The following is a 121,896-nucleotide window of genomic DNA, read 5'->3' on the forward strand; positions in this document are numbered from 1 at the left end:
TTCCAGCTTGGATCATTCAATGGCTATGAAGAGTGGAAATCCTGTCTGATTTATTTTAATACTTTTCTCTCTGGCACGCTCTTCTTTCCTTTTTCTTTCTCTCTGCCTTTTGCCAAAGACTCCTTTCAATCCAGTTGTAGTATCATTCATGCCACACAAGTATCAGGCAATGAGTATCCCCAACAAGAAAGAGCATAATGACCTCCCCTTGACATTTAATTGCATTACCATCACCTAGTCCTCCACCATCAACATCCTGACGATCACCATTGACCAGAAATTGAACTGGACCAGCCACATAAATGCCGTGGCTACTAGAGCAGGTCAGAGGCTGCGTCCTCTGCAGCAAGTGGCTCACCTGACTCTACAAAGCCTCTCTACCACCTACAAGGCACAAGTCAGGAGTGTGATGGAGTACTCTCCACTTTCCTGGATAGGTGCAACTCCAACAATTCAAGAAGTTCAACACCATCCAGGACAAAGCAGTCAGCTAGATTGGAACCCCATCCACTCGCTTAAACATTCACTCCCTCCACCATCAGCGTACTGTGGCTGCAGTGTGTACTATCTATAGGATGCACTGCAGCGACTCACCAGGGCTTCTTCGGCAGCACCTTCCAAACCCGTGACCTCCACCACCTAGAAGGACAAGGTCAACAGGTGCATGGGAACACCATCTCCTCCAAGTTCCCCTTCAAGTCACACACCATCCTGACTTGGACATATATCACCGTTCCTTCATTGTTGCTGGGTCAAAATCCTGGAACTCCCGACCTAACAGCACTGTAGAAGCATTTTCACCACACAGGCTATGGCAGTTCAAAAAGAAGGCCCACCACCACCTTCTCAAGGGCAACTAGGGATGGACAATAAATGCCAGCCTTGCCAGCAACGCCCACATCCCGAGAATGAAGTTTTTAAAAGTCTGATCTGGGCTGATTGAATCTGGAACTGTCCTCACCTGTATGGTTCAGCATCTTACCGGGCAATGCATTTACTTACAAACCATGGGAGAAGATTACATTTATTCAATTGTCTGACTTTTGCCAGACCTGGCTGAAGGGTGATGACACCTTCCCCCTTAGTGAAGCCTCCCCACCTGGCGATACTTTTCACCACTTGTCCGGACCAGATTGCCGTGGTGATGATGTGGCCTTTATCACCAAATCACATCTTGGTCCCCTTACTCCTCTGGCACCTTCTTCTCCTTTGAGCATCTCACCTTGTTCCACCCCTCTCACCTCTCCTTTAAAACCCTCGTTCTCTACCGCTCACCCAAGTACCACGCCAAGTTTCTCGCTGAGATATCTTCACTGCTTTCCTCCCTCGGCCTCTGTATCGAACAACTTCTCATCATTGGTGATTTCAACCTCCATCTCAACTCATCATGTCCTCTCTCCTTTGAATGCACTGCTCTCCTATCCTCCCTTAATCTCTCCCTCCATATAAACTCCCCTACCCATATTCACAGCCACTCCCTCAACCTTGCCATCTCATATGGCCGCTCTACTCCCATCGTCTCAATCACAGATAAGGCCATCTCTGTGGGAGTTCCTTGTATCCCTCTCCACCCACGTCCCCCTTCCCCCTTCCAATCCCACTTCCTTCTGTGTCTACCCCTGGAAAAAAACTCTTCCCCCAAGTCACTTACAACGGCACTTTCAAATTCCCAACTGTCTAGCTTTTGGCCCTCCATTCACTACGACATTTCTGCAGCTACCGATCTGCTCCATCACACCCTCACCTCTACTTTTGATGCCCTTATCCCCATTAAAACCATTACTCTCTCTCACCCTGATTGTTCCCCCTGGTACGGCCCTCATCTCTGCTCCCTTAAGTCCAAGAGATGCAGACTTGAACATTTATGGCGGATATTTGGTTTAGCCATTCATCACCACATCTGGCTGGACCACATATAGCACGATTGAATCCAACTTCTCCTCTGCCAAAACTGCTCACTATTCCAGGATCATTCTGGAACGCAAAGATAACCCCTGGCTTCTCCACTAGAAATCGTCTTCAAAAACCCCTCTCCCCTGCCTCCTCCACCCTCACCATCAACAACAAGTGTGAGAAGCTCATGGACTTCCTTGTCACTAAGATTGCGACCATCCATTCAGCTGCCTCTGTCACTTCCCTCCCTTCCCCTAGACCACCAAGCCTACCTGCCCCAAGGTTCTCCCCTACCCTAGCCCTGAATATGCCTCTTTCCCTCGTTTCTCTCCTATCTGCCCTTATGCCCTCTCTGAGCTCATCTTGTCCATGAGACCCAGCTCCTGCTTCCCCAACCCTATTCCTACCAAACTGCTGACCACCCAACTTCCCTCCCTGGTCCCCATGTAAGCTAATATTGTTAACGGCTCCCTCTCCTCTGGTACTGTCCCCCTCCCCTTCAAATCTGCAGTAAACACTGCCCTCCTCAAAACCCCTCTGTCCTTGCAAATGACCAGCCCATCTCCAACCTCCCTTTCCTTTCCAAAGTCCTTAAACATGTTGTCGCCTCCCAAATCCATGCCCATCTTTCCCGCAACTCCATGTTTGAATTCCTCCAATCAGGTTTTGCCCCTGCCACAGCATGGAAATGGCCCTTGGGACCATGGTAAACGATCCCTCCTCATCTTTCTCGACCTATCTGCAGCCTTTGACATGGTTGACCACACCATCCTCCTCCAACACCTCTCCTCCGTTGTCCAGCTGGGTGGGACTGGGCCCTCGCCTGGTTCCATTCTTATCTATCCAGCCATAGCCAGAGAATCACCTGCAATGGCTTCTCTTCCCGCTCCCGCACCATTACTTCTGGAGGCCCCCAAGAATCTATACTTGGCCCCCTCCTATTTCTCATTTACATGCTGCCCCTCAATGACATCATCCGAAAACATGACGTTAGGTTCCACATGGACGACACCTAGCTCTACCTCACCACTACCTCTCTCGTCCCCTCCACTATCTCTGCTTTGTCACACTGCTTTTCCGACATCCAGTACTAGCTGAGCAGAAATTTCCACCAACTTAATATTGGGACGACCAAAGCCATTGTCTTTGGTCCCCACCACAAACTCCGTTCCCTCGCCACCGACTCCAACCCTCTCCCTAACCACTCTCTGAGACTGAACCAGACCGTTCTCAACCATGGCGTCCTATTTGACCCTGTGATGAGCTTCCGACTACATATTCGCTCCGTCACCAAGACCGCCCATTCCACCTCCGTAACATCACCCATCTCCGCCCCTGCCTCAACTCATCTGCTGCTGAAACCCTCATCCATGCCTTTGTTACCTCTAGACTTGACTATTCCAATGCTTTTCTGGCCGGCCTCCCATCTTACACCCTCCATAAACTTGAACTCATCCAAAACTCTGCTGCCCATATCCTAACTCGCACCCAGGTCCTGATCACCCGTTACCCCTGTGCTCGCTGACCTACATTGGCTCCCACTCCGGCAACATTTCGATGTTAAAATTCTCATCCTTGTTTTCAAATCCCTCCATGGCCTCGCCCCTCCCTATTTCTGTGACCTCCAGCGTTATAACCCTTTGAGATCTCTGCGCTCCTCCAATTCTTGCCTCTTGCGCATCCCCGATTTTAATTGCCCCTCCGTTGGTGGCCGTGCCTTCAGCTGCCTAGGCCCAAGCTCTGGAATCCCCTCCCTAAACCTCTCCGCCTCTCTCTTCTCCTTTAAGAAGCTCCTTAAAACCTACCTCTTTTCCAAAGCTTTTGGTCACCTGTCCTAATGTCTCCTTATGTGGCTCGGTGTCAAATTATGTTTGATAACGCTCCTGTGAAGTGCCTTGGGATGTTTTACTATGTTAAAGGTGTTATATAAATGCAAGTTTTTATTGTTGCAAATCCCCCTACACCATGAAGAATTTTTGAAGTGTGTTCAGGAGAACTTTCCAGCCGAACGAGGAAGGAGGCATTGCTGGATTTGGTTCTGGGGAATGAAGCAGGCCAAGTGGAATAAGTGTCAGTGGGGGAACATTTAGGGAACAGCAATCGGTGTATCATAAGGTTTAGAATAGCTATGGAAAAGGACATGGACCACTCTAAAGTAAAAATACTCAAATGGGAGGAGGGCCAATTTCAGTGGGATGAGAACAGATCTGGCCCAGATAAATTGGAATCAAAGATTGGCAGGCAAACTATAATGGAACAATGGGCGGCCTTTAAGGAGGAGATGTTTTGGGTACAGTTTAGGTACATTCCCACAAGGGAGAAAGGTAGGGCAACTAAAGCCAGAGCTCCCTGTATGACAAAAGAGATAGAGAGTAAGATGAAGCAGAAAAATGTGGTATATGCACATGTCATGTTGATAACACAAGTGAGAACCAGGCTGAATATAGAAAGTTCAGAGGGGAAGTGAAAAAGGAAATAAGAGGGGCAAAGAGAGAGTATGAGAATAGACTGGCAGCCAACATAAAGGGAATCCAAAAGTCTTCTATAGGCATGTATACAGTAAACGGGTAGTAAGACGAGAGGTGGGGCTGATTAAGGACCAAAAAGGATATCTACTCATGGAGGCAGAGGGCATGGTACTGAAGGTACTAAATGAGTGCTTTGCCTCTGTCTTTACCAAGGAGGAAGATGCTGCCAGAGTCTCAGTAAAGGAAGTTAAGATAGTGGATAGGCTAAAAATTGATAAAGAGGAGGTACTAGAAAGGTTAGCTGTACTTAAAGTAGATAAGTCACCTGGTCTGGATGGGATGCATCCTAGGTTGCTGAGGGAAGGGTGGAAATTGCGGAGGTGCTGGCCATAATCTTCCAAACATCCTTAGATATGGGGGTGGTGCCAGAGGACTGGAGAATTGCAAATATTACACCCTTGTTCAAAAAAGGGTGTAAAGATAAACCCAGCAACTACAGGCCAGTTAGTTTAACCTTGGTGGTGGGGAAACGTTTAGAAACGATAATCTGCGACAGTATTAGCAGTCACTTGGACAAGTGTGGATTGATTAGGGAAAGCCATCACTGATTTGTTAAAGGCAAATCATGTTTAACTAACTTGATAGACATTATTGATGAGGTAACAGAGAGGGTGGATGAGGGCAATGCAGTTAATGTGGTGTATATGGACTTTCAAAAGGCGTTTGATAAAGTGCTACATAATAGGCTGGTCATCAAGGTTGAAGCCCTGGAATAATAGGGGCAGTAGCAGCATGGATAGAGAATTGGCTAAGTAACAGGAAACAGAGAGTATTGGTGAACGGCTGTTTTTCGGACTGGAGGGAGGTGTACAGTGGTGTTCCCCAGGGGTCGGTACTAGGACCACTGCTTTTCTTGATATATATTAATGACTTGGATTTGGGTGTACAGAGTACAATTTCCAAATTTGCAGATGAAACAAAACTTGGAAGTGTAGTGAACAGTGAGGAGGATAGTGATAGACTTCAAGAGGATATAGACAGGCTGGTGGCATGGGCAGACACAAGGCAGATGAAATTTAACCCAGAAAAATGCGAAGTGATACATTTCAGTAGGAAGAATGAGGAGAGGCAAGAAAAACTAAAGGGCACAATTCTAAAAGGGGTGCAGGAACAGAGAGATCTGGGGTTATATGTACACAAATCATTGAAGGTGGTAGGGCAGGTTGAGAAAGCGGTTAAGAAAGCATATGTGAAACCATGGGCTTTATAAATAGAGGCATAGAGTACAAAAGCAAGGAAGTCAGGATGAACCTTTATAAAACACTGTTTCGGCCACAACTGGAGTGTTGTGTCCAGTTCTGGGCACCGCACTTTAGGAAAGATATGAAGGCCTGAGAGAGGGTGCAGAAGAGATTTACTAGAATGATTCCAGGGATGAGGGACTTTAGTTACGTGGATAGACTGGAGAAGCTGGGGTTGTTCTCCTTGGAACAGAGACGGTTCAGAAGAGATTTGATAGAGGTATTCAAAATCATGAAGGGTCTCGACAGAGTAGGTAAAGAGAAACTGTTCACATTGGCTGAAGAGTCAAGAACCAGAGGACATAGATTTACGGTGATTGGCAAAAGAACCAAAGGTGACATGAGGAAAAACTTTTTCACACAGCTAGTGGTTAAGATCTGGAATGCATAGCTGGGGCAGGAGGGGATTGGAGGGGTGGTGGTGGAGGTAGATTCAATCACGGCTTTCAAAAGGGAACTTGAAAGGAAAATATTTGCAGGGCTATGGAGATAGAGCAGGGGAGTGGGACTAGCTGGATTGTTCTTAGAGCCGGCATGGACTCAATGGGCCGAATGGCCTCCTTTCTATGATTCCATTCTATGACGTCCCATTCGATACATGTCTCAGTAATCCATTTCTCATTGTGTCAAGATATAATTATAAAGCCGAGATCTGATAAGTTCACCCTTATTATTATGATAAGTCTAAAAAGTACCAATTAATTGCTATCCCGTTAGTGTCAAACTTTAGGTGTACTGCATTTGGAGTCCAAGTAAACATATTTTGCCATATTCAAAGTGCTTGCTGTGGTTCAAGGCATCTTAGCACTGATCAATGAAATCTCCTCCATGTGCTTTAACTGGAAATGTCGTGTAAGACAACTCTCTTGCAGTCGTCTATTCCGCAACTCATGTGAATCAGCATGATCCAGCAGCAGGGTTCAAGAGCATCTCTTCCATTCATTGATGCAGCGTGCACATCCTGCTGGAAGACTCAGTTCGCAGGAGTACACCAATACAACGCAGGAGACGGGGTGGAGGAGCAGCTGAAAGTCAAATCTCTCACTCACCGCATTCTGGTCCCCATTAAATAGGCACCAAAAAGCGCCAGTTCACACACAAGCAGAGGTTTTATTCGCTGACGTACAACGCAAAGCATAAACATAATTTGTGTTCGGAAAGTGAAGTTGCTTCTCGGCGTTTATGTGTGCTTGCTTTTCCGCCTCCCCTCCCCGGGCCGAATGGGCGCGCTCTGTTCGAATCAGCCCAGCTGTGAATTGTTACATTGTTGCATTGTGCTTCTGAACTGTGTCGATTTCACGTCGTCCTCACATTGGGGGACATGCTTTATAAAAGACATCCAAGGCACGGGCAAGACTGCGTTTGATCTTTACAAGGTAAAGTGCAGTGCTTGGATTGAGTATCCTTGAGAAATAATTTCCTGTAAGCGGATAATGTTTTTTTTAGTTTACTGTACATTAACATTCTGCATGTGAAATGATCATTTCTGTTATACCGTTTGATGGATGTCTCGATCTTTCTGGCCAGTAAAAATGGCATGTAAAAATGTGCTAAATCACGTTAATTTACTCGCGATGACCTTGACTGCCAATTTTATTTTGGTGTGGTCCCTGAATAAGTAGTTTCGTAAATATGTTTGTGTAACGCAAAATTGGTTCACCTTAACTACTTTTAGTGAAAGTGAATGTGGTTTAAGTCGATTTGCAGATACTTTTAAGTGACGTGGGCTGAACTAATATTGTATGTTACGTGAATTGATTTGCTAAAAGATCAATTATTAGAATCCTTTGGCTGCAGGGACTGCACTTTCTCAATCGACGGTTTCTATTTGAAGAAAGAACATGTTGGTTGTTTTAACATTAAACAAATACAAAATTTTAATTCTAGGAGAAGAGGAATTTTCCCCAAACTAACTTAGTTTTCCACACTGTCTCCAACTTCTGATCTGGTAAGTCTAAATCAAATCACTCTCAAATGAATTTTTGCTTTTCTGTGGTTATTTACATTGCTGAGGATTTGCAGGAATAAATCTCAGCTCGTTAATCAGACGACGTTAATCCCTTTCCTGTAGCTGGAGATCTTGAAGCGCTGCTGCCTCTGGTCCAGCTTTGCGTTGAATTACTAGCTTGCATTCTAAAAGAGTGATTTTATTTAGTGTTCAATGCAGAGATGTACAAAGACGGGGTATTTGCACACTTTGGAAAAAATTCAACCGGGTGTTCCTAACGATGATTTGAATCGGTCTTTCCTGAGTGAAAGAACACTCAGAACTTGTTATTTTCGAAATATTTTGTTTGTTCTTTGAATCTGGATGGTACAATTTATGCATTTTTGAAATAATATTTCTGTCTAATGGTGATGTTGAAATCGATACTTCTGGTATTCTGCTCTCCTGCTGCAAGAATATGTGACCTCTTTATACATTAAGGCTGTATGTATACGGCCAGATTTGAGTTGATGCAAAATGGTCTTGGGTGCACATCAACGCAACTTCGATGACTACCAAGGGCACTAAAGCCTTGAGGTGAGACCCTGTCCAGGATACTGGTTTGACGATCCAAATGCATCCCGCCTAAGACTTTTTTTTTACAATCATCGGCACTATTCAGATGAAACTAAACATGTTCTGCTGTACCAGCTCTATGTTACAATCTACTTGTCAAAAATCCATCAGCAATCAATTTGAATTTCCAAGCAACAAACTATCCCTAGTGTAGATATGTTCATTCACTTATTCGCCAATTAAGAGCAATGTGAAATCTGGGTCGCTGGTTTCTTGGTCCAGATTAATATCTCCAGTCAAATATTCTGATCCAAAGGTCCACCTGATTTGGTGGTTTGACTGTGCCAAGTTAAATTGTTACAAGGAACAGCATGTTAGCCTGTTTTTAAACTCTCTCTGTGATGCTGCTTCTTGTTGCCAAGCATTCAGTTATATTCTACTGCATATATTTTTGGCATTTCGTTCTAATTTTAATGCATTTCAAGAAATAACACCTTGCATTTATATAGTGCCTTTAACATAGAAAAATGACCCGAGGCACTTCACAGGGGCATAATCAATGTACCCGAAACAATCAGTTCCACCAGTTACGCTGCACTTTCAGTAACAGGTTTTCATTAAAATGCAGCAGTAATTTTATAAAATGTCAAATATTTTGGCTTCTCATTGGTGCAAGTGGATGGCGCATTAATGTGACCACATGTTCTCCCTCACCAGTATTTTCTGATATCAAGGCAGGCTGTCTAGGGAGAGGCAAAGATAAGGTGCATCTTCAGAAGCAGGGGAAAAAGTTGGGAGACATATTGATCAGTTTCATCCATTTCCCAAAGACTTGGTGGCAAGTTGCTTGTCTTCCCTTTTAGAATTATAGAATCATAGAATGATACAGCACGGAAGGAGGCCATTTGGTCCATCATGCCTGTGCCTGCTCTTTGAAAGAACTATCCAATTAGTCCAATTCCCCTGCCCTTTCCCCATAGCCCTGCAATTTTTTTCCTTTTAAGTTTTTATCCAATTCCCTTTTGAAAGTTATTATTGAATCTGCTTCCACTACCCTTTCAGGCAGTACATTCCCGATCATAACGACTCGCTGAATTTAAAAAAAAATTCTACTCATCTCGCCTCTGGTTCTTTTGCCAATTGCCTTAAATATGTGTCCTCTGTTTGCCGACTCTTCTGTCACTGAAAACAGTTTCTCCTTATTTACCCTATCAAAACCTGTCATGATTTTGAACACCTCTATTAAATCTCTTCTTAACCTTCTTTGCTCGAAGGAGAACAACCCTAGCTTTTCTGGTCTCTCCATGTAGGTGAAGCCCTGCATCCCTGGTGCCATTCTAGTAAATCTCCTCTGCAGCGTCTCGAAGGCGTTGACATGCGTCCTAAAGTGTGGTGCCCAGAATGGACACAATGCTGCAGCTGGGACCTAACCAGTGATTGATTAAGATGTAGCATAACTTCCTTGCTTTTATACTCTATGTCTCTGTTTATAAAGCCAGCAAACCTGTACACTTTTTTAACAGCCTTTTTAACTTGTCCTGCCACTTTCAAAGATTTGTGTATGTACAACCCCAGGTCCCTCTGTTCCTGTACCCACTTTAAAATTGTACCATTTATTTTATATTGCCTCTTCTCATCCTTCCTACCAAAATGCATCACTTCACACTTCTCTGCATTTAATTGCATCTGCCTTGTGTCTGCCCATTTCACAAGTCTGCCTATGTCCTCCTGAAGTCTGTTATTATCCTCCTCACTATTTACTACATTTCCGAATTTCGTGTCATCTGCAAACTTTGAAATTATGCCCTGTACACCCAAATTCAGGTCGTTAATATATATCAAAAAGTGCAGCAGTCCTATTACCGACCTCTGGGGGACACCACTGTATACTTCCTTCAGTCTGAAAAACAACCGTTCACCACTACTCTCTGCTTTGTCTGGTAGCCAATTTCATCTCCACACTGCCCCTTCAAACCCGTGGGCTTCAATTTTGCTAACAAGTCTATTATGTGGTACTTTATCAAATATCTTTTGAAAGTCCATAGACACAACATCAACCGTACTACCTTCATCAACCCTCTCCGTTACTTCATCAAAGAACTGGGGAAAGGCGTATAGTGTGTGTGTGTGGGGGGGGAAATGGAATCTCATATTCTTAATAAAACAATCCATAATTTGATTTGCAAGTCTAAGTTACCAGTTTATACAACCATTCAAATTAATAGCTGACCATTTGGACAGTGACATTCCATGCGTTCCAAGAAATAGGTTAAATGAAAATAGGTTGAAATTGTGGATACGTAGGAGTGAATTCAAAAGCTGTAATGTAATCAATCTCAGACTGCAGCCTTGCATTCTTTTATTTATTTTCTAAGAATCTATACCATTTTTGGAAGGAGCGAGTTATGTTGACAATCATGACTGTTTTTGATGCATTGCTGATATTCGTGAATTGCTTTGTGACCTAAAGCACAAATACATTTTTTTAATGGTGTTTTTCATCAGGATTTATTGCGTTTATATTGAGAATAATTAATACCCAGGAGCGATTACAAGACAGCAATCAGTGAGGGGTTCACATGACAACAAACCTTGAAAGCACAGTTCAAGTGGTTTAAAACCACAGCCTTGAAATCACTCTCGCTTCTGTTTGTTTTTAATAACATGTACTGTACTCTGCAGTTTTATTGCATTTTGGGTCCTTTTTTTTTGGTGGTGAATGAGTGCCATGGAGGAAATCAGCAGACAGTGCACTTCATGGCAGCTGATGTATGAGTGTGGCGACATAAAGCATTAATGATTTCAATGTGATCACTGCAAGTTTCTGAAGTGACAATCTGCAGGTAATTACTGGGAAATAATATGGTCAGTATATACCCAAAAGCAAAGAGTCATCTGTGGAAAATAACATTCTGTTACTGTACATGAGTGCCTCATTTAACGTCCTATTGAGCACCAGACATCCAGGCAACCCACACACAAAATCCTGGCCTAAATTCATTGGCTTTGATGCTATTAATTTGTGCAGGAGACCTGCGGCACTTATTAATCATTGGTCCTTCCCTGCTCCTGAAGGAATGATGATATTGCATCTCAGATGATTTATCTCCTTATTTATACATGGGGCTTAATCGTTTTACTGCACGGTAGAGTGATAATTCAAAGGCAATTAAACATGCATTTGTCTGAATTATCAGCTGACATTGGCAGCCATGTAGAACATTTTGGAATGAATGTGAAGACTGGACTAAGATCTAGGGATCATTCACACCCATAACGTAAATGGAAGGAGGTCTGTTTTCCCCCCTATAATCAGGTATGTGCATGATATTATCTATTATTTTCCTGCCCACCGCACCATTATCAGGCATACATTCTGAATCTGTACACTGGTGCACTTAGTCAAATTTCTCCCCTGTGGTTTGCCTGTGCATTTTAACAAAATGTACAGAGCATCTAGTGTTCTGCTAAAAGAAAAAAGGACCACATAGGTTCCTGTATTTATTCACAGTTGATATTTATCTCTCAGTTGTGGCAAACTGGGAGTGCATATTAGATTGGGGTTTCACTTGTACGTACTGGATTTTTAATTTAAAATGGGCAAATCTAGCTGTAGATCTATGTCTCCATCAGACCTGAAATGGCTTTGACAAAATCTTCCATCAAAAATGTTCATAAAAGAAAAAGACTTGTCAGCTGATTAAGGCTCTGTCCATTCCTTCTTTTCAATCTGCAAAGCACGTTCCAACTGTGTATGTCTGTTATATGTACGAGTGATGAATATAAATCTGCTGCTCCTCAGTGGCATTTAATTAGATTTTAACCCAGAAATTAGCATATAGCCTTGTGCATGTACAAAAGTAAACTAAAATAAGATCTTACCAGTGAGAATCCATACAAGGATTTTGCCACTCATGTGAAAATTGTCCATACTTGTCACTTGTGCGATATTAATTTTATTCTGTGGAAATACTGGGTCATTTCACTATCTGCTGGATTAATATATTCAAATATGTAGAAATCCCTCAAGAATCAGGAAAATCAACCTTGTATGTTTGGAAGCAACACCTTAGTGTTCTAGAAATATGGGATAGAAATTTCATAGAATAACCAAAGGGCCAATTTTTGTGTCAAAGTGACCCATTAACTGAGAGATAAGAGTATTACAGACCATAAGAAGTGGTGGAGACCCATTATGCCAGGACTCCACCCATTTTGCATAAGACCTACTTTTCAGGTGCCCTTTGGGCAGGGTCCAACTTGCATCAGGTGGGTACTTCATTGTAATAGACAAATAACATTGCTGTAATGTCATAACACCTCCTACGTCTCTTTCCAGCCTTTATATTGGTACGGTGTTGCTTCCAAATCACGCTCATATAAAGTGGACAACCCAGGTTACTAGGTGCTGAGCTATGTACGGAAATAAGTTTGATTCAACAGGAGGCCTTCAAAGAGGAGATAGTTCGGGTACTGACAAGACACGTTCCCAGGTTGGGGAAAGGAAGGGCATGCAAAGCTAGAGCTGTCTGGTTGACTAAAGATATAGAGATTAAAATGAAATAGAAAAAGGAGGCTTATGATAAAGGTCAGGCTCATAATATAGTGGAGAACCAGGCTGAATACAGAAAGTACAGGGGACAACAGAAAAAAGAAATGAGGGGCAAAGGGAGTGAATGAGTATAGATTAGCGGGTAACATTAGGGAACCCAAAAGTCTTTTATAAACATTTTAATAGTAAAAGGGTAGTCAAAGGAAGGGTGGGGCCGATTAGGGACCAAAAGGAGATCATCTTGTAGAGGCAGTGGACGTGGCTCTGGTACTAAATGAGAACTCTGCGTCTGTATTCACTGAAGAAGAGGATGCTGCCAATGTCACAATAAAGGTGAAGGTAGTAGAGAAATTGGATAGGATAAAAATAGAAAAAGAGGAGGTACTTAAATAGTTGGCCGTGCTCAAAGTAGAAAAGACAGCTGGTCCGGATGGGATGCATCCTAGGTTGCTGAGGGAAGTATGGGTGGAAATTACGGAGGTTCTGGCTACAACCTTCCAAACCGCCTTAGATATGGGAGCGGTGCCAGGGGACTGGAAGATTGCAAATGTTACACCCCTGTTCAAAAAAGGGCAGAGGGACAAACCAGGCAACTACAGGCCTGTCAGCCTAATGTCAGTGGTGGGGAAACTTTTAGAGACAATAAGCTGAGACAAAATTCATTGTCACTTGGAAAAATAGGGGTTAATAAATGACAGCCAGCATGGATTTGTGAAAGGCAAATCGTGTTTGACGTACTTGAATAAGTTCTTTGATAAAGTAACTGAGATGGTCGATGACAGTAGTGCGATTGATTTGTACTTGGACTTTCAAAAGGCGTTTGATAAAGTACCACACAATAGACGTTAGCAAAATTGAAGCCCATGAGATTAAAGGGGCAGTGGCAGCGTGAATAGGAAACTGGCTAAGAGACAGAAAGCAGAGAGTAGCAGTGAACGGTTGCTTTTCAGACTGAAGGGAAGTATACAGTGGTGCCCCCAGGGGTCGGTATTCGGACCATTGCTCTTTTTGATCTATATTAACGACCTGAACTTGGGTATACAGGGCATAATTTCAAAGTTTGCAGATGACACGAAACTCGGAAATGTAGTAAACAGTGAGGAGGATAGTAACAGACTTCAGGAGGACATCGACAGACTGGAGAAATGGGCAGAAACATGGCAGGTGCAATTTAGTGCAGAGAAGTGTGAAGTGATGCATTTTGGTTGGAAGAATGAGGAGAGGCAATATAAACCCATTGTGACACTCCTCTTTAACTGTCCCCATCCCTTTTAAATTACACTGTCATTTTCAGCACCCACCACAAGTATGCTCCTGACACATCTGAAATGAGCACTTGGACCTGTAAATAATTATGGAAATGGAGTGACCTACAAAATTTGACTGCTATTAGCAGATTATCATTCTGGCAAGATTAGCACCAGCTCTTCACCATTTAGGAGCCTTTTCACATCATCATTAGTAAAATATTGTCTACTTAAAGTGTAAGAACAAGTGGTGCAGGATATCCATTTTCCAATATTTACCTCTGGGCACAATGCCTGTTCAGGATTTTCCTTTGTAGGGTTAAAGGAACAGGCTTCCTTAACTAGCATTAGCAGTGTAATCATTAATGGTGTGATTTTAGCATCACATATCTGCCAATTAAAGTGCATATTCAAAAAGGTGTTTTCTAGTTTCAAACATAGTGCTTATGCTACCCCACTAGGCCTTTCATTTTCACTGTGACTGGACTGAGCTGCACATTGTGCCCACCTGCAGCCTGACCCTTTTTTCATTGGCAATGTGTGGGTACTGAGACTCATTAGCATGTCTATCGCTCCAGTTGATCTGGTGAGAGTTAGCACCAGCTGGGTTGGAGCATTGCCAGTGCAGATTTAGCATTATTATTAATAATGATCTTTCTTAAAGTGTTGTTTGGCAGGATGTAGATAAAATATAACATCGTTTAAAAATAAATGAAACTATAACTTTAGTAATAAAAATGCAAATGTTCTTTTTTAAAAGCAGGGGCCTGAAACTCATATTAAATATTCTATTGGTTCAAATGCTGGTTTAAGTAGATAAGCATGGATCCAATTTTCTGATTTACTTTAGCAGAGGGTACAGCGACCAGGAGGCATAGATTTAAAGTAATTGGTAGGAGGATTAGAGGGGAGCTGAGGAGAAATTTTTTCACCCAGAGGGTGGTGGGGGTCTGGAACTCACTGCCTGAAAGGGTGGTAGAGGCAGAAACCCTCAACTCATTTTAAAAAGTACTTGGATGTGCACTTGAAGTGCCGTAATCTATAGGGCTACGGACCAAGTGCTGGAAAGTGGGATTAAGCTGGATAGCTCTTTTTCGGCCGGCACGGACACAATGGGCTGAATGGCCTCCTTCTGTGCCGTAACTTTCTATGATTCTATGATCTCTCTATGCTCAGGACAATGATTCATGCTGGGATGCAGTGCCATAAATGCTGGCAGTCCTTCAGGACCTCACCCAGTTGGCCATTCCTCATATGTGAGCCTAGTCAATGTGTTGTAGACTATTCAATCCTGGAGGCAGTGCGACTGAGCCTGACTCTTTCCTCACCTAACGCTCACACCTGCATTTTCCAGCATGAATCACTGGATCGTGATCATGTCCTGGCTGATTCTGCCTTTACATTTCTAACCTAGGAACAGTGAGACCAAATGCAGAGTCCTTACTCCAACTGTGTGATATCTGACTCCGCACAGACCAGTCATTAAATCTGGGACCTTCCAGTTCTGTATGATTCAGTACCACATCATGCAGTGCATTTACCCATTGAACCATTAGACGAGACCATGCCCCAACTTTGATTGAAAACCCACAAAAGAGCAGACAAGTTGGGAAGACAATGGAGGTAATTTTAGCCCGGAGCTGGGAAGGGGGCAGGGAGTTTCGAATCGTGGATGGGAAACCCAGAAGTACGGGTTTCCCGGACGTACTTAAGATTTTGACATAAGGACGTCTTTTATTTTTTTCGTTGGTTTGCTGTCTGACTGGCCGGCCCGATTGATAGGCTGGTCTCAGTCGGACGAGAGCAGAACAAGAAAGAGGACATGAAAAGGTAAGTCTTCAGGTAAGTCTTTCGTTGTATGGATTGTGGGGGCATGGGGGCACCGATGGGCATGGGGGTCACGGAGGGGTAAGTCAGACATGGAGCGGGGAGGGATCGGGTGTCAGACTCCGGGAGTGGGGGAGGGATCGGGGGTCATCGCTGTGGTCCACGATCATTGGGGTGGGGGATCGGGGGTCATTGCTGTGGTCCACGATCGTTGGTGGGGGTATCGGGGATCATCGCGGAGGTCCGTGATCGTTGTGTGGGGGGGGGGGGAGATCGGGGGAGGGGGTGTTCAGGATCATTGGGGGGTCTCTGCAGGTAGGCTTGTTGGGCCTAGGGGAAGCACTCCTGCTCCTCCGGGCCCACAAACAGTGCCAGAAAGGCACTTAACTGCAGTTTCGGGCCTTCTTGTATGGCGTGAAGGAGAAGGCCCAGGAGTCCTGGCCCCCAGGGGTTGAAATCGAAAAACCTTTGAAAGTGGAGGCCTGCAGCCTCCTTGAAAGGTTTTATTGACCAACCCACCTCCTGGGAGCGGGTTGGTGTCCCGCCCCTCGTCCCACCCCAGTGAAAACCAAAAATGGGCGGGTCTGAAATTGATGTGATTTTCAATGCACTCCCGCCCCCAACCCACCCATTTTTCAAAGTTAAAATTCTGCCCTATGGCTGGGATTTCTCACTTCTGTGCTCCCCAGCCCACAGTTTCCAATGATTAGAATGAATGAGCTGGGAAGGGCAGAAATGGAAAATCTCAGTTCATATCTGCCCTCATTTGGAGGCTGCTCGACCCGACACTTGTGTGTGTTCCAAACCTACTCAACTTGAGCAGCTGCTGGTGATTTTTGGTTTAATGTCTTGTGAAAAAGTGGTTTGTAATGAGTGTGGAGATTACTATTAATTCTTTTGGCCATTAAATATAGGATAACACATAGAGGCTAGAGTGTGTTGTAAGACAGTAACACATGTGATAAACCGAGGAATGATGTGTCCTCAAAACACTCAGCCATCTACATCAGATATACAGGTGAGGCTCATGAAGGAGGTAATTTTATGTTTTTGTTTTCTTTTTGGAGGTGCTGCAGTTGGCTTCAAGTGTCCCTGGTGAGGGAGATGAAATAGTCATTCTGGGTTGCTGCTACTGATCGCTGTCCGGTCACTCCTGCTGGAATGTTCAAGCGCGTCAAAATTGAGTGACGATAGGATCAGGTTCAGCTGTGATGCCTCCCGCTGTCAAATAGCCTGCTGTTACATGTGAAGAATGGGTAGTTTTGGCAGAGTTTTAGAATAATGCCAATGCCTGTGGAATTGTACCCCAACATGAGTCAGCGTTAGCAGGAAAGGAGGGGGAAATACTGGCAGAAAATATATATCTAATTTGCATGAAAATGTCTCCCTCAACTGACAATTTTTATACATCTTTAAATTTTTATTAGTTTCAATTGAACTACTAATTTGATACACTTAACAGAAATTTCATTTTTATTTTAACTAAATACCTTTCACATTTTTACAAATGGAATATCTGATAGAGAGCTAATTGGGACAATGCATGGCCTGGTGTACTATTTAAGGATAGATGATGGCTATTTTTTGCATGTGTCCTGATGAGTGTATATAATGAATCTGTAATCTTTCCCTAAAATAGCTGAACCTCATCATGGGAGGTAAACTTGAGCTGGAAAATGAGGTGGTTCTCTGCTTTTAAAGAGTAAAACTTCAAGCTGTTCTAACAGATACATCTGGGATATGCTTCACTGAAGAGTGGTATTTAATGCCTAGTTCACCCTGACAACACATACTAATCTAACATTATGTTTTCAGTTGGCATTATGTGGCTATTTTAAAGAATGTACCACTTTAGGAAACTATGTGGTAAAAATTCCTGTTGCCCATAATAGCAACAAATACTGTATACATATGACATTTTTCTTTCTGTTGTTTTATAGTAACACATTTTTAAAAAAACATTTAATTCATTCTTGGGATGTGAACGTTATTGGCAAGGCCGACATTTATTGCCCATCCCTAGTTGCCCTGAGAAGGTGATGGTTGGCCTTCATCTTGAACCATTGTAGCAGTTTGATGCAACTGTCTGGCTTGCTAGGCCACTTCAGAGGGCAGTTAAAAGTCAACCACTTTGGTGTGGGACTGGAGTGAAATATAGGCCAGACCAGGTAAGGATGGCAGCTTTCATTCCCTAAAGAGTATTAGTGAACCAGTTGGGTTTTTGCAACAATCCAACAGCTTCATGGTCACTTTTACTGATACCAACTTTTTATTTCCAGATTTAAAAAATCTGAATTCAAATTGCCATGGTGGGATTTGAACTTCCGTTCTTCTGGATTATTGGTCTTGACCTTAGGATTACTAGTCCAGTAACATAACCACTACACTATCGTACCTGTACTTAAGTTATAAAATAAGTTAAACTGAAAGAGGTTAATGCTTCCATTAAAATAGTAATGGAAGCATTTTTCACATCGTTCACCTGACGAAGGAGGAAGCCTCCGAAAGCTTGTGAATTTAAAATAAAATTGCTGGACTATAACTTGGTGTTGTAAAATTGTTTACAATTAAAATAGTAGACAGAGGAATGTCATATGAACGTGTTAAGGATTCGCATCAACAATTTTATACCTTACTATTACCTCAGCATCTTGCTCTGTGTGCACGTGTCTCAGTCATTTTGCATGACTGGAGTTTTAGTTTTGTGCTCAAGCCTATCTCCTTCAGGTTCATGATCTTTACAATTGTGTGTGTGTAAGTGAGAGAGAGTCTGTCTCTATCTCGCCAATATTCTTTCATTCTGCAGGTGTCTCTATTTCTTGCAGTGAGGTTGGGGGTGGCTTCTTTCTCACCAGAATTCTGAGCACATTACCTATAAATAGCAGAAACAGAACATACATGCACCTGGGTAAAGGTATTCCTATTTCTGTATTTTAAAGCTTTTTCTGACCTATGTTAAAATAAGTGACCTAAGCTGTTATCAGAAATATCAAGTAGTATCCTCAACACCAGATGTCATTTTGTTGATCTTTTACTCCCTGTTTGCAGGATGATAGGACTTTTGCAATGGAACATTTTGATTGTCTCTTCACTGCATTCTGACTTATATTGTGCAGTGAAATTCTGGATGGGGCATACAAACAGATGTCACTATCCAGCTAGAACACATTTTGCTCGGACTGATAAGCAGGTTATCTGACAGCTAATGGAAATCACCAAATTTTATACATTTTTGTGTCATATTGTGCATTTAATTGTAAAATATACTGTGGAATTCATACAGTTAATAATAGTCCTTCCACAGTCATGCACAAGTGAATATCCGATAAGTGAGTAGGAGTTGTAAATCCATTTTCTGTCTACTTCAGTGAAGTAACTGACTTTTACTAGGTTTCCAGGCCAATTTCAATTCTGTCTATGTATATAGCATCTAAACTTTACTTCTACAATTGGCTGAGCGACTGTATGCGGATGGCTTGACAGTAATGGCATGCCAGTTAATTGTTTTACCCTGATCTCAGCCACACTACTGTGAAGCAAAAATCAGAAAAGGCATCATTCCTGTGTACCTCCTGGTGGCAGGCTTGTGGCAGCAGGGAGATGGAGACTTAAGGTCATCAACTCAATTCATTCTCTTGGCTTTGGGTAGTGTGTATGGTTCAGTAAGTTTGTGGCAACTGGAGAAACAAATAAAGATGTTGTACCTTTTGCAATTATCTAAAAATTGAAGAAAACAGTCACTTACTGAAATTTTAGAAACTATTTTATTTCAAGTATGCATGAAACTGAAGAACAGACCGTTGACTCTCAACTGGCACTCAGGCCAGTTATACAGTTGAGTTATACAAGCTAGCAGATCCTGGTGTCAATCCCCAGTCTGGCCCTCTGCAATTCCTTGCCGATATGCTGTTCCTTGGCAACATTATCTATAGCATGGGTCAGCTTCCAAGTGTATGCTGATGGTACGCTGCTCTGCCTATCTGCTAGTGTCCTCGACCACACCACCACCAATGTGTTGTCTGATGCTTGTCCAGCATCAAGTCATAGATGAGCAGAATAATTCAATATGGACAAGACGAAAGCCAACCTGTTCATCTTCCATAAAAACTAGAGATCGAGCCCCTCAATCTTATTCCCCTTGCTCATACTTAAACCAACAGTGCGTCACCTTTGTCCTATTTCACGCTGAGCTGACGTTTAAGTCCCATATCTAGTAATCACCAAAACAACCTATTCCTGTTCATGTCCTTGCCTTATCCCACTACTGCTGAAACTCTCATCCATGCCTTTATCTGCAGGCTTGATTTCTCCAATTTTCCCCTTACCAGCCTCCTGTGCTTCACTCAATATAAATTCCACCTTGTCCAAAATTCCATCATTTGGCTCTCCCCCCATGCTTGCTGACTTCCATTAAACTCCCTGTCTCCCAACATATTGAATTAAAAATCCTTGCCCTGGTTTGCATTACAATACATAGCCTTGTTCTTCCCTACTTTTGAAACCTCATCCACCCTACCTCCCAGTGCACACATGGATGTCTTCTGTCCTTCCACCTCTGGTCTCCTGTGCATCTCCTCTCCTATGCTTCACTTTTGGTGGCAAAATGTTTGCTTATCTTGGCCCTACACCGTAGGACCCTCTTCTTAAATTGTCCCACCTTGCTGACCCTGTTCCAACCTTCAAAAGCCTCCTCAAAACCTACCACTTTGACTATTTCTTTGGTCACCTCCCCTAACTCTTTTTACTAATAATGATTGGCATCCTCTTTTATTTTTTAGCTCTTTGTTAAGCACGTTGGGATGTTTTATGCATTAAAGGTGCTTTATAGTTGTTAATTGATTTCATTTGGGTGGAAATAAGGGTGCTTCATTTGGCCTCAACAGTCTTAGGCTAGACAGAGGAAATCAATAAGGGTTCCAGCTGGAAAATGTATTTGTGTGAATATCAGGTAAGGGCAAGATTGGGCTTTGGCCTTGAATAGTCTGTCAACCAACACTTATTGAATCATATGTGAAGAATGACCACTTGGGCATGGCATTGGAGGGTGCCTGATGTCCATGGCACTATACTCCAGCATTACTCAATGCCTTCAGAAGAGGATAGAAAATTGCAGTCGAATGGGAGGAATTAGTATACGGTATTTGAAAAAAAAGTGTTCACATTTGGATTGTTGCTGATGAGATGTATGTAACTTTACCCAGTGCACAAACTCCGTTCAAGTGCTTCAGGCTTGCAAATGTTAGTCTAGAAGTGGTTACTGGTCCCAGATCCAGAACAAATCATCATACAGGTGCAGAAAATAAGATTTAAAAACAAAATCTTATTTTTAAATTAAAAACAAAATCTTATTTTGTTTTTAATTTAAATTATAATCTCGCCATTCAATGTGATCAGCCAAGATCACATTGAATGGCGGAGCAGGCTTGAAGGGCCGAATGGCCGACTCCTGCTCCTGTTTTCTATGTAAGAAATAACAATGTAAAATAAAAAACAAAACCAAAACTGAGTAAGAATAATTTTAAAATAAAAATTGCAAAATATTGAAGAAATAGAATCGAGGCAAGAGGCAGAGCAGAAATAACATTTTAGAAACTTTATTTAAAATTGTTAAAATCCCGTATAGGTATCACATGAATGTTGTAATAATAGAGCTGTTCCTGACACCGCAGTAATATTTCTACTTTAATATGAGATCTTTCAATCCCATCGTGCGTGAGCTGAAATATTTAACAAAATGGCTGGCTCAATGATTATTGCATTACCTTGAGTGTTTTAAGGGTTGACATTTAGTCCTGGATTTGTGATAAATAAGGAGAAATATCAAGTTAAGTGGGTAGTGTAGTGGTTATGTTACTTGACTAGTAATCCAGAGGCCTGGACTAATAATCCTGACAACGGGGGCACGATATTAACGGTGAAAATCGGGTGGGTTGGGGGTGGAGGGGGCATTCAAAATTGTAACCATTTCAGACCTGCCTCCAACCCACCGATTTTCCTATTTTCATTGGGGCGGGACGAGGGGCGGGCGACCAACCCACCCACAGGAGGCGGGTTGGGCCTTAATAACTTTCAAGGAGGCTTCGGGCCTCCATTTTCCCACAGTTCTGATTTTAACCCGGGGGGACCGGGATTCCTTGGGCTTCTCTTTCATGTGTCGTGAAAGGAGGTGAGAAGGCCCGAGACTAACAGGTAGGTGCCTTTCTGACACTGCTTGTGGGCCTGGAGGAGCAGGAGTGCCCCCCCAACCCCAGGCCCAACTAGCCTACCTGCAGCGACCCCCCCCCCCCCCCCAATGATCAGGGAGCCCTGCTCCTGATCCCCGATTTTTTTTTTCTCTCCTCCCGACCTGATTTCCCCCCCCCACACAACGATCACGGACTCCCACGATGACCCCGATCACGACACCCCGCCCCCCCCATGACTGATCCCCGATCCCTCCGCCCATGATTGACGCCCCTGTGCCAACCCATGTCCCTGTGCCAAACCACGGCCCTGTGCCCCCCATGTCCCCTGTGCCCACCCGGCCCCCCATGCTTTTCTCTCCCCCTTCCCCCCCCCCCCACCCATACAAACAAAGTCTTACCTGAAGACTTGCCTGAACACGTCCTCTCCCTGGCTGGTCTCCCGTCCGACTGAAACCAGCCTGTCCAGCAGGTCTGTCAGTCAGACGGCAAACCGACAAAAAAAAGACGTCCTTATGTCAAAATTGTAAGGACGTCCGGGAAACCCGTACTTCCAGGTTTCCCGTCTGCAATTTGACCCTCCCACCCCCTTCTCGGCTCGGGGTCAAAATCATACCCCATGAGTTCAAATCCCATCGTGGCAGTTTGAGAATTTGAATTTAGTTTAAAAAATCTGGAACTAAAAAGCTAGTATCAATAATAGTGCCCATGAAGCTGTTGAATTGTTGTAAAAACCCAACTGGTTCACTAATGTTCTTCTTCTTTAGGGAACGAAGCCTGCAGCCCTCACCCAGTCTGGCCTATACGTGACTCCAGTCCTACACAAATGTAGTTGACTCTTAACTGCCCTCTGAGAGCAACCTAGCAAGTAACTCAGTTGTATCAAATCGATACACAGCGGTTCAAAAAGACGGCTCACCATCATTTTATCACCGTATCAACAGGGATGGGCAATAAATGCCGGCCTTGCCAGTGGCGCCCACGTTCCAAGAATGAACTAAGCAGGAGATGGCTGTTTACAATTTCAATTTTTTTTTGTGGGAAAGATTGGAACGTTGAGGTCAGCCATGTTGAGGTGTTTTAAGATTTGCTTTAGTTTCCCTTGAGATTAAAGAATGTCCAAGTCGGCACAGTGCTCTCAGTGAACTTATGTCTGTTGTCCAACTCAGTTTGGCACGGCTAGTCCTAGTATTATCTGTATTCTAATTCTAGTTACTATTTCAGCAAAGCATTGCGACGAGTATTAATTCTGAAACATTGATTAGGCTGCTTAAAACTGGAAAACCACTGAGAATATCTTATAACTCTTTGAAGATTGATTGTAATGCTTTATAATTAGCTATTGTCTCTCATTTCAAAGCTGCTTTTAGGATTTTCAAATTAATCCACTGGAATCCTGTATGATATTAAATTCCTGGAAGAATTGACCTTCTGACCCTATAGGATTTATTCTGAGATGCTGTAAAGGTTTTTCTGATTCTGAAGGATTTTGTTTATTAATCAGAAGTTGGGCATTTTATAATTGGATACAAAGGTCAAATTGTATATTTAAAAGATGAAGTAAAACAACGAACCAGGTTAATGGAATGCATACCAACAATTGGTTTGACTGCTTCATACAGGAGTTCTCATTATCTTCCTTGGAATTTTTTTGACCAGATTACAAGGCAAATGTTTACATTTCTGAATGATACAACTAGCATTTAGTAATGTAGGCGCGGTAAAATGGAAAACAGGAAAAATCCTGTCCATTCCATTTGGAAATTCTATGCGTAGTATACTCCTTCCATGTTGAGTAATCCTCCTGGCCTTGCTTTCTCAGATATATCATGCACATTGTCTTAGGTTATGTAATAAATGCATGGTTCTTGGAGTAGTAAGATTTTATTTTTAAAAATCTTTCGCCATTTCCTGAGCCCAAAGTATGTGCAGGTGGCCATTCAGGATGAAGTCCGAGGCGTGCCACGTGGGAATTGTGGCCATGTGCCTGTGTTGTACCACTCGATACAAGTGTCTGGTTGCACATTAACATGCTGCCCCAAAGGGCTTTTTTCCAAAAAAAAAGGTACAGAATGATATACAACACCTTGCATTTAGATAGCACCAAATCTCCCGGGGCACTTCCTTGAAGCATGAGAAATTGGGCACCAGGTTAGGAAGGGAAATATTAAGAGGGGCAACTAAAGACTCAATGAAGAGATAATTTTGAGAAGGCTTTTAAAGGGGGTAGAGAGGTTTAAGGAGGGAATTTCAAAGAATTATAGAATAGAATCGTTACAGCAGAGAAGGAGACCATTCAGCCCATAAAGCCTGTGCCAGCTCTTTGTAAGAGCAATCCAGTTAGTCCCATTTCCTCACTCTTTCCCCATAGGAGTAGGACCCAAACAACTGAAAGCTCCACCACCAGTGGAGGAAGAAAGGGAGGGGTGATGCAACGAAGGTCAGAGTCAGAGGAACCGAGTACCTGAGGGGGGATATAGGGACAAAGAAGATTACACAGATAGGGTGGGCAAGGACGTGGAGGCATCAAACGACAACAAAGAAGATTTTTGATTGAAGCACTGAGAGATGGAAGCTAAGGTAGATCAGTGAGGACTGGTGAGCAGGACTTAGGGTGGCACAGGATACGTGTGGCAGCGGCTTTCACAAGTTGGAGTTTATGAAGGAAGTGAGATGAGCAAGGAGAACATTGGAGTGGTCAAGTCTGGAGGTAACACAAGTATATATGACAGTTTCAATGCTGAAAGGGCAGAGGTGGCTAATGTTGTGGAGTGGAAGTAAGCAGCCTTTGTGGTAGAGTGGATATGAGGCCTGAAACTAAGCTCAACAACAACAACGTGTATTTATATAGTGCCTTTAACGTAGTAAAACTTCCCAAGGTGCTTTACAGGAGCGATTATGAAACAATATTTGACACCAAGCTACATAAGAATATAGTAGGACAGGTGACCAAAAGGTTGTTCAAAGAGGTAGGTTTTAAGGAGCATTTTAAAGGAGGAAAGAGAGGTTGAGAGGTTCAGGGAAGGAATTCCAGAGCTTAGGACCTAGTCAGCTGAAGGCACGGCCGCCAGTGGTGGAGCAATTAAAATCGGGGATGCACAAGAGGCCAGAATGGGAGGAGCGGAAGGATCGTGGAATGTTGTAGGGCTGGAGGAGGTTACAGAGATAGGTAGGGGCAAGGCCATGGAGGGATTTGAAAACCAGGATGAGAATTTTAAAATCGAGGCGTTGCCGGAACGGGAGCCACTGTAGACCAGAGAACACAGGGGTGATGGGTGAATGGGACTTGGTGCGAGTTAGGATACAGGCAGCAGAGTTTTGGATGAGCTCAAGTTTATGGAAGGTGAAATATGGAAGGCTGGCTAGGAGAGCATTGGAATAATCAAGCATTGACATAACAAAGGCATGGATGAGGGTCTTAGCAGCAAATGAGCTGAGGCGGGGCGGAGACCGGCGATGTTACGGAAGTGGAAGTAGGCAGTCTTGGTGATGGAGCGGATATGGAGCTTAGTGTTGAGAACAGTGTGGTCGAGCCTGAGACAGTGGCTGGGGAGGCAGTCAAGGAAGGTGGTGGCGAGGCAGAGCTGGGTGCCAACAGCATACATGTGGAAGCTGACCTCATGCCTGCAGATGATGTCACCAAGAGGTAGCATGTAAATAAAAAGGAGGAGAGACGATGAAGGAAGATGGTGTGGTCAACCATGTGAAATGCTGCAGAAAGGTTGAGGCGGGCTATACTATGGTGAGTCATTGAGGATGCCGCTCCTTTGGTTAGGGACATTTCGGTGCTGTGAGAAGGGTGAAAGCTGGACTGAATGGATCTGAACAGGGAATTATGGAAGTGATGACACATTCGAGGACCTCGGAGAGGAAATGGTAGTAATTGGCAGGAATGGAAGTATTATGGCATACAGTGTGAAATTGTTTGTGTTTTATGCAGTAGATTACAGCACACACAAATGAGCAGGACACAGCACCATGGCTCGAACCGACTTATGCTGAGAGAACTGATTAAAAATGTGCTGCTCATTCTATAAGTGATTCTGGTGTAATAAGTGCTGAATAGAATGTTGATTTCTTTCACCAACACAAATGGGATATTTGATCTCGGATTAATTTGAATATCTCCTATTCCACTGTGTAGGTCACTGAAAACTCTACTCAGTGAGCATTGAAAATATCCACTGTTGAAATGCTTCATTGCATCTATGTGCGTGTATGTGCACACATATGTGCAGCAGTCTGCAGTTAAGACTAATACTATCTCAGCTACATGGACACAATCAGGGGAAGTTTTGGATAAATAGAGGTGATGTACTAAATTTTCAGTCTCCTCTTTGTTTTCACCCCCCACACCTATTCGTAGTTATTGGGAGAAAAATTCTATCTGACAAGTTGAGATCAAAGTTTCAATTCTGACGATGGCAACAATAAAACTTCAAAAAGTCCCGACTTGATTTTAAGTTTAGTTTTCTCATTAGTGGCATTGGTCCAGTTTTTTGTGTTGACGTCTTTACTCTGCAGATGTGCCCTCCTTTGATTGGGAGGGGAAGAATTGTGGAGGATGTTTATCATGACCCAATGCAAATCCATGTTCAGCTAACCTCCAGCCGTTCAGCCAGACTGAGAGATTGGTGTTTCCTGGCTCCCCGGATGAGTTGTCCACTTTTGCTCCCACTCCAAGGGTCTCTTGTCTGTATAATGATTGGAGTATCAGAGCACTGAACACTTGAGCATAAGGAAGTGGTTTTCGAATCTTAATTTCATCACAGTCTGTGCCAGACACTGGCTTATTTTTATATTGAATATCAGATCCTACTTCTAATTTCATCAAATGTTTATTTAAAATTTTTCCAATGTGGTATAATACTCCAGACATCCCCTCTGCCTCTGGTGATAACCACTGTTCATAATTTTCTGAAACATGCTGGACTACTGCCAGACTATAAAGAGTAACTAGTTGCTAAGTTACTGATATAATACTTTCTATGCCAAGTGTGAGAACAGTGTGCATGTGGGAGACTTTCAATGAATAGGCAGGTAACAGACAAATTGGAAACTTTCTGTAAATGGACATTTTTAAACTAGCTGTTTCATTTTTAACTGTCCCCAAAGCCATAATTCTCTGCAACTTTAGCACACGGGTATTTGACTGTCAGCTTGCTAGATAGATGAGATATTAAGATTGACATTGATCTAATTAAATGCACACAAGTCTCCCACGTGCACACTTGCCATGCAACATGCACTTCACACAGTCTGTTGCTATGTCCTTAAGGCCAGGTGAGGACCCAAAACAAGACTGAGTGAAAAGGTTGAATTGCTCAAAGGTGCCCTCCTTTTGTATTTTATCTGATCTTACCAATGACCAATGCAATTCTTTTCTTTGCATTTTATTGGTGACTATTACACTTAGTTTGGTTGATAATCAAGTTGAATGTTAAATCCTTGTTTTTTTAAAAAAGCTACTTTTTTATTATTTAAATGAGTTTTAAGGTTTTGCCTTTATTCAAAGGACCCCATTGCTTAGAGAATATTATCCAGCTGTACACTTTATTCTACTTCTTTTAAGCAATGTAATATTACCAAGCTTGTGCCAAGTATGGGAATTCCTCTAGTGGTTCATGTTACACCCTGTTTATTTCCATACCATTATGTGGTATAGTCTTTCAATTTACATTGCTCTACCCCACAATATGATGGATTCATCAAATGGTTCAATTTTACATGATGATGAAATAATTTACTACCATAACTTTCCAGCTTAAAGCACTTCGACACCTTATCATTAAATTGCACCTTAAGACATATTTTAAAACTATGTACAGTAGTCTAGGAATGGCCTAGTCATTGTCCCCATGGATACGTTTACCCAAAATAGCCCAGATCATTGAGTGAATCATCTAACCTTTCTCAGTTGCCTTGCTACATTTCCACCAGCTCCTTTTCATCAATTCTGTAGCTAATCTCCTCCGAGTTCATCATCTTTTCCTTGGATTACTTTCCTTTTTGTAAACTCTTGATTCTGTTTCTCCCCTTTGTTTTGATAGTGCTGTGATGCCCCCTTACTGTGTAACCACGAAAATCACAGTACAGAGCAGCTGACTCTCAATCCACTTCAGCTGTGCAGACTCAATTGAGACCTGCCCAAGGTGAAATAATGTAATATTTGCTCCAATGCAGCACCCCAGAATCCAGAAGAGCTACTACATAATTTACCTGTCACTGTTAACCACGCCTTGGGCTGGCAGTTGCTGCACTGCCAAATAGCTCGAACATGCATGATCAGGTTGTAGGCCCTCACACTGGGTGCTTTGATGTCTGGAACTTGTAGCACCACACAAGTGCCTAGATGCATAGAATAGAATCATAAAGTGCAGAAGGAGGCCATTTGGCCCACCATGTCTGTATTGGCTCCTTGTTAGAGCCATCACATCCAACTGTGTATATGTAGAAGAAATCACAGTGTCCAAGAATGTGCAAAAGTACAAATTTAGCTGATGTGAGTAAAATAGCATCACTTAATTCACCTCGCACCAACCAGATTAAGGGTGTAAAAATGGTTGGTAGATTGGCTGTGGAAATTTCAGGCTCAGTGCCATTTGTCTTTTCAAAATAAATATATCTTGTTAAAAGTCATGCTAATATTTAAAGCAAAAAAAAAACTCAACAGAAATGAATAATTTACAGCCCCACAAAACATCTTGCAGTTCACTTAGTAGTTGTCTATGAACAGAAATTACAAACCACTGTTGCTGTCTTGTTATATTTTGACCTTGATACTGATATACTGGGGTTGAGAAGCTCAGGTGACATTCCATTCAGCTTTTTGCAGGGAGCTGCAAATTGACTGTCATTGAATGAGCATCTGCAGTGAGGGTGAGCACTGTGCAGTGGTCAACTTGTTTCTTCATTACAAAGCTTTGCTGATGAAAAACAAGCCTTTGTTACAAACAATTATCACCAGACACTCAAAATCAAGTAGAAGTTTTTATGCTCTCAATAATTAGACGTCATGAAAAGATTAGCAATTTGTTTCCAGTTAATGTTTATCTAACACAAAAATTGAATACATATTTATATATAATTGCATATGTTCATGGTACTGGGGAGGGAGTGAAAGCAGGCTACTGCTTGGAATGTCCTCATACCTATCAATCCTTTTGCTTAATATATACATTTATTTGTGAATCTCACACCAAGTTGCTATTTTTGAGAATGTATTTAACAAAATGAAAATGAGTCTGCAAATTGCTCCAATAGCTTGCCCAACTTGCCTTCTATCAAGAACCTAATTTCCCCTCCCCACAACTTCAGCAACAATACTAGCTCCACTCTTCCAAATGCCCACAAATAGACCAGCGCTGAGATTAGTAGACCTTATCCTGATTGTAATCTAATCATCAAACACTGCCCTGAGCGTAATTTGCAGTTTTACTTAGATGTCATCCTTGGCTCAGTGGTAGCACTCTTGTCTCAGAAGGTCGTGGATTCAAGTCCCACTCCAGAGACTTGAGCACATAATCCAGGCTGATACTTCAGTGTAATACCGAGGGAGTGCTGCACTGTCAGAAGTGGTGCCTTTCAGATGAGATGTTAAACCGAGATCCCTTCTGCCCCCTCGGGTGGATGTAAAAGATCCTATGACACTATTCGAAGAAGAGCAGGGGAGTTCTCCCAGTGTCCTGGCCAATATTTATCCCTCGACCAATATCATTAAAACAGATTATCTGGTCATTATCTAATTGCTGTTTGTGGGACCTTGCTGTGCACAAATTGGCTGCCATATTACAACAGTGACTACACTTCAAAAGTATTTATTTGGCTGTAAAGCACTTTGGGACGTCCTGAGGTCATGAAAGGCGCAATATAAATGCAAGTTCTTTCTTTCTTACTGCCGCACTTGCAGTACAGTCCATTCCAATTTCTGAACATATCTGGTTGGTTTTCTGTAATATATATTGTGATTATGTTATTGTTTAGTGTTGTGTTGTCTGAAGTATGCTGTCATGATCTCCAAATTATGACTAAGCAATAAGAATTGCCATTGGTATTGACAACCAGTTACCTAAGTAATTGGCAAAGACTCCGTCCTTGCTAAGAGTAGCATTAATCTACACTTGAGCTACAAGATATGAGTTGAACAGCTGTTAATTGGGTGAGAAGAGGTTTTCAACAGACTACCCTCTCAAGGAGAGCGGTAGTTTCTGCCTGATATAAATCAGGGGTTCCATTTTGTTCCTTCCTACTTTGCAAAGTACATTATTTGATCCATGATTTATATTTATTTGGTGAATTTATGTGCTGATCAGGGTGGCACTCAGTATTCATATCAAGTGCTGCCCAGTCAGGTACAGTATACATTAGTTGCAGAGCAAAACTTCCTTGATCTTGTATGAACAAAGTGCTTTAAACCCAACCTCAGATGGGCACCATTTACAGTACCAATTAGATTCTTCTGCTTCCCATGCTGGCTATCTTTGTCTTATTTGAGTGGAATTCCAAATTGCATTAAACTGTGTTCATTTGTATGCAATATTTCTCTGCCCACAAAGTAGTGGTTGAAAGTTCCCATTTCAATTAGGATGCTTTTATAACCGACTAAGAGAATTTCTGTCCATCAAAGTTGAAGCTGAGACCCAGAGATGAAAGGACAGTGATGTAACCTACCAGTCAGCAGTTGTCGCATTTGTTTTTATTTTATAACATGGATTTTTATTTCCTCAAGGGAGTTCTAGATTCTCTACAGGGACCTCTGCCCAACCTGATTCATTCGAAGATTTGTATTTTATTCAGATAGATTTGAGTTATATGGTATTTGATTATATTTTGAAATACCTTTTTTAAACCCTGACAATAATTCACGATGGCCAAACAAAATATTCCTTTCCCAGTTGTAGCATTTATTGCACACTGCTTTACGGTGGGTAGACAGTTGTATTTGCATGGTGACAGCACTCTTTTAAACATTCCGATGGTTTATTGTTGCATCTCTGTATCTCTCATGCACATGTGAACCTTCAGCTTGAGCGATTGGGTTGAGTTATCTTCATAACAATGGATCACTCAGTGTCAACATGATCGGCTCCTTTTCTGTGGAAAAAATAATTATGGTTCTGGATTGTTTCCTTAAAACTTGAAGCAATTTCTCTAGTGGCTGACAATGAAGTTGATTCTACTTATTGACCTGGAATTTCCTCCATGGGTGCAACCTGGAAGTTAGACCCATAAATGCGTCAATTCCCACCCCCATTCTGCTGATGTCAAATTACCTGTGAATCTCACTTGGATACACCCAAATGTTAAATGGGTGTAAATCAGCATAAGCAATCGGGGCCCAAGGCAAACGCCGAACTCACATCGTTTATTTCTTTTTCTTATGTATGAAAATTTAAATTTCAACTCATTTAGCCATCAAGCACGCACATTAGGCACAACATGTTTAAGAACCTGCAATTGTGGAAGCTTTTCAATTTTTAATGTGACTTCTCCTCATGCCCCAAAAATCCATTTGAAGGAACAGAAAATACAGTGCAGGTCTCAGTGAGGATAAATTTTTAAAAAACACTCCAAACATTTCAATGACTTAGTTTCCTGCTGCGCCTGAAAGCCTGGCCGTAAACGCAAACGCAATTGCAGGAGACTCGCGTATGAGGCTCTGTAACTTGGGTGTGCGGCCATTATTATGGTGGGAGATGCGTTCAGGCAAAGAGATCAATAGGAGATCATAGTAGAAAGAGGAGTTTTGACATGTACTTACGTGCCCAGATTGCGCGTGTCTCTGGGTGCAAATACATATGAAATTGCAGGCCATTATTCTGTTTTTCTTCAGTCCCAGTTCTTTTCAATTGATTTCCATTCATTTATTATCTGACCATCTCCCTATTGTATTAATTTTTCTTGTACACTTTTACCACTGCCATTTTAAACATCAATTTTCCATCCATACATGTGTTGTATTGTTATTTCCTTGCAAATCAGATGTAATTGTGCACAGCCACCTGTGAATGGGCAATATAATCAAAATCTCCACAATCAATGCCCACAGCTACCTCTAAATGGATAATGTAATCAAAATCTCCACAATCAATACAAAAACAGTTTGTAATTTTCTTTTACCCTTTCTTAGTAAGAATTAGATTGAACAAAAAGCAAAAAACTGCCGAGTCAATTCCTCTAGCATCATCGCCCCCTTCGAGGACCTCACCTTATTCCACCCATGTTACCTCTCCTTTAAAATCTTCATTATCTGCCAATCTCCCAAGCTGCATCTCAAGTTTCTCACTGAGGTATCCTCCCTCCTTTCCTCCCTCAGCCTCTGAACTGAGTGACTCCTCGTCCTCGGCTATTTTTATCTCCATCTCAGCTTCCTTGCCATCTTGAATTCATTGCCCTCATGTCTTCCCTAAACCTTTCCCTCCATAAAAACTTTCCTCCCCATATTCACAGCTACTCCCTTGACCTTATCACCTCCCGTGGTCTCTCTACCTCCATGGCCTTAATCATTGACAAGGCCATTGCCAACCACTTCCTTTTTTTCCCTCACCACTCATATCCCCCTCGCCCCACCCCCACCGGCAACTCCTTCTAACCTCACTTCCTTCTGCATTCATCCCTGGAAATAAAGTCTCCCATCAAGTCATTTAAAATTGCATTTTCAAACTTCCAATTGCCTAGTCTTAAACTTGAACTCATCCAAAACTCTGCTGCCTGTATCTTAACTCACACCAAGTCCCATTAACCCATCACTTCTGTGCTCGCTGACCTACATTAGATCCTCGTCCAGCAATGCCTTGCTTCTAAAATTCGCATCCTTGTTTTCAAATCCCTCCAAAACCTCGCCCCTTCCTGTCTCCTATAACCTCCTCCTGTCCTCCGGGATCTCTGCGCTCTTCCAATCCTAGCCTCTTGCGCATCCCCAATTTTAGTCGCTCCACTATTGGTGGCCGTGCCCTCAGCTGCCTAGGCCCCAGTCTCTGGAATTCCCTCCCTAAACCTCTCCACCTCTCTACCTCTCCTCCTTTAAGATGCTCCTTAAAACCTATCTCTTTAACCAAGCTTTTAGTCACCTGTCCTAATATCGCCTTCTGTGGCTCTGTGTCAGATTGTGTTTGATAGTGCTCCTGTGAAGTGCCTTGGGACGTTTTACTACATTAAAGGTGCTATATTAATGCAAGTTGTTGTTGTTGTTTGGCCTTCCATTCACCACAATATTTCTGCAGCTGTTGATTTGCTCAACCATTCCCTCACCTCCGGCATTGATTCCTTTGTCCCCAGCAAAACCTTGACTCTCTCCTGTCCTGATCATTCCTCCATGGTATGACCCCACCTTCGATCTCTCAAGTCCAAGGGATGCAGACTTAAGTGTATATAGTGCACAACTGATTTAGCGATCCATCACTAGATCTGGCTGGACTACATCAACCACTATTAGGTCTCATTCTCCTCTGCCAAAACCACCCACTACTTCAGGATCATCCTGGAGGACAAAGATAATTTCTGGCTTTTTTTCTCCACTACCATCCATCTCCTTAAACTCTTCTCCCCTCCACCCTCAATTCCAATAATAAGCGCAAAGAGCTCATGGACTTCTTTGCCAGTAAGATTGAGACCATCCTTCAGTTGCATCTGCTGCTCCTGCCATAGCCCTGAACCCACGTCTCTCTCCAATTTCTCTCCCATCTTACCTCATGCCCTCTCCAAGCTCATCTTGTCGATGACACCCATCTCCTGCTCTCCTGACCTTATTCCCACAAAACTGCTGACCCCAACTTCCCTTCCTGGTCCCCATGCCAGCTGACATTGTAAATGGTTTCCTCTCAGGTATTGTTGCTCCTCTCTTTCAAAACCATGATCATCACACCACCTCGAAAAAACCCACCTTCAACCCCTCTGTCCATCCAAACTACCCTCCATCTCCAACCTCCCTTTCCTCTTCTCCATTTATGAATGTGTTGTTGCCTCCCACATCCATGCCCATCTTTCCCACAATTCCATGTTTGATTCTCTCCAATCAGGTTTCCACCCTGGCCATAGCACTGAAATGGCCCTAACTAAAGTCACAAACGATATCCTGTATGTGTGACCATGGTCTTCGTCTTCCTTAACCTTTTTTGCCGCCTTGGACTCGGTCAATCATACCATCCTCCTCCAACAATTCTCCTCTGCTGTCCACCTCAGTTGGTTATCTAATTGTAGCTCGAGCATCTCCAGTAATGGATTCCCTTCTCGTCATCACACAGTTATCTCCGGAGTGCCCCAAGGATCTATCCATGGTACCCTCCTTTTCCTCATCATAATCTGCAGACATGGTGTCGGCTTCCACAAGTATGCTGATTACACCCAGTTCTATCTCTCTACCACCTGTTTCAATGTCTCCACAGCCTCCTTGTCTGAAATTCAGTTTTGAATGAGCCGTAATTTTCTCTGGGTAGACATTGGTAAGACTGAAGCCATCGTCTTCGTCCACCACCACAATTGCTCCATATCGTTACCACTGATTCCACCCCACTCCCCAGCCACTATCTCACGATGAACCGGACTATTCAGAACCTTGGCGTTCTAGTCGATGCTAAGCTGAGTGTCTGACCCCACATCCTTTCTACTGCAAAAGACCGCATACTTCCACCTCTCATCGCCTGGTTTCACCACTACCATAGCCCATCTGCTTTTGAAATCTTCATCCATGTCTTTGTCACCTCCAGACCCGACTATTCCAATGCTTTCCTGGCTGGCCTCCAACCATGCACCTTCCATGAACTTCAGCACAATTAAAATTCTGCTGCCCATATCCTATCCTGCACTAAGTCCGGCTCACCCATTACCTGTTGCCCTTGTCCTCCCTGATCTACATTGGCTCCTGGTGGCCAAACAACTGAAAATTTTAATTCTCATCCTTGTGTTTAAATCCTTTCATGGCCTTGCCCCTCGTCACCCTAACCCTACAACCCACACACCCCCAAACTGTTTTTTCCTCTGACTCTGGTCTCTTGCAACCCCTCTCTTCACCCCAGCATTGGCGGCAGTGCCTTCAACTGCCTAGGTTCCATGTTCTGGTGTTCCCTCCCTAAACCCCTCTCCTCCTTTCAGACCTTCCATACCTTTGACCAAGCTTTTGGTCACCCCACCTATTATCGCCTTCTTTTGACTCTGAAGTGCTTTGCGACATTTTTACAGTGTGAAAGGCACTATATAAATGCAAGTTGTTGTTTTTATGTGTGCTAAGCGGGAAGTAAAAGATGCGGCGGTATCACCCTGTTCAAGTGGAGGAAAGAGTTTTTTGCACATTTGAGTAATTGCTGTGATGGGAGATAGGCAGCCATACTGTAAGTCCCATGTTAGCACCACCCATCTTAACCAGAGTGCATTGTGAAGTGTTAGTTGTACAGCTGTTGCTTTTATAGATTAAAGAGTGTACTGGCACCCAGGGTGCTCAAGGAAGAAAAGGAAGACTGACATGTATGTTACCTTGCCTATGCTGGTTAGGTCATTGAACTTTTTCCAGCACTGATATGCAGTCCTGGGGATGAAAGTTGAGAGTTGACAGTTACTGCCAGTGCCACCTCCCTCCAAATGGCATAAGTAAACTTTTTATCAGGTTTCCTGTCACAGACACCCAGCACTCCGTCTTGTGTTCTTTTCCATCCAGCAATTTGCAGTTTGGACTCAGTGAAATTGTGGCATCTTCTTCTAGCCTCTGTGTTATGCCCTGCTGCCTTCTTTGGCTGCCTCTGCCAGTTTTTCTTGTGTTGGGCATTCTTGTAAAGTGACACAAATGTAGACACGAGATGTCATGTCAAGCTAGCTGACAGTCAACTCACTGAGCCAAGCACTTTCCTCCTTACCAGCTGCTCCCCAAACTATTGCTGCAATCTTCAGCCAGAACTGACTTTTTAACAACTACACTCTAATTTCCAAGTACCCCAGCACATTCCTCCTCTATTACACAGGATTTACAATAATGACTGCGCTAGGGGTAAATGGGCTGACCCACAAAGTTCTGGTGTAAACAAATCTCCAGGCCTTCATTGGATGCAATTCATTTCTCATTGGTGTAAAAGTGGGCAACTCACCACATGAAATTTGGGGGCCAACATTCCAGGTTCTAGTCCCTTCATCAGAACTGTGGTGACGGGTTTACACCTGAAATGTTAACTTGTCTGTTCTCTCCACGGATGCTGACTGACCTAAGTTATTCCAGCATTTTCCGTTTTTGTTTCACGTTAGATTGGAACTGAGTTGTCTCATTTCATTTGCGATCTGAAAAGTGACAATAACAGGAATCCACTGTAATGAGAATTAAATTATTCAGAAGTTGCCTGGAAAGGTGCTGGAAATTCTAACTGGTGCCAGCAGACTTTGTGTAATCTTCTCACTTATGTTTTCAATTTTGTCATTGATAGAATCTTGCAGCACAGAAGGAGGCCATTCGGCCTATCGTGCCTGTGCCGGCTCTTTGAAAGTGCTGTCCAATTTAGTCCCACACACCAGCTTTTTCTCCATAACCCTGCAAATTAGTCCTCTTCAAGTAGTTGTCCAATTGCCTTTTGAAAGTTCCTATGGAACCTGCTTCCACCACCCTTTCAGGTGGTGCATTCCAGATCTTAACAACACTCTGTGTGAAAAAATTTCTCCTCATTTCCTCCCTAGTTCTTTTATTGTAAATTTATTACCTCTAGTTACTGACCCACTTGTCAGAGGAAACAGTTTCTCCCTAATTGCTCTATCAAAACCCCTCATTATTTTGAATACCTCTATTTGGTCTCCCCTTAACCTTCTCCGCTCTGAGGAGAACAATTCCAGTTTCTCCAATCTCTCCACATAACCGAAGTCCCTCATCCCTGGTATCATCCTGGTAAATCTCCGTAATACCCTCTCCAAGGCCTTGACATTGTTCCTAAAATGTGGTGCCCAAAATTATACACAATACTCCAGCTGAGGCCTAACCAGTGATTTGTAAAGTCTTAACATGACTTCCTTGTTTTTGTATTCAATGCTCCTATTTACAAAACCAAGGATCCTATATGCTTTCTTAACTGCCTTATCAACTTGCCCTGCCATCTCCAAAGACTTGTGAATATGTACCACCAGGTCCCTCTCTTTTGCACCCTCCCTCAAAATAGTACCATTTAGATTATACTGCCTCTCCATGTTGTTCCTGCCAACGTACATCACTTCACCCTCACCCGCATTAAATTGCATCTGCCATGAGTCTGCCCATTTTACGAGTCCATCTGTGTCCTCCTGAAGTCTGCTACTATCCTCCCCACTATTTACTACGTTGCTAAGTTTTGTATCATCCACAAACTTTAAAATTGTACTCCCTATACCCAAGTCCAGGTCATTTACATATAACAAGAAAAACAGTGGTCCTAATACCGATCCCTGGGGGATCCCACTGCATGCTACTCTCCAGTTAGAAAAACATCTGTTCACCACAACTCTCTACTTCCTATCCCTTAGCCAATTACATATCCAAGTTACCACTGTCCTATTAATCCCATGTGATTCTATTTTCCGAACAAGTCTGTTATGTGGTTCATTATCAAATGCCTTTTGGAAGTCCATATACACATCTACTGCACTACCTTCATCAAGCCTCTCTGATACTTCATCAAAGAACTCAATCAAGTTAGTCAGACACTATTTGTCCCTTATTAATTCATGCTTCTCCAAGTGAGAATTAATTTTGTCCTTGACAATGGTCTCTAGTAGTTTTCCCACTACTGATGTTAGACTGACTGGCCTGTAGTTACCAGATTTATCCCTTTCCTCTTTGAGTAGGGGTGTAACATTTGCAATCCTCCAGTCCTCTGGCACCACTCCAATATCCAAGGAGGATTGAAAGATTGTGGTCATTAGTTCAGGTCATGTTAGAGGGTTATAAACAATAAATGAACTATCAGAAAGGACAGAATTCATCATGGAGCTGATAATAGGCTGCCAAAGATTAACCGTTACTGTAGTTAATTTGGTTCTGTAATTTTTTGTGAGATCTGGGGAGAGCTAATTTTATATTCATTAAGGTGATGGATGAGCGTATTGGGCCGCAGAATACTTTTCCCTCACTGTACCCACTGATGGCATCGATGTTCATTTATTTTTATGATTGAACAGCAATAGTGGACATTTGGATTCAGTGTATTCATCTAAATTGAGGACAAGCTATTGGGTTCAAAACTTCACCGTTTGGATATCCAAAACACTTCCCCTGGTACAATACGACCCACATGCATTAAGTGCTGCTAATGGATTGCCCTTTTAGTGTAGGACATTGTTATTTTGAATAACTCACGATCTAATGATGACAGTTAGTGATTGCAAGCTGCCTGGCGTCTCGATCTGGTTGGTTGGAGTTACTGGCCACAGGCTGCTGGACGAGTCCTCGAGGCCTACTCAACCAGAGTTGAAGTGAATCTCTGACTGACAGGGGGGATGCTGCAGTAGGCAATCTTCTGAATGGACAACCCCTTCTGTAAAAATTGGGTTTTAGAAAACCCAGAGGGAGACAGCTAGTTGCTTCTTGGAAGTATAGTACTTGTCATTAAATCCATTTTCTTGGGGCTTCTCACGATCTGCTGAAGTTTTGACGGTGGAAAGGGAAAAGCCCTGACGAGCTTCACGCCCAAAGTCTCCAGCCGCACCTCTGCCTGCTGCTCCAATTCCCTTTCATTAGAGTGATAGCTGCTTTCACTTTGTGCGATAGCTGCACTAGTGCCACCAGTTTCCGAAACACAGATCCTGCTCAACTGCAAGCTGAATATAAATTGGCCAGGACCCACTGAGCCCAGCAGCCCAGAAAACCTGCTTGAAGGGGTTTTATATTGGTCTCCAGAGCCCAGCGTCTGTGAAACCAGTTTCTGCAGATTGGTAGCACAATTGTAAGCCCAGCATACTCTAGGGTTCAGCTCCTGGGAATCTGATATAAATGATGATTAATGAAAAAGTGACTTAAAAAAGGCACCATTTCTCCCAGGACTGTTGCTTCCTTCTGGTCAATAGGGATTTTCTCCTCTCTATCTATCTATCCATCTATCTATCCATCTCTCTCTCACACAAACACAAACTCTCACACAAACACAAGTTGATGTCTTAGGCTCATGCAGACGGAGCACCGTTCTTTTTGACCCGTGTTTGCATCTAGGAACTTGCCTTGAATATTTCAACATTGCATTTGACAAAGAACTTTTGAAGTTTCTGCTCATTCATTCCCTTATTTAAATTTATTTCCCAAATTATATTTTCTGCTCTGAATTTCTCCCCTCTTTTCCTGAAGACCTGAGCCTAGAAATTGGGCTACGTAGTGCCCATTTTTTGGGCGCTAACTGGCCTTCTATGCTCCCAATATGGCGGGCAGGAAGCGTGCACACATTTCCAGCCAGAAATGTGATACCCGCCATATTGGATAATGTAGATGCGCTGACGGCAGGAGGGCACATCTGGAACATTTAGAAGGCAGAATAATTTATTAAAATTAGAGTTCTGCGCATCTTGCAGGCCCTGTTTTCAATTTCAAATGCCCTAGCACTTCACTCTCCACATGCTGAACGTGCACAGCACACCATGGTGCTAACTGGCAGGAAGACCCCCACACTTATGTGAATGTGGAGCTGGGAGGAGCTGGACACCCCCGTCTCCCCAGCTACTGATCAACACCCCCAGCCACCGAGTGCACCTGAGGCCCAATTGCCCAGTCTTCATTACTTACCTGAGGGCTACTGTGACTCAGTGTTTGCAGAAAACTACTGAAGCAGGCAGTATCTGGAACATATCCAGATCAGCTGATACAAGCCGGAGTCATAGATAGTTGTTTGTTCTTTGTAGTTTTGACCTTCTGGGAGATAAGGACTTGCTTTTAGCCTTTCTCAGAGATGTAGTAAGACAGGCAGCTGATGAATGAAGGCTGTGGATGTATACCATAGAAATAGCGAGTTTTTGGGATGCTGAGCGAATGGAAGTTAATGTCAACTAAGGGTAAAGGTCAGGGAAGATATATGATGTAATGGCCTGGAGCTGAGGGTTTAATAATTGGACCACTGCATTGAAGTGGGGGGAAATCAAGGGTTGGCCATTCTGCAACTGAGCTCAACAACTGTTACATGAGATTTCCCCCAGCTATTGGACCATCACATGTGTTGTCTGTGAATATAATTTCCTCTAATAAATCTATAAGTGAAAGACTCTGCCTCTGGAAAACTAATTTCTGGCACAGAGACAACGGCCCTGATGTTTACGGGAAGGCGGGGGGGGGGGGGGGGTGGGGGTTGTCATTGTGGCCGGGTAAGGCGAAAATGCAAGTTTCTCGGAGATCCTGCTGAATTTAATGGCCGGTCCTCATGTCTCCGTTTCCCAACTGGCAGGCAGCCAGATCCAGAGGCTACCAGGCTGTCGTGCGGGCAGGCCGCTGCTGGGGAGAGGAGTGGAGAGGAGGGAGCGAGAGAGAGAGATTGTGTAGGCTGAGTGGGAGAGGTCATGGAGGCCGAGGGCGGGGGTTTGGGGGAGATCGGGTGGGAGAGGGGGGAGATCGGAAAGGCCGGAGAGATCATGGTATGGTGGGGAAGGAAGGCTGATCGCTGGGGGTGGGAGAGGCAGCGGATCGCGGCGAGGGAGACCAATCGCGGCAGGTTAGCTTGGGGGGCCAGAGGGAAGCGTTCCTGCTCCTTCTGGCCCGCCAGCAATGCTGGATCTAGCTGTTCTCACCTCCATCCAGCTGCCGGGTTTCCTGAACCCTGGGAAACCCGGCCCGTGGGTGTTAAATCTAAAAGTCTGCTTAAAATTTGAGGCAGGCAGCCTCGTTAAAATATTTAAAATTCTAACCCACCTCCAGAGAGCAGTTAGTCGCCTGCCCCTCCGTTACAGCCGGAAGTTAAAGGGGGGGTTGAGGTCGCGTTACCAATTTTTGAAATTTTAAACCCCACCCCTCACCTCCCGCCCATCCTGGGGGAGGGGGGTTAAAATTCCCCCCACCGATTCCAAGCTTGTCACTCTCTCGCATTTCTAACAGGGGACATTAAGGCCGGCATGAGTGCCGCCCAAGCATTTGTCCTCTTGACCGCAGACAACTGGCCAGAACGAGGAATAAAAATGCAAAGAAAGGAGAGAAACTACTCAAAACCTTCAGGATCCATATTTTATACTTTACTTTCCGTTGCCAGTTTTCTCCCCTCATCTTTTGAACGTACTGGCTCCTTGCTTTAGTGCAGTTCGAAAGGTGTCAGGTGGCCTTTGACACCTTACCCGAATGGCCTTTATTCATGTATTAGCCTTGATGGTGAGAACTAAGAATGGGCAACCTTTCCTCATAGCTGTGTCCCATAAGACTTTTCTGTCTTGAAAAGACAAGACTGAAGAGCGATTAGTTTTCCTGCCATGTTTGGAATTTAGGGGCAAGGGGTCATATTTTCAAATTAAGGATGACACAAGAATTTGGAAAATTCAAGCATAATGTTTTCAGTAAAAGAGTGATAACCATGTGCAACAGAATACCAGCAAAGTTCGTGGAACAAGATATACTAGGATGAGGTTCAAAAAGTGACTAGACAAGATCCTGTCAGATAAAAGGAATTCAGGGTTATTAGATTTTAAAAATGCATCAGGGTAATCTTGTGGAAAGATGGATGGGTAAGCTGGATGGACCAATGGTTGACTCCTGCCTGAAAACTGTCATTATGTTATTATGTAACACTCCCTGTACCCAATGCAAAAACAGCTTAACTTGTCCATTTGTACAGTAAGAAGTATATTTGTGCACCAAGATGGGCATGGATTCACTTGGGGTCCTTTCACACCAGCTTCTTCAGATCTGCTTACATCAGAGCTGAGTATAATTCTCTATGTCGAGGTTTAAACCAAGAAGAGAATTAATTGACATTCCTTTACGGTTGAGATTACTGTAAATACACAAGGAAATTAATTTACATCAATAGTGGGCCAGGAAATCTGATCCTGAGAAAATTCATTCAGATTCCAGTGCAGACCCTGAGTGCATCATAAACCAATTGGAACTTTACTGAAGCTCTTGTAAAGACAGAGCAAGGGTCTTTTGTAACGTATGAATCAGAAGCTAGAGATACTTTAAAGCCTTTCTTTTTAGTTCTGAAGCTGCTGGTTGATGAAAAGAACTGATGCCACGAATCAAGCAGGTGAAAGCAGACATGTAACATCATTTAATGGCCTATAGCACTATACAAATACTGCAGACAGACATGAAAATAGCAGAAAATGAAAATTATGACCTCCGATGAGCAGCATTTCTGAAGAAAAGTTGACATTTTCCATTTTGTTCCATGGCAACCAGACTCCTGCTTATTTTTAAAGCTGTAATATAGTTTAATGCAGCCTGTTCTGGCATCTAATAGCTCCACTGAGCTTCCACCACAAGACTCAGTAAAATTAACTTACATTTAAAAATGTATAATATTTAAAGCATTCCATCTGTCCCTGTATGGTCCACAATATGGGCTTCCAGAAGGCATTTGATAAGGTCCCACACAAGAGGTTATTAGCAAAAATAAAAACGCACGGAACTGGAGGTAACCTTGTGACATGGCTTGACATAGTTGGTTGGGAGGTAGGAGACAGAGAGTAGGGATAACAGGAATGTACTCTGATTGGTGGGATGTGATAAGTGGTGTTCCACAGGTATCTGTACTTGGTCCTTAGTTTTTCACCATATATATCAATGAGTTGGATGAAGGAATAGCGAGTTGTATATCCTTGTTTGCAGATGACACTAAGTTAGGAGGTTATGTAGATGGGAGCAGGAAGTTACAAAGGGACATAGAGTGGGCAAAACTGTGGCAGATGGACTTCAATGTGGGGAAATTGAGGTCATCCATTTTGGATCTAAGAAAGATAGATCAGAATATTTTCTAAATGGTGAGCAACTAGGAACTGTGGGTGTCCAGGGACACAAATCACTAAAGGCGAGGGCACAAGAACAAAAAGTAATCAAGAAGGCTAATGGAATATTGGCAATTATCTCAAAGGGGCTGGAATACAAACTGGAGGAAGTTATGCTTTAGTTGTACACAGGCCTTGGTAAGACCTCTGGAGTACTGCTTTCAGTTTTGGGCATCGCATCTCAGGAATATATTGGCCTTGGAGGGGATGCAGTGCAGATTCCCCAGAAGAATACTAGGCTTAAAGGGTTAAAATATGAGGACAGGTTGCATAAACGTGGCTTATATTCCTTTGAATTTAGAAGATTGAGTGATCCAATTGAGGTATTTAAAATGATAAAGGGGTTCGATAGGGTAGATACAGAGAAACTATTTCTTCTGCTGGGGAAATCCAGAACAAAGGGGCACAGTCTTAAATTTAGAGCTAGGTCATAAGAAGTAAAATCAAGAAGCACTTTTTCACACAAAGGGTAAAGGAAATCTGGAACTTTTTCCCTCAAAAGGCTGTGGATGTTCGGTCAATTGGAATTTTCAAAACTGAAATCGATAGATTTTTGTTATGTAAGGGTATCAAGGGTATGGATCAAGGACGGGTAAATGGAGTTGAGGTTCAGATCAGCCATGATCTAATGGAATGGCAGAACAGGCTCGAGGGGCTGAATGGCCAACTCCCTGTTCCTATGGTCCATGGTAGAGTATCTCATTAAAAAATGAAACAGCGCTTAACCATTCCAACTCATTGTAATGAGCTCTCCTAATGTGAACTTAAATTGTGGAGGATGTGCAAATGTGCCAAAAGTTTGAAATGTCCATGTAGCCACATCACGTTACTTTAATTGTACCACTACATTACTAGTAAGTAGGTTTTTGATGTCTGTCACAAAATGTGAAATTTGTACTGTATATGAAAAAAATGGGGGTTGATTTTAAACCTACTCAGAAACTGGGCAGGTCGGTAGTTAAAATTGACCAGGTGACTTACCTGCCAATGTCCTGCCGTCTTCAATTTGAACCTGCTCTTCGGAGCAGGAGGCAAAGTCACCCACCTTTAAATATGCAGATCGGGGTCTATGGATGTCATGAGGCCCCAACTGTGATTTTAACTCCAGCCTGAGCAAGGAAGCTGCAACAGTTTTCCTGCCAGGTGAGGTCGAGCAAGAAGAGGATTGAAAGCAGAAAAGACCATTCATGGTAAGATTTTTAAAAAACTTTTCTTTGTGGGAACCAGACTGCTCCTCTGGGCCTCACAAGGAAAGTTTCGGCCTCCCCTGCTCAGGACTCCTTGCTCCTTCCCTACCGCAAGACCCCTCCCCCCCCCCCCCCCCCCCTCCCTTCCGGAACCCTGGTCCCCACACTTAACTGAGTGATGGTTGGTCACCCAAATCTTGACAGTCTGGCAGCCACTTCCCACACAAAATGGATGGGAATTGGACCAGTGGCACATTAATGAAGCCCAGCGGTTAAAATCGTTGTGTCCTCATTCTGTTGCGTGTGGATGGGAATCTAGCTGAAATCAACGATTTCCCACCGGAAACCCACTAGCAGTTTAAAAATCCCCCCCGCAGTGTCCTTCCAAATGGTTTAAAATGGTGACTGGACTCTTCCATTTCAACGGCGTTTAGTTAGCTTTTCTTCCTGAGACACCAGTTGAGCCGGCTCAGTTAAAAGCTTAATATAAATCATAGCATTTTGCAGGTTTTAATGGGCAGTGGCTCTGACAATTGACCCCAGCAATTCAATTCAGAATTGGAAATTGTTTATATGAATTAGATCGTTGTGTGGCATCGGGGTCAAATGTAGTTTTGTTCAGATTGGATGTTAATACTAACAAGTACGTGGGAAACTGGCTGAAATTCTGTTATTAAAGGGCACAAGAAACCTCGTCTGTTATCGTTCACCATGCTAGCACTGAGGACTGTGTTTTATTCTAAGATACTGTTTTTTATTCCAGGAGACTGATCTAACTGCTGAAGAAGAGCTGGTGACAACCCTAATGAATTGTATGTTATAAATCCCAGTTGCCTTGTACTCAAGTATTTGTCTATTCCTCTGTATTTTATAACTCTGCCTGAATTTGTAAATAAATATGAGTAGCTATTTTAGCCTGTCACAGTGCCGATCTATGTGTGATATTTTCACCTAATTCAAGTGAGTGTAGCACGAGACTAGACTTAATGCAGTACTGTAAGTAGAATAACAATGACTCCCTGAGTCCACGCACTCTGTTCGTGCAGAGAGGGAAAAGACACCAGTACAGGTTGATATTTTTTGTATGTTCTGAGGATGTGGGTGTCGCTGACACAGCTGCATTTATTGCCCGTCCCTAATTGTCCTGAGATGGTGGTCATGGGCCATCTCATGAATCACCTCATTCCCTGCCATAATGTTGCTGTCACAATGGTGTTAGGTAGGGAATTCCAGGATATTGACCCAGCAATAACGATGAAACTGCGATATAAGAGCAAGTCAGTATGGTGTGTGACTTGAAGGGAAACTTGGAGGTAATGCTGTTCCCACAACATTGTTGCTCATGTCCTTCTCAGTGGTTGAGGTCTCAGGGGAGGGAAGTGCTGTCAAAGTAACCTTGGTGAGTTGCTGTAGCACATTCTGTACATCGTATATACTACAGCCACAATGCGCCAGTAGGTGGAGGGGGTAGATATTGAGTCCAGTGGCACAGGGCCTGATCAAGTGACCTGCTCTGTCCTGGATGGTGTCGAGATTCTTGAGCGTTGTTGCAGTTGGACTCATCCAGGTGAGTGTTCTATTGCGTTCCTGACTTGAGTCTTGTAAATTGTAGATAGGATTTGATTGGTCAGGAGGTGAGCCATTCTGTGTGTACACTGACAGAGTACTAGCCTCTGCCCTGGCTTTGTAGCCATGGTGTTGACATGGCTGGTCCAGTTGAGTGTCTAGTCAAGATGTTGAACCCATCGATGGTGGTGCTGTTGAAGGTCAGGGGGAGATGGTTGAGCTATCATTTGTTCATTACATGGCACTCGCATAATGTGATTGTTAGCTGCCGGAAAGCTTTAAATAAATATTTCATCCTGTTGCAATGGTTTAGTCCATTACTTACAGTCTAACAGTTAGTAAATGTAGTCACTGAGTGTTTCTATCTCAGTGGCAGTAACCAACATGTACATGTGCCGTCTTGCCATAATAAGGGTGGCTTGATTCATATGGCAAAGCAATAAAACATTGTCATCATATCTAAATATTTACTGTTTGATCTTCCATTGTATTGCACACGAGTACTGAAGACCAAGTGCTGTGTTGACATCTTGTAGGGTTAGAGGGTAGGGTTGGGGGGAATACCTGCATCAAGGCAGAGAAGGAGGAGGAAAGAGGAGTGAAGAGGAGGAGAAAAGGGAAGGCAATAGAGGGAGAGAGAGGGTTAGTAGGGAAAGAGAGGTGGAGAGACAGGGGCACAGAAGGAAGAGAGATGGGTTGCAAAGGAGCAGGAGAGGGAGTAGAGGGGAATGAGAGAGGAAGATGGGGGAGAGAAGGATGGGGAGTGGAGGAGAGATTGGGATGGAGGGGAGGAGGTGAGGGGAGAGGGTGGAGGGGAAAGATGGTGGGGGAGTGAGAGAGGAGAGGTGGTGAGGTGGAGAGAGAGGGAGAGGTGGGGTGGAGTGGAAGAGAGAGGAGTGAGGAGAGGTGGTGGTGCGGAGAGGGGCGGAGTGTAAGGGAGGGCCTGCTTTAAAATTGAATCAGGCAGGCAAATGGGTGTCCATTGTGCCCAACAGATTTTCCTCTGTCAGTCGCCCATTTTTCAAGCGAGAAACAGGCAATTGGTGGTTGAAAATGCCTCCTGTAATCTTGATGTCTCAGATACAATATTTAATTTAACCGGTCCCCGTCCTCGTATAAATAAATGCTGATAGTCTTATCATAGAATCTGGATGCCCATTTAAAGGGCATTCTGGTTTATTTTTGTTAAAACTGATCATATTTCTTGGTAAATTTAATTTTGAAAAGGGGTAGTGACGCTGAAACTAATCTTTAACCTCTTTTTTCTTTGTTCCAAATACCAGTCTGTTTATACAATCTGCCCCGATTGCCTGTGGCTCAATTCTGTATGAACCATCAATGGTATTATATCGTTTTCAAGCTGTACTCGGCAATCCTCAGTTAACAATGGCGGTTATCTTTCAGTAACCAAATAATGATTACACATAATGGTAGATCAGCAATGACAAATCTTTTGAGGCCATACCTCCCCTGCACTCTCTACATTAAAGTTAACAACATCCTAGACATAAGTGACGTAGAGAAGGGGGAAAGAAATGTAGAGGGTTCTCAGGAAAACCTTTCTGTTTTTGTCCTTCACACAACAATTATCTGAAAACTGATATTGCTATCATTTTCCCAGGCTATGCAATGATTGTTATAACTGAAGTTCAAATGCCTAGATTCATTCATTCCAAGCCTCCAACGAACAGAATTCCTGAGGCCGTCCTAATGGATTTGAAGCTGTGTTGGCTCGACACCAAATTGATGCCATTCCACTTGAGTGATTCTTATCATATCAGCCCCATCTCTGCTCGGCTTATCACACAATAGCTGTAAGTGTGGTTCCTTCCTAATCCTCCATTTGATGCAGAACATTAGCCAACTTTCACTCCTCTGAGACATCCATCATTGTAATGGAATGGCTTCCTTCTGACATCCTCACCAGTATCATTGCAGCTCAGAATCTCAGAAAGTGATGGGGTGAGATATGTTGATAGGGTGAGATGAAGTAAGGTGGGAGGAGGCTCGTAAGGAGCATAAACACCGGCAAAGACCTATTGGGACGAATTACCTGTTTCTGTGCTGTAAAATTCTTTGTAATTGTATGTAAGGTGCTGGCAGCAATAACATGTACAAAATGCCCTGTTCACCTAATGGTGCACAAACCATTCAGTTGCTTGTAGGACAGATGCCATTTACTTTGTGTTTAAGGAACACTATTGTCACTATTATTGGTTGCCTGAGGACAACGCAGATGGTAGCTTTGCTATGTATTTATTTTCCCCTCCTTATCCATTTGGTCCCCACTGTTGCCTTCTGCTACTATGGTTCCTTCTTCACTTACAAGTAAGGGATCATCTAGACAGTAAACCTTTCTTCAGCTCTTGTGGATCCTGATGAGCAGTTAGCAATCAAGGAGTGTAATTCTTTAGCATGGGCCCAGCCCTGATGGTTTTTTCCATTCATGTGAGACATTCTACCACTATCCAATGTTCCATCAGGTGAGAACAAGTGAAACTAGGCCGATGACCGTAAGCAAGTTGAAATGCCAGTAAAGGGCAAAAGTCTAACCCTGGATCCATTGATTGGAGTCCATTATACTGCTTGATATTTGTGGATGTGCATTCTGAGTGAGGAGGGTGGTTCTGGAAAATACAACCTTTGTTGTAACCATTTACTTCCAACACAACGTTACTAGATAATCAACAACAATAACGACAACTTGCATTTATATAGCGTCTTTAACATAGTAAAGCATCCCAAGGCACTTCATAAGAGCGTTATCAGACAAAATTTGACACCGAGCCACATAAGGAGATATTAGGATAGGTGACCAAAAGCTTGGACAAAAAGGTAGGTTTTAAGGAGCGACTCAAAGGAGGAGAAAGAAGTAGAGAAGCGGAGAGGTTTAGGGAGGGAATTCCAGCACTTGGGGCCTCTGCAGCTGAAGGCACGCTCGCCAATGGTAGGACGAAGGAAATTGGAGATGCACAAGAGGTCAGAATTGGAGGAACGCAGAGTTCTCAGAAGGGTGTAGGGCTGGAGGAGGTGACAGAGATAGGGAGGGGTGAGGCCATGGAAGTATTTGAACATAGGGATGATAATTTAAAATTTGAGGCATTGCTGGACTGGGAGCCAATGTAGTCAGCGAGCACAGGAGTGCTGGGAGAACGGGACTTGACGCAAGTTAGGATATGGGCATCAAATCCAAAGCACTAATGCACAGTTCTCCAAATTAGCCCATTTCAGGTTTAAAAAACTTACATTTATTTAGCACCTTTTATGTCCTCAGGACATCCCAAAATGCTCCACAGCTAATGACTACACTTCAAAAATAATTCATCATTTTTATGTAGGCAAATGTGACAACAATTTGTGCACAAAGTCCCACAGATAACCAATTAATCTGGTTTTGGATGTGCTGAGTTGAAGGGCACTGAGAGAACTCCCCTGCTCTTCTTCAAATTGTGCCATGGGATCTCTTATATCCACCTAAATAAACAGACTGGGCTCATCTGAAAGATGGCATCTCTGATAATGTAGCAATTCCTCAGTACTGCACTGAAATGTCAGCCTAGATTATGTGCAGATTTATTACAGTTGACTTCAAGAGTGAAGTAATTTTGTTTGACATCTTAAATTTTGGACGGGGGTGGTGAGCTTGTGCTCAAGTTTCAGGTGATGTGACTTGAAAGGAAGTCATGTTAAGAGTCTTTTCTCTACCTACCTGCTAATTCAAATCCAGAACATATAAATTATCGACCTGCTCAATATGGTACTGAATTTGGTCAAACGTTCTGCACTGCACCCATCATGTCATCTCTAGTTTTCACATTCCATCAGGGTACTAAAGAGGCCTAATGCAGATGTACAAGTGTAGTATATTATGATATGATTTGTTTTATTATTAATGCAGTGTGTAAAGATTTTCTAGGCCTATTTTTTCATGCCTTTTACTGCATGTTTGTGTTTTAATGGATCTGTGGGGGGATGGAAGGGCCCTGAATGATCTTGATGGGCAGGGCCCCAAGAATTCTAAATTAATCTCTGCAGATTTGTGCTGTGAATTTGTGACCACAGAGAACTGGATTGAGATGGGCTAATTTTGTTCTGACCCATAAGAACTGATCGAGAGAGGCCTTAGACTCGATTAGATTCAAGCCTAGGTTACTGAGGTGAAAAGACAGTTTCCTGACACATTACATTACTGCATTACTTAATCTCCAATTGGATTAAGAAACATTTTCGTTTCCTGTGTTGCTGGGTTTGGATTCAAGCTCCAAAGGTGAAAAGAGCACCAGGATTACATGAGGTGTAGGAAAAAAATAACTGGGGTGGAGGTGGAATAGGCCAGTAAACTGTGACCATGCTCTCACAGCAGTTTGGAGCCATAATCATGATGAATTGCTGATCTTGAGAATTATCTGATTGCCTGCAGTGTCATACAGTGATTCAGATTAACTATTGTATGTATGAAGGTAAAATGACTTGGATGTCTTTTATAAGTTTGATCATAATGATTCCGGTTTCAGTTAAACTCCTTGGCCACAGTTTGAAGATGTCCTGTAATCAATGCAGTTGGAAGGCTATTTTGGGCTGGAGGGCACAGAAGATAAATTCTTCATTTGATTTTGCATTTTACCTGAATTATTGGCTTTGAACAGAGGGATTTTGCTGATGCAAAGAAACATAAAACAACAAGCGGGATTACTTTGATATGAATTCTCATTCTTTTGTGATGTGATCCTTTTTATTTATTTGTCTTAGAAATCATGTCCTTGATTCTTGAGGCCGTTTTGTGCAGCAGTTTTTTGTGAGTCTCTTTATGCTGTCATTGGGGATGAATCCAAAATATAACTGGAATTGAGCAGAATTGGAAGCATTGTATTTATTCCTATTCAAGCCAGTTGATTCCAATATTCTGTCAATCCACTGCAATGAATGACAAAATGTCCCTCTACGTAAGTGCAGGAATGTTCTGTCACTTTGTTGTCCCAGTTCTAGTATCATGGCAGGTGTCAGTTGCTGAGAGTACAAAATGCAAAAATAGACATTCCTTAGACTTGTCATGCAAGCTTTTTTTGTGCTTGTTTTCAGTGTCTAGTGGAACTGTTTTCCATGCCCATTATGTGTTTGAGGCAGAGGGAAAGGAATGGAGGATGGAGTCCAATCCCTGGTGGCCAAGATGGTTGAAGTTTCTTGCAGCCTAATAGGGACTTTTCTTCCTCAACTATAGGTTTTGTAAATTTAAAAGTTTACATTCAAAGGAAGGAATTTTAATGCCATGAACGATTATAAAGTCGACATTTATCCAAACGCTTGCACACTCACATTAAAATTGACTAAGTATCCAATGAGTTCCTACATCAAGCAGTGTTAAATAGTTTTTCTATTTCCTTCTTCAATCAGTACAGAAGCAAACATCCAGTTGAAAGTGGTGCTTTGTGGACAGTGAGTCTCAACAATGGCAACATCTGTGATTTGTCATGTACATGTTGAAGAAAAAGTAATTGGGGGAATTTTAACCCCCCACAAAGGGCGGAACAGTGGGGGGGGGGGGGGGGGGAGGTTAAAATTTGAAAAATCTGAAATCCAACCTCAACACGCACACTTCTGACTTTAACGGAGGTGAGTTTGGGTGCGGCCAAGTAACCCGCTCTCGAGAGACGGGTCCATCATTATAATATGTTAATAAGGGTCCTTTCATGAGATTTTGGCAGCAATTTTTAAATTTACACTTCCTGCACCGGTTTCCTGGGACTTGGAAAATCAGCAGCAAATTGGAAACGAGATTGAGCAGCACTTCATGGGTCAGGTGTCCCGATATGAAGAAAGGCTCGGTGCTCACAGCTGCTTTCTCAGTTCCCTCTGGGAAACGGTTTGGTGAGAGTACTGGTTGTGACGGATGTATTTGTACAGTTTGGAGGTGTTCACACAGCGAACATCAGGATGGGTGGTGCCATGGCTGCTTTAGATTGGACTTTCCCCTTTTGCCATCATCCCTTTCCTGGGCCAGCGGCACATCACTCCTACCTCTCGGCTGGGGAGCAGCTTGGTGCATATCAGTGACACGTTGTAAGGCCACGAGTAAGGTACCTGTCATCCTGTTTAAGGCGGCAGACACGATGATGCTGATGATTGCACAGTGTTCAGTTCCATTCGCATCCCCTCAGATAATGAAGCAGTCCGAGCCCGCATGCAGCAAGACCTGGACAACATCCAGGCTTGGGCTCATAAGTGGCAAGTAACATTCGCGCCAGACAAGTGCCAGGCAATGACCATCTCCAACAAGAGAGAGTCTAACCATCTCTCCTTGACATTCAACGGCATTACCATCGCCGAATCCCTCACCATCAACATCCTGGGGGTCACCATTGACCAGAAACTTAACTGGACCAGCCATATAAGTACTGTGGCTACAAAGGCAGGTCAGAGGCTGGGTATTCTGCGGCAAGTGACTCACCTCCTGACTCCCCTAAGCTTTTCCACCATCTACAAGGCACAAGTCAGGAGTGTGATGGAATACTGTCCACTTGCATGGATGAGTGCAGCTCCAACAACACTCAAGAAGCTCGACACCATCCAGGACAAAGCAGCCCGCTTAATTGGCACCCCATCCACCACCCTAAACATTCACTCCCTTCACCACCGGCGCACAGTGGCTGCAGTGTGTACCATCCACAGGATGCACTGCAGCAACTGGCCAAGGCTTCTTCGACAGCACCTCCCAAACCCGCGACCTCTACCACCTAGAAGGACAAGAGCAGCAGGTACATGGGAACAACACCACCTACACGTTCCCCTCCAAGTCACACGCCATCCTGACTTGGAAATATATCGCCATTTCTTCATCGTCGCTGGGTCAAAATCCTGGAACTCCCTTCCTAACAGCACTGTGGGAGAACCTTCACCACACGGACTGCAGCGGTTCAAGAAGGCGGCTCACCACAACCTTCTCAAGGGCTATTAGGGATGGGCAATAATTGCTGGCCTCGCCAGCGACGCCCACATCCCATGAACGAATAAAAAAAAACATGCTGGCATCCAAAGTCTGCATGGCCGTGGTCATTGCCTGAATGGAATGATTAGATTGCAGCAATTGTAGTTCCATGGAGGAGGCCACTCTATCCATGGAAGGCATCCTCGCAATGGCCTGCGACATCAATCCACAAATGTTCAAGCTGGGCTCCTGCATTCTCTCTGCTATTGTGGACAGTGCGTGTGGCACGTTTGCCAGTACCTCGCAAATTTGCTGCTGATCTTCTATGATTCTCCTGTTCATCAATGGCCCCCAGGGTTCAGCACCTGCGTCCAGCTGAACAGAGCTTGGTGAGGAGTGCGGCCTCCGACACGGACTCTCCACAGCCGCCCTGCCACCACTCTCTGCTCTTGCTCACTTGTGAACTGTGACTCACCAGGTGAAAACCCAACTAGCTGTCTAACAGGGCCCACCGAAGTGCACGTATCTGCGCTGTTGCCTGGTAAGCAAATGTCCTGTGATGGTGAATTCTCAGAAAGAACTCGCACCTCTGAGGAATCGTCGTCTGGAAAGTCCACGGATTGCTGTTCTTCGCGTGAAGTCCCTTGGGGAGAGAAGAGACGGATATGAATTAGTAATGACAATGTAAAAACGTTGCTACTTAGCATAACTAAGATGATCATATCTCACTCGTTGCTGAAATCAAATCAACGTGACTGAATCTTGTAAAAGATGTGGGTTGGAGATATTTAATGCTATCACCAGGCAGCTGCCAAGTCCCAGTCTCTCCATCTCTGATGGTCAGGGACGCAGATATACCACTGATCTCCAAGGCCTCTTCCTCTGCAGATGTCAGCTGCGCTATCTGTGGCCACCTCCGGTCCTCTCTCTTGTATTTTGTGCTCGCTTCCCCTGCAACGGGGGAACGGCAGACTTATGAGTGACTGTAAGGCATTCGGTGAGCGTGTCTATGAGGTTGATGCAGTGCATCGGTGAGAGTGATTATCAGGCTGATGTATCACATTGCAGAAGAATTGGGGTGAGCGGCAGTGGTGGATGGATAAATGGGGAGGTGAGGAAGCGCATAGAAAGTGAACGATGGATGCTCTTCAAACTTAAGTGGCTGTGAGGAGTGATGTGTGCATAAGAACATAAGAAATAGGAGCAGGAGTAGTCCATAAGGCCCCTCGAGCCTGCTCCGCCATTCAGTCAGATCATGGCTGATCTTCAACCTCAACTCTACTTTCTTGCCCCATTCCAATATCCTTTGATTCCCCTAGAATCCAAAAATGTATCTATCTCAGCCTTGAATATATTCAATGACTGAGCATCCATAGCCCACTGGAGTAGAAAATTCCAAAGATTCACAGCCCTCTGAGTGAAGAAATGCCTCCTCAGTCTTAAATGGCCGACCCCTTATCCTGCGACTATGCCCTCTAGTTCTAGTGTGATGTGATGGAGTACGCTTGACAAGGCAGAGTAAGTGGGGTGAGGGGGGAAGGTGGGAGGGATGTACACTACAGGATGAGGGTGAAACTGCAATTGTACTTACCTTTCCTAACCTGGTTAGGTCATTAAACCACTTCCTGCACTGGATCTGGGTATGGGGCACAATAATCCTGCTGCTGACCACTTCAGTCACCTGTAACCACGCCTTCTTGGTGACAGCAGCAGGTTTCTTCTTCCCGTTGCTAGGGAAGATTATTTCCTTCCTGCTCCTTACTGCACCCAGCAGTACATCAAGTGAGTTGTTGTTGAAACGGGGCGCAGCCTTTGAATGTTCTGACTCCATCTTCTAACTTTACCATCTCTTCCCAAATGCTCCCAACCCCTCCAAATTCCATAATTGAATTGGACCTTTAAATAGTCGAGTTCAGGTTGCGGCATGTGGGTGCGCATCATGCCTGCTGTCACGGATTAGAGACGCGAATCCCGCCCCCCATCCCCTGACTCAGAACCCACCTCTGCGTTATTATCGGGCCCATAGACTCTAAATTTGGAGCTCAGGCCGGAGCAAAATCTTGAATAAGGCACAAGAGCATTGCATAATTACTGACATGACTGTTGATAGCCTTGTGTTCCGTTCATTTAATTTTCAATTCAGATCTCTTCAGATGCCACTGGCAGTCTCTAGCTGGTTTATGGGAGAGCCTTGTAGGAGACTTGAGTGAAATGCACATAAATAATTCCTACTGCATGTAGAGCCATTCAATTTAACCAATAAAGTCTCTTCCATTGCCCTAAAATTAAAAGAAAATCCTTTGAAAAGTGTCCTTACAGAATAGCCAATCCACTACTGTTTGTTTTGTGTCCCCACCAAAGTTGAATTTAACTCTTCATGAGGTAAATCAAGAAGTGTGATTAGGCAATTTTTGATTTGCAAATTATGTACAATTTTGTTCCAAGGACCTGTATTTCAAGGGATTAAAAAAGAAAAATGGTGGATACGCATAACAGGTCACACAAGAGGTCAATCAGCATCTCAAAAGAGAAACAAGAAGTTAACATTTTAGATTGAGACCCTTTGTCAGAACTGATGAAGAAAAGCAGGACTACCCCTTCATTGTACTGAAAAAAGTAAAGGCAAAGAACAATAGTACAGAAATGCTTACCACTATTTCAAATTAGTCAGAGAAAAAAACTTGAGTCCTGGATGAAATGTGGCCGCATCTCGGTCAGGTGGCAGAAAGGCATGAGAAAGATAAAAGGTGAATAAAACAGTTTCGAGAGAATATAGTGGAAAGTGAATGGGAGAAACTGGCAGGGAAATGAAGGAGAGAGGTCTGATGTTGCTGAATTCAATGTTCAGACTAGAAGGACTGGTTCAGAGGAAGAAGATAGTCTAAGCCGTGTAGGACTGCAAGGTCAGTGTGAGAATGAGAGTGGAAACTAAAGTATTGAACCACAGAAAGGCTGGGATCATGCTTCCAAACAGAATGGCAAAGTGGACATCTGATCCACATTTGGTCTCCCCAAAATAGAATAGGCTGCAACATGGATTTTTTTTTAAATGTAAGCAACAAATTGAGTTTACTAATTTAGTGGAAGTACACACAAATCACTGTGCACACCGTGTGTTTTTGGCTGCAGGTAGTCTTGGAAGAAGCAAATGGGCAGGTGTTGCATCTGCTAAGTCGTATTGGAAAATGCCTGGGAAAGAGGAGTCTGTAGTAAGAGTAATAGAAGAGTGAATGGAGGCAACAGTAACCTCCAGCAATTAGAAAGAAGAAGTGAAGATGTGCTTTGCCTAGGAATTGTATTGTGAATGTAGAAAGATGATCTGGTGGATCGGGAGGCTAGTACTCACAAGGAACTGAACTGGGTCTGCCCTGACTCATTTCTCAGCTGAGAGGTGACCTCCAATCCTTCAGTCTGGATGGGCTGGGTTTGAACCTAAGTCCCAAAGATTAGATATTGCTCCAACCCTTCACACCAACCAGCATTTCTCCTCTGCATCCACCCCCACACACTTTAGATTTTGAATCTTCCAAAGAAATCCTACAGTAAATAGTCAGATCTGAAAGGGTTGAACCAGAAAAGAAGTCTGTTTTTGCAACGTGACGAGTACTCTGCGGCATCAGTCTGATGCTTTGTGCAAGAATCCTCTGCTGAACATAATCATCCTACAAGTCTCACAAGGTGTATGACATCCTTACTTTTCAAACTACTAAATATGTATTTTGTAGCAGCATGTCTTTTAGCTTTCTTTTTGGTTGTTTTATCTCTGACTTTTGCAAAAGTTGCGTACTTTTCTATTGTAAGAAGGAAAGGATTTGTATTTTTGTGCCAACCTTCGTGTCCTCGGCATAGCTCAAAACACTTCACAGCCAAGGAATTACATGTGAAGTGTAGTCACTGTTCTGTAGGCAAATGCAGCAGACCCATTTGCCCACAGCAAAATCCTACAAATAGCAACAAGATAAATGACCAGTTAATCTGTTGATTGAGGGAATCAGTATACTGGGAGTGCTCCCTGCTCTTCAAATAGTGCCATGGAATCTATTGCGTCCTATTGAACAGGCAGATAGGTTTAATGTCTCTTCTGAAAGACGGCACCTCCAACAATGCAGTCCCTTAGTACTGAAGCGTCGGCCTAGATTGTATACTTAAATCCTGGAGTGGCGTTTGAACCCATGACCTTCTGATTTGAGGCAAGGGTGATGCTACTATTGAGCCAAACTGACATTTAAACTGCAAAGAACATGGACCTCCCTGTGCTGTTCATGTCCTTGCCAAAATACCCTGTTCCCAAAATACTAGCTTTGTATTTGTATTGGATATACATGGAAAAGATTTCCCAGAAGATATTCAGTAATGTTCAAATCCTTTCCCTATCCCTTACAAAAACTTCAGTGCTTTTCCAGTTTGAAATGGGTATGATATTAAGGAAAATGCAGTCCAAATATATAATATATATATATATATATATAACCCTCGTACTTAAATATCCCATGGTTTCTGACCTGGACTCCTTTTCACGAAACACCTATACATCTACAAAGCTGTCGCCACAGTTTATTTACTTGCAAAAACACCACGAACATTTCACTGAAGACTTTTTAAAATTAAAAAAGACAAGTTTGCTACACTCAAAATCCTGTGTGAACAATGGCATTCACCAGCATGAATAAACCTAAATGTGAGAGTGGATGCTCTCGCCTGCCCAGCCTATAGGACGTGACAGGATTCCAGTGCAATTATTTCTTTCACCGCTCTTACTTCCACAGAATGTCGCAGGCTATTTTAATTAGAGATCAACCATTTCATACCCTTTAGAACAGTATTCAATTTCCACCTCCTGCAGGATCAGTCCTTTGAACTGTGGAATAGAAGTGTAAATGAATATGATTTTACTTGGTTTCTGCCTCAAAATAAATAAAAGAATATTTGACTACAGGTTAAATGAATTAGGCTTGGAGAAGTATGGATAATCGCAGAACAGCTCATTTCACATTCTCGGTATAAATCTAATTATAATTAAAATCTGCAGTGGTATTTATTATTCTGGTACAGGCGTGAAGCTAAAGTCTTCCCTGAGATGCATTATAAATGTCACTGAAGCATGTACAGCCAATTCACCTTAAGTGAATGTTTGTTTGTTTCAGGGGAATCGTTACACAATACAAAATTATAACTATCTTCTGTATAAATTGGATTCAGTCCCTCTTACAGCTAAACAGATTCATAAATTGTGTGTTGCCTGCTCAAATTACACAGATTCATTTGACTGTATTTGCGACTTAAATTACAACCTTTCATATTGCATCCTTTGCCGATCCATCTGAGAGGGCTGCTGTAATAATGATCATTAGGATTTTTAAAGATTTTTTAATAACTGATTTTAGAGTTTGATTCCAGATAAATATATACCTAATCTCTATTACTTTGATCAAAGCATAGAATTCCAGTGAATAACATTACAAAGCATTTCTAAGTTCAAAAATAATACATAACTCTCATCTCATGTACAACCCTTCAGTTATGTGAATCCTTACCATTGCAAGGACTGTATATAATATTGGCTCATTTTCCAAAAGACAGCAGGTGTCTAGAACTTTCTCTTAAGACATCTTTTGTGTTAGTTATGTATGATATATGTTTTTGTATATGCTCGAATATTTCATAATTGTGTTTCAGCTGCAGACCAGATGCTTCCTATATCCAATATTTTCTGTATTTGTCATGATTTTCATAACTAAAGGGTAAACCTTCCTCTCAATTTAGTTACACGGAATTCTGATTTCAAAAGGAAAAACCTGATAAAAGCAACTGCCCCATTTGTTTCTGACTGAGCCCCTTATTTGTAATGTATTCAATCAGCCAGTTGGTCATCATAATCAGGCTGACCATAGACACTGCAATGAATAATCACTGCACAAGCCCCAGTCCCACTACCTTCATCTGTCTGCCTGTTAGCCTTCTGTTCAGGTTTTCCCATACATAGTCCCACCACCTGAGCTTTGGCCTCCGCATAGTCTTTTCCTCTCTGGGATTTAACATTCCTGAATTTAAGTTATGTCCCCTAGTTTTGAACCCTTTGTCAATGTAAAAAATTATCTGAATCAGCCTGATCAATTCCTTTCATAACTTTGAAAACTTCAATTAGAAAATTACAGAATTTATGGTATTTCTGTGGTATGTGGTGTCCTTTTAAGAAGAAAGGAAGTACACAGTCTACTTGTGGTATTCCACAAGTATCGGTGTTGGGACCACTGTTGTTCACTATTTAAATAAACGATTTGGACTCTGGAATCGAAGTACAATTTCAAAATTTGCGCACAACACCAAGTTGAGGGGTATCGTTAACCGAGGAGGACTGTGACAAAATACAGGAAGCCATTAATAAACTTGCAGAATGGACCTGTAATTGGCAAATTAATTTCAATATAGATAAGTGTGAGGTATTCCATTTTGGTAGGAAGTATAAGGGGGAGCACATACTGTTTGGATAATAAGAATCTAAATGGGGTAGAGGAGCAGAGGGATCTGGGGGTACAGATGCACAAATCACTAAAAGTAGCAACGCAGGTTAATAAGGCCATAAAAATGCAAAGCACTGGGGTTCATTTCTAGAGGGATAGAATTGAAAAGCAGCAAAGTTATGTTAAACTTGTATAGCACTTTGATTAGACCACATTTGGAGTACTGTGAGCAGTTCTGGTGCCCATATTATAAAAAGGATATAGAGGCACTGGAAAAGGTGAAAAAAAGATTTACTAGGATGATACCAGAACTGAGAGGTTATACCTATCAGGAAAGATTGAGCAGTCTGGGATACTTTTCTCTAGAAAAGACTGAGGGGCGACCTGATAGAGGTCTTTCAAATTATGAAAGGGTTTGTTAGGGTAGACGTGGAGAAGATGTTTCCACTTGCGGGGGAGACCAGAACTAGGGGCCATAAATATAAGATAGTCACCAATAAATCCAATAGGGAATTCAGGAGAAACCCGAAGAGTGGTTCGAATGTGGAACTCGCTCCCACAAGGAGTAGTTGAAGCGACAAGCATGGATGCATTTAAGGGGAAACTAGATAAACACATGAGGGAGAAAGGAATAGAAGGATATGCTAACAGGAGGGAGGAGGCTCGAGTGGAGCATAAAAACCAGCATGGACCTGTTGGGCCAAATGGCCTGTTTCTGTGCTGTGCAATTCTGTGTAATTCTATGTATGGTGTAGGTTGTAAAGTATTTGCTATCCAAGTAGATGCCTAATAGTTCTACCATTGCCTGACATTGAACCAGTACTGTTTGGAGAAAGTACCAGCTATGAACCAGGCTGCTGAATAGTTCACCTCAGTCCAGTGGCTTTCTGTATCCTCTTTGCATGACCGGAGAGATGAATTGAAGCTAATTCCATTGTGTTCACAAGCGCATTTAATCTGCCACTTTATATTTCACATGAAGCTGTTGCCCCATATTCTGCCCTTCACAGTCAAAAATGTCTGAATTTTGACATGGGAGCAACTGGTGAGTTAATAACTACCCGTTATTGTATGTATTATGTAAAATAACAGACACCATAGTCTATTTTCATGTTTTACCTTTGGCCAAACATTCAACAGGTTTTACTACAACAAACAACAACAATGCACTTGTCTGCCACCTTTACGTAATGAAACCTTTCGTTATATTTCACAAGAGGGATCAGAAACCCAGGAGGAGTTGGGAGAAAAGTTAGGGGAGGTGACCAAAGGCATGGTCAAAGAGTAGGGGAACCAATAAACAAAGAAGAGGAAGAGCAAGACCAGGAGATACCAGCTGAGAAGGAGGCGGGTTTCAGGTCTGGAGTGGTAACCAATATGCACATGCAGCTGGACACAGCAATAGCTTTGAGCTACATGTACAAACTACTTGCAGGATTCCGTGCCCTGCCTCTCAAAGTTAATGACAACTGGATAACATGGTTCTTATTTTTTAAGTGAATCAATTCCCAGGAATCAGGTGTGGCTTCCTATAGCTGGACTCTCTGGTGGCTGCAATGTTGATATTCCTCTGGAATATTAGAATGAAAGAGTTTGAACTCCAGAATTGAACTCATTGTGAAATAGATTATGCAATTATATCAGTGCTATTATTTTCCCTTAAATTCCGCTCTTGCCGCAAGAATGGAGATGCATGAGGATGCCTTCACAATTCTAGGCTGGTTGCCGAAGAACTGAGGAGCTCTTGACTAGTAACAACCAAAGCTGCGTGGAAGAACATGACTGGTTGTAATCCAGAGTAATCAGCAGATTGGCTCGGCTGTCAATCTGCTCAGCCAACTTACACATTCTGATATAATCATGTGCTGGCACTGCAACTGGCTTAAAATAACTTTCAAAGTAACCTTAACAGTTTGCTTTGAAGCACTTTATCTTCTGTTGGCTTCAGGAGAAGAGGACAGAACCCCTGAATCCTGCAATAGTTGTCCGTTGATCATTTTAGGTGCCTTAGGATGTTGTCTGCAGAAGTTCCTGGCATTAAGGTGACATCCTACTTTTCCTTTTGGCAGTGTTATTTTCTTTGAATATTGATTCTCTGCTGTTGGAAGATTCTATTCCCTCCCCTTTGTCCAAATATTGGGATTGATCTTCCTCATCCTCTGGTGTGATGATGACATCTTTGTGCCACAATATAGTTGGTGGTTGTTAAAAGATCTTTCATATAGAAAGGACTATCTTAGACCATGCATCAGCTGAAGAGGATTATTTTTTTTGAAAGGATTAAACATTGAAATCTCTTTGCTTTCAACTCAGACCAATGGGATGACGTTCTCTCTCCCTCCTGGCTGTGTATTCCTTGTGCAATTAATTTGGGCAGTCTCAACCTACTTCCTTATGCATGTGGTTTCACATCACAAATGTGTCCACAATTTGGCACAAATTGGTACTCCTATTCAGAGAGACCATAAGGGTGGTTAGTGTGGGAACTGAAAAATATTTGTATTAATGCAGTAGGGGTTAAGGCACACAGAGTAGGGAAGACTTTCTCTGTACATTAAGCGTAACAATATTGTCTCATAGAGCCCAAGGAGGAAATCTCCCCCTCCCTTTTATTGTTGGGAGAAACTAGAAGGAATTTGACTCTGCAACTGGCTGTGCCGTGCCTGTCCTGGGAGTGTTTGATGCTGAAACTTCATGACAAAAGAGAAACAAGGGTTGTATTCCCAGCACTGTGAGGGCTCACCTTGATAAGCAAAAAAAAAATCACCAAAAATATAAATTTAGACAGACGTATTTCTAGCAAAAGCTTGTTAAGTTTTATGGTTGCCATATTGAGGACAACACACCCATGTACAAGTCCTCTGGCTTATTTTTTGCAGTTGCTGTTTTATTAAAAATATCCATTACATGTTTCTGGTGTAGATACACAATCATATTTGCAGTTCATTTCTGTTGCACTAATAGGGTTACAGTATGCTGCATGTTCAATGTTTGTACCCTCCAGAGTACTATTGTGTGCTTTATTTACCAGTACTTTACCTCCTTGATTTTGTTCCCTTTTAAATTGATTCATTCTTTCTCTGTTCGGGCTGTTCAAGCTTTGCTCTCCATCATACCTGAAAATGTATTTGGTGTCTGTGCTTTTTTTTTGCTCCTTTGGGAACTTCTAGCCACTTGAACTGTGTCAGCTAAGATCCAAGTGTAGTGGTTATGTTACTGGACTAGTAATCCAGAGACCTGGACTAATAATCGAGAGAATGTGAGTTCATATCCCACCATGAGAATTTGAATTCAGTTTACAAAATCTGGAAATAGTAAGCTGGTATCAGTAAAAGTGACCTTGAAACTGTCTGTTGTACAAACCCAACCGTTTCACTAATGCCTTTCGGGAAGGAAACCTGTTGTCCTTACCCTGTCTGGTCTATATGTGACTTCATTCCGACATCAACATGGTTGAATCTTAACCCCCCCCCCCAGCAAACCCACTTTGTTGTATGAAGGCCCACCACCACATTCTCGAGGAAAGATGGGATGGGCAATAAATGTCGGCCTTCCAGTGAAGCAAGCTATAAGAATGAATTAAACAAAAAAAGCTAAGATCAATTTGGAGGACTCTCATCTCTGTGTCAAAAGGTTGTGGCTTTGAGTCCATGCCAGAGTTTGAACATACTCTAGACTGATACTCCAATGAATTTACTGAGGAGTGCAGCTTTGCTAGAGGTACTGTTGTTTGGATGAGATGTTAAACTGAGATCCTATCTGTGTGGTTCAGGGGGATATCAAAGATTCCACAGTACTGTTGTCCTTGGCAACATTCTTTCTGCGGCCACAAACAAGGGATTAGCTTGCCATTCATCTCCATGCTGTTTGTGGGACATTGCTTGGGCACAATGACTACCACATACGTTTGTCTAACAGACACTGCTGTTCAAAAAAAATAATTACTGGTGTGAAACACTTTGAGAGGTTTTGATGTGATACGATACTATATAAATGCAAATATTATTATCCTTCTGGCCATTAATAATGGAATTTTATATTCTCAAACAAGCTGCGACATGAGTGTCTCTGGGTTCATTGTAAAGGCTGAAGTGATGATCTGAGCAAAATGAATGTAGCATATTTGGGGCTGAAAATTTTGGGGTTCCCGCTGTGCTGCCAGAAATGTGGTGGTGTAGGATTTCCGCCCGCCACTGTGCCCTTGAGTTGATCCTCTCCCACGTTGTGGGGATGGGGTGATTTAAATAGTTGGACGGCACAATCGAGGCACCCGCCCTGACTGCCTGGTGGGAAATTGGAGCGGCAGCTTGCTGCTCCGATGGGGGAATCCCAGAGGCCCTTAGCAGGCCCTTTGGGATGAATTACCTTCTCTCCTTAAGATTCAGTATGGAATTCCTGCCTGCTCTCAATGGGCATGGCTTTACCTGTGCCTCAGGTCGGGTTAATGGATAGATTCCCAAGGCAGCCCAGGAACACCTAAGACACCTCGCCAAAGGCAGCAAACTTAGGAAGGGCAGGTGGAAGATTCATCGCCTCCCCCTGATTGCAATTTGAACCATAGGTTGCATAGGGTAGAATCCTGGCAGATGCAGGTCCCACCTCAAAGTCATGCCCTCCCTGTGGGCGAAGTGCCTGCTTTGCACCATCCCAGCCCCAGGAATCTTGGCCCATTGCAATGAGGGCGAATCCTAACGTGAATGGTATTATGTAGAAATAATGTACTTCCAGGAATTCTTGATTATGATCAGACAGAGGGAACCAGAAACAGAATAATAAAGTACATAGCCATTCATGACAAGTGCTCTCAGTCATTTACGCTGGTAAATTGTAAACATGTAAATTGCATGACTTATTTTATTCTGGAATCCATAATCGTATCAATACATAAAATTTTGGCTGATTTACAAGTGATTTACCAGATATCATCTGAAAATCCTTTTGCAAGGATACTTAAAAAAAACTGTAGATCCCATCATAATACCCAAATGTTTGCAGCTTTATTATACTGGTACAAGTATCTTGCTTCACAGTGAGTACACGTATCTCTTGGACAAGCATGTCTTATATTTAAAAGGGACAGACAAGGTGCATTGTGCATAACCCAACTCTTACGTTAGATTTAATTTTGTTTTCGACCACATGGGTAGAGGCTGACCTGTTTTTCTCTATTTAAAAAAAAATCATCTAATAACATCTGTTATGAAGATGGTCCGTGTTTTTCTGAGCAGGGTTAAGTTCAGGATAATGCATTTTTGCTGCCGATCTATAATTCTCACTCCAATTCTGAAAGAGTGATTGGTTGTGTTTTTTTCAAAGAGCAAGCATTTACTGAGAGACGTTACTGAGAGGAGATGGTTTGGTTCAGCAAATATAGGGTGTTTGCTCCAACATCACCATCAGGTTTAATGAGATCTAAATAGCCCTTAATTGTCTTGCAGAATTGCTATCAATATGACATACTTGAATAATTAATGTCAGTGTTTGAGTCAAAACATAATTCTAAATCTGCAACTGCTAGATATCTGAAATAAAAATAGAAACTGGTAGCCAAACACAATCAGGGTCTCCATCTGAAATGTTCACCAATCTTTTCTCTTTTCAGATGCTGACAGTTCGGCCATGTATTTCCAGCAGTTTATTTTTCTAAGGAACTGCTTTTATTAAGTTATCCATAATTTCTTTATATGCGCCTATACTTTAGATGTATTTGTGACAAATATTAGACTGAACAGGATTGTTTCGCATTGTGTGCCATATTTTGAGGCATTTTGTATTGTGCACTATTTTTTGGTCTATGCATGTTGCCACAACATATTATTTCAATGTTGATGCATGGAACAAAAAATAGAATTCAACTCACGGTGTTTAAATGTTTGGTTTAAAATTGAGCATGAATCGCAATAATTTTGTTTATTCTTTGAGGGCAGAAGAGAGAGGATTGCTGCAGCTTGTTGAACTCTTATAAAATTCTTACCTATGGTTCTCGTGAAAGGCTTTGCAAAACTTTGTCTAAATTGTTAAATGAAGTGTAAAATTAATTTCTTGTCATTAGTATGACACTCATGTAGCGTGATTTTGATTTGTAGATTGCTCAATTCATATTGATTTTGTGCCTCACTGAGCTATCGATTGAGTCCAATTATTTTCACTGGGGTTGTTTCATGCAGCCTTCTTGTAGGCAGGAGTTCTTGTCTAATACAAAAGCTACTGCTTTGTGTTGAAAGGTGTTCTCCCACTCGCTGCAGTTGCATCAGTTTAGATATGTTATTTTACAAGTGAGTAATTGTTGAAATGTTTTTGTCCAAGTTGAGGGGAGTGCAGTAAGAGAGGGAACAGAAATGTTCTGTGTGCTACTCAGAGTTTGAGTCTTGTGAGCAGTCTGCAAGCAAGGAGCTGTATTTGAGAGTACGATCTGAAAACTTGGAACGCTATTTTCTACCAGATGCAGAAATGTAGAGGTACAGCCATAGTTGGTCACCTTGAATTACTCAACAATTACCCATGTGCATGAACATCAATTGCTCTTGAATATGCATCAGCATTGGAAGTGATCAAAACTAAACATTCTCTCAGAAGTAAACAACCACTTATGTGCTCTTCTAGCCTCAAACCACTCCATTTCCATCAGAACTTTTCTTCTTCTCTCTCGAGCCGATTCCGCACTCCCAGTAGCAATTAGTGGGCACATTGAAGGAAATTGCAGTGATTTTCTCTCCATTATGCACCCACATTTTCCTGAAAAGTATCTGTCCCCTGTGACAGTTATTGTCCTCTGTATTTGTCCTTTATAGACATCCATGCTGTACTGATGATGGCTGTGTTTGGTTCAAGGCAGCTTATGTTTAAGTAGGATTACCCATCCCAACTGAAGGTTCAGCTGTCAATGAATAAATGATTGCTATAACATGTTCTGACACCATGAAGAAGGGAACAGCATCCTAATGACTATCTTAGTAGCAGTTAATTGGAGTATATTCTCACAGATTCATCTCTCAGCTTCTTCTCATTATATTAGGTGGTATATTGCGTGCCTGTCATTAGCAAGAGCTGTGGAAAATATAGCAGAATTATTGAGCAAACACATATCTTATTTACTTAGGGCATAGAAGATATGTAGTAATGAGCAGTCAGAAGTTTGATTATCTTGCGTTCACTTAAATCAGCAGTAATAAGAAGTTTCAAGTCCTCACAGGAATGAGTCTGCAGTGCAATGTCTTTGGCAATTATGTCAATACAAAATTGCAAATAATTTGGAAAATCTACTTTGGGTCATTAGTCTGTGCCACACAAAACCAACGCTGTGGGAATAGCCTCCAAATTGAATATTCTGCATGAATGCTCAGAAAGGGCTTTAGTAACCCTATATGATGCAGTAAAGAAAATGAGGGAAATTTCCTGATTGATGTGTAATAATGTATACCACTGGTAGAAATTAGTTATGCACTGCAGCTATTTTTCAGTGCAAGCAGTAAAGGACCAGGTTGAATAATTTATATTTCTCACCCGCAGTTTTCGGGCGTAATTTAATGCCTGAGTTGAGGAATCCCGCTGATGGATAAGGGAAATAGACAGTTTCAGCACTGAAGTGCAGGCTGAATGAGATTCTAAGAATAAATATGATTTCCGACATCGCTGCCTGTCGTGACCTGCTCTCTACCCTGCTGAGGGAAAAAAATACAGTGATCTTAAAGAAGAATAACATTTGAATACAAATTTTATTGAATTGGCTTGTGTTGTCTTTAAGAGCCGTTTTTGTGTACCCCTTATCATATTAGTTCTTATGCTGGAAAATCAGGAGTAGGTGCCATTTACTGCCAACGGATCCTGATTAATTTTTTATTGAGAAACCAAAGTGAAGTACCAAGGCTATTAATGTAGGTACACACCAGGGTTCAAAAGAGTAAAAGAGATGATAAGCTGAATCAGTAACTAAAGTAAGATGATGCCAAGGTTGGGTTTTAACAACTGAAACATTATAAGAGGAAGGAAAGACTGAGGAAGGTAAGGAGTTCCTTAGTTTTGAAACCACAACAACAACAGAACTTGCATTTATATAGCGCCTTTAACATAGTAAAATGACCCGAGGCACTATACAGGAGCATAATCAAACAAAGTTTGACATGAGCCACATGAGGAGACATTAAGGCAGGTGACCAAAAGCTTGGTCAAAGAGGTAGGTATTAAGGAGTGTCTTAAAGGGGTAGAGAGGTTTAGGGAGGGAATTCCAGAGCTTAGGGCCTCGGTAGCTGAAGGCACAGCTGTCAATGGTGGAGTGATTAAAAATCGGGGATGTGCAAGAGACCAGAATTGAAGGAGCGTGGAGATTTCGGAGAGTTGTAGGGTTGGAAGAGGTTACAGAGATAGGGAGAGGCAAGGCCATGGAGGGATTTGCAAATAAGGATGAGAATTTTTAAATCGAGGCGTTGAGAAAGAATTAAAACTAGAGAGGGAGACTGCATGATTAATCTTGATTCAACACAGTGGGGAAGTAGGCTGAAAGAACATAGGAAAAGGTGTAGGCCGTTTAGCCCCTCGAGCCTGTTCCGCCATTCAATTAGATAGTGGCTGATCTGTATCTTAACTCCATCTACCCACCTTGGTTCCATAACCCTTAATACCTTTGCCTAACAAAAAATTATCAACCTCAGTTTTGAAATTTTCAATTGACCTAGCCTCATAGCTTTTTGGGGGAGAGAGTTCCAGATTTCCACTACCCTTTGTGTGAAGTGCTTTCTGACAATTCCTTTGATCATCTTAAACACCTCAATTTGATCACCCTTTAATCTTCTATATTCAACGGAATACAAGCCCAGTCTATGCAACCGGTTCTCATAATTTAACCCTTTTATCCCCAATATCATTCCGGTGAATCTGGGTTGCACCCCCTCCAAGACCAGTATATCCTTCCTGAGGTGCGGTGCCCAGAACTGAACACAGTACTCTAAATGGGGTCTAACCACAGCTTTGTACAGCTGTAATATAACTTCCACCCTTTTTGTATTCCAGCCCTTTTGAGATAAAGGCCAACATTCCATTAGCCTTTTAAATTATTTTTTGTACCTGTGCCCTAGCTTTCAGTGATTTCTGTACTTGGACCCCTAAACCTCTCTGCTCCTCCACAGGTCCTAGCTTCTCGCCATTTAGAAAATACTCTGATCTATCTTTCTTAGGTCCAAAATAGATGGCCTCACACTTACCCACATTGAACTCCATCTGCTACAGCTTTGCACATTCACTTAATCTATCAATGTCATTTTGCAGCTTTCTGCTCCCATCTACACTATTTACTGTGCCACCTAATTTAGAGCAGATAGGATGGTATATTTGAGGATTAGAAAGAATAAGAAAAGAAAGTTCACTATAGTGTTGACCATTGTAGTATTGGTGAGCTACAGAAAAACAAGAAAGATTGTAACCGAAAGAGAGAAGTTGGAGGTAAGAAGTGAGAACAATGCGAGGAAATTGGCCAGCATCAGTATTATTAGCAAAAAATCTTGCAAGGTGAAAGCATTAGCAAATTATAGCTTGTTATGGATTTCATGAATACTGGAACTGTTTAGCCATTTTTTTTTGTATGCAAGTGTTTTTTTAATATATTGTGTGGTGCACAAGGTTCACGATATAATTTTTCCCTGAGGGAGAGAGGGATTATTCTGCTCAGTTATAGAAAATCAGCTTTGATGTGTGACCATGTGTTCAGCAATTTTAACTTTTGTCCAATTTTCTCATGATTGATTTTTTAAGCATAATTGTAAAAGGAGCCAGTGAATAACTCTGTAGAGCAATAATTAAGTACAAAGGACTTAAAGAAAGATGATGCAAAGCCTCAGCTAGCCTAAACCATGACTATGAACCCCATGCAATTACATTTTCACCTTGAACTCTTGGTTACCAGTTACTTATTATAAGCATAGATTGCGATTTTTCAATTTCAGCAAGTTTAAAAACTAGTAATAACATATTAGGCTGTGAATTGACACCTCTCCATCCAGCAATCACCAAATACCTCTGGCTTTTGTGACAGAAGCAGAGCCACTAGAAAATTGTGACCACATTTTTATTGCAGGACCTATGAGAAATGCAAAACTCCAAGAAAATCTTCCTGCTCTAGTCTCAATTCCTCTTCTTCCCGCTGCTCCCAACTCCTACTTGATGCTGCTCCTGTTTTTCTCCAGGGATCAAACTCTGCTTCACACTGTAGGCAGGAGTTCCTCATCTTGCAAAGGTTATTAGGCTTACATTGCAGATTCTGTTTGCAGTGAACACATTGAAGCTGCCTAAACATAGCAGCCTAGGTTTTCCGACCATATCCTGCTGTTTTTTTTGGGCAATTGTTGGGTGGATTGGACCAGAAAATGGCTCAGATGTGCTCTGTTGTATCGTCGCCACCCCACATTTTCCGAACAGTAGGCCCAATAGCATAACATGTGTCCACCCTTGCAGACAATATCAAAATGGTAGGAAACACAGCAGATGCTGCTTTTCCATCATTTGCCCTGAATGAATGCTGGATGCTAGGGCTGACTGTTAGTTGCCATCGTCCAGCGTTTAAAGATCAGCTGAGGGATGAAAAGGTTGGCGCTGGCAGTGAGACCATGTGCTATGGTTCTTCAAGCATTGCCATGCACAGGCCCAAGAAGAAAGGAGATAATTTTGGAAGATTTTTTGAAACTTTTTTCCAACTGCTGTGAGGCTGCTCACACTCCCACGCTGTGGCAAGCCACCATGGCCTAATATTACCGATTTCTGCCCTGATTCTGGTGGGACTCCCCCATGGGGGTCAGAATGTCTGCTGGGCGAGAGGAACATCTCCGTGGCATGCAGAAGCTTCCACCATGCCGGACGTTCTATGATAATAAAGATTTCTGATCGGTCGCAGTCACTTCATAGGGATATCTTTTACAGAATGAATCTGCTTTAGTGATGTGCCACAGTTTCTCAAATTTGACCCAGCTATATTTTTCTTTGTTTCTGTAGCCCAACTCAGCATAGTCCACATTATTAATGCTTTCACATCTGCTGACTGGCACAGGTTATATGTTCTTGATTCTTTTTTAAAAATTCATTCTTGGGATCAGGGCATTGACAGCAAGGCCGGCATTTATCATTCATCCTTAGTTGCCCTGAAAGGGTGGTGGTGGGCTGCATTCCTATTGTTTTTTGTATTCTGTGTTGAAATCAGCTCTTTTAAACTAAATTATCTCTGAAGATTTGAATCTCTGGTTTCATTTTAGTCACAACAATAATACATTTACAACATTGGGCTGAGTTTTGCTATAACAGTAACGGTGAGCGCTGGCCTCACCATTATTTATGCGCAAATCAGACAGAAAATTCTGGCGAGCGCATATGTGCAGTTAAATGTGAAAATCCAGAAGTTACTGTCTGAGATGCGTTGCCCCTTCATTACCTGCGCAAAAATTGCATCTTGCCATCTGCCTCCCCATTCAAATGTGTTGAATAGTGTGAATTTCCTGTACTGACATCGTAGATATGGACTAAACTCACCACAAAAAAGTTAGGGCTTGTCCATTCCAGTCTAAGTACCCTTTCAACAACATGGTAAGTCTTAATTACTGCCAAACAACCTCCCTGGCACTGAAAATTAATTTTTATAAGTGTGAAGTCTCATTCCGTCAGCTTTTAATTATTTTTGGAGTTTTAAAAAATAATTTAAATAAAAATGTTTTCTTTCTGTCTCTTTTTATCTCTCTCTCTTAATCCAATCTTTCTTTCCCTCTCTATTTCTGTACCTGATTTGACATTGAATTCACTATTCTAACTTGTACTTCCTGGCTCAGACTCTGCCCTCCTCATTATCGATTCTTCAATCGGATCGGTCTGAAGGATATACATAGTTGCTTGCCCTGTTCACACAGATCCCAGATGCCCTGTGGAGGGCGCCACGTTGTTTGGCTGACAGCAACTTGCCGTGCAAAACCTCGTAGAAAGTCTATGGGCAAGTGCAAGTCTACCGAACGGCTAATGCCATTCGTTCATCACTCACAAAATCTGGCCTATTATATTCAACACAGAAATTTAGAACAAGTCTATTGAAGTGCAAACATCTTCTCTTCGACAAAGCTTTTATATCGCAGACCTCAACATACCTGCAATCAATGCTGAAAGTTAAACAATCTTGGCAGGTTTATTGCTGTTTATAGATCCTGATGAATTGAATTCAAAATGAGTTGATATGGCCACACCAATAAACAACTTTGCTACATGATTCAAATAGTAAGCTGGTTTCTGATTTTAAAATTAATATAATGGAGAAAGAAAATAATTCAATTTACAGCACTATTTGTTAAGCTATTAATAAACATTATGAACAGTGAGTATCCCACAATTGAATCCCTGGAGGACTCCACTGATTTATAGTGGCTCAATTAGAGCAACATTGATTGCTGCATGTCAACAGATCATATCAAATGTACTTTCTGTTGACCAGCCCTGGAGTAGTAATAGAAGTTTAGTTTGGATAATTGTCCAGTTTGTTATTGTCTAGCCAATTAAAAATCTAGTTTGCAGCCTCATATTGGATACCCATGGCCCATGCACTTTAACCCTCAGACTCTGAAAAGGAACTTTATTAAATGCTTTCCAAAAGAGACATAAAGAGAAAAAAAGCACCATCATATCCTCACTTACCTACTTCATTATATCCACAAAGAATTCCAATAAATTTGTTAGCTATGGCCTGTCACTCAGACCCATCTTTGGTTTATTGGCTTTACTCTCACTGGATGGTCTTAAATTGTTTCATTTCCTAATAAATTCCAGAATTGTTCCACTATAAGTGTCAAGCTAGCAGGTATATATTTCCCAGTACCGTGCTGCTGACTTTAAATCAGAATCACATCAGCTATCTTTCAGTTCTCTGGTAACACTCCTGTGTTCAATGTGCAGAACTTCCCCTGCCACTGCTGCTTCATTCAGCCTCATTACTTATGCTACTCTCAGATGAGTTCCAGCTGTTGCTTTGTGAATATGGGTACAAAGGCAGAAAGGAGCATCTGAGAGAATTTAAATATGAACATTAAAAATGTCTGCGGTTTTGCTAAACTCATTGCAATAAGTTTGACCTGCTGTGAATAAATAATTTTACACCAGTGGCCAAAATATCAGAACTTTAAATCAGATTTAAAGTTTAAATCAAGTTCTGATGAAAGATCAGCGACCTGGAACGTTAACTGTTTCTCTCTGCACAGATGCTGCCTGAACAGCTGAATATTTCCAGCATTTTTTGTTTTTATTTCAGATTTCCAGCATCCGCAGTATTTTGCTTTTGCCAAAATATCGCAGTTGAGTGGCTTTTCGGAGAAGGCTGTTCGAGGAACTCAGCCTTCCCATTACAACCCAACCCAGCATATCACTCTTTCCAATCTTGTACCATCAATAATCTGATGTGAGTTTCATGTGTTAGAACCTGATGCACGTTGGAATGGTAGGATGCAGAATCATGTCTTGTTTATCCTATGGTGGGGGTAATATGAATATAGGTTCAGTACTACCTGTATTGAGGAAGAGGAAGCCAAATATTGCTCACTCCTCAGGAGGCAACTTCTACCAATTACACGGTGCCTTGCCCTGTTAACCTAACAGAAATTGAGAATTCTTCATGTGTGAAATCAGTGTTCACCCTTTCAATAAATTAGTGCAAAATCAAAATTCTTCTCAATATTCTGAGGGCCTATACATACGTATGACTTTATTTTTTACCTGAGGAAGGAGGAAGCCTCCGAAAGCTTGTAGATTTCAAATAAAAATCGTTGGACTATAACTTGGTGTTGTAAAATTGTTTACAATTTATTTTTAAAGTTACTTTATACCCTCCCTTGGATCTCCTCTACACACTTTTCCGGCGAAGAAATTGAATAACATGATCGCAGACCTCTGCAAATGCTGTTCTGAAGCTGTGCACTAGGAAGTGAATGAAAGCAGTATTAAACAAATTGTACACTTACGGTATATGTTAACGTGTACTGGGGTACATGTTCAAATTAGCAAAAGGCAAATTTAGGAAGTAAGAGTGATCAACACATGAAAAGGCTTCCAGATAGGACAATTGAAGCAAAAACCCTGGGTCCATTTATAAAACAGTTGGATGTTGTGATGAGGAACTGCACATTGTTTTCGATGGACAGGCCAAATGCCCTTCCTCATCTGAATCTATCTAGTGTGATATTGTGATCTCAAATATTTTAGCCACAGTGTTAAAATATTACTTTAGTACCAATAATTATGAAGCTGTCTAAACTCCTTAAAGGAGAACTCAATCCGACGTATAACCTGTCAAATTTAAGTTGTTTGCTCCTATTTATCTCCTAACTGTTTTTAGCAATTTATGAAGAAACCCAGCTTGAAATAAATCGGGATGCCATGGCTTCTCTTTCCTGCAGAGTTTTTAGAGGAAGATAATCTTGTTAAATCATGGCAAAGGATTTTATTAAGCAAACAGCTGAGATTTATCAGGGATTAAGTACGTTGTTGTTGTCCTTTAAAATGACCCCACTGTCTCTTACCACATCAGTCTGCAGAAAATCCTTTTGATTTTATTATTCTGACAGACACTAACCAGTTACAAAGGGAACCTACAGCATAAAACTGTAAAAGGCTGATAAGCTTTGGTGCCTACAAATTGTGATTGACAGCTGGGGGTTTGAGACTGCTCTCTATGGATTCACTTATCCTGTACCAGAATACAATTTTAAAACCCTGAGCCTGGATTTTCTGATCAGTGTTATTTTAACAACCAATTGCACTTAAAAAAAAATGCAGCCCTTTAAATTTTAAATGGCCTCCGCAACCTTCTTGGCAACCAGTGTTGCTAAGGCGTTAATGACAGAAAATACATCGGATGACGTGTTTTTTAATATTGGCAGGCATATTCAGTGTCTGCTGACCGTTCCAGTGGGAACATAGGAACAGGAGTAGGTTATTCAGCTCCTCGAGCCTGTTTCGCCATTATGTTAGATCACTGCTGATCTGTACCTCAATTCCATTATATCTGCCTTTGATCCATATCCCTTGATACCCTTGCCTAATAAAAATACTCTCAATCTCAGTCTTGGAAATTTCAATTGGCCCACCATCCACAGCCTGTTGGCGTAGAGAGCATTAGATTTCCACTACCCTTTGTGTGAAAAAGTGCTTCCTGATTTCACTCCTGAATGACCTCGCTCTAATTTTAAGATTGTGCCCTCTTGTTCTAGAGTCCCCCACCAGAGGAAATAAATTCTCTGTATCTACCCTTTTAAAACACCTCTATTAGATCACCCCTCAACCTTCTAAACTCAAGTGAATACAAACCAAGTTTATGCAACTTGTCTTCATAATTGAACCCTTTAAGCCCTGGTATCATTCTGGTGAAACTACGCTGTACCCATTCCAAGGCCAATTATCCTTCCTGAGGTACCATGCCCAAAACTGAACACAGTACTCCAGATGTGGTCTGACCAAGGCTCTGTACAACTGAAACATAACTTCCTCCCATTTGTATTCCAACCCCCTTGAGATAAACACCAACATCCCATTAGCCTTTTTCATTACTTTTTGTACCTGTGCACTAGCTTTTAGTGATTTATGTACCTGGATACCCAAATCTCTTTGTTCTTCCACAATTCCCACTAACTTAATCTGTCTATCTCCTTTTGTATGTTTTTGTTTAGAAACTGTAAAAGGGGAATGAGTTCCATTAAATTCTACATTAATCTTAAATGTTATAAAGGGAATATCTGTATACTGAGTAGGCGCCTCTTGGTTTCCACTCACTTCCTTGCTTTACATTTCAGAACTCCTCCTCACAGACAGCCAGGAAGCAGTCGCTTGTGCAGAAATCCTCTTCTTTGATATTCTGAATGAGGAGAACTGGAATCCTTACTCAAAGATGTAATAGAAAAACATCTAGAAACCAAAAATATAATAAAGAATAGTCAGCACAGATTTCAAAAGGGAAGGGCATGCTTGAGTAACCTTATTGAATTCTTTGAAGAAGTAACAGAAAGGGTAGACAAGGGTAATGTAGTCGATGTAATATATTTGGATTTTCAAAAGGCCTTCGATAAGGTACTGCATAGTAGACTCATGACTAAGGTCAGAGCATGTGGAGTCAGGGGACAAGTAGTAGAATGGATAACAAGCTGGCTACAAAACAGAAAACAGTAGGGGTTGAAAGTCGATGCTCAGACTGGCAAAAGGTAGGAAATGGTGTTCCACAAGGATCGGTGCTGGGACGACTATTGTTCACCATTTACATAAACAATTTGGACTCGGGAATCAGAAACGCAATTTCAAAATTTGCGGATGACACCGAATTGGGGGGTGTAGTTAATACTGAAGAAGATTGCGACAAAATACAGAAAGACATTAATAACCTTGCAGAATGGGCGTGTAATTGGCAAATGAATTTCAATATAGGTAAGTGTGAGCTAGTACATTTTGATAGGAAGAATAAGGAGGCCACATACTCCTTGGAAAATAAGAGTCTAAATGGGGTAGAGGAGCAGAGAGATCTGGGGGTACAGATACACAAATCACTAAAAGTAGTGACGCAGGTTAATAAGGCCATAAAAAAAGCAAACAAGGTACTGGGGTTCATTTCTAGAGGGATAGAATTGAAATGTAGGGAAATTATATTAAACTTGTATAGGATCTTGGTTGGACCACACTTGGAGTACTGTGAACAGTTCAGGTCTCCATATTATAAAAAGGATGTAGAAGCATTGGAGAGGGGACAAAAAAGATTTACCAGAACTGAGAGGATATATCTATCAGGAAAGATTGGGGCTCTTTTTTTCTAGGAAAAAGAAGACTGAGGGGTGACCTGATTGAGGTCTTTAAGATTATGAAAGGGTTTGATAGGGTAGACATAGAGAAGATTTTTCCGCTTGCGGGGGAGACCAGAACTATGGCCATAAATATAAGGAAGTCGCTAATAAATTCAATTGGAAATTCAGGAGAAACTTCTTTACCCAGAGAGTGGTTTGAATGTAGAACTCGCTACCACATGGAGTAGTTGAGGCGACTAGCATAGATGCATTTAAGGGGAAGCTAGATAAACACGTGAGGGAGAAAGTAATAGAAGGATATGCTGATAGAGTTAGATCAAGTAGGGAGGGAGGATGCTCGTGTGGATCATAAACACCGGCATGGACCAATTGGACCGAATGGCTGTAAATTCCATGTCATTCTGTATTGTTCTGAATGAGGAGAGCTGCCGCAGTTCACTGTTTCCATCCATGAATTCGCTACTACCGGGATTCACAATATCATAGGAAAGGGAGTTCTCTGTTCAGCAGTGTAAAAGTTCTGAAATGTAAAATAGGGCAACAGGATTGTACTTTTGTTCTTTTTTGTAAATCAAGGATTTTATGGGACAATTTAGCAGACTTCCCATTTAAGGGACAGGCCAACCTGAGTCTAGTATCTCTAAATTGGTCTGACATGGCCAATTCAGATCACTTGAGCTTTAAAATTTGGTTTTGTGCTATGCCCACTGTCTTAAGAGTAGGATTTTCCTTTTAAGTTGTTTTTACGTTCGACTGAGAGAGGTGCTTATGAAGTCAATATCTGATCTGCAGATCTTGTGCGCAGATGGCAACTGCAATGTAAACTTGCCAGATTCAGTAAGACTCCCTGGTGGAGACACCCATTTTGAGCCAGTTTTCCCAGTGGCCAGTTTTAGTGTATTTGGCAAGTTTATATTGGGGTTGCTGCCAGGTACATGAGACCTGGCCGTACAAGTATCCCTCTAAGACCAATGGAAAAACAGCTGCAATGAATTCCAAATCACAGTGGAGTGAGTGGTACAATTGGTTCAAACATTGCTTTTTCATCTCTTGATTATGGGTTTGAATCTTACCAATTTTGATAGGGCCAACCTCTTTTTGACAGCTACTTAATGTCCTAATTGAAGTGAATTTGGACCCTCTCAGTCTAGTTTCCAAAGGGTATAAGCCTCCCATATAAAATAATGCATATTTCAGCACAAACTTAAATGTTTCAGAAACTATAACGATTGATCAATGGGAAATAATGCATGTTCTTCGAGTTATGACATATTGATGGGTTTCAAAAATACTCATTCAAATTGATTTTGTTTCAGTTCAAAAACATACAAGTATTACCTATCATAGTGTGATATGATGAAATTGTCTACTTTTACAGTAGTTGGGTCTCGATTATTCATGAGTTGTCAGCCTTATGTGTAGAGACATTTATCATATCTCTGATCTATGATGTATGCTTTAGGTACAAATAACCATCAGCCAGTTGCAGGGGTGCCTTATGGGAGATCAGACGGTGTCACTGCAATACTGGTATTCTGGCTTGCTTAATTTATAGGAGAAAGATATGATTTGCTGATATTTGTCTACACCAGTAAAGGTAAAGCATTAATGGTTAGTGACAAATACTGGTACAACCACTGGGGTCTGTAAAATATGTCCATCTGGGCACAAGTTAATCATTACTAAACTCTTCTTAAAGTTCTATTATTGTTAGTTTAAAAATGGGGCTTGAAGTACAAGGGCGGTAAAATATTGGAGCTACCTGTTAACAGGACTATGGTTCATGGGATGTTCACAAACAACTGACTATATGACCTGTAAACAGTGACTAAATATCACTCAATCTTTCTTGATTAATACATCTGAGAGTGACAAAACTGTTAAGCTTGTATATATTATTTAAAAAGTAGCTCTAACCCAGTTTTAAAATGGATTCCATTTTTTGTACTTAAACCTAAAACAGAATTAGTCATCAGCAGACTGGCTGACCAATACTTTAAGTTTCTTTTGATCTATATGTGAATTAGATTATGGGCTTCAAATTGATATGAATGACTCATTTTGTAGGCTCCAGGGTCTGTATTTTATCAGATTAATTGGTGTTGCCTCCCATGGTCTGCAGTTACAAAGGTATTAAGCCAGCTAGGATTTCAGACACTGAAACTTACATTTTCCAATTAGGATTGTCCAATTCATGGGTGATCCTAATCAGAGGAGAATTTAACCCACTTTGGTCTCATACAATTTCCTGTGGGCGGAGAATGCCAGCATTGAAAGAACCTGCCTTAAAATAGACACGAGCTTTGTTGAAATATTAATTTGAGCCATTTCCTGACATTCAGACATGCAATGCGTTCTTTCGTAATCACACCCATGTGAAATGGCCATACCGAGTTGCTGGGTAAGTCGTGAAAAGGCCAGTCAAGTTAATTTTCAGTCCTTCATTAACCATTTTATTTTCTGCTGGCACTTGAGTTCTCATGAGCCTTTGTGCCAGTTGTTTTTGTTTATTGGCCCCAGCACCATTATTGGCACCAATGGGGAAACTCTCTACCTGATATTTTTGGAAGAGGAGAGGAAGAACAATATAGGAATTGCAGACAGGTCAAGCTGCAAAGGCGGTGTGCTGTGCCCACCAGTACTTGCACACCTACATCTGCAGAAAGCTATGAACATACCTCGCTTTGGCAGATGATTAGTAGTCGCAGAAGCTGTAATTCCCAAAGAATGCTGGAACAGGACAACCATTGGCACCACTAAGATATGTGAATGCCTGACGAACCATAATGTTGGATAGTCCTTCAGAAGCACTCCAGTCACAATCTGTCATACTTCCAGTGGTAATGCATTAGAAAAGGCATGCCAGGGAAGCCGCTATCCAGCAGTGGCTGACTCGTTGCCCTTAACAAGATGTCACCAGCCATATTTGCAGGCATTGTTGCACCTGCCTGATAACAACCATGGGGAATTGTCTTAAGGGTCAGGGTCAGCAGAGAGCCAGATGATCCTGGGGCTTAGAAGGTTAAATTATATGGACAGGTTGCCTAAACTTGGCTTGTATTCCCTTGAGTATAGAAGGTTGAGGGGTGATCTGATTGAGGTGTTTAAAATGTTAAAAGGATTCTATAGGGTAGATACAAGGAAACTGTTTCCTCTGGTGGGGAATCAAGAATGAGGGGACATAATCTTAAAATTAGTTAGGCCATTTAGGAGGGAAATCAGGAAACACCGTTTCACACAAAGGGTGGTAAAAATTTGGAACTCTCTCCCCCAAAAGGCTGTGAATGCTGGGACAATTGGAGCTTTCAAGACTGAGATCGATAGATTTTTGTTAGGGAAGGGTATCAAGGGATATGGAGCAAAGGTGGGAAAATGGAGTTGAGGTGCTCATCTAATTGAATGGCAGAGCAGGCTCAAGAGGCTGAATGGCCTACTCCTGTTCCTATGTTCCTATATGCAGAGTTGCACCTTCTGCTACAAGACATCTGCAACTAACTTGAAGAATAGGGCTTCCAATGACAGTAATTGGCAGCTGCTGCCTCCAACCTGCCTTGACCTCCTTGTTGCAATGTTGACTTATGTGGATGGTGCCATGGAGTGGAGGGCCACCCTCCTTGAAAGCTTATCATGTTGCACCATATTCGCTTCAGCACTCATCAAACAGATGGTCAGGTTCTTGGCTACATTGTCACTTATGTGCACACTCAGGCCTGCACCTTGGATTTCCTTTCACTTAGTTTTGCCTATCTTAGCCCTTTCTCCCTTCAGCATTGGCAAAGGGCACTAATGGGTTCAGATGCCTTTTGAGCGTTTCCAATAGGTCACCCTATTCTGACACTTCCCTTTAGTGGACACCCTCCCTTAAATTTTAATCGACACCCTCCCCTTAAATTTCAATTAGCTGCAATTTTCTGCTCCCAGTGCTAATGTACTCCATGCACCCATCCAATTGTGCACCTGGAGCTATTCTAATCTCCTTGGAAAATTCTAAGTAAATAGCACATTTCTTTCTGTCTAAAACCTTTGCTTTCAACCACTTGGATTTAAACTTGCATCCATATCAGAAAGTCTAAGTATGTGTATTTACTTATCAATTAGCATTTAGTTGGATATTCCTTGTACTATATTATCTTAATTTTTCGGAAGCATTAAGAATGTGTGCATTCATCATTTGTCAAAATCGTATTGTGATCACAATTGATAGACAATCATATCTTCAAGGAAATTTGTCTTTTAAGCTGAAAGTTTTTGCTGCTGGGAAAACTTAGAGAGAGAGAGCGCTGTTGATAGCTGCGGAAAATTCAAAGAAACTCAAATTATATGCAGGAGGATGTTTGGGAAAAATCTCTTACTAATTGCTTCTCAGAGCAGTTGGTTAAGCAAGAAGTTGATGATTTTCTTTTCTATCGGAACAAAGCGGGAAAGAGCAACTGGCTCTTTAAATGAGCAATTGCTTTGTGCTCTGAAATTTATTGCCTGAATCTGATGCTGCTTTGATAAATTTGTAAATAAAGCACATAGTAAATTTAACAGTTACAATTCTGGCCTGGTACATGACCATTTCCAAGTTCAAATTAACCGGGGATATAGAGGGAATTCTATGTAAATATGTGCACCATGTGACTACAAAATAGGATAATTAGTAATCCTGGGCTGTACCATCTAAGATGTGCATTCCTGAATTATGAGGCAGACAGTTTACTCATTATGCAAGAGCCTGGTACAACCATTGAAAGGGAAACGATGCTTATAAGACCAAACTGTATTAGGAAGTTTGGTTGGTGAAACAGGAGAAAAGTTTGAGAATTGAGAACACTTCCTCAACATGTGCTAATTCTGGAATAACTTATATTATTGGAAACATGATTGTCCTGTTTGTGTAGAGTAAAACACTTTACTCTAAAATCAATGTAATAATGCAGTGCATTATCAATCACAGCAACAGTTTTTATATTTTTCTAAGGGTCTCGGGAGCTGTAGTGGGGATAGGAGTATTCCTGCTTTAAACAAAACAGTGGGGGTGGGTAATACCTGCTTCAAGTTGCCTGACTGACAGTTGAGTGAAGCTAACTATACTGTGTTGCTGTTTGGCAATGCGGCTGAGAAAACTGGACCCGACCAGTTCCAACTAGTTTTGTCTTCTGACTCATGCTGGCTGCAAAAGCGATGTATTTTGACACAAAGGTTATGCTATTCAATCTGGCTTTAGAGTTGTGTTATTGAGGGGGCATCAGGATTCTGCAGCATGTAGTCAAATGTCAGTAACTATTAAGAGCCCAGTTACAAGCTAGGCCATTTATTGTGTAGGTTAAGACATGTAATGTAGCCGAGTAAATAACACAAGAATGTTTGAGCTTATTTGCAGATTCTTAATACTGAGAGATGGCGCTAGCATTAGCTTCTGAATACCACAGTCCCCAAGTCCAATTCAGCAGCAATGTAATTGGACAAAGGGGTTGAAGGCCTTTCAGGTCCAGAGCATAACTCTTCTCCCTCCCTTACCAAATTCCAATGGATTGGAGGACACAATAGTAAAGCAAACAAAACGACTTTCTTGAAATAAGGAAGGCCGGTTACTTATTTACTGCGCAGCAATAGCCACGTGCCATACCGATGATAACGCTATACTACCACAAGCATAGGCCCAGAAATTTGGGCACACCCATTTTTGGGGTACAGGGTCCTTTCCCTGTGCCTAAAAGGTGAGGCCTGAGGTCTCCAGATATTGGACCTCTGGGCCTCAATATAATGGAGCCGTCGTGGCATTGGAGCCTGGCAGTGAAGAATTGTGCAAAACCGGACCGCTGCTAGTGTTGCAGCAACCCTCGGGTAAGTAGGCCCGCGGGACTGGAGGGCCAGGGATCGGGGGACGCAGTGATTGGGGATCAGAGTAAATGGGGCTGGAGATCAGGGGGCCAGCTTCAGGCGTGGGCAAAAGATGCATATTTTTTGTTCTTACCCAATATGGCGAGCAGCATACTTCTGGCCAGAAATGTGTGTATGCTTCCTGCCATACTGGGGCCTTAGTAATGTGAGTAGCAACTTGCTGATTGCCAATACAGTTGAAATCATAACATTTTGGTTGGATTACTTAAATATGGCTTCGTCTTAGACTTGCTCACATTCTTAAGGAATGGCTAAAGTAAGAAAATGAGCCATGTCTCTGTGCTCATGACCTAAGATTTCACTACTAGAAATGTAACATTTGACTGCAATTATACACATGCACATTAACACGTGATTATAGCTGATGCAACATTACATTGCAAACTATGAAATTACTGACCTGCTCTACTTTTGCAGTTACATGCTGCATATTATGTTAGCATCCTATTTATATATCTTTACATGTTGCCTAGAATTTTAGTCATCCACATTCTCAGGTCTTTGACCTCATGCAGCTGTTAGAGATGCTGTAATCAACTGCTGGCTGATTTAAAAGAGCAGGATTTATTTTAAAGTCCCTATCCTGTTCAATTACAGTCCATTCCTCTTAATTCTTGAATTATCCGTTATTTCAAATTGAAATCGTGCAGAAAATGCCTCCAATTGAAAATGACTTAATTTCTTAAATCAAACCTATTAAATTGAATTAACTTTGAATTGATATTTCCACTCTAAACAGCTCCTGATTGGTGAAATCTGCTGCTTCATTCTAATTCAGCAGGCTAGAACAGCTAACCTTCCTGGGTTATTCTGCGAAACGACTGAACTTTGCACTGTGCGGTTTGTACAGTGCTTAAGTTTTGATCATGAGCATTTCCATAGTCACTTTGGTGCTTTGTGGAAACATTTTTAATGCGGCAGTAGTGTTTGGCTGTGCTGTTTCATTAAAATTGCTTAAAACTACTGCTTATTTTGATTTTTTTTAAAGCAAAAAATGACTCAATTAACAGGAGTAGGTTGTGTGGAATTCTGGCTCTCTCTCAGAAGCTATTTTATGAGGAGAGGATATTGTACTTCTGTCCAGTCCATTAATTAGAAGTTGTTAGAGAAGAGTTACTCATACCTCCTGCTAGCTTTTGCAAAGTTTCATCACCATAGTTACCAGCAAAAGGGGAGTCATTCCCAATGATTTAGCCTGAGCAAGGAGGAGCTCCCTTTGAGAGAACAGAAGATTGATTAGTTCATTGTCCTTGTAATGACCCATTTTCATCTTTAATTACCAGCTGTCCACTCAGGTACAACTGTGACCAATATCTGGATTACCTGGAAAATAGCCATTATTCTTTTGGTAAGAAATAACCCTCACTCCACCAAAGACCCTGCAGAAATCAATTGACAGGGTTAAGTTGAATGCTATTAAAAGCTGTGACATTTTGAAACATCATTTATCTTACCATCTCAACATTTACATTCCATTTAACCCATAATAGCAATAGTGGAAAAATGCAGTCATGATAGAAGCGTTTGCATATGTTTTATGTTGAATGAGTTGTGCATCTTTTCTACCAAAGGAATCTGACATCCCATCAACAAACCAACCAAAATGCCACACTGCAATAGAGTATTAAAAAAAAATAGCTAGCTTGTATGTTAAAAACAGAAATATATTTCCTAAAAGACTTTAAGGAACTAATCTAATGTTAGGGCTCATAGGATGCTCAAGGGCACTGGTTTACAGTTTTCACAGAAAAATGGAGTATCAAATTCAATCCCCAAAACACCAGCCAAAAATCCAATAATCCCATGCAATAAAATTTGAACATTTTCAGTCAATATGAAACAATGGCTCTAACTGTAAATAGATGGAATCGTGGAATACGATGCCCAAACCGCCAGTAAAAATCCCACCTAATAAAAATGGAAGTTGGCTTATTCGCTCACTACAATCCAGTGGCCCTGATGATGATCACACACCGTTTGAGTTTTGCTGTAGTGACTCTTGATAGTGACAGGAGAAAATCATTCCCTATGTGTAGTGACATTGTGAACAAGGACAAGATTTCTGCCGGCTTGGATTTCGAGCAAGATCTTTTTGAACGTGTTTATGAATTCACTGGAAATACCACAGGTGCGAGTTGAACCTTATGATGGGACTGGCCCTCTGTAATTCAATATGAGCTAACTGTTTTATGAAATTACACAGGTGTTTCAAGCAACCTGTTGTATGTGTCAGGTGTATGTGTGCGGGGAGGGCAATTACAGTAAGACTGCAAAGTGAGAATCTAAACAGATGCATATACCGAGTACCCTATATTTGTTTAGGCTTCTATAGAGATGAAAGGGAACATCATCCCAGTTCAGCAGTTAATGTCTAGTTAATGCCTCCTAGATTTTTAAAAAATTGATATTTGAAACTATGAAGCCAAAGAGTTACCAGCATCACAAAAACAACACTAAGTTTTTTAATAAAACTATCGGCTTGGATGGAAGCGTCATTAAGTTTCGAATCTATTAAAAATGTACTTGGAGGATCAAATCTAATCTCAACTCTCGCATTCCCCTTTCCTGTGCTTCTGCCCTGACCCTGCCCCCTCCTCTCACAACCAGAGTCTCCCTGGTCCTCAACTTCTGACCAACCACCTTCTGCATTCGCCATATCATCATCTGCAATTTCTGCCACCTACAATATGATCACCTCGCACATTTTCCCCTCCTCTCCCCTCTCTGCTTTCTGAAGGGACCGTTTGTGATGCCCTGGTTCACTCTTCCATCACCCCTAATTCCAGCTGCCCTTCACCTGGCATGTTCCCATGCAAATACAGGAGATGCAACATCTGCTTATTCACCTTCTCTCTCACACAGTTGTCCTGCCTTCCATGTGAGACAACAATTTACATGTAATTCCTCTAATCTTGTATACTATGTTCGCTGCTAAGGTTGTGGTCTCTCTACTCCGGGGAGACCAAACGCAGATTAGGTGACTGCTCTGCGGAACAGCTACATTCTGTCTTCGAGTGCAATCCCAAGCTACTTGTAGCTCACTTCTTTAAATCTTTAACTCTCCCTCCCATTCCCACCCTGACCTCTCTGTCATTAGCCTCATACACTGTTCCAATGAAGCTCAATGCGAGCTTAAATAACAATATCTTATCTTTCTCCTAGGACCCTGCAACCCTTTACTCACTTCAGACTTTAGTTATAATCCTCATTTGAAAACCTGTTTTAATTTCATGCTTGACCCCCATGTTTTCCATGATTTCCATCTCCCCCATTCTTTTGTATTTCCCCAGGCCTCCCACTTTCTTAGTTATTCACGCACCCTTTGTCTCTTTAATATTGTAATGCTTCTGTCCATTACTTGACTGAGATGATCTGTTCCATCATTTCACTCATGATTCCTCTCTGTTAGTCTTTTTATTAATATACATATGTTTTCCCCCTCCCCTTTTTCTGATTGCGTTGATATGCCTGGCGGCCTCTTATTTTTCCATTTTGTAGAACATTAACTTGCCTGTTCTCTCTGCAGATGCTGAATAGCCTGCAATGTGTTTCCAGCATTTTCCGTTTATATCTCAACCCTAGTGTATTCTGCAGGAATCATAGCAGTGGTAATATACAAAGCAAAATAAATCATTCTACCCTACCTCACACTGATTTGAATCATTTTTGTTAAGAGATGTGCTCCAAGGCCTCCTTGACTGAACAATTTGACAAGATCCTATTAAAGAAAGAACTTGCATTTTTTTAGCACTTTTCACAGCCTTGGGATGTCCCAAAGCACTTCACAGCCAATTAAGTACTTTTAAAATGTAGCCACTGTTGTAATGTAGGCAAATGCAGCAGCCAATTTATGTACAGCAAGTTCCACAAATAGCAATGAGATAAATGACCAGATCGTCTGTTTTGGTGATGTTGGCTGTGGGATAAATTTAAGCAGAACTTCTTTCCAATAGTGCAATGGGGTCTTTTATGCCCACCTGAAAGGGCAGACGGTGCCTCAGTTTAACATCTCATACAAAGGACAGCACTTCTGACAGAGCAGCACTCCCTCAGTGCTGCACTGAAGCGTCAGCCTAGATTATGCTGAAGTCTCTGAAATGAGGCTGCAACCCACATTTGTGTGGATTGGTGTGTACACTGCACTGGTTTCCGTCCTCCATTAGTGAGACACAATTGACATATTTAAGCCCTGACAAAGCTATAGTTCAATAAAGACTTTCATTACTCCATGGTTTTTGCACCAATCTAATTTGATTAATAAAATTAAAAAATACATCTCAATACACATACATTTTTAGCAAGTCACCATCTGTATGCACCTTAACACAACACAGTGACCTAAATTGCATCAAAACTCACCATCGTGCTACTTGCCCATGAAGCTAACCTGACAGCTCTTCAACCTCCTCAAACAAAAAAGATTTGCCAAATACTTCATCAATCATAGGACTCTTTTTCTGAAATGAGATGCTAGTCCAAAAAATTCAAACATGACTGATTCACTGTTGAAAAAGATACTTCTTTAAATATGGTAATGACACTTTTAAATGGTATGCATCGATGAATTAAAAATGACAACTTGGTGGTACAAAGCCATTCAGCACTAATAGCACAAAAAGCACATGACAATTTTTACAATATCACACCCTAGGATTCAAGTGTGTTGCAATGGGACTTCACAGAATATACATTTAATAAAAAGAGAAATCTTGGGAATGTTATGTAAGTAAACAAAGTATAACATGATCAAGTATTTGTTGCAATGAATTCTGAAATCTTGGATGACTATTGTGCACTGCAACTCCGTGAGATTTTTGAGCCAGGGTGTAACTTAATGAAGTGTTTATGAAATTCCTTGTAGATTTTAACTCTTGAGGCATTTGTTGCGTTACTGTATGGAATGAGTAAGGAAGGTCAGCTCCAGGATGTAATGCTCAGTTGTAACTGAAATATTAATTGGCTGAAGGAGCATTTGAATTACAGTAGTCTGCAAAACATAATTCTTAGAACCAGACTTTCCATCTTCTCGGGTATGAAGGCACAAAGCCCAGGCTAATCCCCCTGATAAATCTCCCTGTAATTGTGAGATAAATGAACAGTAAGCAGAGCATTGCAATCAACAGTGTGAAAACCAATTGCAGGCACTGTTGAGGTACAAGTCAAATCTTGCCTTCTAATCACCACTGAAAAGGGACCTAAACCAATTTACTCACCTCTACTATAATGGCGACTTGTTAATCCATGCTTTAATCTGTTATAAGAGTAAGTAGCAAATCCATTGGTTTAGTCTGGATCATATATATGTATAAATAAATACAGAAGAAAATAAGGGAGATTTGTGGACACACTATACAGCCATTTTGATCCATGAACTCCATCCCAAAGTGTGGAAAGAAGGAATCAATAATAGGAAATCCACATTTGTCATTTGTACATATAAAAACTGATTAAACTCTAATGACATGCATTCCACTGGAAGAATAGGTACAAAGAATCTGCAGATTTACCAAGTGAATTAAAATGAAGGTTCCAGAGATTTGTCTCCATAACAGAATCTCATTATTCATCACAATGGAAAAGACCAGCCAACTCCCTCTCCAGCAGATAATGGAAATTGGCAGATAATCAAAAGTGCTCTGCCTGTCGCCAAATCAAAATCATAGTATTATAGTCGGTACAGCACAGGACGAATTCATTCTGCCCATAGTACCTGTGCCGGCTCTTTAAAAGAACTGTCCAATTAGACCCATTCCCCAGCTCTTTCCCCATAGCCCTGTAAAAGTTTTTCCCTTCAAGTATTTACACAATTCCCTTTTGAAAGTTATTATTGAATCTGCTTCCACCACCTTTTCAGGCAGTGGATTGCAGATCGTTATAATTCTCTGCATAAAAAAAGTGTTTCCTCATGTTGCCTCTGGCTCGTTTGCCAATCATTTTAAATCTGTGTTCTCTGGTTACAGTTTCTCCTTATTTACTCTATCAAAACCATTCATGATTTTGAACACCTCTGTCAAATTTCCCCTTAACCCTGTCTGTTCTAAGCAGAACAACCCCAGCTTCTCCAATCTCTCCACATAACTGAAGACTCTCATCCCTGGTACCAAACTTGTAAATCTCTTCTGCACCCTCTCTAAGGCCTTCACATCCTTCCTAAAGTGTGATGCCCAGAATTGAACACAATACACCAGCTGAGGCCCAACCAGTGTTTTATAAAGGATTAGCATAACGTCCTTTTGTACTCTATACCTCTGTTAATAAAGCCCAGGATCCCATATGCTTTTTTAACAGCCTTCTCGACTTGTCCGACCACCGTCAAAGATTTGTGTATGTGCATCCTCAGGTCTCTCTGTTCCTGCACCCCCTTTAAAATTGTGCCATTTCATTTATAATGCGTCTCCTCATTCTTCCTATCAAAATGTATCACTTCACACTTCTCTGCGTTAAATTTCATCTGCCATGTGTCTGCCCATTTTATTAGTCTATGTCCTTCTGAAGTCTGTTACTATCCTTCACATTGTTTACTACATTTCTGAGTTTCGTGTCATCTCCAAACTTTGAAATTATACCCAAGTCCTGGTCATTAATATATATCAGAAGAGCAGTGGTCCTAATACCGACCCCTGCGGAACACCACTGTATACTTCCCTCCAGTCTGAGAAACAACCGTTCACCACTATTCTCCGCTTTCTGTCCCTTAGCCAATTTTGTACCCACGCTGCCACTGTCCCTTTAATCCCATGGCCTTTAATTTTGCTAACTAGTCTATACCTTTTGAAAGTCCATATACACAACAGCAATCGCACTACCCTCATCAACCCCTTCCATTACTTCATCAAAGAACTCAATCAAGTTATTCAAACACTATTTTCCTTTAACAAATCTGTGCTGACTTATTTATTAGCCCATACTTTTCCAAGTGCTAATTAATTTTGACCCTGATTATTGTCTCTAAAAGTTTCCCCACCACCAATGTTAGGCTAACTGGCCTGTAATTGTCGGGTTTATCTCTCTCCCCTTTTTTGAACAGCCGTGTGACATTTGCAATCCTCCAGTCCTCCGGCACCGTCACCGTATCTAAGGAGGTTAGGAGGATTGGAAGATCGTGGCCAAAGCCTCCTCAATTTCCACCCATACATCCCTCGGTAATCTAGGATGCATCTCATCTGGACCAGGTGACACTTCTACTTTGAGTACTGCCAATCTTTTAATTACCTCCTCTTTATTTTTATCCTGTCCAATATTGCTATCACCTCCCCTTTTTACTGCTACAATGGCAGCATCCTCTTCTCTTGTGAAGACTGATGCAAAGTATTCATTTAGTACCGTGACCATGCCCTCTGCCTCCACAAGATCTCCCACAAGAAGTACTTAGCCTGATAAAACGGCCCTGTTATTCCACTCAGTAGTGCCTGGGAAATGCTCAATTTCCATGCACTATGGAGAGAAAAAGGAGGTGAAGACCTTTTATGTCAGGTCTCCGCCCATTTTATGTTGCCCCGGAATTTCCAGCGTTTCCTTAGAGAAGTGGACCAGCACTGCCACCTACAACAGGCACAGGGGAAGCGCAGCCATGAAATTGAGTTAGCAGGGTGAATTCTCAGCCCTCTTGCTTCAGTTTCCTCTCTGTCTGAAGCAAGGGTGCTCATTTTGAGGGGTGCCAAAAGAAGCTGATAAGCCTTATGCCTGGACACCCTAACATTGTTGAGTCTGTGGGTGTCAGGCAGTAAGGCAAGGGAGGCCCAAGAAAGTTAGTGGAACTGTCTTTTGCAGCCTAGGAGTCTTCTGCATGCTGCTCTCCAAATATTTCCCATTTCCAGGCACATGGCCTTGCCAAGGAGCAGGCCTGTGTAAGAAGTGCAACCACACCTTGCAGATGACCTGATCCACCAAACCTGGGCACTCTGAGGTCTGCATGGGCACAGCATACTTTGAACAGGCTTTGCCCATTCAGCACCTGGTGAGAGGAGGAAAATTGGGGCTAAAAGTGTTAAGCTTCTTTTGAGCCGTTTAGAATACCTAATCAAACACTCAGCACTTGTAGGTAGACCCACATTTTTCTCGTTCAAAACTAAGATATTTTTGGGAAAAAGCACTGACAGCCAAGTCCTGTTGTTCTGCCACAACCGAAGTTCTTACTCCTTTTGGTCTCCTGACCCGAAACTAAATGTCAGAGCTGCATTTGGCAGTTCTATTAGATGCTAGACATCCAGATAATAACTTCTTATCCTGCTGGATCAAGAACATAAGAGTCTGGAAAATCAATTTAATACACTCAGTTGCACTTCCACTGCCCTATTCAAAACTAAGCCCCGACTCCCAATCATATTCTTACAGATAATCCAGAGAAGATAATCAAGATTCCACTCTTTATATTAAAATATGTATTTTAAAAAGGTCGATGTGCTCAATCGGAGGATGTTGCCAGATTTCACAGATTGCTTGTGATTCGGTCATGAGCAATTCCAGTTCAAGCATCCCACTCCTTGCCGGCTGAATCAGCAGCAGCTCGCTCAGTTGGTTGTACCAAGTACTTTAATGGAAGTGTCCACTTGACGGCAGCAGACCAATGCAACTCTGTGGGATCGAGTTGACTAAATTAGTTTTCTTCTCCCCTTTTTAACTAGGTGTGATCGCCTGAGCCAGGATGGGTAAACAGAACAGTAAACTGCGTCCTGAAGTCCTTCAGGATCTTCGAGAGAACACGGAATTCACTGACCACGAGCTCCAGGAATGGTACAAAGGTTTCCTGAAAGACTGCCCGAGTGGAAATCTGACTGTTGAAGAATTTAAGAAAATCTATGCAAATTTCTTCCCTTACGGCGACGCCTCCAAATTTGCAGAGCACGTGTTCCGCACCTTTGACACCAATGCTGATGGAACGATTGATTTTCGAGAATTTATTATTGCGCTGAGTGTCACATCCCGTGGCAAGCTGGAGCAGAAGTTGAAGTGGGCGTTCAGTATGTATGACCTGGATGGAAATGGGTACATCAGTCGGGATGAAATGCTAGAAATTGTACAGGTATGGTTCCAACTGATCCAATTCTTCAGAGGCTAATTCAGGGGACAGGTATTTGAAACGTAACCCTTCATCAGAGATAACCTCTGGGAAAATTTAGGCCTGGTTCTCTTCAGCTTTTTTCCCGGCACAGGCACGATGGGCCGAATGGTCTCTTGTGCTGTGTCATTCTATGATCTCAATATTTTGGAAGTGTTTAATGTAAGCCCCTTGCACGATGTTTTTCAGGTTTGATAGCTCCGTAATGAAAAAGGAGACACTCAATTGTCGGTCTTTTCGCTAACTGTACGTAGATCTGTGGGCATTATTTCAGTTTGTAAATTGTAATTTATAAATGCATTTTTTTTTTCTGCTGCTACATTTTGAGGTTTTAAGAAGTTTTTATCTTCAAGTTCAAACTGGATCCTGTTTTTGACAGTGACATTCTAAAGCCACTTTCTCACTTTTCCATCCAGGGTGGGGTTGCAGTATTCATAAGCACACTGGGCTCTGTTTTCATACATCCCTATTTCATAATTGCCCTACCAGAAATGAGTCATGAAGTGCTCAATGAACTGGATATCCAACTGCCCCCTTTGTTATTCTGTTTATACTCTGGGTACAAATATATACACGCAATCCAATATGAATATATTATATTTCTAATGGGTTAATTGCGTCCTCATCAATACAAAGGATGCCAGTCCATTTTTTTCATCCAGTGTCAACATCGAATACTCCTATGTTAGGTATACAGTAAAACTGCTGCCAAACAAAGCTCCATTTACTCTTCCTCAACTTTGTACTTTAGCCCCAACAGCAGAAGAGCACTTCCACAGCATCAGTGTGAACTATCTGCCCTTCCCACATGAGCCATCTTGATGGCATTTGAGTGAGATTGCTGAATTCGAGGCAGTTTGCCAATGCTCACCAGGAATGAGGTTGAGACTATCCAAACTTAGATTACTTTTTAGTAGATTAATTGCAGTTAGGTTGCTTTATGGTGACATGAGGAAGTGTGTACTGGGAATTATACCAGGGCTAAAAGGATTAAATTATGAGGACGGGTTGCATAGACTCGGCTTGTATCCCCTTGAGTATAGAAGATTAAGGGGTGATCTAATTGAGGTGCTTAAGATGATTGCATGATTTGATCGGGTAAATAGAAAGAAACTATTTCCTCTGGTGGGGCTGTCCAGAATAAGGGGGCATATTCTTAAAGTTAGAGCTGGATAAGTACTTGAAAGGAAAAAAATGGCAGGGCTACGGGACTAGGGAGGGGGAGTGGGACTAGCTGGATTGATCTTGCATAGAGCCGGCACAGACTCGATGGGCTGAATGACCTCCTTCCCTGCTGCAACCTTTCTATGATTCTAGAGCTAGGCTGTTCAAGGGTGATGTCAGGAAGCACTTCTTCACACAAAGGGTAGTGGAAATCTGGAACTCACTTCCCCCGCCCCGCCCCCGCCTCCAAAAGCTATTGAGGCTAGGTCAATTGAAAATTTCAAAACTGAGATTGACAGATTTTTGTTAGGCAAGGATATTAAGAGTTATGGAACCAAGGCGGGTAGAGAGAGTTATGATACAGATCAGCCATGATCTAATTGAATGGGGGAGCAGGCTCGAGGGGCTGAATGGCCTCCTCCTGTTCCTATGTTGTGACATGGCAATTACTATCAAATCGGTTACTGCAGGTGAATGGTACTTCCAAAGTTTGGAAGCAACTAAATGTATTACACAATGCTTGTACTTGGGCACACGGTATAAAGGGATGCCATGTGCAGACCAGACATGTGATGATAAATATCTTCACAAGTGTACTTGACTGCATGAATCATGAGCTTATGGGTTACGGGTGCCTCATGATTGCAGATATCTGTAAATCACTTGGTTGCTTAGGAAATATTATGTTTTTGACATTTAAACTACATTTTCAAATGAAATGAATTTTAATGAGTAAACTGTGACTTGTTATAACTCATGAATATCTATTGAAGATTCTTTCTAATGTCACTTTGTCACTATAACTCCATAACACTGAGAATGTAGTTTACTTCCACTGGTATTTCTCCATCTTTAAAGTCTGGTGAATAAATTGCACATTAATACATGTTTTAGTTCCCCTAAATACAGGTAAACAACTTCTGCACAGCATTTAATGGTGTGTAAAATATGGAGGCTTTTCTTTGCACAGGTGTAGAAGCAGAATTGAGTATGCATTAAGAGGAGCTAAATTATGCAGAAACATCACCGGGCCAAGTGATTTATTCAATGCCTTCCACAGACCACCCTGCCTCCCCCTTCACCACCCGCTCATCAACTAATTGTCACAGGCCACTGTTCAGCAGTGAGTTTTCTGTTTTATATCGTAAATATACAGTTTTTGGGTATGAATTTTATTGATTTATTTTATTTTAAACATTTTAAATGCTGACCTCGAATTTACTCGATGACTTGCATCGCTGTCGCACTTTTGAAAACTGTTGTATCTGCCAGTTGTAAACAATTTTACAACACCAAGTTATAGTCCAACAAATTTATTTTAAATTCCACAAGCTTTCGGAGGCTTCCTCCTTCCTCAGGTGAACGGTGTGGAAATGAAATTTTCGAATCCTTCGCTTTTGAAAATCACAGAACAATACCTGGTGATTACTGCCCGTTGCCAAGGCAATCACAGTGAGCAGACAGAAAGGTGTCACCTAAAAGGCCACCGAATATACAAACCCCCAAAAAAAGAGAGAGAGAGAGAGAGAAGGAAGACAGTCAATGACCCGTTATATTAAAAACAGATAACATTTGTTCGCTGGTGGGGTTACGTGTAGTGTGACATGAACCCAAGATCCCGGTTGAGGCCGTCCTCATGGGTGCGGAACTTGGCTATCAATTTCTGCTCGACGATTTTGCGTTGTCGTGTGTCTCGAAGGCCGCCTTGGAGTATGCTTACCCGAAGGTCGGTGGCTGAATGTCCATGATTGCTGAAGTGTTCCCCGACAGGGAGAGAACCCTCCTGTTTGGCGATTGTTGCGCGGTGTCCGTTCATCCGTTGTCGCAGCATCTGCATGGTCTCGCCAATGTACCATGCTCTGGGGCATCCTTTCCTGCAACGTATGAGGTAGACAACGTTGGCCGAGTTACAGGAGTATGAACCGTGCACCTGGTGGGTGGTGTCCTCTCGTGTGATGGTGGTATCTGTGTCGATGATCTAGCATGTCTTGCAGAGGTTACCGTGGCAGGGTTGTGTGGTGTCGTGGACGCTGTTCTCCTGAAAGCTGGGTAATTTGCTGCGAACGATGGTTTGTTTGAGGTTGGGTGGCTGTTTAAAGGCGAGTAGTGGAGGTGTGGGGATGGCCATAGCGAGGTGTTCGTCATCATTGATGACATGTTGAAGGCTGCGGAGAACATGGCGTAGTTTCTCCACTCCGGGGAAGTACTGGACGACGAAGGGTACTCTGTTGGTTGCGTCCCGTGTTAGTCTTCTGAGGAGGTCTACGCGATTTTTTGCTGTGGCCCGTCGGAACTGTCGATCGATGAGTCGAGCGTCATATCCCGTTCTTACTAGTAAGAACCCCTAGTAAGAACGGGATATGATGCTCGACTCATCGATCGACAGTTCCGACGGGCCACAGCGAAAAATCGCGTAGACCTCCTCAGAAGACTAACACGGGATGCAACCAACAGAGTACCCTTCGTCGTCCAGTACTTCCCCGGAGCGGAGAAACTACGCCATGTTCTCCGCAGCCTTCAACATGTCATCAATGATGACGAACACCTCGCTATGGCCATCCCCACACCTCCACTACTCGCCTTTAAACAGCCACCCAACCTCAAACAAACCATCGTTCGCAGCAAATTACCCAGCTTTCAGGAGAACAGCGTCCACGACACCACACAACCCTGCCACGGTAACCTCTGCAAGACATGCCAGATCATCGACACAGATACCACCATCACACGAGAGGACACCACCCACCAGGTGCACGGTTCATACTCCTGTGACTCGGCCAACGTTGTCTACCTCATACGTTGCAGGAAAGGATGCCCCAGAGCATGGGACATTGGCGAGACCATGCAGACGCTGCGACAATGGATGAATGGACACCGCGCAACAATCGCCAAACAGGAGGGTTCTCTCCCTGTTGGGGAACACTTCAGCAATCATGGACATTCAGCCACCGACCTTCAGGTAAGCATACTCCAAGGCGGCCTTCGAGACACACGACAACGCAAAATCGTCGAGCAGAAATTGATAGCCAAGTTCCGCACCCATGAGGACGGCCTCAACTGGGATCTTGGGTTCATGTCACACTACACGTAACCCCACCAGCGAACAAATGTTATCTGTTTTTAATATAACGGGTCATTGACTGTCTTCCTTCTCTCTCTCTCTCTCTTTTTTTTGGGGGTTTGTATATTCGGTGGCCTTTTAGGTGACACCTTTCTGTCTGCTCACTGTGATTGCCTTGGCAACGGGCAGTAATCACCAGGTATTGTTCTGTGATTTTCAAATGCGAAGGATTCGAAAATTTCATTTCCACACCGTTCACCTGAGGAAGGAGGAAGCCTCCGAAAGCTTGTGGAATTTAAAACAAATTTGTTTGACTATAACTTGGTGTTGTAAAATTGTTTACAATTGTCAACCCCAGTCCATCACCGGCATCTCCACATCGTATCTGCCAGTGGCCTCTAGAGGGAGATTCACAAGTTTCCTGGGTCTGCACATCTGCATTGCCATTGAGGCAGGCATTGGTGTAAAACTGGTCGACATAGCTGAACGACCTGGAAACAGGTAAGAGAGCAACGGTGCTTGGCTCTTGCACTTCACTCTCCAATAACTTCACTGCATGTATTAACAATATTTTTATTACACTTGTACAGAATTATGACTACGCAAGAACTATCTGTGCCCCAAGGGCAGCAGAGCATGGCATCAAGCCAGAGAAAAAGATGGTACAACTTCACCCTTTCAGACCTCCAAGCCCTCATGGGGGACATTGAAGCAGGACAAACAGATTCTTGGGTGTCGGTGCCACCAAGTCAGCCAGATTGATCTCATTCCAGCTGGAGGGAGGTGGCACTGACAGTGATTGTCATCTCCCTCACCCCCAGGACTGCAGAACAGTGCACTAAAAGTTCCGCGTCCTCAACAGAGTGGGACGCTAACACCCTTCACGTCTCTTCCTTTTCTTCTTTGCCCACCCTGAGCACCAACACATTCTTCATCCTCTTAAAACAGCACTTGCTCAACTAACCCTTCACAGTGCTCTCTGGGTAAGGGGGACATCAACACATGAATTGCACGATGGCTACCCAGCTCTTCTCACAACCCTGGTAAAATTGAAGTCAGTGGGAATCAGGGGGAAAACTCTTCAGTGGCCGGAGTTATACCTCGCACAAAGGAAGATGGTAGTGGTTGTTGGAGGCCAATCATCTCAGCCCCAGGACATTGCTGCAGGAGTTTCTCAGGGCAGTGTCTTCGGTCCAACCATCTTCAGCTGCTTCATCAATGACCTTCCCTCCGTCATAAGGTCAGAAATGGGGATGTTTACTGACGATTGCACAGTGTTCAGTTCCATTCGCAACCCCTCAGATAATGAAGCAGTCCATGCCCGCATGCAGCAAGACCTGGACAACATCCAGGCTTGGGCTGATAAGTGGCAAATAACATTTGCGCCAGGCAATGACCATCTCCAATAAGAGAGAGTCTAACCATCTTCTCTTGACATTCAACGGCATTACCATTGCCGAATCCCCCACCATCAACATCCTGGGGGTCACCATTGACCAGAAACTTAACTGGACCAGCCACATAAATACTGTGGCTAAAAGAGCAGATCAGAGGCTGGGTATTCTGTGGTGCATGATTCACCTCATGACTCCCACAAGGCACAAGTCAGGAGTGTGATGGAATACTCTCCACTTGCCTGGATGAGTCCAGCTCCAACAAAACTCAAGGAGCCCACCACCATCGAGGACAAAGCAGCCCGCTTGACTGGCACCCCATCCACCTCCCTTCACCACTGGCGCACCGTGGCTGCAGTGTGTACCATCCAGAGGATGCACTGCAGCAACTCGCCAAGGCTTCTGTGACAGCACCTCCCAAACCCGCGACCTCGACCACCTAGAAGGACAAGGGCAGCAGGCACATGGAAACACCACCACCTGCATGTCACACACCATCCTGACTTGGAAATATATCGCAATTCCTTCATTGTCGCTGGGTCAAAATCCTGGAACTCCCTTCCTAACAGGACTGTGGGAGAACCATCACCACACGGACTGCAGCGGTTCAAGAAGACGGCTCACCACCACCTTCTCGAAAGCAATTAGGGATGGGCAATAAATTCTGGCCTTGCCAGTGACGCCCATATCCCATGAACGAATTTTTTTTTTAAATTGCATATATGTACAACCCTAAAACTCCTTCCACTTTAACAGCCTCATTCCTCCACATTGCTTACTTCACCTCTCCCCTGTCAGTTGACACACACTCCTCAACTGTTAGCTATATTCTCATTCACTCTATCTTCTTGCAGGACAAATTGGCACACTATGCCAGCCAAAGTCAGGCCATTGGAAGGGCATTACCACCTTTAAAAGCCTCAGCCCACGTTACTGACTGAGCGCCTACACCGTCGTCCTGATCCCTATGAAGCAGCACACAGACACAGATCACCCTTCCCTGCCTCTGACTTCTTAATCCCAAGGGGGCAATACTACCCCTTTCTTAGCTTCCACCCTGCTTTCCTGCAGATCCACCACAGCAACGGGCTGCATAGGAGAAGGAAGATGATGGTGGTGAAGGAAGGTGATGGTGGTGAAGATAATAATGAGGACCAAGCCACTATAGAGTTGTAGCAGCATGATGCTGCAGTCTTTCAGGACAACAGCATCTGCCAGGCCTCCAGCCAGCCCGCTAATAATACTACAGGAGTGGAACATGGGAGGCAACATCACGCTGCCAGGGAGCAAGCTGATACGAGGCACGGGCTACCTCATTCCCATGAACCATTTGTAGAGCAATAGCAGCCAATCATCTTCCGCGATCCTGGCCCTCGGGTGGCAGAAGAGCAGGTGCCCGTAGGGAATGCCAAACATGTTCCTGAGAAGCTCTGATGGTGGGTGGGGGGTTTCTGAAACTCTGCCAGTGGTCCAACCCCATGAGAAGCAGACCAAAGCAAGTGCAGGTGTTGGTCGGCAGAAAGGCACAAAAACAAACTGCTTTAAAAATTGTTTCCTACCTGCAGAACTGAAAGATCTCCAACCTCTTCTGTTTCAAGAACGCCTCACTTCCACTTTGAACAGCTGATCCTGACAGCTGCTATGCCTCACTGAATTTACCTCCTAACTTAGCCCAGTGCAGCAGCGCTGCAAATCCAGGAAACATGGAAGTGATTTGTCACTTTGACCTTATTCAAATTAAGCCAGCGGCAGTTCAGTGGGCCGATTGTGGGCGAGCTGTAGAAGCGCGAGAAAATTTGGGAGCAGAAGTCTGATGCAAACGGCTTCCATCTGACTTTAGTTGTGCAAAACGTTGCCTACACTGTTCCAGCACAGTGTAAAAAAGGCTAGAAATTAGAAGAGCTTTCTTTCCTGCTGAGTAAGGAATATTTAGAACAGGTTCTCAGCCAAAGTAGTTGATTAACTTCTTCATTGAGGAACTGGGTAAATATCTGATTGGGAACAATATCGGAGAATACAAGGATAAATATAAACTGAAATCAAATATGCCAGGGACAAAATTGTTCCTGTACTGCTGGGGCATGGGGTAAGTGATGTTTTTGGAGGACAGCAGGCCAATGTTGAGTAGTGGAGATGTGAGGATGGATAACCTGGAGTTTTGCTTGTTTAATTTTAAGCATTAAGGAGCGTTTATGCACAATGTTTCCTCAGAAAATTAAGTAGATAAGGAATGTTACATTTTGAGCTTTCTCCTGACACTTTCTATTTGTTTCCAATACACTCAAGTTCCCTTCTATAGGCAAGTCCTCACTTCCCTATAAACCAAAACATGTCCTGAGGTGCACAATATCTAGCCGTAACATGCCCAGGGCAACAACGAATTACCATTAATATTACACTGGAAAGAATATGGGTTAATTGCAGAACTCCTGGCCCCTCTGAAATCGGCAGAGAATAACATGCTGACAAATCAAATAATTCATACCGAACACTCTTAATTTTGTTTTAGATCAGGCAGCAGAATAAGCGAAGTAATAGGATATTTGATTTCTCACCAATACTTTCAAATGATTCCAAAACAACAAATGTCAAAGACCCTTACAATTCGCTTCAGTAACTTTGAACCAAACCTCTGTGATGAAAAGCTTTATGTCAGAGATGAACTTCACGGCATCCCTTATTAGCCTTTGGCTTGTATAGCAATCCAGTGAGAAGGAAACTGACCAGGAAGGATTCCATCTCCAATTATATCTCTCTCGCCATTGATCCAGGCTAGCATAAAAGGAAGATAACAGATACCATTCATAATTAAAGACCTATCAATCAAATCAGATTTTTATAGGAAACAGTGTGATAGACAGTTTCCTGAACAGGTAGACTGATAGCCCCCTGTTGACCCCCTGTTAAGACAGACATCTAGGTAATGCTTACTGCTAGAAAAATTCAGAGTCAACTTGAATACCAATCAGGGGAATCAATCAAATCATTTATTCCGATGGGAAACTGCCTACAAGCATTCTACATATTAATCAGCAATATGGATTTCCTGACCTTCCCCAATATAAGAGAAACAAAGACGGCAGACTATCCTGGAATGTAATTACAGAAGCCATTTTACAGGGGCTATAATCTGGCAAGCTACCAATTCCTATAAATGTATTGTTTTTTATAATCTCAGTCAGATCTCCAATCTGTCACCTATTGACAGGATCTGTTGTACATGGTCTGTGGAAGCCATCTTTCATTTCATATTTTACAACCGTATTGCAAATAGATCTATGGATATTGAAATGTTTATCTCAGTAGGGATTTGCTCTTTAAGTGAATGAAAGGAAGAACAAGAAGACTGCAGTCCCACATAGAATGTAGTTTGAAAAAATAAACTGCCTTACATAAATGGTTGTCACATGGCAGCATGTTATTTCCACATTAAGATGTGCTGCCAATGGTATGCCTCCTCCTGTGTACTTCAGAGTGATCCTGACAGGATGTTTAAATATTAATCTAACTGCTGCATTGTTGAAGGGTGTGGGTGTTGGGCTTGGTATTTCCTCTTGAGTACTGGATGTTCCATTCAGCTTTCAGAATGATCCCATTTTGCATTGCACATGTAGGGCTCGGGGTCTGAAAAGTTGGTTAATTTTTAGTTGTGCAGAGTCCAGCAGTTGTCACCTCTCCATGTTCAAGCCTAGTGTCTGTCTGACGAGACCAATGCCGCCAAAACAGATTAACTGGTCACTCATCTCATTGCTGTTTGCGGGACCTCGCTATGCGCACATTGGCTATCTCATTTGCCTACAAAACAGCAGTGACCACACTTCAGAAGTAATTCATTGGCTGTAAAGCACTTTGGAATGTCCTGAAGACATGAAAGACGCTACATAAATGCAAGTTATTTTTCCTTCTTGAGACAATACAACACGCTTCCACCAATTTTAATTTCTTTCATGTTTAAACTGCAAGTATGTTCTGCTTTTTTAGTGATGTCATGATATCAGTTTAGTTGAAGTAAAAGCAGAAAATACATTGAACATTAAACTTGAATTTCCATATTTCAAGGCTTGTTATTTTTAACAACCAATGGCAGTAAGCGTCTGCCTTAGAGACCAATAAAGGCCAAGTGATATATTGGATTCAACGCAGTTCACAGCAGCTCTGGAGAATGCAAACTCATGTTAATCTATCCAAAACATTAATGTAGTATACAGACATCAGATCAGTACATTTATCTCTCTCAGTCAGCCTTCCACAATAATCCCTTTATTTGTAACCTGTCCAAAAAAATTACAGGAACGTTTGCTTGACTGAGCTGAGTGTCAAAATGATGTGGTGTGCTGAAGTGAAGGAATGGGAGAGATGGTCAGTCTGACTGACAAAAATTTGCAAGAGTATGGGGAAAGACCAGGGGAGTGGGACTAATTGGACAGCTCTGTCAAAGAGCCGGCAAGGGCTGAATGGCCCACTTCTGTACTGTATGATTCTATGACTGTGTCCTTATGTTCCTCACACAGTAAGGATCAAAATGGTGAATCATCTAGATCTGGGCTGCTCATTAAATTTAGAATAAAAAATAATAATTCTAAATAATATTCTCGAAAGTGACTATTGATCTTTCTGTTGAATTATTGTCTGTACCTTATTTAAATCACAATAAAAGGAAAAGGTTTTTTTTTTAAGGGGCTTCCTTCTGTAATCCATAAATGTGGAACTTATCAGTGTATTTCAAACTGAGGTTTGCCGCAGTATAAAGTCTGCAGGCTTAAATCTGCTTTCATTGGTGTCACAGTCGAGCTGTGTCCACTGTGATGGGGGAATTCGTGTAAATGAACTTCTTCACAGATGTTGCATGACCACTGACAACCTTCAGCAGTTAAAAGTGGCTGAGGTGACGGATTATGGAGTTATATTTAACATGGATTTATCATTAATGTGCAAAGCCTGTGCCTCAACCACACACATTACAGATAATCTGAAGGAAACAAGTCTGTTGTCAGGAACTGTACATCTGCATTACATCACACCAACTTTGCCCACATGTGATTTATCAAATAAGTAATAATTGCAAGTAAAAATGTTCTGGAACACCACCTTGTCAAAAGACTGTTTAACATTAGGGAAGTGACCTTCAGGCAACCTACAGAATAAGTTTGGCTATTTGGTCACATCTAATCAATGTACTGTTATTTTTTCACTCCCTAAATAATTAGAATGTTTATAGGTACCGTATAAGTAGTTCTTGGAGAATAACTTGCCTCCTCAATTAGAATTTTTTGTTGTTGGCTGCTTTCCTTTATGCACCGTGTTGACTTAACTTGGATTGTTAACTAATAAAACTTGACAATTGGGGGATAATTTCCCAACTTTGCATTTCTGATGGGGTGCTTCACTCGCTGAAGGCGTATACTGGAGAGTAGGGCGTATACTGGAGAGTAGGGCGTATACTGGAGAGTCTAGTGCATACTAGATATTCTGGCACATTTTTGAACCATTTGATTATGAAATTTATGTCCTATAGTTACTGACTCATCAACCAATGAAAATCAATTTTCCTCTTAACCTGTCCCATCATTGGGAGCATTGCAGATGAGTTCTGTCCTGCCCTCGCCTGATATCCACACACTAGCATGTTCCAATAGGAAGCACAGGATGGTGATCAGGAACAAGAACCCTGTTCTGCTCTCTAGCCAAGGTATATGATGGCCACTTGTAGTGTCCCCAATGTTGGCCCTGCTGAGATTAGCTGGTCGGTTTCTTTTTGTAGTCCAAATACCACTATCACCAGCTAATGTATTTATCCGCTGAAATGTTGGAGAATCCTGTGTTGACCAACTTTGTGCCTATCTTTGGCATGATTGTGACATTGTGCAGCTAATGTTCTGAATCGAACACCTGATTTTAGCACCAAACTAATAAACCATTTTACATTACACAATTAAGTACACTGTGCTCAAATTATAAAATAAAATGACTCAACAGTTCCTAGAAATAAAAAGTGAATCTTTTAAGATTGCCTTTCATCGTTGAAAGGGAATCTCAGATCGATCAGTTGAAACACTGGTTTTAAGACCTTTCATGTGGTTGCAATGCAAAGTCTTGCAAACTGGAATACCCAGGAGCCTCCAATATATAGATACTCGCAGGGTATTTCATTCTGTAGTATGCAGATTGTATGTACACCAAGTGATAGCTTCGGGGAATTATAAGCATCAACTTGTGGCGCAGTTTGTTCGTATACAAGTTTCTCTGTACAACAGATACACCTATAGAAATCCATGTACTCCACCTTTATACATCTTTAAGAAGCAATGAGGGGGATTTTAACCCCCCCCCCCCCAACACATGATGGGTGGGAGAGGGGTGGGATGGAGGTTAAATTGGTAAAAATGTGAAAGCTGACCCCAACCTGCCGAGAGAGCACCTACTTTGGTTTAACCGCGGCCGGTTTGGGGACGTCCAAGTAACCCGCTCTGGAGAGGCGGGTCAGTGATTATAATTAAATGAGGCTCCATTCCACAGATTTTGGCAGCCATTTGAATTCAACAGCTGCGGGCCGGGTTTCCCAGGGCTCAGAAAACCAGAATACTGAAGGGAGGTGGGAGATGCCGGATCCAGCAGGTAAGTGCTACCCCAACACAGCTTTTGGGCCAGGAGGAGCAGGAGTCCTTCCCCCAGCCCCCCAACCTAACCTGCCTCATTCCTCGCCATCTCTCCCCTCTCGCCTTCCCAGTATTTCCGGGTTTCCCAGCCGCAGATACGTGTCCCACTCCCTCTCCGTCTCCCCCAATGGTATCCCTTCAATGGTTTATTTTCACAAATTCTTTCTCCTTTCTAACATATTGGGCTTCATTTTAGCACCCGCTATCGGGTGCGTTCCTGGCGGGGGGGGCTCCGAAAATCGGGGAATCCCGGAGCGGGACCGGAGCCCGGCTCCGACCCGCCCACTTCCGGGTTCCCCACTGATGCGCCGACGTGCGCGCGCAGCCCCTGCATGTGGGACTCCCGCAGGCAATTAAAGTCAGCAGGGTGCCACTTGAAAGTATTTATTGTGCTATTTCAGGTCATTAACTGACCTGATTAAGTGAATATGTGAGGAGGGGTGGGATTTTATAGACAACTGGGACTTTTTCCCATACTGGGGGAAACACTCCCAGTTCAAATGGACGTGTTGCAGCTGTCAGCCTGTGGCAGCTGTAAAGGTCCATTTGACAGGTGGGTGGGGGAAGACCCTCACTCATTGCAGTAGGCCACTCTGTCACTTGGGACTCCTCCTGACAATCAAATTCACAAACTTGCACACTTACCCCGGGGTCCGGAGACATGTACCTACCTTGCGGACCCCCTCAGATGCACATCTTCCGGATGGGGGCCGCCGTAGCTGCAGTCATGACCTCCTCGGAGGGCGAACAGCATCACCAGCCTCGCCGGCCACGCCGTCCACCTCTGACACGTGGAGCTCCACAACAGAGTGCTGTGACACATCGACCTGCACAGCAGGAGGGAGGGCAACCGTAGAGAGGGATGCATCGCAGAGAGCACTACCCTCGCCACAGGGTCCACAGACCGAGGCTCAGCTTCCTGGATCTCTGAGCAGCAGAGCACACAGAGGCTCAGAGTCACTCGACATGTAGTCGTGGACATCTGCAGCCTCCTTCATGCCGAGCTGCTCCCGGTTGGCCCGAGCACCATCTTCTTACCTGTCGCTGTCAAAGTCACCACTGCCCTCAACAACTTTTCCTCCGCATCCTTCCAGGGTGCCAATGGGGACATCGCCGACGTCTCTCAGTCGTCTGCACAAAAGAGCCCTACAAATACACCTACACCCACTCTGCAGTGACACAATGGGTGGCATGAGTTGTGGGTCTTCATAGTGATCCTCAGGATAGGGCATTATTGCCCAAACCAGACAAGATTCGCAAAGACGTGGTGAAAAGTGGTGCCAATATAATATGTAATGTGAGTTGGTCAGAAATTCAATATAAGTAAAAACCATGACAAACCCTCAAACACCCTTGTGCATCCCCTTCATGCTCACGACACGTTTGCCTTAGGCTGCCTACTGCACATATGTGATGCACGCCCTGTGGCTGCAGCACAGGTAGTGGCAGGTTGAGTGAGGCTGACTGTGAAAGAGATGCACGAGAGGGTGAGTATGAGATAGAGCCATGAGATTGTATGAGGATTGGGTTGAGTGGTAGTGGTGGGATGAGTACTGGCGAGGTGAGCAAGTGCAGGTAAGATGAGGATGAGGTTTGAGTGGGTGTGAGGGGTGATGTGACAGAGTAGTGTTGGCAGTGCAGAAGGAGATGTGGGGTGGGGGCGGTGATGTGGCAGATGGAGTGTAGGGGAATGAGTAAGTACTCACTTTGGCTGACCTACTTAGGTCATTGGAGCGCCTCCTGCACTGTATGCAGGTGGGCGATATGTTGGTGGTGCAGGTGACCTCCTCTGCCACCTCAAGCCAGGCCTTCCTGGTGGCAGAGGCAGGCCGCTTCCTCCCGCCCGCCGGGGGGAAGATCTCTGTCCACCCCCTCCTCCTCACCCCATCTAATGATACCTGGAGTGAGGCATCATTAAACTAGGAGCAGCCTTCCCCCTGGGCTGCTCCATGCTGTAATTTTTTCTATTTTTTGCACCATCTGTCACTGGAGGACTGCCCCTTTAAATAGAGCTCCTCCAGCTATCAGACCTTACTGTGCATGCGCAGTCCGCCCGACGCACAGATCAGCAGTGGGGAACCCGGAAAACAAGGTAAGTGGATCCAATTAGGCTGCGATCGCGCGGGGGGCAGACTAATTTCACCGGGCGCGTTACCCACGCGCCCAATAGCCCCCCTGCCGCGAACCCGCAGCCCTGCTAACATCGAGCCCATTCTTTTCAAAAATGGGCACAGAAGACACAAACCATGATCAAGTGCAAAGCTTGAAAGAAAATGACTGTGCAGGAGAAGGGCTTCATCCTGACTTAGGAAAGGAATAGAACTATTAGTCTTAATCATTTCACTGGGGAATAAGCCATTATACTGCAATATTCTATTGTGATGAAAGTTTTTTAAGCAAACTTTAATGAAGTAACACTGCTAAACTGAATAATTTAAGTACAATTGTAGTAATTTGAAATTATGACCTTTCTATAATCTGAATTTACAAAATAAATGACACAACCATGCAAATTAATTAGAATTCATTTTCTAATATTTTGGTTATACTTTTACTACTTTATTTTAAAGTAAAAATCTAAATTTTTGTTGCATTTCGATTAAAAGCTGTACTAACTGATATATCTGTGTGATGAGTAAATTTTTAGTGAAATACCCTAATTGTTGTTCTCATTTTGCACCAGACCTAAAATGGCCAGCACTTGGCCCTAGTGCAAAGGGGATTTCTTTTTACCATCACTAAATTAGCCCAAACCTACAGACTAGGTGGTGTAGTGGGTTAAGCACTGGCCTTTCAACTCTGTGACCTGGGTTCAAATCAAGCACATACTGACAGAGTCCAAGGCTTGGTGGATGTTTTCAGGGTCCTTTGTGAAATAAGTTGGAAGCTCTCAATCCACCTCCTCATGGGCATTGGCCTGTAATAAAAACTATCTCCAATTTGATACTAATTGGTTGTCTCACTCAGAGAGGCCACAGAGAGGTGTGGGAATTGGTTGAGTGGAAGGAGCTGCAATGAGGTTAGGGCTGATGCCCATTTTTATGGCTTCTAACTGTGCTTTACCTAAGTTGGAAGTGTTTGTTGTTGACACTGAAGCTCTCAATGTTCTGAATAGGTACTGACAGTGAGGAACCTCAGTTGCACTGGTGCATATTGGCAGAATTTAGGTGCATTGCTCAAGAACGAGGTTCCTCACTGTCAAGTGGTCAGAAAATTATCTGAGGACCTGAATGGAAATGACCTAGAACCATCGATGCCAAATTCACAAGGAAAATTATATATTAAAAACAACTGGCAAAAGTTGAGACTAAAAAACATTAGCATCAGTGCGAATGTTCTAATATTTTTGTGTCTTTGTACATTTTCTCCTTATGACATTGTGACTATTTAAATAGGACAATGTTCCTTGGGGATATGTTTACAGTCCATACATTTACAGCAACAGATTAATAATCATACATATTCAACTCTACAAATATCAGCCCCTTAATTGATCCTCAAAATGTGATCTAGTCTAGCAGTGCTAATGTCACTTCCCCTCATGTTTAAAGGGGAAGGCAGCTCCTGACTGATAATTACATGCCCGCAATGCTCCACCTGTCCTGGGATCCTTTTGCTCAATTTTTATTTTTCAGGACTCCCTCATGGACTGTGCATTCTCTCACTGGAGCACTAGAAAACCTTTCCAATTTTAATTGTTCTTCAAAGAAGGCAAAATAGGGCAGTGCAAAGAGATCTAGGGCAGTATTTGAACAAAGCATCAAGGTGATGGCAAAGATTCTACAGTACAGCAATGGGAGAATTATTAATAAAAAGCAAAATAAAAAACTGGAAATCTGAAACCAAAGTGGAAAATATTAGAAACACTCTGTGGAGAGAAGCGACCAATTAACCCTTCGTCTTCAGAATTGGAAAAAATTACAGATAAACAACATTTAAAAAGAATCGGAGCAAAAGGAAGGGGTAGAAAAAAAAACACACACACATACAAGGGAATACGTAGAATGACCTTAAGGGCTTAAAAGGGAAAGAGGAAATGGTCAAACGGCTGAAATTATATTAACGTGAGACAACCTGACAAAGCTGGGGATCGGTACTGATTGTTGGAACAACATGCAGATGGGACGGTCTGCACTCTTGGGGGCGACCTGCTTTTTTCTTAAGCTGCTTGTTTCTGTTTCACTTTGCCAGCTTTTCCTGCATCCATTTCAGGCTCACCTTACCCCCCAGTCCCACTGCTGTTCACACATTAGCCCTGGTTTTAACTGTACCTGCCCAGCGGGAATGGAGTGGGTTCAGGTCGGTCGTTCGTTTTACAACCCGTCCGATTTCGCCTGGAGGGCTCGGGTCAGATGTGCGTTTTATACCCCGCCCGATTTTTTTCGTTGACCAACGGGGTGTAAAATGGATGTCTGACCTGACCCTGACCCTGCCCCGTTCTCACTGGGTGGGATAGGTTAAAAGCTGGGCTATTGTCTCTGTCTCTTAAACGTCTTTAATTTCTTTTAATCTTCTTCCTATTGTTTCACGCTGATATCACTTCAGCCATTTAACCATCTCCTGTTTTCCTATTAAGCACTTTTTAGGTCATTTTACTTCCTCTCTATGTGTGTCTGTGTTTCTTCATTCGCCCTTCCCTTGTTCTGTTCCTTTTAAAATGCCTTTCATCTATATTTTTTTTCAGTTCTGATGAAGGGGTGGAATATGAACCCAGATTATAAAGTGACAGAATTGGAGTTATAGAAGAATTGCGTCTTCTGTCAGACTCTTTTTTGTCTTTGGACTTAAGCAGATTATTAGCAAGCTGCAGAGAGTTGGGGAGGGAGAAGCTAGTTGTTGTGGGTGATAGAAGGATCCAGGTAATCACTGTCTTTCTATTCCCAACAGCATAATATCTCACTTTAGTCCCCGTTGTGGATTCCAAGGGGTATTGTTCTCTGCAAGTGAAGGCATCCTGTCAATATCTGTGACTGATACTCCAAGGAGAGGGAATAGATTTGGACGAATTTCACACATTCTCTGAGCTATTTTCCAGAGAATTTGATGCAACAGTGCCGTTTGGAGTGATAATTGTGCAGCGCACAGGAGAAGGTTATTTATTCAGTCTGGGCCCAATGGGAGTCCGAGAGAGGCACTAAGGTAGGCTGTGGGGAGCAATATAATTGCCATCATGGACTAAAAGGAAGAATGAAAGAATTTGCAATGATACATTGTCTTTCACGTCCTCAGGTTATCCCAAAGTGCTTCACAGCCACTGAATTACTTTTGAAATGTAGATACTGTTGTTACATTGGCAAATGTGGTAATCAATTTGCACACAGCAAGATCCCACAAACACAAATGAGGTATATAACCAGATAATCTGTTTTGATGCTGTTGAATGTTGACTAGGACACTGGAAAAACTTCCTGCTCTTCCTCAAAAAAAAAACTGCAGAGATAGACAGAGCCTCAATATAATATCTCTCCTCAGACAGCGCAGCACTCCCTCATTGTCAGCCAAGATTATGTGCTCAAGTCGTGGGGTGGGGCTTGAACACAACCAACTGATTTAAAGATAAATTTTCTACCACTGAACCAAGTGGACACTCCTAACGATAGTCATACTCAGAGATTGGAGCCATGGACAAGTTTGGAATATGTGACAGCACCTGCAGCTCCCTGCAATGTCCCCAAACATATCCCAGGTGTTACCGAGGGTTCTGGCAGTAGAGTCTTGCTGGAATGTACTACACATAATGTGAGACTTTTAAAAACCCTTCAGTCACACCTCCCTCACCTCCATTCTTTTCATAAGTGGCTGGTTCCCACCAGGTTCAATTAAATTAATAAGATGATCAACAATTGTTGTTTTCCTTTTTCATGTTAAGAGGAAATTGATCATCCACCAATGTTTAAAGGGGGAATTTTAACTCCGAGGCAGACAACCGACAGGATGTGCAGGCTGCCCGGCCAGGAGTTTCAGTGGTAGGCCCGGTCCATTTTAATGGCTGGGCCTCATTGATACTCCGTCTGCCAGCTCCACGCCTGAAATGGTGCCCAGAGGCAGCTCACCTGCTTTGGACCTATGAAAATTGGGCAGCCTGAAGCTGTGGGTTGGGCAAGAGAGGTTCGCAGGTCAGAGGAAGGACAGTGGCCCAAACATAGTGGGACCCGAAGGCACACTCCTCCTTCCGGCCCCAGAAGTTTTAAACTTAACTAAAGAGTCTCCACTGGGTGCCCGCCAGGTTTTACTTAGCAGAATGTCCGCAGCGGACGATCTGCTAGGTAGGCAGTTAAAATTGCATCAGGGCCCTAATGACATCTCAGGACCCCAATTTACATGTAGGCACTAAGAAAACAGTGGTGCTAAAATGGCTGTGAATGGGGAAAAAAGTGGTAAGTGCATTGCTTGGATTTTGACTCCTGTTCCGCCTGGTATCTGCCGGGCTGAGGGAGCTTAAATTACCTCTTAATTCTCTGGCAGAACTCTGTGTCTGCACACGAGAGAGAGAGTTATTGGAGCATGATCCAATAAAACAATCAAGCTCACACTTACAGGTTGTATCAAACCAGCAGAGCAGAAAGAAAAATAAAATTGATCTTTGCAAAAGAATCACGTGGATTTAACTAGAAAGTAAAATCAGAGGCCATTGAGTAATATGTAATACAAGACACGTGTGCGGAGCAGTTATTTTATTTTCTTATAACTAGGTGATAGCCTATGGCATTGCTCAAAGGTAGTCTGTACAGGTTCATGGTTGTGAAGTTTGGCTGCTAACCTGGTCTGTCCCTTTAAGGTCACTGTTAAGGTACTCCCTGTGGGTGGGAGAGATTGCATACGTCTCACTGTCCTGATCAGTGTGCTGATTATACTAAGCATGTCTGACTGAAAAAGTGTCATTCATTTTGTCAATTCTTTTCTTTAAACAGGAATGCAAATGTATCTTTGATAATATCAGAGAAATTTTGATGTTTTCCTTTTCATGAAATATTTGTCAGTGAAAGGACTGAGCTGTATGACTGGTGTAATTAACGTCTAGCTGATTTAGATACTGATGGAGTCAAGAGGTTGTTTCATACACATTATGAGGTTTTTTTTTGTTGCTTTTTCAAATCATTTACTCCATCATGCATGCAACGAGGGAATATAATTACCCTTTAAGAACTGAGCTTGCGTATGCATTGGAGAATATTGGAAAGGTTTAACCTTTTGATTATAATTTCCAGCTTTGTGACAATTGAGAAGATTCAGTCGCACAAGTCAGCCACATTTACGCATTCAAATGGAAACACTACAAGCATCTTGATGAATGAATAATTAGTTTGGCAAGAAAATGTGTGCATGAGGATCAGGATTTCTATGGATGCGCATGGCAAAAGATCAATTTGATAGCATTTCCCCCTCAGACTAATTCGTCATTCCTTGCCAATAAAGATACCAATGTATCTTTACAAGAAGGTGCTAGCAAATGAGATTAATTAGAACAAACTTTTGTTTCTAAATGAAACTGGTCAGTGGACTGACAATATGAGTGCACTGACCATTGATACAGTAGAACCCTTTCTCCGATAGTTTAACCTTTTTAGATGTGACCGCCATCATTTATAACCTGATTCACCCAGACAATATTTCACCGTCATTAGATTCAGGCTGTACTTGAGCACTCTTTTTAAACTTTCTATTCCAGAAGGACTTTCACTATAAAGGGTTCATCATAAGGTGCTTTGCTGTACTTTCGGAAGATATTAAATTTGGATTAGGTGCTTTCAACCATTCTGCATGGATTGAAATGATTTAATAAAAATGAGTTTGAATTTTAAATTGGTGCATTAGAATATTATGCTGGGATCAGGGTTTCTGCATAACGGAATTTATAAAGTGGATCTCCCTGCTCGGTCAGTATTCTACTTGGATCAAATCAGCATTCATCTGGATGTGGTGGTTTGGGAGTGCTTTTATCTCCACAGTGGAAATAATTTGTGTCCACTTGAAATTGCATTAGCAAAGCCCTACTGGGCTTATCCACTCTCAGGACACTGTGCTGCAGTGGATTTAAATACACTGCTGATCAGTGACTTATTTGGAAGCTGGCCAAGATCAGCCTCGCAGGAATGAAGCAGCCATTCACAGTCAATTGAATTGCGGTGACCCCTCTGCTTGGTTTGAAAAACATTAAAGAAATGTTTCTGCACTGCTGAACGTTTGGCTGCTGGTGTCCAATGTAGTTTCAAAACACCACTCATTTTCAGGGTAATATTTGAAACAGTGAGGGGTTTGTTTTCCTGAAGATGGTCTGGTGCTGTAGTGCATCAGTGTACATCCTATAATTTGTGATGTGTGCTTTTGGTGGGAGTGTATAGAAGATTAAGGAGTGATCTAATTGAGGTGTTTAAGATGATTAAAGGATTTAATAGAGTAGATCGAGAGAAACTATCCCCTCTGGTGGGGGGAGTCTGTAAAATTAGAGCTGGGCAGTTCAGGGGTGATGTCAGGAAGCATTTCTTCACACAAAGGGTAGTGGACATCTGGAAATCTCTTCCACCAAAAAGCTGTTGAGGCTAGGTCAATTGAAAATTTCAAAACTGAGATTGATGGATTTTTGTTAGGCAAGGTTTTAAAGGGTTACAGAACCAAGGCGGGTAGATAAAATTAAGATACAGGTCAGCCATGATCTAATTGAATGAGGGAACAGGCTCGAGGGGCTGAATGGCCTACTCCTGTTCTTATTTTCCGATGTAGGTTCCCTGCTGTCAGGATACACGCTCACAATTGGTGCTTCCTGATAAGTCTGATATCAGAAAGTTCTTCTCACAGTGATCAACACATAAAATGGGCTTCCAGATGGAGCCATGGAGGAGAAAACCTGGAATAATTTAAGAAATAATTAGATGCAGCAGTGTGATGAATGTAAAGTCTTTCTGGATGGATGAACTAAGGATGGGCTAAATGGCCTTCCTCATCTGTAATTATTTTGTGACGTTGTGAGGAAACATTGGAGTCAACCTTGAACACTCTCCTGTACGTCTTACTACAGCACTTTTACATTACTAGAGAGTGGCTGATGGCAAACATATAGTTCTCCAACTGTTGACTACATTTCGAAATATAAGTGACCTGGCCTACCTTGTTCTGGCAGCAGTGGAGACCCATTTTTTCATGGATTTGTGAATTACTTCTGTATTCTAGATTCTGTTCATGGTCCACTGAATTCATGGTGTTGGTCTGGTAGGTTTGAGGTCAAGACATCATTGGTGTCAAAGCTGCCCAATAGTAATGCTCTGTTTGAAATGGAATAACATCATCACGCTGTGTGCATGTGCAGAAAACAGGTAACCAAATTGCCATTTGACATCTTAACACAGAATTCCTCTGGATGAGAAAATAAAGAGAGGAGAGTGGTGGTGGGAGGAATGGTATAGCACTGCTCTCCTGAAACTGGATTTTATACAGTAGCAAGCAAAGATGCCTTTTCTGGCTAGTTACAGATTCCTGCATAGAGGCCTGCAGGCAGCTCATCTGACCTTCCTATTATCTGTGGACTGGTTGTCTTAGCGCCACCTAAAAGCAAGTATATAAAAGGCCAAACAGTGAGAGGGCCATATAATTACTCTCTGGAGAACCACTCCAATTTTCTTTCTCCCCGTGCCCCCCCCACCCCCCCCCCCTCACCCCGAAGGCAATTCCAGCTGAGTTACAGGTCTATAAGACACTAGCTACCTTCTGCTAATTCTCCAACTGGCCATTCTTAATGGGTGAGGCTTGATAGTGAGCGCTCGTGGGCTAATCACTTGGGGAGGGGCCAGCATCACAGTTCAACCCAATCTGATATTCACACATGTGCACCTTGCAGCAAGGGCTCCTGAATAGCAATCAGCAATAGGAATCCTGGATGAGTTATCTCCTAGCCTGAGGACGCTGAGGCTAATAGTAGCTACCCAACTGCTACTGAGCTGAGATCAAACCAGGGACTAAAAGCCTTGTTGGACTATGACTCATTGTCACACCAGGCAGTGTCCTTTGCCACTGTACCATTGGGGGAGCCTGAGAAAGATTCTTTTGACTGTTGTTGAGAAAAGAGCATAATTTCTGTCTGCTTTGACAATAAACCTGTCAACAGTGAGCGCCTTACCCAAGATCCAACAGTAAATGAATGACTGATATACAAGACTTTACCAATAAGCCACCTAATGTCAGCCTAAATAATAAATGATCCCTTTAAGCCTTTTTAATAAATGCTGTCTCTTGTGAGCCGTGCAAAAATCCTGAGTGTCATGAAGAATGTGTGGTATATCAGTGGACTTGGTCTATCAGTTTACCTGCTCGGAGGTGTTGCAACAAGCAGCAGTGTTGCTGTGCACTAATCTTTGGCAGTCCAGTCCTTGAGTCTCTGCCAGTAATTGAGTGAGGTGCATCATTTGACTTGACAAGAAAATGAATGGATTTATGGCACAATACTAACTACACTTAAAGTGCCCTCTGCTGGCACATGTCGATCATTTCTGTAGCATTATTGAAGGCTATGCTTATACATTGGGCCAGAATTTGCTGTCAAAATAACGGTGAGACTTATGGCGTTCGCCGTTATTTATGCACAAAAGCTATAGCAACTTCAGGCGAGGGGCAGATGTGCGGTTAAACGCAGGAATGTGCTGCTCCACTGTTTAGCTTCGTGCAAACGGCATCTCGCTGTCTGCCGCTGAACCTGTGGTTCCTCTCTTACTGAGCGGGATTACTATCGCAACAACACATCATCAGTAGCGTAAAACTAACCTGTTTCACGACAGTCTAATCCTAGCTCACGTTCCCTATTAATGGGTGAACAATCCAACGCTTGGTGAATTCTGCTTCACAATGATAGGAAGAGCCGACATCAAAGGATCAAAAAGCCATGTCACTATGAATGCTTGGCCGCCACAATCCAGTTATCTCTGTGCTATCTTTTCTGACACCTCCTGCTTAAAACCCAAAAGGCCAGAAGGATTGTTAGGCCCCGCATGAAATGCATTGAATGGTGTGAAGTTGCCGTACTTACGCAGTAGATATACGAACTAAACTCGCCACAGAAAGTTAAGCCTTGAACATTTCAGTCTTAAGTACCCTTTTAATGACGTGATGTGTTAATTACTGCCAGTCAACCTCTCTGGCATTGAAAATTAACTATTACAAGTGTGGAGTCTCAGTCCTTCAGGTTTTAATTGTTGTTTTAAATTTTTGTTTTACTTTTCCTTTCTGTCTTTTTTCTCTCCCTCTTAATCCAATTTTTCCTTCCCACTTTATTTCTCTTTCTGTACCTGATTTGACATTGAATTCATCCACTCTAATTTATACTTCCTTCTCAGTCCTTGCGTTGGAAATTTCACAATCCTTTAATCTGATTGGTTAAGGAGATACACAGTTCCTTGCCCTGTTCACTCAGGTCCCAGATGCCCTGTTTCCCTCGCTGCACCGTTACCAGCTCACACTTTCAGCAACTTGCCACGCAAAACATTTAAAAACCTAAATGTGCAAGGGCAAGTCTAACTAATGGCAGACACCCTGCCACAACAAATTATGGCCCTTTCCATTATGCTTGTTTAAGAGCCACGGAGAGGGTATAGAGGGATTTTGGCCTCCAGGTAACAGGGAGTTAGGCATGGAGCAACAAACAAGGAGAGTGGAAGAATTTATGTGAATCAAAACTCATTTGTTTGCTATTCCATGTATCTTTGTCTGATTAAAAACCACAATTTAATGCTATGTGGGGAATTCCATCCAAATCAAGAGACCTACTACAAAAATTAATAAGAAAAATGTGTATCAGTCCTAATATCAGTTTATGAGGTGCAGTGCAAGGCAATAAAAGTCACTAATGTCTTGGATGAATGCCAATATTCTGATATTACTGAGTTAGAGGCTTTTATGTTGAGTATGTTACAGTTATGATGGATGTCTATGTGCAGTAAAATAGGACAATCGTTAAATTTGTTCTGCAATGAGAGTTCCTGGAAAGAGAAGGTGCAAGACAACATTCTTAGTTCTATTTTTTATGATGGAAAAAGTAATGCAGGTAGGTTATTTTTTTCAAGTAGATTATACACTGAAACAGGTTTCCCGAAGCATGCAGTAGGTTATGGGAAATATTTGACTTGGCTGTTGGTACCACAGTACAATTTTTCCAATCTTTATGTGGTTGAAATAAACACCAGGATGAAGTTTGTCCTGTTGACCATAAGTCCAGCTGCTTCTTGTTATACTGCCCAATATTCAAAAAACAGTGATTCTGTTGGTGGGAAGAGGGAAATCACAAGGCAGTGTAAATGCTGGGAGATAGCTCGCAGATGCCAGGCTCCGAGAATCCATCTAAAATGATAAAAATGGCTCAAGTAAACGCCCTCTCAGAACTTGTCTTAAATATATTTCCTGGAAAACCAGTGCTGCAATACATTTTTAATCAGGAAACTATTCATGTTTTAACTCCTCTTTGACTGCTGTAACTGCTCTTAATTGAAGAGATAACCAGAAAATAACTGCTGGAAATATGTATCTAAAAAGAAAAGAGGCAGGTTATCATTTAAGGTGTAGACCTTTTGCCAGATCTGCTTTGATGAGGGCCTATATCCAAAACATATAAACCTGTCCTTTTACTTTTCAGCTGCTTGTAGACCTGATGTATAATTTCAGCTTTTTTTTAACACTTCTTAATTCAACCTCAGCTGTAAATGAGAGCAACTAAATGGTCAGTTCCAGGAGACCATTTAATTACCCTGGTTGTTTATAGCAATAGATCAATCTGTCTTTTAAGTTTCTGCTCTATTCCTCCAGTGTTGTAATATTTAGTTCCCATTAATATCCTAGCACTGGAGCACATTCCTATCAACTGTCACTCTTGTCAGGGTTGTGGGGAGGCAACAGCTGATAGCCATCCCAGGACTGAAGTTCCTCCTGTTTTTTTACTGGGTCTTCCTGCTGGCAGGATTTAGTGGATCCAGCTAGTTTACATTGTGGTTACCATCGGCTGCATTGACACCTGCATGTTGGGATCTGCAGGCATTAACACCCCTAAGGTCAATATAAAACCATGATGTGGAGATGCCGGTGATGGACTGGGGTTGACAAATGTAAGGAATCTTACAACACCAGGTTATAGTCCAACTGTTTTATTTGAAAATCACAAGCTTTCGGAGGCTTTCTCCTTCGTCAGGTGAGCGAGTCACCTGACGAAGGAGAAAGCCTCCGAAAGCTTGTGATTTTCAAATAAAACAGTTGGAATATAAAACCAGTTTGAGCGGTTCTAATAATACAAGTTCAACAACATCTGCTTTAACACCCAGTAAAGACTGTGTTGCCGTTTTAGGGAAGGGAGGCCCACATCAAATTCAAAACTGAATTTGCCTGAACAAACTAGGGAGAATTACAAGCCATCTCTTCAAATCTAGATTTACAAATAATTTTTCACAACCTCCAAAAGCTACTTCCTGAAGGTAGCTAAATGCTCACCTCCAATCTTATTTAAAACCTTATAAGAAAATATTCTGGTCACGGTGGAGTGAATGAGCAGATTGTTTGATGTTTAATAATTATATTTGGTTGTTAAATTTTCACCGGATTCCATGAACAAAACCCTCAGGAGGCGATTTTTATTTTCAGCATACATTGGGTGGATGGCAATTTTGGTCTTGTTACTGCCCCGTTCCTGATGAAAAATAGGACAGTAGACAGATGAAAATCACCTCTTCGAGATCCAAAAAGTTTCTCTCAGACCAGAAAATCCCCAGCTGTATTCTCAATCTGTACTGAGTTACTTGATTTCAGCCAGGACAGCAGTTAGAGCGCTATAGCTGTCCAACAAAAAAAATCACCCACGGATACAGTTTCTGATTGTTATCCAATGACTCCTGCTAGAAATGTAAGGAATCTTACAACACCAGGTTATAGTCCAACTGTTTTATTTTTAAATAAAACAGTTGGACTATAACCTGGTGTTGTAAGATTCCTTACATTTGTCAACCCCAGTCCATCACCGGCATCTCCACATCCTGCTAGAAAGTGTGTGTGTGTATTGGGGTGGGGGAGGGGGAGGTTGCTAGTTTACCTCTTAAGGAAATCACCAGTGGCAGGTGATAGATTAGCAGTTTGTTTATACTTGCAACAAATCTAGCCCATAATTTTCTATCATTTAAAGTTGTATTTACTTTCCAAGATTTCATAAGTTATCTAGCTTTATTCGGCTTGACAGTTCAGCGAGAATCCAATTCTGAACATTGGACTTGAAACTACTTTCCAGATCTCATTTAACTTAAATGAGGAAAATTTAAACCAAATTTCTGAATTGAACCGTAAACCTCATTGAAAATGAAGCAGCTCCATTCTTTAGAGATTGCCAGGCACGATACTACAAAGGCTATGCACTTTCCATTTCCTGTGCCTTGAAATCCCTGTATTTTGGGCTTTACAGAGGAGCCCTTCAATTAGGGTTGCCAAGCCTCCAGGATTGTCCTGGAGTCTCCAGGAATTAAAGATTAATCTTCTGGACACTGCTGTGAGCAACCCAGGAGAAAAATCACTGGGGCATTGAAAAAAATAGTTTTTTTTTCATTTTCAATGGACACTTTTGTTTATTAGTTATAAAAATATCGAAGGGAGGCCGTTTGACTAACAGTGAAGAATCATCCAATCGGCTAACAAAGAGTCTGTTCGCTTTCCACTTGGCGTGGGAAGGCGGTGTGCAGTGAGGATGGACGTTTTGGGCAACCAATGGCGGGAGCGTGGGGGCAAGACGGGTGGAGGCGGGAGGTCATGTGATGAAACCTCCAGGAATACGTCCAACAACAGTTGGCAACCTTGCCTTCAATACAAATATCTAAGAAAAAAATAGGTTAAAACAGTAATACATGAAGAAATTAATTGTCCACATTGACAGCACATGCATCTATTGTTTACCATTTATTTAAGCATTGTATAATCCCACCAAAAGTGCCTTAATTCTGAATTTTTCAGGTTTTATTTATCTGCAGTTGAGCATGTTTGCTGTTTCTAACTACAACACAGCTTACTTTTATATCGGATACACAAATAAAAGAGATAAATGAGGAAAGGTACCAATCATGTATTGAAAGATAAATGTTTTTTGACCCATGGCACAGATTTATTGGACATTCTCCTTTTGACAGGCAATCTACAAGATGGTGTCCTCCGTGATGAAGATGCCTGAAGATGAAGCAACACCGGAGAAAAGAACAGATAAAATCTTCAGACAGATGGACACAAATAATGATGGTAACTATCAAACTACTCCTCACCATTTTTCAGACAGATTTGTCAACCTTCACTCTTTGCCCTTTCTTCATTACCTTTTTCATCGGAAGCCCCACTGCAGGCCTGAAGGAACTTGTGTGACATTGTTCCATTTGTATGTCTTTGTGTCCCTGTGTCTGTAATAATTAAATAAAGGATGATGCTTTGTTCCATTATGAGGGTACATGTGCATGAAATCATAAAGCAAATGGACTAAAAGAAGTAAAATGCAAAGTCTGGCGAGAGAAGGACTAAAGACTAAAATTATTTCTCATTAAGAATTAATGAGAGAATGAAAGAGAAAGACAATTTTAACTCTTAGCATGATGTTAGCTCCAGGGATTTTCAGACTCCCAGCTTGACCATTTCTCTCTAAGTTTGCAACTCACTTAATACGAGCTGCAGCCCCTGTGTATGTTATTTTTACTGTGCTGGTTCGCACATTCACATCTAATTTCTGTGCATGCTATCTTAACAAAATTGTTAACCCTTCTAAGAGAACCTTATTAACTAATTCCTTCAAATTTCTTGCAAATGCACCAACCAGTGAGTTAAAAATAATGCCCAAAAAGAATTTCAAGTCCAGTGATATTGTAGAAAACACTAATATTACAGTAATAAATATATCTGTTTGATTATTAGCCCTAACAGTATAAAAATTATAAATAAGTTTTGAACGCTACCTTTCTTTGCCCTGTGCTCCTTTCTACTATGCACATTCTCTCTCTTTATATTTTAACTTTACATTTAGCTGATTTCTAACATTTAAAACTCTGCTGCCCAAGTTTTTGTAAGGTTGCGTCAGAGGAATGCACAAATCAATTCTGGGTGTGCTTTTATGCCTCAAACCAGAAAGGAATCCTGCAGAACCAGCTAAAAATAGCCATTTACACCATTTCTCTTATAGACTGATTACGATATTGTGCAGATTCAGTATCTTGCAGCATTATCTGGCTTCTGTGAATAAATCTGTCATTAAATCTGACCAAGTAGTTTTAGCCTGGGTTCGTTGGTATGGCATTTTTCACCTTTCAAGAGAGTCAGGAGAACTTGATGGGAATCCCACATATCTCCAGCGTACCATGCACAACAATTAGGGGGGTTATTGTTGATGTCGGACACACTATTTCATACATGGCACATACAAGGGGGCAGCTTTCTGAAAATAAAAGACTCAATCTGCTTATGGAAACTGCTTTTTTGCTGTGAGCACAAGAAAAGAGTTGGCGGGGTGGGGGTGGGGTGGAGAGGAGGTGTAGTCCAAACTGTATCAACACGTCTACTTGAATCTATGTATATTATTTGCTTGAATTGCATTCCTTGGTAATTCACTCCACAAGTTTATTACCCTTTGTCAAAAAATTTCCTCCTGACATCCCTTCTTCCTCCTAAACTCCTAATTTTAACCGCCCATTTGTCTGTCAGTAGTTGGTACAACATGGCAGAGAAGATAACAAAACTGACCTTAAGCAGACTTGTTCTCCCCCTTCTTAGACTTAAGTAAGACATTTCATTTTCATGGATTGTCTATTATGAAAATTACCTGTTAATTTCAAAACAGAATGTTAGCTTGTTAATATACCCCTTTCCTGTTTACAAATATTTTCCAGGTAAATTGTCCCTTGAAGAATTCATTAAAGGTGCCAAGAGTGACCCATCCATTGTCCGATTACTACAGTGCGACCCGAGCAGTGCATCTCAGTTCTAATGGGACATGATAGTATCCGCGCTGATCGTCTGAAGTAAAGGAGCGAGCTTTCATTCCAGCTGGATTGCAAACCCTTTGTCTGACCTCCATCTCATCATGAATTGATCCTCCTGCCATAAGAGGATGATTGACTAACATGGATAGCATATTCTACCCAAGCTGTCTTCTGAGGAGCTTTTAGTCACTGCATTGTCACTTTTGTTTTGTGTTTTCTGTACAATGGACACTTCAAAAAGCAGGCATGCCAACACTTTCAGGGCGTTAGGGGGCAGTGCGTAATGTTCTCCACTATGGATCAGAATAATGCACGTGTCCAACATTGGCCCACAACCTGAACATAAAAAATGATATAACGAATGTAAAGATGCCACTCCCTAAAATGCCATATATGGGATCTTGTGAACATGCTTCAAGTACATGGTAGCTGCTCTAGTTTTTGCTCTTGTGTTGCAAACCTAAAACAAATACAATTCCCACAATGACCTTAATTGCTCTGTATGTGAAAAATCTTTTTTTTTCATGAACAGATTGATTCAGTGAGCCCCAGATCGCTGTGGGACATGAAGTTTAAGCTTAGAAAGCAGGAGACATACAGTATTACAAATGTGCTTGCGAAGTGAGGTGCAAGCGGGGGCAAAATGCTTGAGTGGCCCTCCCGTTCACAGTGGGACTGTTGACATGTATACAAAATGTACCCTGACTATAATTTTGATTTTATAAAATAAAGCCCATTCCAATTAAGCACCACTGTTTTATTAAATTACATACATTTATAAATTAAATAAGATTCATAAATCCAGCAGTTTCCCAAAGCATAGTTGGGGGGAGTGGGGGGGTTGGCTGAACAAGTGGCCTCTCATTAAATGCAAACTACAACTGGTTCTTGATTAGATTGTTGAAAATTGCTGTTTTCTCCTTCTGCTGACATCAAAATAAAAATGTGACTTATCTCCACAATTCCATTTCACCACAGGGTGGGAAGGGGAAAACAACTGAGGGGGGATGAGGAAGAGGATCAACTCACCTAATTTCAAATCCCCCCCCCCCAAATTTTTGTTCTAACAAATCATAGATGTCTGATAAGACTGGATTTGTACTTGTCTTTTATGGAATAAAGTACAGTAAAATAACATTATATAGGTCACCCAGACTAAGTGGTAAATGATCATTTGCACTGATGCATAAGCGACACCCCCAAGTGTAAAAGTCATAAGTACCTGCCTGGAAGGTTAACTTATGCATTGGATTTTCATGGTATACCTCACTTCTACCACACAATATGGCCAACACTCATAGATCAACACAATTCATGACTGTTAGAAATGCACAAGGGAACTGTGGAGAGGTGGGCTAGATGGACCGAAGGTATTCTCCTGCCTGAAACTGTTACTATCCTACTATGTTACAACAAAACTGGAAGAGCTATACACTTAACCCTCCCTATAAGTACACAAAATCTGTTATAGCAGGGGTGTGTTGCATGGCTTCAGAACTGGAGGAGGAGCCATTAGCAGTGCATGTTATATCATGGTATAGGGGATTGTTGTCTTGAAAGGTAAATGTATTTTTTAAAAAAATATGTGTTGATGTAATTCATCTTCAGATACTATTCTAAATTAAAATGTCATTGTTTTAAAGCAGGAATTGAAATGCCATTTTTTTCCCATTGGAAGCCAGTCTGACTGCCTACTCATTAAAACTGGTGTCTTAACCAAGTTTAGCTGATCTGAATTTGACAAAGTTAATGAGATTTCTGTCCTGTGTTTTACTTTCATGGATCCAATATTACTTAGCGCATGATGGAAAGGGGCAGATTTTGGTGCTCTTGGTTGGACTAATCTCCATTTGATTTAAAAAGACTTGTTTTAGCATATTTTGAATCAAATGGTGATCAGAATAGATGTTTGTGATCGA

At 42.3% G+C, this 121,896-nt stretch overlaps 1 protein-coding gene across 4 annotated transcripts; it reads left to right on the forward strand.

Annotated features, from left to right (window-relative positions):
- Window positions 1–6,946: 6,946 nt before the first annotated feature.
- On the forward strand, window positions 6,947–121,619 carry LOC137342581 (hippocalcin-like protein 1). 4 transcript variants are annotated; one of them, XM_068006567.1, is made up of 6 exons: window positions 6,947–7,038; window positions 7,550–7,610; window positions 11,363–11,481; window positions 90,311–90,708; window positions 118,151–118,256; window positions 119,885–121,619. In XM_068006567.1, the coding sequence occupies exons 4-6, from the start codon at window positions 90,331–90,333 to the stop codon at window positions 119,980–119,982; spliced, it is 582 nt and encodes a 193-aa protein (XP_067862668.1). In that variant the 5' UTR covers window positions 6,947–7,038; window positions 7,550–7,610; window positions 11,363–11,481; window positions 90,311–90,330; the 3' UTR covers window positions 119,983–121,619. The 4 variants fall into 4 exon arrangements, with proteins under 4 accessions (XP_067862668.1, XP_067862666.1, XP_067862667.1 ...); XM_068006565.1 differs by lacking the exon at window positions 11,363–11,481 and adding an exon at window positions 44,825–44,873; XM_068006566.1 differs by lacking the exon at window positions 11,363–11,481 and adding an exon at window positions 72,272–72,418.
- The last annotated feature ends 277 nt before the right edge of the window (window positions 121,620–121,896 follow it).

Source organism: Heptranchias perlo, chromosome 26, assembly GCF_035084215.1.
Source record: "Heptranchias perlo isolate sHepPer1 chromosome 26, sHepPer1.hap1, whole genome shotgun sequence".
Taxonomy (NCBI): domain Eukaryota; kingdom Metazoa; phylum Chordata; class Chondrichthyes; order Hexanchiformes; family Hexanchidae; genus Heptranchias; species Heptranchias perlo.

What these genes read in the sequence shown, in the direction of transcription:
- LOC137342581 (XM_068006567.1), top strand. Translation starts at nt 90,331, where the DNA reads ATGGGTAAACAGAACAGTAAACTGCGTCCTGAAGTCCTTCAGGATCTT. An exon ending in AAATGCTAGAAATTGTACAG is followed by an intron (nt 90,709 to 118,150) that starts GTATGGTTCCAA and finishes TCCTTTTGACAG; the next exon opens with GCAATCTACAAGATGGTGTC. An exon ending in GATGGACACAAATAATGATG is followed by an intron (nt 118,257 to 119,884) that starts GTAACTATCAAA and finishes AATATTTTCCAG; the next exon opens with GTAAATTGTCCCTTGAAGAA.